Below are 144179 nucleotides of genomic sequence, written 5' to 3'. Positions count from 1 at the left end.
TTGTTGACAGTGCTATCAAGTGGCACTTACTCACCAATAATATGCTCACTAATGCTCAGTCTGGGTTCTGCCAGCTCTATTAGGTTGCTGACCTCATTACAACCTTGGTGAATTCCAGGGTTGAATTCCAGAGGTGAGGTAAGAGTGACTGTCCTTGATATCAAGGCAACATTTGATTGAGTGTAGCATAAAGGAGCTCTTGTAAAATGGAAGGCAATGGGAATTAGGAGGGAAACTCTCCACTGGCTGGAGTCATACTCAGCACAAAAATAGATGTGTGTGGCCATTGAAGGTCTACATAAGTGCAGTGTTCCTGGATGAGTGCAGTTCCAACAACACCATCGAGAAAAAAGCAGTCTGTGTGATCGGCACCCTATTCACCACCTCAAACATTCACTCCCTCCACCACTGGTGTGCAATGTGTACCATCTACAAAATGCACTGCAGCAGCTCACCAATCCTCCTTCAACAGCATCTTCCAAACCCACGACCTCCACCACCTAGAATGACAAGGGCAGCAGACACATGGGAACACCACCACCTGCAAATTCCCCTCCAAATCAGACACTAGTCTGACTTGGAACTATATCGTCATTCCTTCACCATCGCTGGGTCAAAATTCTGGAACTCCCTTCCTAACAACATGGTGGAGGAAACTACACCACTTGGACTGCAGTGGTTCAAGAAGTCGGCTCACCACTACCTTGTCAAGGGCAACTAGGGGTGAACAGTAAATGCTGGTCTTGCTAGTAGACCCCATATTCCATGAATGATTTTTTAAAATCAAAAGACATCAAGTCTGCCAGTAGTTTTTTTTTCCAAAAGAGTGAAACTTCAGTTATTTGCCACCATTTTATTTGCATTCTCCTTCAAAATTTACAGAAGCTGGGGTCTGGGTCAGGACAGCAGCAGGTTATGAAACTGTCAGCAGGTACTTTAAAAAAAACTGCCAGCTTGAAATAAAGCAGGGAAGTTCATTTATAACACTAGCTGGAAGGAGAATTTGGAGACCTCAATTACCAATTAGTTCCCATTATTCAATCTGGAGATTTCTCCCAGTATGGCAGATGTCATGAGTTTCTTTCTGTTATCTTAAGCAACTCAGTGAGGTACGTGGATTCCAGTTCCTTGAAGATCTCTAGAGGGCTTATTAACAGTTAAACTAGTACATACAATACAGAGCAAACTATATACAGAACCTTTGTTTTGGGTGTTCCAGTGCAGAGAGACTATGGCTTCTAGTCACATGCCTACATCCTGGTACTTATCTCATCAGCATACTGAGTTCTTAAAGGGACATCACGCTTAAAGCGATCATACAACATCCCCTATCTTTCCAAAGTTAAGTCTCGTGCGCTACAAGTAGAAACACATAAAATTGGATCGTACCAAAATCAGTTACATAGGGATAGAGATTATAAAATTTACAAGTATAGAGATAGGGATTATGAGATTTAAGAGTGCAGAAGCTTTAGAGTCCATATATCATTTTGGTGGGGTTTGATAACTCTTCCAGATCTTGCTATGGTATAACCTTCTGGGGATGTGATTTCACCCTTGGCTATTCTTGGTTTGCATACCTGTTGTCAATGTATTGGTTGTTGTCCTGTTGTTCCGTCACACCCTCATCGTCAGAGAGTGTTCATTTGAGTCCACTGTGCACAATTGGAGTATTGCACACTTCTCTTAATTGGCTTCGGTTCCTCCTCAACACTGCTCTGTGAGCTGTTGTAACCTCGTACGACCTAGGCTTACTGCATACTTTGGATACCTCTGCGGGTAACCATGTTTTCATTGTGGGATGTTTGACCCTGACCTTTTGTCCTACATGTAGTTGAGGTAGTTCTGCCCCTGCTTATCGATCATTGTTATGACCAGGTGAGAAAGGGGTCAAAGGGTTCCCTTTCAGCCTTTACCTGGCTTGACCATAACAGAGTTTAATTTTTAAAACAGTGTTTTGGCTTCCCTTCAGTGAATCCTTGTTCACTGCTCTCCAGTTGTAATGGCAAAGAGATCAACTAGACAGGTTTTCTTAGATTTAAATAAGGAAGGTGTAAGTTTATTAACCTTAAAACTCTAATTCGGTTAAAACTACTATGAATACACGACGTGACCATGCATATGTGATAAACACAAACGCAGATAGAGATGGAAGAGGAGAAAGAATAAAGGGGTAAAGTTTGAAGCAATAGCTGGAGTTCATTTACTGTCTTTTAAGTTCAATGTAGAATCTTTGATTGCAGTTAAATCTTGCCATTTTGTTGGGGCCCGCTTTCAAACTTGTTTTGATGTAGGAGTCTTCTCTCTTGAGGTTTAAGTGGGTTCAGTGGATCTGGAAATTCATGAGCAAGAGAGAGCCAGGGAGAGAGCTTCCTTCTCTTTTATCATCAAATTGCAGTCTCTGTCTTCAAACTGTTCTGTGAACACAATTCAAAAACCCTGGGCCAGCAGGTTGGTCATGTGACTAGGTTTTTCCAACAAACTCACCTGCGTTTTTGCAGATTTTCCACCTTAGCAGACACCCTCAGTGGGAGGGAGGGGGATGGAATGCTGGCTTGTTACATATTCAATGTCTGCTGATCAAAATCCATTTGGGTTAATTGGATTAGGGAGCAGTTCCATTGTCTCCTCCAGGTACTGTCTCTTAGAATGCAAATGTTTCCAGCCACTGCTGTGATCTTTTTAAACAAGTCATTTTTTCAGTCCAGAAGCAGTTTAAAATTAATATTTCATATGACAAAATTAATATGCCTCATTTGTGGCAGGTGGAATCTTCATGGCAGCCATGCACCATCTTCATTCTCCTTTGTTTTCAAACAGCGTCTCCTGCATCTCAGAGAATTTTAACTGTTGATGGCTTGGTAGAATCGTTCTCACCTGCCTGCTATACACGATCTCTGCTGGTGACGGTAAGCTCATATCCATAGGTGTAGCTCTGAGGTGTAACATGGCAACACGAAAATCTTGTTTCATTGTCCTACACTACAAGATAAGCAATTTAACTGTGAAACCATTCTCTCGGCAAGACGGTTAGATCTAGGGTAGTGTGGTGAGGGTGTCACATGGTTTATGTCCATTTTGGCACACATATCCCTGAAAGGTCTGTGTAATGTGGCCCATTGTCAGAAATAATTTCTTTAGATGCACCGAACAGACTGAATATGGCACTGAATGTGTCTGCAAAGACCGCGCTTAAAGTGTCTTTGACCTGTCTGACAATTGGGAATTTGGAGAAATAATCGGTGACAAAGATAAAGTCATCTCCCTTCATGGTAAATAGATCAGTGGCAATTTTGGACCAAGGGACTGACGGAATCTTGTGAGGGTGTAGAGATTCTTTACATTGTTTTGGCTGGTGGCTCTGACATGCTTTGCACATCCTGACTAACTTTTCAATATCATCGTTGATCCCTGGCCAATAAATAGTGTTTCGTGCCAGTTGTCTCATTCGCTCCATACCCAAATGGCCTTGGTGAAGTTGTGACAAGGTGGCCTGTCAGAGAGCTTTGGGCACAATCACTTGTTTTCCCTTGAAGGTTATGCCTTTCGAGATACCGAGTTAATCTCTATAAGGCCAAAAGCATCTGAGGGTTTCTGGCACCGCTTTTATCATATCAGGCCATCCTTCTATGATGACTCTTCACAATGCCTTCAGTTGTGGGTCATTGGCTGTTTCTGATTGCAATTGGTCACATTTGTGCTGCCCAATATGCAGTAAATCAATTTTGAGCACATATTCCACCTCAATGTCTATGCTGTCTACTTGTAGATCCAGTGGGACTTCTTCATTCTTGTTTGGATCTGACAATCTGCTCAGCGTATCTGAGGTGACCATTTTGGTATCTGCTTTGTAGCAGACGTCGAAATCGTATCCCTGTACTTTCACTAAAAGTCATTGTAGTTGAGGTGGTGCGCTTGTCATTGGTTTGCACCAGATCACCTCCAATGGTTTGTGGTCAGTTTCCACAGTGGACTGCTTACTGAACAGGTAGGTGTGGAACCTTGAGATCCCAAAAAGCAGAGCAAGCGTTTTACGCTCTATGGGCTGAATTTTACCCTTGGCGGACAGGAGCCATCCACTGACTGAAAAGTCGGTGGCAAACCCGCCTCCACCTGGTCTGGGGATCTGGACCGCATTTTGCGGTCCCCAGACCTTTAAATAGTCTTGGGTGGGACTTCCACCGCATTGAGGCAGGAATTCCTGCATAATGAAGCTGCCAGCCAATCAGCGGGCCAGCAGCTCTCTTTCCCAGCAGTTCCACTGGGAGCGGTGGCCACTGCTGGGACTGCAACGCAGGTGAAGACAGAAGATGTCGGCAAGCCCCGGTAAGTTTTTGGGGGCACGCCGGGGGTAATGGTTCGGGCCCCAGTGAGGCAAGGGTGGTCAATTGTGAGGACGGGGGAGCGTGTAGGGGGTATGTCATGTAGGCCCCCACCTGCCAAGCATGAGGCATATTAATTTCGCCACATGGACATTGATTTTAAACTGCTGCTGGAGTGAAGAAATGACTTATTTGAAGATGACCGGGGAGGCATAATATTCAGCCCTATGTTTAAGTAATTGGATTTTTCTGAGGATAAACTTAAGATCCGAATGCAATTGATATGCCATCCTGCAGGATGCACACTCCTAGCCCTTTCTGTGAGGCCTCGACTTCCAGGATTGTCTTTTTCCTCGGATCATAGTACTGCAGGGTACAGATTTCTGCTGACAATGCTTGTTTGAGAAACTCAAACATATGCTGATGGTCCTCCTGCCATACATATGGTATGCCTTTACTGTAAGTGACAAAATGAAATTCAAGTCACCAATGAGAAATTCCAACATGTTCTGTTGTGCATGGCCAAGAGAAATAATGGCAATAAAAAGAAGCCTTTTGGAGCTTACAGCAATCACCAAATCAAAATTATCCTTCCCACTCAAAAAAAAAAGTTCTACTTTTGGGGTGGCACAGTGGCGCAGTGGTTAACACCACAGCCTCACAGCTCCAGGGACCCAGGTTCAATTCTGGGTACTGCCAGTGCGGAGTTTGCAAGTTCTCCCTGTGACTGCGTGGGTTTTCGCTGGGTGCTCTAGTTTCCTCCCACTGCCAAAGACTTGCAGGTGATAGGTAAATTGGCCATTGTAAATTGCCCCTAGTGTAGGTAGGTGGTAGGGAATATGGGATTACTGTAGGGTTAGTATAAATGGGTGGTTCTTGGTTGGCACAGACTCGGTGGGCCAAAGGGCCTGTTTCAGTGCTGTATCTCTAAATAAAATATGTAACTAACAAAATCATTACTAACTCAGCCCAATACAGCTCATGTGAGTTAATAATTATACTGCCCTCCACACTCCCACACCAAGCAGGTAGATGGTTTTGCAGCAGGATACAACATACAGCTCAATCTGATATTTCACAGCAACACCTCAAAGCAGTTTGCAAAAAAGGTTGGCTTAAAAATACTTAGAATAACATCATTCTGCACAAATATATGAATAGAGACTTTTTTTGCAAAAAGGATATTAAAATAGCATAATTCATTTCTCGCAAGATCCAAGAAGGAGGCATATAAATTTGCCAGGCAAAACAACAGACCTGAGGATTGGGAGCAGTTTAGAATTCAGCAAAGGAGGACCAAGGGATTGATTAAGAAGGGGAAAATAAAGTGCAAGCTTGCAGGGAACATAAAAACTGACTGTAAAAGTTTCTACAGGTATATGAAGAGAAAAAGATTGGTGAAGACAAATGTAGGTCCCTTACAGTCAGAAACAGGGGAATTTATTATGGGGAATAAATAAATGGCTGATCAACTAAATGCATACTTTGGTTCCGTCTTCACAAATGAGGACACAAATATCATACCAGAAATGTTGGGGAACACAGGGCTTAGTGAGAGAGAGGAATTGAAAGAAATCAGTATTAGTAGAGAAATGGTGTTGGGGATGTTGATGGGATTGAAGGCCAATAAATCCCCAAGGCCTGATGGTATGCATTCCAGAGTACTTAAGGAAGTGGCCCTAGAAATAGTGGATGCATTGGAGGTCATCTTCCAAGATTCTATAGACTTTGGAACAGTTCCTACAGATTGGAGGGTAGCTAATGTAACCCCACTATTTAAAAAGGGGGGTAACGAGAAAGTAGGGAATTATAGACCAGTCAGCCTGACGTCAGTAGTGGGGAAAATTCTAGAGTCCATTATCAAAGATTTTATAGCAGAGCACTTAGAGAACAGTGATAGAATCGGACAGAGTCATCATGGATTTACAAAAGGAAAATCATGCTTGACCAATCTACTAGAATTATTCGAGGATGTAACTAGTAGAGATGATGAGGGGGAGCCAGTGGATGTAGTTTATTTGGACTTTCAGAAGACTTTTGACAAAGTCACACGTAAGAGATTAGCATGTAAAATTAAAGCATGGGATTGGGGCTAGTGTATTGCGATGGATAGAAAATTGGTTGGTGGACAGGAAACAAAGAGTAGGGATAGATGGGTCTTTTATGAATGGCAGGCAGTGACTAGTGGGGTACCGCAGGGATCAGTCCTAGGACCCCAGCTATTCACAATATACATTAATGATTTAGATGAGCGAACTAAATGTAATATCTCCAAATTTGCAGATGACACAAAACTGGGTGGGAGGGTGAGTTGTGAGGAGGATGCAGAGAGGCTTCAGGGTGATTTGGACAAGTTGAGTGAGTGGGCTAATGCATGGCAAATGCAGTATAATGTGGATAAATGTGAGGTTATCCACTTCGGTAGCAAAAACAGGAAGGCAGATTATTATCTGAATGGCTATAAACTGAGAAAGGGGAATATGCAGCGAGACCTGGGTGTTCTCGTACACCATTCGCTGAAGGTAAGCATGCAGGTGCAACAGGCGGTAAAAAAGGCAAATTGTATGTTAGCCTTCATAGCGAGAGGATTCGAGTACAGGACCAGGGATGTCTTGCTGCCTTGGTGAGGCCACACCTGGAATATTGTGTGCAGTTTTGGTCTCCTTATCTGAGGAAGGATGTTCTTGCTATAGAAGGAGTGCAGTGAAGGTTTACCAGACTGATTCCTGGGATGGCGGGACTGACGTATGAGGAGGGATTGAGTCAGTTAGGATTATATTCACTGAAGTTCAGAAGAATGAGGGGGGATCTCATAGAAACCTATAAAATTCTAACAGGACTTGACAGGGTAGATGCAGGAAGGATGTTCCCGATGGTGGTGGAGTCCAGAACCAGGGGTCATAGTCTAAGGATAGGGGGTAAACCTTTCAGGACTGAAATGAGGAGAAATTTCTTCACCCAGAGAGTAGTGAGCCTGTGGAATTCACAACCACAGAAAGCAGTTGAGGCCAAAACGTTGTATGTTTTCAAGAAGGAGTTAGATATAGCTCTTGGGTCTAAAAGGATCAAAGGGTATGGGGCGAAAGCAGGAACAGGCTACTGAGCTGGATGATCAGCCATGATCATAATAAATGGCAGAGCAGGCTCGAAGGGACAAATGGCCTACTCCTGCTCCTATTTTCTATGTTTCTATAATGATTTTGAGCTTGGTGAAGTTCTCCAGAGTGTTTCTGAACCATGACAACATTGCTCATTGAATAAAAAGTCAATAATAATAATTAGATAACACACAGATAAAGGCAGCTATTAGTTCAAGTTGTTGAATGTTGGTTTGGAAAGCCTCAAATAGGAATTTTATTGATTTGATCCAGCAACAGCTGCTGTTTCTCTTCATAATGTCACATAATAAGATGTTCAACATAAAGGTACCAGGTCTTAGTGCCTCTCACCTGCTGTTTTCAAGTATAAAAATACTTTGACAAGGAAGAACAAAGACTAATTCAATGGATTAAAGTTTTGTGGGATTGGAGGGCAAGTCCTGAGTTGGATAGGCAATTGGTTCGCCCTCATAAGCAAAGGGTTATCATTAGTGGTAGCAGCTCCACATGGAACTCAGCTACAAGTGGAGTTTTTTTTTTGTTCATGGGATGTGGGTGGCACTGGAAAGGCCAGCATTTATTCCCCATCCCTAATTGAGAACGTGGTGCTGACCTGTGTTCTTGAACTGCTGCAGTCCAGGTGGTGTATGTAGTGGTGTTATGGAGGGAGTTCTAGGATTTTGATCCAGTGACATTAAAAGAATGGTGATACATTTCCAAAGCAGGCTGGTGTATGGTTTAGATGAGAACTTGGAGGTGGCGGTGTTCCCAAGTGCCTGCTGCCCTTGTTGTTCTAGCTAAAAGCAGTCGTGGGCTTTGAAAGTGCAGTTGAATAAACCTTGATGAGCTTCTGCAGTGCTTCTTGCAGAGAATACACACTGCAGCCACAATGCACTGGTGGTGGAGGGAATGAATGTGTAAGGTGGTGAATAGGGTGCCAATCAAGTGGGCTACTTTGTCCTGGATGGTGTCAAGCTTCTTGAGTGTTGTTGGAATTACACTCATAGAGGCAAGTGCTGAGTATTCCATCACACTCCTGGCTTGTGCCTTATACATGACAGACAGGCGATGGAGGGAGGGGGTACCGCCCCTGAACATCAAGGGGAGTTGGTTAGACTTTCTTGTTGGAGATGGCCATTGCCTGACACTTGTGTAGCACAAATGTTACTTGCCACTTGTCAGCCCAAATCTGAACATTGTCCAGGTCTTGCTGCATGGGGGCACAGACTGCTTCATTATCTGAGGAATTACAAATGGCACTGAACATTGTACGAATATCCCCACTTCTGCCCTAATGATGGAGGGAAGGTCATTGATGAAGCAACTGAAGATGGTTAGGCCTAGTTTATTGCTCTGAAGAACTCCTGCCCTTTTTCTGTTTAACACGCAAGTTGTACCTTCACCAGGTTGGCACCACATTTCTAGGTATGCCTGGTACTACTCCTGGCATGCTTTCCTCTACTTCTCATTGAACCAGGGTTGATCCCCTGACTTCATGGTAATGGTAAAGTGAGGGATATAGAATCATAGTAAGTTTATGGCACAGAAAGAGGCCACTTGGCCTATCATGTCAGTACCGGCCGAGAAAAAAGCAGCCATGCAGCCTAATCCCACTTTCCAGCATTTGGTCCGGAGCCCTGCAGGTTACAGCACTTCAGGTGCACATCCAGCCACCTTTTAAATGAGATGAAGGTTTCTGCCTCTATCACCCTTTCAGGCAGTGAGTTCTAGATCCCCACCACCCTCTGAGTGAAAAATTTTCCTCATATTCCCCTCTAATCCTTCTACCAATCACCTTAAATCTATGCCCCCTAGTCACTGACCTCTTTGCTCAGGTAAATAGGCCCTTCCCATCCACTCTATCCAGGCCCCTCACAATTTTGTACATTTCAATCAAATCTACCCTCAGCCTCCTCTGTCCCAAGGAGAACAACCCCAGCCTATCCAATCTTCCCTCATAGTTGCAAGTTTCCAGTCCTGGCAACATCCTCGTAAATCTCCTCTGTACCCTCTCTAGTGCAATTACATCCTTTCTGTAATGAGGTGACCAGAACTGCACACAGTACTCAAGCTGTGCTTAACTGATGTTTTATATAGCTCCAGCATAACCTCCTTGCTCTTATATCCTATGCCTCGGCTAATAAAGGAAAGGATTCCATATGCCTTCTTAACCATCTTATCGACCTGTCCTGCTACCTTCAGAGATCTGTGGACATACACTCCAAGGGCCCCCACTTCCTCTACACCTCTCAGGATCCTCCCATTTATTGTGTATTTCTTTCAGCTCATACTTCTCTGGCTTAAATTCCATTTACCACTTTTCTGCCAACCGGTCCAGTCCATAGATATCTTCCTGCAATCTACAGTGATCCTCCTCGCTATCAACCATGCAGGCAATTTTTGTGTCGTCTACAAACTTCTAGATCATTCCTCTTACATTTATGTCCAAATCATTAATATACACCACAAAAAGCAGGGGACCTCATACTGAGCCTTGTGAAATCTCACTGGAAGCAGTCCTCCAGTTGCAAATGCACCCATGCATCCTTTGTTTCCTGTCACTGAGCCAATTTTGTATCCAGCTTGCTACATTCCCCTGGATCCCATGGGCTTTTTTTTAAACCAGTCTGCTATGTGGGACCTTGTCAAAAGCCTTGCTAAAATCCATGTAAACCACATCAACTGCACTACCCTCATCAATACTCCTTGTTACTTCCTCAAAAAATTCAATCAAATTAGTCAGACACGACCTTCCCTTAACAAATCCATGCTGACTATCCTTGATTAATTTGTGCCTTTCTAAGTGGCAGCTTATCCTATCTCTCAGAATTGATTCCAATAATTTGCCCACTACCGAGGTTAGACTGACTGATATGCAATTATTCGGTCTATCCCTCGCCCCCTTTTTAAACAAAGGTACAACGTTAGCAGACCTCCAATCCTCCGGCACCACACCTGTATCCAGTGAGGATTGGAAATGACAGTCAGACCTTTGCTATTTCCTCCCTGGCTTCTATTAACAGCCTGGGGTACATTCCATCCGGCCCTGGTGATTTTTCTACTTTCAAGGATGCTAACCCCCTTAATATTTCTCCCTTTGCTTATCACATCCAATACTTCACATGCCTCTTCCCCTCTTTTGTGAAGACAGATGTAAAATATTCATTAAGAACCATATCCTCATCTCCGCCTCCACACATAGGTTACCTTTTTGGTCTTTTATGGACTGTATTCTTTCCTTAGTTATCCTCTTACTCTTAATGTATTAATAAAACATCTTTGGGTTCTCCCTGATTTTACTTGCTAATATTCTTTCATGGCCTCTCTTTGCTAATTTCCTTTTTGATTTCACCTCTGCACTTTCTATACTCCTCTTGGCCTTCTGGAGTATTGAATCTTCGGTGTCTGACATAAGCTTTCCTTTTCTGCCTTATCTTACCCTGTAAGCTCCTTGACATCTAGAGGGCTCTAGATTTGGCCATCCCACCCTTTTTCTTTGTTGGACCATGTTTACTCTGAACCCCCTGAATCTCCCCTTTGTATGCCTCTCGCTGCTCTGACACCTTCAAGTAGCTGTTTCCAATCCACCTTTTGCTAAATCACTTCTCAGCTTAGTATATATCAAGTCATGAGTTTACAAAATGTTGTAGAATACAATTCTGCTGCTGCCGATAGCACACATCACCTCATAGATGCCAGCTTGAGCTGCTAGATGTGTTTGGACTCTATCCTATTTAGCGCGGTGGTAGTGCCACATAACATGATGGAAGGTGTCCTCAGGGTGAAGATGAGCTTTATCTCCACAAGGACTGTGTGGTGGTTACTCCTACCAATACTATCATGGACAGGTGCATCTGTGACAGGTAGATTGGTGAAGACAAGTTCAAGTAGGGTTTTCCATCGTGTTGGTTCTCTCCCCACCGGCCGCAGGCCCAGTCTGATAACTGCACCCTTCAGGACTTGGCCAGTTTGATTAATAGTAGGTGAGTACCACAAGGATCAGTATTAGGGTTGTTACTCTATATGATTTATATCAGTGATCTGGATGAAGGCTTTGGGAGTACTATTCACAAGTTCATGGATGACATGAACATCTTTGTTGGTGTCTCAGCCACTGATGAGAATAAAAGTATGCAATCTGTTCTAGATGCAATGGGGAAATGGACACATATCAGAGAATCATAGAGCGATTACAGCACAGAAGGAGGCCATTCAGCTTGTCAAATCCGTGCCAGCTCTCTACAAGAGAGGTTATGCTAGCCCACTCACCTGCACTTTCCCTGTAATCCTGCAAATTTTTTATATTAGAATTAGAATTAGAATATTACAGCGCAGTACAGGCCCTTCGGCCCTCGATGTTGCGCCGACCTGTGAAACCATCTGACCTACACTATTCCATTTTCATCCATATGTCTATCCAATGACCACTTAAATGCCCTTAAAGTTGGCGAATCTACTACTGCTGCAGGCAGGGCGTTCCACGCCCTTACTACTCTCTGAGTAAAGAAACTACCTCTCACATCTGTCCTATATCTATCACCCCTCAACTTGAAGCTATGTCCCCTCGTGTTTGCCATCAGGTGCATTCAGGTGCATATCCAATTCTCTTTTGAAAGCTACAATTGAATCTGCATCCACCACCCTCTCAGGCAGTGCATTCCAGCTCCTAACCACGGGCTGTGTAAAAATTTTTTTTCTCATATTGTCTTTGGTTTTTTTGCTATTCACCTTAAATTGTCGTCCTCTGGTTCTTGACCCCTTGGCTAATAGGGCGGTTTCTCTCTATCTACTTTCTCTAGACCTCACGTAATTTTGAACACCTCAACCAAATCTATTCTCAACCTTCTCTTCTCTAAGAAGAATAACCTCAGCTTCTCCAATCTATCCTCATAACTGAAGTCCCTCATCCCTGGAACTATTCTTGTAAATCTTTTCTGCACCTTCTCTAAAGCCTTCACATCCTTCCTAAAGTACAGTGTCCAGAATTGGACACAATGCCCCAGTTGAGGCCGAACCAGTGTTTTATAAAGCTTCATCATAACTTCCTTGTTTTTGTACTCTATGCCTCGATTTATAAAGCCCAAGATCCTGTATGTTTTTTTAACCACTTTCTCAACCTGCCCTGCCACCTTCATTGATGTGTGCACATATATCCCCAGGTCTCTCTGTTGCTGCACTCCCATTAGAATCATATCTTTTAGTTTATATTGCCTCGCTTTGTTCTTCCTAACAAAATGTATCACTTCACACTTCTCTGCATTAAATTTCACCTGCCATGTGTCCGTCCATTCCACCAGCCTGTCTATGACCTCTTGAAGTATATCACTATCCTCCTCACATTTCACAACACTTCCAAGATTTGTGTCATCTGCAAATTTTGAAATTGTGCCCTGTACACCCATGTCTAAATTATCAATATATATCAAGAAAAGCAGTCGTCCTAGTATTGACTCCTGGGGAACACCATTGTATACTTTCCTCCAGTCTGAAAAATCTGTTTACCGCTACTCTGTTTCCTATCATGCAGCCAACTTTGTATCCATTTATTCCATGGGACTCAACTTTGCTGACAAGCCTATTATGTGACACTTTATCAAACACCTTTTGGAAGTCCAAGTACACCACATCAACCACATTACCCTCATCAACCCTCTCTGTTATTTCATCAAAAAACTAAGTCAGGTAAGTTAAACACAATTTGCCTTTAACAAATCCATGCTGGCTTTCCTCAGTTAATCCACCCTTGTCACCAAGTGACAGTTAACTTTGTCTTGAATTCTCCTCTCTAAAAGCTTTCCTGCCACCAAGGTTAAACTGATCGGGCTGTAGTTGCTGGATTTATCCTTACACCCTTTTCTGAACAACTGTGTAACATTTGCCATTCTCCAGTCCTCTGGCATCATCCATACCAGCCCCCCACTCACCCCCATATCTAAGGAGGATTGGAAGATTTTTAAATTTTTAAAAATTCATTCATGGGATGTGGGCGTTGCTGGCCAGGCCAGCATTTGTTGCCCATCCCTAATTGCCCATGAGAAGGTGGTGGTGAGCTGCCTTCTTGAACTGCTGCAGTCCATGTGGGGTAGGTACACCCACAGTGCTGTTAGAAAGGGAGTTCCAGGATTTGGACCCAGCGACAGTGAAAGAACGGCGATATGGTTCCAAGTCAGGATGGTGTGTGACTTGGAGGGGAACTTGCAGATGGTAGTGTTCCCATGGAACTGCTGCCCTTATCCTTCTAGGTGGCAGAGGTCATGGGTTTGGAAGGTGCGGTCTAAGGAGCCTTGCTGCAGTGCATCTTGTAGATGGCCTCAGCGATTTCCACCCTTACTTCCCATTCAGTCCTGGTGACTTAACAACTTTAACTATAGACAGCCATTCTAAAGCCTCCACTTTATCAATTTTTAGCCTGTCCTGTGTCTCAATTACCTCCTCTTTCACTATGACTTTGACAACATCTTCTTCCTTGGTAAAGACAGATACAAAGTACTCTGAGAGATGGTATTTAATATTGATAACATGTAGTTTGATACAGATGGATAGGGCTAATGCCAAGCATGGGTATACCTTACTGGCTCTAAGAGATTATACCTATCGGGAAATATTCAACAGGCTGGGGCTCTTTTCTCTAAAAAAGAGAAGACTGAGGGGTGACCTGATAGAGGCCTTTAAAATTATGAAAGGGTTTGATAGTGTAGACATAGAGAAGATGTTTCAACTTGTGGGTGAGACCAGAACTAGGGGCTATAAATATAAGATAGTCACTAACCAGAGTGGTGAGGATCTGGGACTTGCTACCACAGGGAGTGATTGGGGTGAATTACAGATGCATTTATGGGGAAGCTGGATAAACACACGAGGGAGAAAGGAATAGTAGGATGTGCTGATGGGGGGAGATGAAGTGGGGTGGGAATAGGCCTGTGTGGAGCTTGAACACCGGCATGGACCTGTTGGGCCAAATAGCCTGTTTCTGCGCTGGAAATATTTTATGTAGTATATAATTATTTTTATACCTTTCAGAGAGGGAGAGAGACCTTGGTGTTATACTGCATGAGTCTAACCTTCACATGTTGTTACTTTCTCCACGGAGGTGGGGCCACACCTCAGTTGTAATAAGCTTTCAGGTTGGGCACAAATTTATAAGTTGAGCATTTTTGGAGTTCACTTCTAATAATATCTATGGCTCACGTCTTACAGACTTTCAGGACCAAAAACACACATGCTTAATACCACCACTTATGCAATGGATTGCGTAATAATACTCATAATTCAGCCTAAGGCAATTACAGACCATCTCCCCTTCATTGTGGATCTTGGTCCAATCCACTTGTGCCAAGAGTTCCGCTGATGATTTGTCTGACTGTGGGATAGAATCATAATTATAATGGCACAGAAGGCACATTCAGCCCATCGAGTCCATGCTGGCTCTCTGTCGAACAATGCAATCAGTCTCCATCCCCCTAACCTGAAGGTTTATTTCCCTCAAGTGCCCATCCAATTTCTTTTTGAAATCATTTATCACTTCCGCTTCCACCACCCTCACAGGCAGCGGGTTCCAAGTCACACCACTTGCTGCGTAAAAAAAGTCTTCCTCACACCACCACCCCCCCCCCCCCCCCACCCCCACCCCTGCATCTCTTGCCCAAAATGTTACATCTGTATCCTTTAGCTCTTGTACCATCAACAAATGGGAACAGCTTTACTTCGTCTACCTTATGGAAACCTGTCATAATCCTGTACACCTCTATCAAATTTCCCCTCAATCTTCTTTGTCCAAGGAAAACAATCCCAGCTAACCTTGTGGCTAAAATCCCTCATCCCTAGAACCATTCTGGTAAATCTCCTCTCCACCCTATCAAAGACCCTCACATTTTGCCGAAAATGTGATGACCTGAACTGGATGTATTACTCTAGTAGTGCCATAACCAGAGCTTTATACAGGTTCAGCATAACTTCCCTGCTTTTGTTCTCAATACCTCTATTTATGAAGCCTAGGCTCCCATATGCTTTGCTAACTACTCTCTCAGTATACCCTGCCACCTTCTATGCACATGAATCCCCAGGTCCCTCTGCCCCTGCACATTCTTTAGAACCGTGACATTAAGTGTATATTGCCTCTCCCTGTCCCCTCTGCCAAAATGCTTAACATCACACTTCTCTGTATTAAATTCCATCTGCCACTTGTCTACCCATTCTGCTAGCCCATTTATGTCCTGTTGCAGTCGATTGGTATCATCCTCACTGTCTGCTACACCTCCAAGTTTGGTATCATCGGGGGAAGGTGGAGGCATAATGGTAAGGCCACTGGTCCAGTGATCCAGAGGCCCATGCTAATGTCCTGGGGACACCAAATCCCACCACGGCAGCTGGTGGAACGTAAATTCAATTAATTAATAAACTCAATTAATAAAAAGAATGGAATTGAAAGCTGGTCTCAGAGGTGGTGCTGTGAAACTATCAATTGTCATAAAAACCCATCTGGTTCATTATTGTCCTTTAGGGAAGGAAATCTGCCATCCTTACCTGGTCTGGCCTATGTGTGACTCCAGACCTACAGCAATGTGGTTGACTCTCAACTGCCTTCTGAAATGGCTGAGCAAGCCACTCAGTTTTCAAGGGCAATTAGAGATGGACAGTGACGCCACATCCCATGAAAGAAAAATTAAAAAAAGACAAATTTTGAAATTTTACGGTGTTTTCCAATATTCAAGTCATATCAAAAAAGCAATGGTCCTAGCATTGAAGCTTGGGGATCACCACTGTCTACAATCCTCTAGTCTGAAAAACTACCATTTATCATGACTTGCTGTTTTCTGTCCTTAAGCCAATTTTTTATCCAAGCTGACACACTGACCCTCTTATTCCATGATACTCAATTTTTTACCAGCCTTTTATGTGGTACTTTGTCAAATGCTTTCTTAAAATCTATATAGACAACATCCATTGCTTTCCCTTCATCAACCTTCTCTGTTCCTTCACCAAAAAATTCAATTAGATTAGTCAAGCACGATCTGCCTTTTATAAATCCATGATGGCTCTCCTTAATTAATTCAAACCTCTCCAAGTGCCTGTTGATATTTTCCCTCACTATTGTTTCTAAAAACGTACCCACCACTGAAGTTAAACTGACCAGCCTGTAGCTGCTAGGAATGTCCTTACACCCGGCACAGTGGCGCAGTGGTTAGCACTGCAGCCTCACAGCTTCGGCGACCCGGGTTCAATACTGGGTACTGCCTGTGTGGAGTTTGCAAGTTCTCCCTGTGTCTGCGTGGGTTTCCTCCGGGTGCTCCGGTTTCCTCCCACATGCCAAAGACTTGCAGGTTGATAGGTAAATTGGCCATTATAAATTGCCCCTAGTATAGGTAGGTGGTAGGGAAATATAGGGACAGGTGGGGATGTGGTAGGAATATGGGATTAGTGTAGGATTAGTATAAATGGGTGGTTGATGGTCGGCACAGACTCGGTGGGCCGAAGAGCCTGTTTCAGTGCTGTATCTCTAAACTAAACCCTTTCTTGAATAAGGGTGTCATATTTGCCATTCTCCAATCCTCTGGCACCTCTGATTTGAGATTCAGTACTGTTCCCTTTTCTTTATTTGCTCTCTGGCAGTTGAGATAATGCTATTATAGGTGGTTTATGCCCGTCGATGTAAAAGTCCTGTTAAAATATAGATGAAATTAAAACGTGCAAATAGGAAATAAAAGTAGAAAACCTAGGACGTAGTCAGATCAGTCTTCACCTAAGAAGAGAAATCGAGTGAGTGTTGCCATCATTGTGTCAGCTAATGAGACAGGGTGGGACTTACAGCAAAAAAAAGTCTATTGACTCAGTAAACAGAATCTATTTAAACAGAGTCTATATGAACTTGAATATTGGGGGTACGATCATAAATTTGCAGATGATACAGAAATTGGTCGTGTGATTGATAATGAAAAAGAAAGCTCTAGACTGCAGGAAGATATCAATGGACTAGTCAGGTGGGTGGAGCATTGGCAAATGAAGTTCAATTTGGAGAAGTGTGAGGTAATGCATTTGGGGAAGCCTAACAAGGCAAGAGAATACACAATAAATGGTAGGATACAGAGAAGTGTGGAGGAACAGAGGTACCTTGGACTGCATATCTACAGATCCCTGAAGGTGGCTGGACAGGTAGATAAGGTGGTCAAGAAGTCATAAGGGATACTTGTCTTTATTAGCTGAAGCATAGATTATAAGAGCAGGGAGGTTATGCTCAAACTGTATAAAACACTAATTAGGCCACAGCTGGAGTACTGCATGCAATTCTGGTCACCACACTATAGGAAAGATATGATTGCACTAGAGAGGGTACAGAGGAGATTTATGAGAACATTGCCTGGACTGGAGAATTTTATTTATGAGGAAAGATTGGATATTAGGGTTGCTTTCTTTGAAACCGAGGAGGCTGAGGGGAGACCTAATTGAAGTATTTAAAATTATGAGGGATCTAGATAGAGTGGATAGGAAGGCTCTATTCCCCTTAGTTGAGGGATCCATAACTAGAGGATATAGATTTAGGGTAAGAGGTTGAAGGTTTAGATGGGATTCAAGGGGAATTTTTTTTTCACCAACAAGGTGGTGGGGATCTGGAACTCTGCCTGAAAGGGTGATTGAGGCAGAAACCCTCATAACATTTAAGATGTACTTGGATATGCGCTTGAAGTGCCGTAACCTACAAGGCTATGGGCCAAGAGCTGGAAAGTAGGATTAGGCTGGATGTCTCCTTGTTGGTTAGTTGGGACACGATGGGCCAATGGCCTCTTTCCATGTTGTAAATTTCTATTATTCCATTATTTCTCCAGTAAAATGGAGTGAGTGAAGGATAATTAGACAATACGAATTGTGTGTGTAAAATCAATCCCAGTCTTTTACAGCAGTGTTCCAGGCATTTAACCTTTCAATCCTTGAATCAACCAACTTGTTTATCATGACCATTGTTAACTTGCATTTGTTCAAAATCTGAATTTCTCACCAAGTAATAACTTCGCTATTACTATTAAATTGGAACTCAGAAAATGTAACATCCAGGATGTAGACCAGAAATTAAAGAAATGCAAACTGCCTTGATGATGCAGAATTAAAGTCAGAAGACAGAAGTAACTTCAAAGATTATCACATTATAATGTTGGCACACAAATTAATGACCAATTTATACATGTGCCTGCATTGTACCTGAATTATGAACTGCCTGTGCGTATCTTGTAATTGCCTATGATTGCAAAAAAAGTATTTTCAATAGAATCTAATGTGGCTCTAGTCATCAAAAATGTTAATAGGATGCTTGGTTTTATCACAAAAGGTGCAGAATATAAAAGTCAGGGAACATTACTACGATTATACAGAGCACAGGTCAGACCTCATTTGGTATAATGTGTTCAGTTTTAAGATTTGGAAAGATACACTGGCCTTGGAGAAAGTTCAGCAATGATGATACGTGGGTTGAAAGGATTGATGAGAGACTGGGTAAACTGAATAATTTCCCCTGGAGATGAGAAAGTGAACAGGTAATTTGATTGAGGGGTTTAGAGTAGATAGGAAACAACTCTTTCTTTTAGTAAGATAGTCCTCAGAATTCAACCTAGTTAAAAGTAAATCCAGGAATAAACTCTTCACATAAAGGATTGTGGGAATATGGAATGCACTACTTCAGAAGACCATAGATGCAAAGTCAGTTTAGATTTTAACAGAATGGTTGTTACTTGGTATTAATGCAATGGTATTAACAGCAACAGGAGGATGAAAGGGATTTAGGATTAAAATGATAGAGCTACCATAGCTAACATCAATGGCATGCTCGTGTTCCTATGTATGAATGCAAATGTTCACTGCTAGAATGAGGATAAAGTATCCAAAGCACAATCCAACAACAATTGGGTTACTTTATTTAAGAAGTCAATTCCAAGATTCAGCTTGTTATACTATGGTCATTAGTAAGTAGGTAGTTGGACATATGGTCTATAAGAACCTAAGCATTTTTAAAATCACCTTGCTCTTCAAAAATAAGTGTAAAGAGGGGCAATAATCCAATTATATCACTTCAGTCTATTAAATTCTTTTATTAATAGGAAACCAGTGTCTGCTATGTAAATGGGGTTGAATAATTTTGTCCTAATAGTGGTATAAAGCAGGCTTCTTTTTAAATGTGAAAATTCATCATCTATTGTAAGAAAGGTAAATCATCTCAAAGATGGTCACCATCACTTTGGTTGTGGTTAAACTCCATGATAAATAATTAACTGCATAAATACCAGCAATAACACAGTGTTGACAACATGGATGATTATGATTTCTGAGCTTTTCCTACATCGCAGTCTGACTACAGCTCAAAAGTACTTTCCATTGGTTGTGAAGCACTATGAGATATCCTTAAGCCACAAAAGACATTATATAAATTGAAGTATGTGCGGCTGCTTCAATAAATCCAATAAAACTGATGGACTGGGTAAGATTGCCCAATTATTCTTCAGAATCAGTGACTTCTAAGTTGTTGATTCCATCATCGATCGGCTGCAGAGCTGGGCTGAGAGATGGAAAATGGAGTTTAATGCGGAAAAGTGTGAGGTGATTCACTTTGGAAGGAGTAACAGGAATGCAGAGTACTGGGCTAATGGGAAGATTCTTGGTAGTGTAGATGAACAGAGAGATCTTGGTGTCCAGGTGCATAAATCCCTGAAGGTTGCTAACCAGGTTAATAGGGCTGTTAAGAAGGCATATGGTGTGTTAGCTTTTATTAGTAGGGGGGTCGAGTTTCGGAGCCACGAGGTCATGCCGCAGCTGTACAAAACTCTGGTGAGACCGCACCTGGAGTATTGCGTGCAGTTCTGGTCACCGCATTATAGAAAGGATGTGGAAGCTATGGAAAGGGTGCAGAGGAGATTTACTAGGATGTTGCCTGGTATGGAGGGAAGGTCTTACGAGGAAAGGCTGAGGGACTTGAGGTTGTTTTCGTTGGAGAGAAGGAGGAGGAGAGGTGACTTAATAGAGACATATAAGATAATCAGAGGGTTAGATAGGGTGGATAGTGAGCGTCTTTTTCCTCGGATGGTGATGGCAAACACGAGGGGACATAGCTTCAAGTTGAGGGGTGATAGATATAGGACAGATGTGAGAGGTAGTTTCTTTACTCAGAGAGTAGTAAGGGCGTGGAATGCCCTGCCTGCAGCAGTAGTAGATTCGCCAACTTTAAGGGCATTTAAGTGGACATTGGATAGACACATGGATGAAAATGGAATAGTGTAGGTCGGATGGTTTCACAGGTCGGCGCAACATCGAGGGCCGAAGGGCCTGTACTGCGCTGTAATGTTCTAATTCTAATCTTATCCAGAGCCTATTGTTACACCAATGTGTTTTGTTGAATGATAATTTGCTTTAGTCCACTGGCTAGAGATCTGAATTTATAATTTTTAAAGGACATTTTAAAAAGACCAACTGCCAGCAAAGTCATCCTTTTAGCTTAAGATGATCACCTAGTTTGCAACATTGTATCCTACATTGAAAAGGACTATGAGGAGGGAGACAAAATATCTGCTAATATCCCAGAAAGAACCAAGACCCAGAAAGTTTAAAGGAACTACCTGTTCTCTCAGCAAACAGAGAAATACTGCTAACTGCTATGTTTGAATGACTGAGTGACTGTATGTGACAAACCCCAACCCAATCTGTGATTTTAAGCTGGTGTTTTCTCCGCAGCAGAGGAGAAGCAACTGGACTCTGACATGAGCTAAGTGGGGGTCCCTTTCTCTCTCCATTCCAGCTTGAAAGTGTTACGGCCAGGTGAGGAGGGGGTCTCAGGCTCACCTTCACCGTTCCTCTAATTTGACCGCAACAGGGTTTATTCCTTTTTTAAATAGTGGATGTGCTTACCACCTCAGTGAGTGCTTTAACTTTTTCCTTTAAAGTGACCATGAAAGAACCAATCATACAGGTTTTCTTGCATTTAAACCAGAAGGAGATAAGTTTATTATACTTAACACTCTAACTCCAATTTAAAATAATTAAAAATATGTTACACATTCACATGAGAATCACACGCACACAAATAAATTACAGAGGGAAAATAGATTTGGTGTTTGTATTAAAGTCCAGAATAAATGGAACTTAAATACACAGTCTGTGAAGTGGATTATACGATAGCCTTCCAGCTGAGCTGTATTCTTGAAATTCTCGCTGGTCAAAGTGCACTTTGCGGGTGGTCTGCTTTGCTCAGGTTTTCTTGAAGGCATAATTGTAGTTGGCTCAGTTCCCCTGGTTGCTGGCTGTAGCAGTCTGTAGGCTTGGAGGGTCCACAATTGCAAATGGTTTTCAAACTTGATGTTTTCTGGGGAGAAAGAGAGAGAAATTAAAGCACACAGCTTTTGCTGCTGCTGCAGTTTCTGCTTGTCTTCTTTGCCCAAAGAAAACAAAACCTGCTTCCCCCGAGATGGACAGACAGTTACATGGCTGCTTCAAGTTTTCTGGAACTTTCTAATGAAATTCAAGGTTAGGAATTGGCTCCACATGCCCCAGGATACCAATTTGCACGTGGAGGAGGTTTGCTCTTTCAAAGTCAATATGTTAGTATAGCTTTTACTGCCATGCTAATGAACCATTTTAGATATTTCAATCACTCAGAGCAAGCCATTGTCCTGGCTCTATGCTGCTCAACCCTCTGGCACAGGGTGGATCTTTTGAATATGAAAAGGTGCTTCAGATGCAAATCGTGGTGGCCATCTTGGTTGCCAGTATTTGTTTTTTTTAAATGTTAACTGCAAGATTTTCTCCATTAAAAGTCTGATGTAAGTTTCCAACCAATGAAATTAATATTTCTCATTTGGCATATAGGGTTTTCTTGACAAAAGCTTTCAAATCCTGCATGTTGACTGACCACCTTTGCGTACTCCAGCTACAATCAGAAACCCCATTGGAGGAAAACATCTGCATCGCTATGTCCAAGAGACTCACTAAACCAGTCATTTACCTCTTCAAACTAAAAGCCTCAAGACCACTAAATTCAGCTAGAAGCCAGCCAAATCACCAATCTCCACAGACTGTATACCTTTTTTTATGGACTCTAACTCAACCAATCTACCTTTCTCCACTTTGTAACCTATTTGTGTGTGTGTGTGTGTGTGTGTAAACCTCTAGGACTGAAATTTACTGGCCCCTCATGCTGCAGGTCGTATTGAAATGAGCCCCTGCGCATATCATCATGGGGGCTCAGGAATGGCACATCCGCGCAGGAAACACGCCGCTATCAGAGTGCACCGCCGCAAACAGCAGCGCACTTGTAAAATCCATTTCCTAGTGTGTGAGTGAAAGCTGGCAGGTTGCTTATTATTTTCATTAGTTCAGTTTAGGTACAATAATGTTAACCTCTTTCTTTGTTAAACTCAAGAAAACCTGTCCAGTTGGTTCTTATTATGATCATAGCAAGTAAGTAATCAAACACCTACTGAACTGGCCAGTACACCCACTTTAAGAAAGAATTAAACCCGTTTTGATCAAACAAGGAGAGGGAAAAGAGGGAAGCCTTTTGACACCTCCTCACCTGACCGTAACACTATAGCAAAGCCATTTTAAATTGACCTGACACATATCATCAATGGGTATTCAAAAGAGATTTACTTATAATTTGAAATATAACAGCAGCTGGGGTTCACAAATCCTAGTGACTTGTGAAGGAATTCAAGAGTTTTGCAAATGCATTAGATTTCAGTGTATCATCAAATGAATGCACTTTTGACCTTCTAGTACATGATTTCTGTTATAATACATCCTTTCTGCAATTGATACCATTGTTCTTCCATTGCACTCCCCCCTCCCTGCCCTGCTCCCCTTAACCCCTGCCTTGCCTGGCTCAGTGTCCACTCAATAACCAGTGTCCTGCAAAGTGTACTCATGCTTCTCTCTGTGTGCAATGAGAGCTAGAGAAATGTTGTTTTATGCAACTTAAGTTTTTCTCTGCTGTTGTATGCAGAGTGGGTTTCTCTTGTTTTGTCTATTGACTTACTGTTGTCTTAATAAACTATTCTTGTCAAGAAAAAAATGTTACAAGCCATTAAATCCCATTGAGCACAAAATTTGATGATATTACTCATGGGACTATTGCTTGTGGCAATTGTGATAATTTAGCTTTTCTCCCTTGTGAAATCGGTTTTAAGACCGGAAAGCAAAGCTGTGTTATGTAGATCATCAGTAGGAATGGTTTAAAATAACACTGATGAGGTCTGCTTAAGTGATAATGGAATAACTGGGGAAATAAACACATTGCACAGATTGGAATATGACTGCTTACTGTTACAATAAGTATGCAAAGATCAGCTCTGGCTAAAAATTATATATAAAATACAACAAGTAGGAATTGATTTTGAAATTTTGTGTACAACTGGAGGTAGAATTACCATGACTTTTCATCAAATTATAAGAGAATATTTTTACCACAAAATTCAAAGTCCATGCCCTCTCTTTTTCAAACTCCCAAAACAGTTGTTTAACAAACTAGAGGTTAAGTGTGTGTGTGTGGTGTCCTGCAAGGGTCAGTATTAGGAATAGTGCTCTTTTTGATATATATTAATGAGGTGGGCTTGGGTATACAGGGCATAAATTCAAAGTTTGCAGATGACTAGAAACCTGGAAATGTAGTAAGCAGTGAGGAGGATACGAACAGACTTCAGGAAGACATAGACACGCTGATGAATTGGACAGACACATGGCAGATGAAGTCTACACAGAGAAGTGTGAAGTGATTCATTTTGGTTGGCAGAATGAGGAGAAGCAACATGAATTAAAAAGTACAATTTTAAATGAGGTACAAGAACAGAGATACCTGAGGAAGTGCATACATAAGTCTTTTGAAGGTGGCAGGACAAGTTGAGAAAACTATTAAAAAGGCATATGTGATCCATGGCTTTATAAATAGAGACAGCATAGAGTACAAAAGCAAGGAAGTTATGATAAACCTTTATAAAGCACTGGTTAGACCTCAGCTGGAGTACTGTATTCAATTCTGGCTTGGCCATGTGAGCCGCATGGAAGATGGCAGGATCCCCAAAGACACATTGTACAGCGAGCTCGCCACTGGTATCAGACCCACCGGCCGTCCATGTCTCCGTTATAAAGACGTCTGCAAACGCGACATGAAATCGTGTGACATTGATCACAAGTCGTGGGAGTCAGTTGCCAGCATTCGCCAGAGCTGGCGGACAGCCATAAAGACAGGGCTAAATTGTGGCGAGTCGAAGAGACTTAGTAGTTGGCAGGAAAAAAGACAGAGGCGCAAGGGGAGAGCCAACTGTGCAACAGCCCCAACAAACAAATTTCTCTGCAGCACCTGTGGAAGAGCCTGTCACTCCAGAATTGGCCTTTATAGCCACTCCAGGCGCTGCTTCACAAACCACTGACCACCTCCAGGCGCGTATCCATTGTCTCTCGAGATAAGGAGGCCCAAAAGAAAGACCTCAGCTGGAGTACTGTATTCAATTCTGCGCACCACACTTTAGGAAGGAAGCCAAGGTCTTAGTTAAGGCACAGAGTAAATTTATTAGAATGGTACCAGGATGAAAGACTTCAGTTGGGTGAAGACACTAGAGAAATTGGGGTTTTGGTTGCTCGCCTTAGAGCAGAGAAGATTAAGGGAGATTTGATAGAGCAATTCAAAATCTTTAAGGTTTTTGGTAGTGTAAATAAGGGGAAAATGCTTCCAGTGACACTAAAGTTGGTTGGGGTAGGCGTTGGCATAGTGGTAATGTCACTAGACTAGTAGTCCAGAGGCCTAGGTGAGTACTCTGGGGACATGGGTTTAAATCCCACCACAGCAGATGGTGAAATTTGAATTCAATTAATAAATCTAGAATTAAAAAGCTAGTCTAATGGCAACCATGAAACCATTGTCAATTGTTGTAAAAACTCATTTGGTTCACTAATGTCCCTTAGGGAAGGAAATCTGCTGTCATTACCTGGTCTGGCCCACATGTGACTCCAGATCCACAGCAATGTGGCTGACGCTTAAATGCCCTCTGAAATGGTTTAGAAGCCCTGCAGCTCAGAGGCAATTAGAGGTGGGCAATAAATGCTGGCCTAGGCAGCGACACCCACATCCCATGAATGAAAAAAAAAAATCAGAGGTCACAGATTTGAGGTAACTGTCAAAAAAACTAGAGGCAACGTGAGGGAAAAAAATTGCACTGGGAGCTATGATCTGGAATGCACTGCCTGAAAGGGCGGAAGCAGATTCAATAATAACTTTCTAAAGGGAATTGAATAAATACATAAAAAGGAAACATTTGCTTGGCTATGAGGAAAGAGCAGGGTAATGCAACTAATTTGATCACCCTTTTAAAAAGAGCTGGCACAGGTACGATATGCTGAATGGCCTCTCTCTCTCTGCTGTATCATTCTAACTTTTCCATCAAGTCACTAAGTAACTATGGCCTTCGTGTGCACTAATTAAGCATATGTAGAATAAAAACAGAAAATGCTGGAAATACTGAGGTTCTGGCAGCATCTACGGAGGAAAAAAACAAAGGGCTGGATTTTTATAGCTCGCTGCCTTTCTCGGCAGCGAGCTTCAAAAAGTGCATGGTGCATGCGCGAGACGTGCGCTGCGGAGCTGTCGTAATATTTCACGTGGCGGCTCACTAGCATGGAAGGGGCAGAATGGCTGCTCCCGATGAGGTCGGGGGTGCGGGGGTGCTGGGGTACGGGTGCTCCGTCCCCAACAACGGTGTCCGGCGCCACTGCACAGGCTCCATTTTTAAAGGGCTTCAGGTCCTTCCATTGGCTTTTAATTTTTAGAGTCACAGGTTGTACAAACTATTAAAATTAACCTTTATTCAGACTTCCAAACCCCTCACCCACCCACCAAATGAATAACTTGTTTATTTATCTTCTCCCCCCACCAAATAATTAAATTTCGGATCAAGACCTTGCCCCACCACCCCATCCCCTGAACATTCATTACTTTAACCTTGAACCCTTCCCACCATCCCTCCAACCAATCGCATTTGTTTCTTCCACTTCCCCCCCCGCCCTGTAAATTTCACTCTTCCCCCCTCCCCACCAGCGTTACGCCTCAGATCTCTGGAGATCCAAAGGTGCGGGACCGCTAGCTGCCAGCTGGAATATCGGCATGGGACGGCAGTCGTTGAAAGGTAGGTTAATTTGCATTCATTAAGCTTTATTAACATATGTAAATTACGTTTCTTTTGCCGAGCAGCTGGGGGTGGGGCTGCTGCCGGTAAAATGGGGCGGGGTTTTCCCGGCATCAAGGCGCATAGCGGGATTCTCCCGGAAGGATGTTCTGGGCCCCCCCCACCACAACCCCTGGTGTCAGGGGATCAGTAAAATTCAGCCCAAAGTTAATGCTTCAGGCCGATCATCATCGGAAATGGAAAATGCTAGAGATGCAGCAGGTTTAAGCAAATATAGAGGAAGGGAGGGGGAGGGAAGAAAGAAGAAAAGGGAACGTAAGAAAAATAGGGAGGTCACATTTTACTTTTTTTTTTATTCATTCATGGGATGTGGGCGTCGCAGGCCAGGCCAGCATTTATTGCCCATCCCTAATTGCCCTTGAACTGAGTGGCTTGCTAGGCCATTTTCAGGGCATGCCAGAGTCAACCACATTGCTGTGGATCTGGAGTCACATGTAGGCCAGACCAGGTAAGGACAGCAGGTTTCCTTCCCTAAAGGACATTAGTGAACTAGATGGGTTTTTACAACAATCGACAATGGTTTCAGGGCCATCATTAGACTAGCTTTTAATTCCAGACTTATTAATTGAATTCAAATTCCACCTTCTGCTGTGGTGGGATTCAAACCCATGTCCCCAGAGCAATACCTGAGTCTACTGGGTTACTAGTCCAGTGACAATACCAGTACGCCACCACATTTAGAAAATAAGACTCCAAATGGAGTACAGGAGCAAAGGGATCTGGGTGTGCAAATCACTAAAAGTAACAACAGGTGAAAAGGCCATAGCAAAAGCAAATGAAGCAGTAGCGTTTATTAGTAGAGGGATAGAACTGAAAAGTAGAGAAGTTATGCTAAATTTGTTGTAGAACCAAGTTTAGATCACACGGAGTACTTTGTACAGCTCTGGTTGCCATATTATAAAAAGGATATGGAGGCACCAGAAAGCAGGCAAAAAATTTGATAAGGATGATAACAGAACTGCAAGCTTATTCCTACCTGGAAAGAATGAACGGGCTTGGTCTCTGTTCTCTTGAAAAGAGAAGGCTGAGGGGTAACCTAATAGAGATGTTTAAAATTATGAAAGATTTCAATAGAATTGACACAAAGATTGTGTTTCAACTTGTGTGGAAGAGCAAAACTAGAAGTCATCAATGTAAGATAATCACCAAGAAATCAAATAGGGAATTCAGAAGAAACTTCTTTACCCAGAGGGTGGTGAGAACATGAAACTCACTACCACAGAGAATAGTTGAGGTAAATAGTATAGATGCATTTAAGGAAAGGTAGATAAGCATATGAGGGAGAAGGGAATAGTGGATTATGCTGATAGTTAGATGAGGAAGGATGGGAGGAGGTTCAAATGAGACAGAAAAGCCAGCTTTAACTGGTTAGGATGAATGGCCTGTTTCTGTGCTGTATATTTTTTTTATTCATTTATAGGGATGTAGGCATCGTTGGCCAGGCCAGCATTTATTTCTGATTCCTAATTGCCAATGAGAAGGCGGTGGTGAGATGCCTTCTTGAACCGCTGCAGTCCATGTGGGATAGGTACACCCACAGTGCTGTTAGGAAGGGAGTTCCAGGATTTTGACCCAGTGACAGTGAAGGAACGGCGATATAGTTCCAAGTCAGAATGGTCTATTCTGTGCAATTCTATTTAAGTACTTAAAGGAGAAGGAATAGAAGGTTAATGTTGATAAGGTGAGAAGATGTAAGGCAGAGGCTTCTGTGAAGCATAAACACTTGGATAGACCTGTTGGGTTGAGTGGTCTGTTTGTGCTGCAAAACGTTATGTAATCCTACGATCCTGCTCCAATGTACTGTGTGGAAAATTTGGTCTATAATGAATATGCAACATTGTCCTTTTCCCAACTTTTGACTCAGAGCAGTTGAATTTGGAAGGATGAGAGTTCAAAGTCTAAACTTATTAAGCACCCATCCCTCCAAAACGGTACTTAATAAAAATCCAAAGTCAAGTAAATAGTTCAATAAAAATAACAGGAAAGGGGGTGGGGTGGGCTGTTGGTCGTGTAAAGAAAACAAGATCGAAGACTGAATAATTACCAATGATCAAAAAGGTTTCCCATTGAAAAAAGCAATGCAACAGAAATCGTTATAAATAATTCAATCTAAGAAGGATTACAAAAATGCTCCTCTTCCACCTCCCCATGACGGTTGCATTGGGTTCTTGACAGCAATCATTTTAAGATCCTTAACTTCAAATCCCTCTATTGCAACCTTCAATCTATTTGAGAGACCTTCTCCAGTTATATGTTGCCACCTGTACACTCTGCTCCTCTGACTTTGTTTCGTCTAGCCCACCATGGGTAACTTATTTATGTACATCAAATTTCCCCCTCTACACCTAGATACCTCCCGCCATCCCTCAAAAGCTTGTTGAAAATCCTTCCCTTCAACAGTGGCTTTTGTGTCATCTATAAATTTTCTACTTTGCCCTTCTCAACATCCATAAATTAAAGTCATTTATCATGAAACTCATGAGTCTGGCTCCTCCAATGGCTCAGCAAGTTTATCCAGGGAGTGAATTCAATAAACCAATATTTGATGGTCAATCTTTGCAGTTTTTTTTACTTTACTATGAGGCAATAACTGATGTAATGGAGTCAGTATGATTAAGAAAGGATTTTGCATACATACAAACGATTATACATACAGTAACCTTGAAGGGCATCTGATCATTTTAACATTCAGAACGACATGTTTCAGAATTTTTAGTCAGGCAATTGACATGTACCTATGCACACACAAAAGAATTGGGACTTAGGGTGGAGTCTTGCAAGTAACATTGAGGCAAAAATCAAGATATTGCGGATAATGTTAACTTTTGGCGAGTGCAAAACAGGTGATGTCAGATTGGTTGCCAGGTACAAACCCTCTGCCAATTTTCCTTTATATTGAGAAAAAATAGCTGATACAGCGAATGACAACCCCAAAATTCAGCATTTATGACATGTAAAAATGAGGAGTTAGACTGAAAGTGCAGTAGGACAAGGGCTCATCCTATCTTAAACTGTGGATATAATGCAATATTCCATTACTTTTATTGCAGTGACGATAACCTTGAATTTTCTGAAGGGAGATGTGCATTGAAAGGATGTGATTAATATTGTACAACAGCAGTGTGTATTATATATATATTCTGCCTCATCCTCACTATTCCTTTTATCCTTCACTGTCCCTACTACCTGACATACCTGCACTTGCTTATGCTCCTACAGACAATAATATTGTTTCAACATATTGATATGACACAGCCAATTCTTTCTCCGGTGATCTGGCGTGTCAATCAAATAACCTACTTCAATTCTTGACCACTTTATATGGACCACTGAACTGTGCTTTCAATGGTTCACCCTGTAAAGGCAGTAATACTAACATTTCATCCCCTGGTTGAAATATTCGGCTCTTAGCATGCTTGTCTGCCCATTTCTACATAGTTGTTTGGGAAGTTTTAAGGTGTTCCTGAGCCACTTTGCAAACTCTTGAGCCATTCCCAGAACACGGATACATAATCTAGAATAGAGGATTCATCCCTCTGTTCCAAGAGTCTATCTTTAATTAGTTTTAGAGGACCTCTTATCTCAGGTCAATAAACTAATTCAAAAGGACTAAAACCTGTACATTCATTAGGTGAATCCCTAGTGGCAAACAAAAGAAATTCTAACCCTTTGTCCCAGTCGTGGAGCTATGATGACAGTATGGCCTGATCATTATGAGGGTCTGATGGTACCTTTCAAAAGCTTTTCGTATCTGTGGGTGGTATGCTGAAGACTTTAACTGTGTTATACCCAAGTTACCCGTAACTTTCTGAAAAATGAGACATAAAATTGGAACTTTGATCCGACTGAATCTCAATCGGTAATCCATATCTAGTGCAGAACTGGGTTAACTTCTCTACCACTACCTTAGCAGAAGTTTTTCTCAAGGGAATGGCCTCTGGGAACTAAGTAGCCATATCCATGTTAGTGTGCCACTTTTGCTTTCAGTAAAGGTCCTACACAGTCTACCAACACCGTACAAAATGGTTCCTCAGTAACTGGTATGGGAATTAGAAGTGTCTGTTTTATTGCAGTTTGTGGTTTTCCCACAATCTGGCACATTTTATAAAACTGCACCACATCCTTGGAAAGGCCTGGCCAGTAAAAAATGTCAACTTATACATAATTTGGTCTTCCGGAAATCGACATGTCCAGCTATAGGAACTTTGTGTGCTATCCTTAATAATTTCCGGTGATACTTTGGCGGTACCACTATCTGATGAACTACCGTCCATTCTTCGTCCGCAGGTCTGTGAGGAGGTCTCCATTTCCTCATCAGAATCCCATTTGTACTATAATAGCCTTTTGGAACTCCTTTTGTCTCAGCTTCTGTTAGAGCTGATTGTGCCACTTTATTTAACTCTGGATCAGCTTGCTGAGCCATGAGCAGAGAAGACTTATTAAACATTTCCTTTGGATTATCCAAATCCCCAAAGAAAGTTTCAGATATTCGGCTATCTGACTGTGGTGCCAACTTTACCTCTGACAATGGAACTTGTTTAGTCATTGCTCGGCTTACTATGGATAAAGGAAAAATTCCTGGAACCTTTTCCTGTAACTATTCTGTCTCTTTAACTTTGTTTGGTTTTCTCATGACCACTGGAGAAGCTACTACTTTCGCTCTGGCCAAATAATTCCCCAGGAGTAGGTCGACTCCATCTATAGGCAAAGTATGGATAACTCCTACAGTTACCGTTCCAGACATCAGGTCACACTCTAGGTGCATCTATAGGTTTACCTGTCTCACCTGAAGGATAAGGAGTTACTTTTCCTTTTGACAAGAATTCCCTATAACTCTCAGATATCTTATTCACAACCCCTGCACTCATATTGTTTTTTGTACTTCGCCTTACAGGTGCAGTCAGAGCTACAGCCTGATCTGCTGTACTCTCAGTCAGGGCCCCTTTCTCTGCATTGGCTTTGTGTACCCCAATAGGTCTCATGGGTTTACCCCGCAACTTCCAACTTTCTGCATCAAGATGTCCCACCTTGTGACAATGGTAATACTTAGGCTTATGGACCTCACTTCCACTCTCAGCTTCTTTCCTTTTGGCCAGAGAAGATCATCCCAGGGCATTCCCATCTGTCCCTTCTTGGACCCAGCTACTTGCCTTCCTTTCACCCTCCCAACTTCTATCCTTCTCAGGTTTGTGGGGGTGACTGACAAAGGATTTGGGCTTATACACAAGCTCATAACCATCAACAATTTCCACTGCCGTCTAGCTGTTGAAACCCTCTGGTTCTGTACATGGGTTCTTACCAATGGAGGGAGTGAATTTTTAAATTCTTGGAGGAGAATTAGTTCCCCAAGATTCTCACATGGGGCCTCCATCTTAAGTGCCCATAACCAACGATCAAAATTAATTTGCTTTACCCTCTCAAATTATGAAAGCCAGCCCAGACAATCTTCGAAGGTTCCGAAATTTCTGTCAGTAACTCGTATGCAGCGAGAATAGCCTTTCTTTTGCCATCTTGATCTACAGAAGCCTCCTCAGAAAGCATGGTTTAAACTTCATGAGCTCTGCCTATCAACCTGTATTGCATAAGCAATGACCAGCTTTCCTCTGGCCACTTCATCTGTTTGGCTATCTTTTCAAAAGAAATAAAAAAATGCCTCTACATCCTTTTCCTTAAATTTCAGGAGGGCTTGCACAAATTTAAACAGCTCTTCATTTGAGTCCTGGGCTGGAGCCAAAATTTCCCCCACCAGGAGTCAAGACCACTCTTTTGTCCTAGTTCTATCTTTTTAAATTTGAATTCCTTTTCTTCTCTTTCCCTTAAGTTCAAATCTTTTCATGGTCAATTCTTTTTCAAGCTTAAGGTTTTTCAATTCTTTTTCTGTCAAATTCAGCTGCCTCATCTGTAACCGAATCTCAGCTAATTCAACTTCATTACCCTCTGGTTCGCTTTCTTCTTCAAATTTCAAATGCTGTGCTAATACTTCAATCATGTCTGCTTTCTTAGCTCCTGGTTTTAACTCTAATGCCAACAGTTTTGCCAAATTCTTTAGTTTAACCTTGGTTAAGTTCCTCAAATCACTCAGGGATACATCCTCCTCCCCCAGAAACGTTGCAGCAACTGTTCAAGACATTCTGGTGGTGTAAACTTTACTCTATTACACAAGAAACCTGGTTCTTCTGTTTTCTTTAAAAATTATTACCCCATTTACAATTGTATGTCGTCAGCATTGGATTTATCCCAGAAAGAGAGCCCCCAATTGTATGTTACCACTGAGGCGGGAGGAGTGCATTGTTTATCCTCGTCCCCCTTCTCCACAGGTCACAACATATATTTAACATTTTTACCACTTACCGATACAGTCAATAATATACTCTATTTTTCCCAGAATGAACAAAATTACCAGTTTTTAAAAATAAAAAACATGTCTTAATGAAGTAAAGCATAAAGACAGATTGAAATTTTAAAGTCCCCTTTTTACCTTAGCCCCTCATACTCATACTGATTAACTGGAAAAATGAGATTTTGGTTCAGAACTCAGTTACAGACAACCTCCCACGCCCACCCCCCCGAACTTAGGCTAAATATTTGCTCATACCTGAAGAAAACAGCAGATGAGATATATTGCGTTCCAAAACTGGCATACAGTCTAACTTTCGCGTACATGTAGACAGGTCACTGAGACCTTTTAGAACAGTTTTTTGCAGGCAGCGTTGAGAACCAGTCTGGCAGGCTTTTCCTTAAAGATAGGAAACAAGATGACTTGACACAGTGGACTTCAGGGTCTTTTAGGAGATGCTGGAAAGCGACCTAGGTTGTGGTCTTCTTCCTTCACTTCTTCAGCAGCAGGCTACTTTATCAGCTGCTCACTCCAGAAGGTAAAACACACTGACATTACAACTAAAAACTTGAGAGTTTTTCTGCCATCTCAGGTGTGCTCTGCTGCTCGCTAGCTTGTCCTATCAGGGGCGCGTGACTGACTTCTCTGCTCACATCTTCACGTTACCAGGATTTCTGTTCTATTTTTAACTTGAGTCATGTTTACTGCTTGTCACATTGTTGCCAAACTAGTTCTTTCAGTACTCTCTGGGAAAAAAAAAACTGGTTCAACATTTATTCAGTTTGACTACGAATTCCTCAAAAAAATATTTTAAAAAAACTGAATCACTTCCATAACACTACCAACAAACAAAAAGAATTGAATCCATTGATTGTTTTGGTTTCCTAAATTGGTGTCAAAGACAAGATTTCACTTCTATAAATTTTACTTTAATACTCAAACCAAAACCAACAAATTAAACATGTAGCGGACAAATCATGGTCTGTATATTACAAGTTACACCTTAACTATTAAATACAACAGAGATGGGTCTCAGTTTCACTGGGCAGTCCACCCAGCAAAAATGGCAGCAAATATAGTCCCATAGTACATCACAACTCAAGTTCCTTAGATAGATTTTCTGCTCCTTCCAAAGAATTAGCCGCTGTTCTTCCAACATCAGTTCCCTCTCAATCCAAACTCCACGGGTGTGGTCTTCACAAGGCACAGTTCTCCAGAACCTCCTCAGCTCTGCTCCCGATGGTGTAGATATACCAGTCCTCCCTTTGTCCAAGTCCTTCAGCGACAATCTGTACACTGTATGGTCGGGTCTGGTTAGCCGGCTAGTTTAAGTAAAACAGCTCCTGGATTCAGTCTTCACTTTCTCCCGCTTGCTGGCACTTCAATCCTGCTTGATCTGGGGAGGACTGTGTCTCCTTTTATTTGATTCTAATCAGTGTCGGTTTCCCCAGAAACCTGAAGTAGTTTTTTCAGTTTTTGTTGGTTTTCATTTGTGTTTTAGTTTCCCCCTCAGTTGGAGGTCTTAAAAAAAAAATTTTTCCAAACCACTGATTCCATCACAGGCTGCCCTAAAAAGAGGCTCAGGGTCCTCCACTCATTTCATGAAGGCATGCTGGCTAGTGTGATGCAGAATGGTGCCTTATCAGATGCCTTGCCTGTCATCAATGGCACCAAACAAGGCTGCATGATGACTCCAGTTCTGATTGCCATCTACTTTTCGGCCATGCTCTTGCATGCGCTCAAAGATCTCGACATAGGAGTACATATTCAGTTCAGGACAGACGGCAACCTCTTCAATCTGCAAAGGCTCAAGGCTCGCACAAAGATCAAAGAACAGCTCCTAAGTGAACTCTTGTTTTCCAACGACTATGCTCTCATAGCACATACTCCAGAGGACATCCAGTTGCTCATTGGCCGCTTTGCCCAAGCCTCAGAACACTCCAGCCTTACTATAAGTCTGAAAAAGGCAGAGATCCTGTACCAAACTGCCCCTAGCCACAAACTCCAAGACCCCACAGTCACAATTAACAATACACCCTTCAACTCAGTTCAGAACTTCTGCTATCTTGGGAGCATCCTCTCCAACACCACCACATTGGATGATGAAATTGCCCATCACCTGGCAAAAGCAAGCTCAGCATTCAGCATGCTCACCCAAAGCTTTGGACAGAGCATGGAGTCTGTCTCAAAACAACGATCCAAGTCTAGCAGACAGTGTCCTCATCACTTTTCTATGGCTGTAAGGCATGAACAACCTACTGGCATCACAAAGTAACTAGATGCATGCCACCTTCGCTGCTTAAAATCCATCTGCCACATCAAGTGGCAGGACAAAATCCCTAACACCCAAGTTGCTGCATACCTGGTTACAAGAGTATGCTCATCAGAGCTCAGCTTTGCTGGGCAGGCCATGTGGCTCGCATGGAGGATTCCCCACATACCAAAGAAGTATTCTACAGTCAGCTGAGCACAGGAACCCACAGCATGGGACTTCCCAAACTTAGACACAAATACATTCTGAAAGCCAATCTCAGAGCCTGTGAGTTGGACCCCATCACATGGGAAAACACAACCACGGGCAGATCCAAATGCAGAAGTCTCTGTCATCAAGCCATCACAACATTTGAGGAGAACAGAGTTAAGTTCCTACAGGACAAGCTTGCACGCTGCAAAATCAGTGCCTTCACCCACCCCTCCAAAAGTGACTTCATATGTAATATTTACAATCAGATCTGCTACAACATAGACACTGTTGAAGTGCGACACCCTAAAGTGCAGTTAACTAGGAATGTGCACTATATGCAACACTCTGAATTGCATTATATGAGACATGGATCAGTAATTGATGAACCAATATATTAAAATGTACACAAATACCAAACTGCAATTGAACCCAAATTAATCAATCTATTTGTAAAAGGACTTGAAGTGATAGACCATATTAGAAATTGACTTTTTAAAAAAACGTTATTTCTGTTCTGAAACAAATGCACAAACCAAAATCAATATAGTTTTGAACTATGGACTTCAATCCAACATTTGGTAGAATTATGCAACAGTTACAAGTTATTGATGGCCTGAATTCAGTGGCTGAAAGTTCATTACTTATATTGCTGCAGGACTCTGAAATTGATATTACTACAACTCAATTTATTCAGAAAACTTCAATGGTAAATTAAAAAGGAATAAACTTTTAAGTTTTGTTTACTGTATTCAACATTTAATGATCATTCACCATATTTCTTCAAAAGCTGCCATTACTCCACTTAAATTTACATTAAAGTAGACTCAACTATAACTAGTCATTTCAGAGGCTGGCAAACTGCTCTGTGCAAAATTTTTACTTCAGATTCTGAATTTCATGAGGACAAAGCAATGGTTTTCTTTTAAGGTTTTATACAAAATACCCTTCTACTTATTTCAACTAAGCATACGCGCAGCAGTGTAAAGATTGCAGTGCCAGCTTGGCTTCTTTAGAAGACCATAGGTTCAAGCCCCATTCTAGGTCTTGTGTTTAGTCTTAAACTCTAGTGCTGAGGAAAAGCTACATTGTTAGAAATGCCATCTTTTGATGAAATTTTAAACAAAGGCTCCAATGCCCTGTTCTTGTGGTTTCTACTAAACATCCCACAGAACTATTTTAAGAGCAGTGAGTTTTCCGATTCCCCGGTCAACATTTTGCCTTCAACTATGACAACCAATAAACATTAGTATCTTGATGCAGTAGGCCTACACGAGTCACATCAATGTAATTCTTTGTATCGTGAAGCTTTTTGAAATGTTTGAGAATACAAATGTGCTACCTAAATACAAACTTTATATGCACCCTTGAAATGCTAAGTTCATGTGCACACTGCATATTTTGTCTATTTATCAGTTGTTACTTTAAATCATATAGGATACACCGTTAATACCAGCTAACAGTCAGGCAGTCATAAAAAGTGACAATAAACATTTCAGTAGTGTGTGCTCAAGAGGAACTTTGAAAGAATGGTGGACATTTCAATGAAAGTGTTGACAATGTTTAATTTTCCGCTCAGGTTTATTGCAGAAAACATAACTGATATTACAAAATATGTACCAGAGAGAGAGTCAAAAAGGAAGCCAGCACACCTTCGAAGTTCACTCAATTACTTGCAAAAATCAGAGGTGGATTCATATGGCCCAAAAATCAGTGCAGTTAAAAAAAAACACCTTCACCACTTCAAAAAAGAAATTACAATCAGGTTTCAAAATTTGGTGGCACATCTTCAGATTTTTCCTCTTCATGGACTTCTATTGATTCCCTGATCTAAAACAAGAAAATAAGATGTATTTAGAGAAAAAAAAAATCACACTCAGTTCTTATAGTACATAGATCTTAAATGCAGTTACATAAAATAATGAACCGAACTGCATAATGCAAACTACCATGTTAAGACTCCTTTATGTGCTGGTCAATGACTGACTATTACTCCTGAACCAAAAATGTAACAAATCCTTTTAAGTCAATGCTGATCAATAAATAATTATTACAGCCCAGAATTTTAAGTTTCAGCAGACTCTGAACCTAGTCTTTAATTATCTTCCACAGGTATGAATGATTTCATTTGTAGTGCATTCTCTCATACATAACCTATGCACGGTATACATCACACCCACACTGCAACATTTTTGCGTTTGAACAGCTGAACTTTCCAGTCAAAACATTATCTCTAATAGACAGCTTACATTATCTTAGGAATTTAAGTATGAGGAGATCAGAGTTTTAAAACAAAAGGTTAAACAGCCACTTTTAATGAAATAAACAACTACCCTTACTGCTTCACATTAACCAAACCAGAAACTATGATTTAAAAAATTTACTCTGGGTCCCTGTTGAGGTCTCTTCAAGTTGCCAGTGTGAAAAAGTGACAAGTCTTCGAGAAGAACCGTTTTACACCATGATTAGCTTAAAATGTTCTGGTCACCTTTTGTTTCATGTAGGTTTCAACTAAAGTCAGTATGAAATGCAAACATTTGAATCTGACTTTGCTGAGCACACGGAAAATTGATACAGAAATGATAAGCAATTCAGTTAAACATATGGGTACATTGAAAATTTGAGATTCGAGAAAAATTGAACAGTACATTCCCAAAACGCAGAAAATTGGCATTGAGGTAAATGATCAGCCATAATTTAATTGAATGGCGGAGCAGGCTCAAAGGGCTGAATGGCCTACTCATGCTCCTATGTTCCTGAAACAATGATTCATACAGTAGGATTATTAGAATTTCATTTATATAAAGGCAACTTGTCTTCAGGTTTAATTAAACTCCTATAGATTTATAGCAATACTGTAAAGTAGGACCTTGTTTTCTCATCTAGTCACATGTCTATAACTCTACGTAGTTTGTGCAGCAAATTTTGACAAGATACCAATATTTATTTTTTTTTTAAGATGAAGGAAATTTTCGGGTTCTATTATGCAAAATAGTTAACTGGAACCAGATCAAGACGTTGAGAAGTACTAAGAGCTGTGATGCATGCATTGGGGCGGGGGGAGGGGGGGTGTGGGGGTGCGGGTGGCAACAGTGGTATAGTGGTAATGTCACTCAACTAGTAATCTAGAGGCCCAGGCTAATGCTCTGGGGACAGGGGTTCAAATCCCACCATGGTAGCTGGTGGAATTTAAATTCAATTAATTAATACATTCAATTATTTAATAAAAAAAAGTCTGGAATTGAAAGCTAGTCTCAGTAATGGTGCCATGAAACTATCGATTGTCGTAAAAACCCATCTGGTTCACTAATGTCCTTCAGGGAAGGAAATCTGCTGTCCTTACCTGGTCTGGCTGACATGAGATTCCAGACCCACAGCAATGTGGTTGACTCTTAACTGCCCTCTGAAATGGCCTAACAAGCCACTCAGTTGTCAAGGGCAGTTAGGGATGGGCAACAAATGCTGGCCTTGCCAGTCACTCTCATCACATGAAAGAATAAAAGTAGTAATTCCTTGCAATAATATTCTCTCTGAAAATTGATCTGAGGACAGGTTATATCTCTTCAAGCCAACTGATATTAACCTGCAGCAAAACTGCTATCAATGCCCATTCTGAAAAGAACTATCCCTGTTCACTTGTCTCAAACTTCCCAAAAGCAATGAGATTCTTCAAATATAATTTAAGAGAAGATAAATGAAAATCTGGACAGAGGCCAGCAAAATAACCTTGTGCTTAAGCAGTCTGATTTACTGACATAAGAATGTTGAACTGTTTAAAAAAAAAATGGAGTCAAGATTAATTAAAGATGTCTACAAATTTGGCTTCAGTGAATTGGATCATGGATATAAAGTAATAAGCACACAGCCGTTCCATAAAACTAACTCCAGGCTGTATATACTTCAAATTAGTGGAATTATTGTCAAACTAGATAAAATGCAACTTGAAGTGGCACCATACAAACAAAAATTCAACTAAAAAACTAAAGCTGTTTTAAGTCACCTCAGTCTACAAATGCAATTTTTGCTATATTTTGAGTTCCACTTAATGCAGCCAAGTTTTTAAGTAAAGGCAATCTTCAATAAAATTTTCTACTAGAAATGGAATATAATTCTGTTTATCCAGAAGTAAAATTACTGGAACTTGAAATGATTAACTCAAAGCAATTCAACTGAAATTGCATGGATGCTAGCGTATTTATAATTATGCCTTTCCTGAATAATTGTGTCTTATTTGCAATTTGGAATACATATAAATAAGCAAATAACATTTAAACATAAAAACATAGCATGCAGGACAACATGCAACTAATTAGAACTAACTCTGGAGAAACATGTCCCATTCAACGGAATCAGTACAATTCATCAAGCCAGTATGACAAAATGGTTGAAAACTCACTATTTCAGTGCCCAAATATAGTTATTGCCAGTTCAATTAATGTTCAAGTTAAATGATTATACATCTTCAGATCACCACTGAAATTCTAATCCTTACATTATTAGATCTTGCTATCCTATTCTTGACCATCTTAGTATAAATTATAACATGCATTTTCAAGATTATACTGTGCACAAGTCACTGCATATGTCATTCCTTTTCAGATATACTCCCTATTCCATATCTAATTCTTATAAGTACTTAAGTATCTAGATTAGTTGACGTTACTAAAATAAAGTTGAAGGACTACGGGAATAAGTAGAGAAGTGTAACTAATTGGAAAGCCGGTTGGCTTCCTTCTGTATATGATTCTGTGAATTTACTGAAAGCTTCTAATTTTCTACAATAGACATTCCTCTTTAATTCCAAGCTAATATTTTATGCAAATCTTTAAATATAAGCCTATGGTCAATAATAGGAAGTAATTGGAAATGGGAATATATTAAAAAGGAATTTGCACTTGGACACCTCAAGTCCACAGTACAGCAATTTTGCTTCCAAATCCTTGCCTGACCTTTATGTCGCTGGTCAAGATGATTTAAAGAAAGTCTCTTTATAACTAGCATCAAACTTCCAAAGAAGGTTTGCCTTGGTAGTAAATGCACTTTTGGTCCAAATCACACCTAATGGGAGGACAAGATGATCTCAAAAGCAACGTTAACAATGAGCATCTAAAATTAATAGAGTTTTACTCCTAATTTCAGCAACACATCTTTTGTCATGCAGAGTGAAATGGGAAATGTTTTAGTTGTTCACATGCATATAAGAGAAGCTATTTTTCCACATACATATATGAACACAGCTGATGCTCTTAAAACCCTTACTTGGGTTAAGTTGATTAGAAACCCTTCTACCGAAGAGTCCTATATTTTGCCAATCTACTGCTCTGTTCTGCTGCAATCCTGGCAAAGGAGAGAGGAATATAGATTTAGAAAGATAAAGGTCTTAAGGACAGAGGAATATGATTCAAAGTCTTAAAGTTCATAGAATAAGACATTCTTCAGTGAAGTGCCACTGATGATGGGTTGAAACTTCACAACTGTACACACTAAAAGGTCAAATCACTGAAACCTACATGGACATTTTTGACTAATCCCTGGAGGTTTATTAATGACTCTAGTGGCATGTTACATCATTTTTAACTGAAAGATTTCCAATTTATTGCTTGCTTAAAAATCAAGTTGCTGAAGACAGTGCCATTGCTGACATTTGACCTTTTTTCTCTTCACGGCATACATACTTTGCTTGAACAAATTTAAACAAAAAACTGTTTTAGTTAGATCTGAACTTGTTTTATAGATGTTTCAACAAACCGTAATAGATATAAAAGAAAACTATGAAGTCCCCTCCCAATTTTCTCTTCTTCTGAAGGCACGGACCCATGCTCGGGTAGCAGCAGTCCTCCAGTACTTCAACAAGTTGCCATTTTTTGTCCGTTGACAATCTTCACTTGTCATTCTCAAGGTGCTCACTAGAATATGGTTCCATAGGCATCCTCAGTTACTTCGCTCAATGAGCTGTTAAGCAGTTGTTGTTGGTAAGATTTTCAATCACATGGGCATAATAGCAGGGCCCATTTTGTCATCATACCTATATACTTCCAGCAGCGGTGCTGGATAGCAGTTACAAGCAGGAACCTTACCCTCCAATTCATTTCCTTAAGCCAGAGGCATTGTGGTGAATTGTAGCAATTCTACTGCTATCAGCTGAGCCTCAGCAAATTATTTTGACCGAAGTGGAATCCAAACGTGTCCTCCAGAAACATGTATAGACCAAAATTCTCTACTTTTGCTAACTGCTAAAGTCTATTAGACTTAATTGATTTACAAGATTCTAGAGAACTGTCAAATATCATGACAAACATATCATTTGCATCCTTTCATTTTGAAGCACTGCACCTTGGGTGACTTTTAAAACAAATTTCCCCCATGGCTCACAGGTTCCTATGAGAAAAGAGAGGTATCTATTTTTAAGTGGCTTTAGCTGCATTTCTAAAATTATAGCTCCAACAGGAATTCATCAAAATGATATGATCAGTCATCTGCGGACAAGGCAGCCTGCAGCATAAACAAACATTTACTTCTAGTACAATAAAAGCAAAATACTGCAGATACTGGAAATCTGAAATGAAACCAAAAAGCACTGGAAATACTCAGCAGGTCTGGCAGCATCTGTGGAGAGAGAAGCAAAGTTAACGTTAAAGGTCTCTAAGTTAAATACATGAATAGGATGGGAATAGAGGGATACGGACCCCGGAAGTGCAGAAGGTTTTAGTTTAGGCAGGCATCAAGATCGGCGCAGGCTTGGAGGGCCGAATGGCCTGTCCCTGTGCTGCACTGTTCTTTGTTCTCCACAGATACTGCCAGACCTGAGTATTTCCAGCACTTTTTGGTTTTATTTACTTCTAGTAGTTACCCTAACTTATAAAGATTAACAGAGCGAACAGAAGTGGAAGACAAGTTGAGAAGGCTATTAAAAAAGCCTAGAGGAGCCATGACTTTATATTAGAGGCAAAGAATACAAAAGCAAGGAAGTTTTGCTAAACCTTTATAAATCATTTGTTACGCCTCAGCTGGAGTATTATGTCCAATTCTGGGCACCACATTTTGGAATGTCAAGGTATTGGAAATTTATCAGAATGATACCAAGGATGAGACATTTCAGTAATTGAGAGACTAGAGAAACTGGGATTGTTCTTAGAGCAGAGTAGGCAATAGGAACATTTAATAGAGGTTTTCAAAATTACAAGATGGTTTTGATAGAGTAAATACAGAGAAACTGTTTCCATTGGTAAGGTAAGTAACCAGAAGGGAGATGAGGAGAACTTTGTTAACATAGCATGTTATGATTGGGAATGCACTGTCTAAAAGGGTGGTGGAAGCAGGTTCTGCAGTAACTTTCAAAAGGGAACTGAATATATACTTGAAAGGAAAAAAATTGCAGGGCCATGGGGAAAGAGCGGAAAAGTGGAACTATTTGACCATCATTCCGTTCAAAGAGCTGATACAGATGGGATGAGCCGAATGGCCTCCTCCTGTGTAGTATGATTCTATGAACTCCCATTCCTTTATGAGTGCAATGGATTTACTTAGATTGGGCGGTGTGCAATGATCCATTTGGACCAGGGAGGCTGCAGGTTTGACCCTTTGTTTGTGCTTAGATAGTCAATTTCAGGATGATATCACTATAGTTTGTACCAGCATCCCTTGTCCAAAGTGGGGGAAAAGTGTGCACTGCTCATCTTTATCTGACAGCCAGTTAATAGATTTTGGCTCATCTGTGAGGGTCGTTATGGTTGAACAGCACTCACTGTCTAGGTATGAGGAATGGTAACTTGCAACTACACAAGGCGTAGAATGACTTACACTGCCGTCAAGAAAAGGGGGAAAAGAAAGTGGAAATATCAGAGGTAAAGATCAGACAAATCAAAAACTTGCATTCAAAAGACAAGCAGCATATTTGAGCATGGTGTATAAATCATAAATCCATGGTCATATTAAGATTTTGAAATGAGGAGCATGTATATAAATTGTCATTTTTCCTGAAATTCAGAATTTTCAAAGGATATAAAAGATTCTGTACAACTGAAAACATAAAGCTCTCCGACATCAAAAATTTATTTTAAAATGCTTATACTTTAGTAATTATTCCATGATTCTTCTGTCAGTTCAAATGTGTGTCAGTGAAATAGATGATCAAATACATTAATAGCTAATGAGCTTACAATTGTAGATAAAACTAACATATGAGAGCTAAAACATTACTGTACACAAGTTACTATATAAGCTGAATAACAGATACCCAACTCACTGTAGACAGCTTTAACACCCTTGCCACTGCCCACAGCCTCAGGTTGAAACAGACTGTTTTGACCGAGGTAAGCTTCCATCATATCCGTGATATATCACCCGAAGTTTTGCTACCAATATCCTATTCTATACCAAGCCCTGCTCAACTATCGCCCTTGAGCTACATGAGCTGTAGGGTCCCCAATGCCTCAAAATTAAAATTCTTATCCCTATATTCCTAGCCATATGCCACCAGCAAACACTCTCTTGATTCTGGCCAACTGCATACCTCATTTCCCTCCTCTCCAAACAACACCCAGGCCCTCAACATCTTTGCCTCAAAAAATGGCAACCATGCTTAGAATTCCCTATAGTTCTCCCTCCTTTAAGACCTTCCATTAAACCCAGCTCTTTGACCATGCTTTTGGTTACCCTTCCAAAAACCTCCACCTTTAGCTCACTGTCCATTTTAATTATGTCTCGGAGAATAGCCGTAGGATGTTTTTCAATGTAAAATGTGCAAGTTGCTCGAGGCCAAATGCTATGGATTGTCCTAAATGTAAATTAAATTGCAGTGTGTTAACCCTCAAAGTCTACATAATTAATTTACCACAGAATGAAGCTTTAGCACAGATTATATACATTACCACATTATTCGGAGTTTTGAATAGCAGCTAAAGGGAAAATGGATCATTTTGCACCTTGGCATTCTCCGAATAAAAAAAACACTTACATTGGCATTTCAGCTGTAAAATGCAACAGTTCTGAATGGATACAAATATTGCTTTTAGTTGATTTGTGGGGGTACAATATATATTGGATTGCTTAAGTGACGAATGAAACCGCATAAACAGACAGCTTTAAAATGCATATTGTTCAAATTCTTCAATATACCAGTGAATGGTTAAAGTCAAATACAATTGTAACATTTCAGACTCCTAAAGCTGATTGCATCAAAATGACATGTCAAATATATAAAATCAACACAGTAAAGTGCCCTCTATTTTGAAGCACTGTCGGGTGCACAAACACACACTGAGCAGTTGTGCTCAGCACAGCGTATCCATCACTTTGGGTGGGGAAGGGGGTCAAGTAGTATCTGAATGTTGAAAGGTATGACAAACCCATTTCAAAAGCAGTTTTGCGTTTTCCCTCTCAGTTCTAGAAGTGTTGTAAATATAATATTTAAAAATAAACTCATTCTAATAAATTCCTATACTTCCAATAAAAATAATTCCCAAGTGTGCTTTTCAAAAGTGCTCCACTTTTCCTCCTGCTTTCAAACAAATCACTAATAAAAGGGTGGGTCACATTGGCCACAAATTAGAACTGACTGTCAACTGACAAGCAGATTAAAAAAAACTAGTTTCTCCAACCAATTTATTTCCTTGATATGATTCGATACTGTATTACAATAAGTTTCATTCGCAGATCCTGGATATGAGGCAAATCCCGAATATGGGAAATCAGTGCTGTAAATTCCATTTTCTATATTTCTTTTCCTAAAGAGTTGTTTTGTTGCTTCCAGCTTTTTGTTGGAAAACTTATGTTCATCGAGGTGAGGAATTTCACTACCAGAGAATGGAACAGTTCACAGATAGGAATGCTCTGCAGATAAATGCATATATGGCCGATATGCCACATATACTGTATAGCGAGCTGTTCATGTTCGCATGAATACGCCCCTATAAGTGGTGGTAGACTGTCTCACGACCTCTCTCTTATCCTTTAAGATGCTCCTTAAAACCTTCCTCTTTGATCAAGCTTTTAATCATCTGCCCTAATATCTTCTCATGTGGCTCAATATCAAGTTTTGTTTCATGACGCTCCTGTGAAGCACTATGGGACATTTTACTAAGTTAAATGTGCTAAATAAATACAAGTTGTTAATTAAATCATTGCAGGTACCTAGAAAAGTAATTTTAAACATTAAATACTACTAGTTTTTTGTTTTACATACAATGGAATTTGCTTTTAGTGATGAAGTACTTAAAGCTTAAAATTACTATTTGCAAGATTGTATTAATTGCATTTACCATCAATTTTCCTGCTCCGTGTGCATCAGTTGATCAAGATTGTGCTGGACCCCCAGAGCCTTCTACCTTCCCAGTTATGCTGAAATTATGATCAGAAGATGGCAACCCCACAGCACAGCTGGGCACTGTGGAATTGCCACCTTCCAACATATCGATCATTTGGGGACCTGCAAAACCATGATCACCCCAGCTGGATTTAACTGCACTGGATGTAGCCCCTGTTAATTTAGTGAGAGTTAAACACTTCATTTTTTTTTTTTAAGAATCTTTAAAATATTTAACTTCAGTGATAAAAATAATCAATCCTTTAAATACATTTAGATCAATCAAAATACAGCTGCAAGAACTAACACAGAATATTTGGACTGGATGAGAATTTCTTACCTCTTTACTGCCTTCTGAGCTAACATCCTGTTCCCAGCAAAGAATGTAATGCTACCAAGTATAGCAAGATACTGCAGAGTCTGGAACATGTTCAGTTGAGTCCAGTATACATACATGAGTCCCAACATCCCTGAAGAGAGCAGAGTAAGAGGAAAATTTTAGGCTGACACTGTATATCCGTGCTTGTCTTGTAACAGCTAAGCACTTCACTGACTGACCTGGCCAAAATGAGGATGCTATATGTGGTCATCAGGTTTCTTTAATTTATCAAAAACTGCTGGTTGCATTCAGACTCTCATTTTAACCAATGTAAATATTTACATTTCGACTATCTGTATGCAGCACCTTTCACTAGTTCTCTGAAACACAAGATAATTAAAATATTTTTTCCACAATGCCTCAAATCTGTAAACTACTTCACTTTGGAGGACCAACTGATCCAGACAGCAAATTTTACACCATCACCACTGAATACTTGTCTGCAATTAAGCTAAATCTGCCTGTAGCTCACCAAATATAGACTGGCATGGTATCAAGCCACTGCGGTTTAGAAAACTAAATACAATTTGACTTAGATTATCCAATTAATAGGTTTAAGCAAATAAATAAAAATAAATCAGTGATTCTGGAAAATAATTTGTCAGTTTACTCTTTACATATCAGTGCCATCCAATATTAACATCTAGGTATTGCAGACCCACTGGACCCCATACCTGTCCACAAAGAAGCCAATTATGGGGGTGTTGCTGCCTTTTACAAGCACATACAAAAGTAGGGTTTAAACAAGTTAATTTTAATGGTATTGCTGCATGTGCTTTGTTCATTCTTTTCAACAATATCTTTGCATCAAGTTCGAGTTCTATCCCTACTGTATTAAGATAGCTATCATTTCCTTGTTGCACAAGAGAGAAATTTTATAACATTACGGAATATAAAACAGAATGATTCAATGAAAGTAGAATAATCAAAATGATTAAATCACAGGGAACAAAAGGATGACTAGTATTGTTAAAGCAAATGTAATATTGCAGAATTTCAAAATGGCAAGCTATTAAATTACTCATTCAATTGATGTTAAGGTTATTTCATATATAGTCAAATGCCGAAGTTCACAATTTAGGATTTTTTTTTCATGTTAACTAGCAGACCTCCCATAATGTTGCTTATCGTGAAGCAGAGGATACAATTTAATAAAATGGGATGACCTAAAATCACATGTGATGGGGAGACTGTTACTGAACATAAGTGAGACACTTTGAGGAAGCAAGCACACTATCCTAGGCCCTAGGCCCAACCATCTTCAGCTGCTTCATCAATGACCTTCCTTCAATCATAAGATCAGAAGTGGGGATGTTCGCTGATGATTGCACAATGTTCCGCACCATTCGCAACTCCTCAAATACTGAAGCAGTCAGTGTAGAAATGCAGCAATACCTGGACAATATCCAGGCTTGGGCTGATAAGTGGCAAGTAACATTCGCGCCACACAAGTGAAAGGCAATAACCATCTCCAACAAGAGAGAATCTAACCATCTCGCCATGACATTCAACAGCATTACCAGCGCTGAATCCCCCACTATCAACATCCTAGGGGCTACCATTGACCAGAAACTGAACTGGAGTAGCCATATAAATACTGTGGCTACAAGAGCAGCTCAGAGGCTAGGAATCCTGCGGCGAGTAACTCATCTCCTGACTCCCCAAAGCCTGTCCACTATCTACAAGGCACAAGTAAGGAGTGTGATGGAATACTCTCCACTTGCCTGGATGGGTGCAGCTCCAACAACACTCAAGAAACTCGACACCATCCAGAACAAAGCAGCCCGCTTGACTGGGACACCATCCACAAATATTCACTCCCTCCACCACCGACACACAGTGGCAGCAGTGTGTACCATCTACAAGATGCACTGCAGCAAAGCACCAAGGCTCCTTCAACAGCACTTTCCAAACCCGCGACCTCTACCACCACGAAGGACAAGAGCAGCAGCTTCATGGGAACATCACCACCTGCAAGTTCCCGTCCAAGTCACACACCTTCCTGATTTGGAACTATATCGCCGTTCCTTCACTGTCGCTGGGTCAAAATCCTGGAACTCCCTTCCTAACAGCACTGTGGGTGTACCTACCTTACATGGACTGCAGCAGTTCAAGAAGGCAGCTCACCACCACCTTCTGAAGGGCAATTAGGGATGGGCAATAAATGCTGGCATAGCCAGTGACGCCCACATCCCATGAATGAATAAAAAAAAACTATACAACTAAGATTTTTAATTAGATGAATGGGATTCTGCAGTTTGGCAGTATTGCAGTGGGTCTTCTGAATCCAGCAGCATGGGCATCCATTATCCTTTGATCTAGCATTACTGTGGGAAGGAAACCCACGGAATGACAGAATTGGGGATAAAATGTGAATTTTAGCTCACTGGTGGATTCCTGGTGTTCGTTAGCAGTGATAGCAGGGGCAGCGTTGGCTAGGGAAAAATTCCACCTCTACCAGTACTGGCTGGAGACCTTCTAAGGGATCCCTATAAACACAATGTCATTTTGTTATTGTTCCTTGGAGGTGAATCCCTATCCCTGTCTGTTTATTATGTTAAAGTAATTTTAACCTATAAGCAATACTTTTAAAATTGAACACAAAGCTTTTCTCAGTTAAATATACTTTATTAAACTTGAAAAAACAATTTATAAACACTTATTCAAGATTGTAGTGTTGATGGTAATGCTGGCATTTGTTGCCCCTCCCTAGTTGCTCTGAGGTGGTGGTGTTGGGCCACCTTATTGAACCACTGCCACAGCTGTTTAATGCAACCAAGTAGCTTGATAGACCACTTCAGAGGGCAGGTCAGACTGGAGTCACATATCGACCAGATATGCAGTTAAGTACAGCAAGTTTCCTTTTCTAAAGAACGGTAGGAAATCAGTCGGGATTTTACAGCAATCTGATAGCTTCATGGTCACTAATTTTTTTATATACGGATAACAGCTTTTTATTTCCACTGGTTTTCAAACCAAATTCAAATTCTTAAATGGCCATGGTGAGATCTGAACCCATTCTAGGCCTCTGATTTGCTAATCTAGTAACATAACCATACATTACCATATGCCCACAAATTAAATAGGAAAATACAACCTATGGCTTCCATTCTGTGCCTGGGGAAAGGGTCAAGTGGCATCTGAATGTTGGACATACATTTCTGTCAACATTACATGTGATAATCAGGTGAGATAATCAATCAAAATTCAACTCTAAGAAAAGCTGAATTCAATTACAATAGGAAAATGTTTTCTTTCTGAATGCATTTTTTTTTAAAGTTTATAGAACACAAAACAAAACCTGCAACAATAATCTATCTCCTCTCTGTCTTGTGCATGCAGATATAAAACCCCCTTCCCATAAAAAGAAAACACTACACATATTTTATCTGAATAAAAGGTTTTGAAATTTGTTCTTTAGCTTTCTTCTAAATATTTCGTAAAACATTTGAGCAGAAACTTAGAGTATTACATTAGTACAGCTAACAATACTGATGCACCATAGGAAATTAGACACACTACACATGTTCAGACTGCACAATTGTAATTCAGCTCAAGAGTCACAGCTCCACATAAAGTATCAGGTTTAAGCCCAGGCTTTGGACCAGTTTAAGAAAAAAACTTTAATGAAGGTACTAGAAGACACAAAAGACAATCTAGTGGTTAAATTTAACTGCACTATTGTGACATATGTAATGTTTTTTGTTCTGTTTGAACCTTTAGTATAAACATTAGAAGTTTCTGTTAGAGAAAAGAAAACGGTTGCTGAAAGTTTTCAGAAAGCATTTTGAGGAACTTACAGGAATCCAGTAGCCAGGTTAAATAATCACAATAAAATAGCATTGCGTAACACATCTTGCCATAATCTTCCAATCTTCACCAGATATGGGGGAGGTGCCAAAAGATTGTAAAGTAGCAAATGCAGGACCCTTATTCAAGAAAGCGTTAAGGACATTCCTAGTAAATGCAGGCTGGTCACTTTAACATCAGTGGTAGATAAGCTTTTAGAAACAATAAACAGGGAAAAAAAATCAACAGGCACTTGGAGAGATTTGAGTTAATTAAGGAAAGCCAGCATGGATTTGTAAAAACGAATGCAATGGATCTTGTCCATATGGATTTTAAGAAAGCGTTTGACAAAGTACAAGTACCACTTAAAAGGCTGGTGAACAAAATTGAAGCTCATGGAATAGGATGGTCAGTGCCAGCTTGGATAAAAAAATTGGCTTAAGGACAGAAAACAGCAAGTCATGGCAAATGGTTGTTTTTCAAACTGGTGGATCGTAGACAGCGGTGTTCGCCAAGGACCATTACTTTTCTGATATATATGACTTGGATATTGAAATACAGAATAAAGTTTCAAAATTTGCCAATATCAAACTTGTGGCAGACAGTGAGGATGAGACTATCCGACTGCAACGGGACATAGATAGGCTAGCAGAATGGGCAGGCCAAGTGGCAGATGGAATTTAATAGAGAGAAGTGAGGTGATGCATTTTGGCAGAAGAGATAGAGAGAGGCAATATAAACATAATGGCACAGTTCTAAACAGTGTGCAGGGACAGAGAGACCTGGGGATTCATGTGCATAGATCTTTGAAGGTGGCAGGGCATACTGAGAGAGTAAGTAGCACAGCATATGGAATCTTGGGGTTCATAAATAGAGGTAATGAGTAGAAAAGCAGGGAGGTTATACTGAACCTGGATAAAGCTCTGGTTAGGCCAAACTAGAGTACTATGTCCAGTTTTGCTCACCACACTTTAGGAACGATGCAAGGGCCCTTGAGAGGACGCAGAGGAGATTTACCAGAATTGTTCCAGGGATGAGGGTTTTTAGCTGCAAGGTTAGGTTGGAGAAGCTGGGGCTATTCTTTTTGGACAAAGGAGAGTGAAGGAAGATTTGTTAGAGGTGTATAAGATTCTGACAGGTTTAGATAAGGCAGACAAAGAAAAGCTGCTCCCATTAGCTGATGGTACCAAGACAAGGGGACACAGATTTAAGGTTTTGGGCAAGACATACAGGGGACAAAGAAGTTTTTTTTTTTGCAGTGAGTGGTAGTGACTTGGAATTTGCTACCTACAAGGGTGGGGAAGCGGAGATGATCGATGATTTCAAAATAAAACTGGATGGGCACTTGAGGGGAATAAACTTGCAGGGTAACAAGGATTGAGCAGGGTTAATGGGGCTGACTGGGTTGGTCTAGAGTCAGCCGACACAGGCTCAATGGGCCTCCTTCTTTGCCGTAATGACTGACATTGTGTGATAGGCAAGTGCGACGCCTACCTACATTGAAAATACCAATGTCAGGATCATGTATCAGAACAACAGATAGTGCAAGTACTTATGAGTTTTCGATTAAATGTGTGCCCATTTACTGAATTTAGTTAAAAACAAGAAATGCTGGAAATACTCAGTAGGTCTGGCAGCATCTGTGGAGAGAGAAGCAGAGTTAACGTTTCAGGTCAGTGACCCTTCAGAACTGGCAAATCTGCTTCTCTCTCCACAGATGCTGCCAGACCTGCTGAGTATTTCCAGCATTTCTTATTTTTATTTCAGATTTTCAGCGTCCGCAGTATTTTGCTTTTATATTACTGAATTTAGTAGACAATTTGTGCAATATTTTAGTTTCCCAAGAGGCAAAAAAGAAAACTCACCAGCGTGGCCCAAATGAAAGATGATGGTACTCGGAGAAAAGGTGAAATTGGAGATATTGACACCAAGTTTGATCCACTGCAGAAAACATAAAAAAATGAAAAAAACAGAAGGTCCAAAGTTAATGCATAACTTTCAAAAATGCAAGTACATTTCAAAATAGATCACAATTTTGAGTTTAACATTATGCCTTCTTTAAAACACATCACATTCTTCTAACTCGTAAAGTTTTACATAGCAACAAATGAAAAGGAAGGCACAGAAAGTCCATCAGACCCATCATTAGATGACTCAACTTTAAGCACCACCTTTGCCAATAATGATAATTCCTAAGGGAGATTAAAAAATCTCCCTGTGGGAGATTTCTCCCCAACTCTCTAGGGAATAGGTAGACTATGGTTGGCTATAGCATGTCACTAGACATACCTAAACTGACCATCTCTGTCAATGTGTCTCAATCCAATTAAGAACTGAGTACTACAAGGGGCCAGAAGACCAATAAGCCCAAAGTGAAGCCCCAAAGACAGTCATAAGCATCTGGCCTTTAGTCTCTTTGCAAATTTTGATTCAAGAATTGTCATTTCCGTGTAATTCAGTGAATAATGCGTATAATTACCAATAATTCGATATTACAATTTTGCAGTATTAGGAGCATATCATCTCTTGGATACCTTGAAGCGACCTTAGTCTATGGTTTTCATGCACTCAAATTAACCGCTGACAATCAAACATTTCATTCATTATTGCAGGGATTTAATTTCAGTGCCAGTTTTTGCTGGAGTTCTTCACTAACTCGTCATTAGCTTTCTAAATGAAGATAATGCCGACATTTCAGTTCAATATAACTTCAATATAATTCTGAAACATCTTTTTTCCAAACAGAGAGCCCCACAAAAGGTAAACATTTATGAAGCAGGTCCTAAAGTAGAACAATTCCTAGACCGCTAGTTGAAAATCTCAATGTATTTATTTCTATGTAGACACATATAATAAGCATGTACAGAAACAACCTAAACCATTTATTCCTGAGAATACAAAAAGTGATTCTTTTTTTTAAAAAAAGTGCTTAGTACGCCCCTCAATACCAGTATCTCATTCAAAGTAGCTTTTATACCTGTAACAGATATTAAACATGTTATTTACTTGGATATTTACAGTTAATGTGATTCAACATAGGAATAAAGCTTTTCACTGATGGTCAACTACTTATTTTACATATTCAGATGCAGTCTCAGTTATTAAAATGTCAAAAAATTGAGACATTTTGAAACAGGTTAGATTTTTGCAGGGGAAAAAACCCCACAAACTATTCGCATAATCCTGAATGCATCAATAGTTTTTCTGGAAAGCGCATTCCCAAAAAAGTCTCCAAACAGCAGTCAGAAAAAATCACCTGCCCAAAGTGTACCATTTTAAGGCAGGATAAAATAATCCATAGAAATTGACAGACCAGTGGATGTGTCAAACTCTAGAAAGCTGATTACGGAAGGATAATGCTGGAGCCTGTCTTTACTCAGTTTCACAGAGTAAAAGGATTACAAACATGTAGCTCCTCACTCAAAAACCTCCACCAGTCTCAGTAAGTGACTGCTTGTAAGTGCTCAAGACACCCCAATTAATACCCTCCACTTGCATATAATCAAACAATTGATACAGCTAACAGATTCCCTTCTTTCTTTTATAAGAATGTGGATTAAAATGCTCAAACAACCTTTCAAAATAAATTCCATATTATGTACAAATTACCATGCTCAAAGAACATTTCAAAATACATCCAGTTCCTCATGAGTTTCATCACAAAACACGAGTATTTGAGGTACAAGGTGCATCGTTTCCCTCTATCAAATGCTGAGATTCCGAGATTTGGTAATCAACCCCAATCACGAGGAATGAACCTTAACAGCTTGATTTCCATGCTGGATAACTACGGTCTTACCATCACGACCTTACCAGGGCCCTTCCATTCGCTATGACCCTCTCTTTTATGATACACTAAATTCCTGAAATAAACTCCGCCTCAGACGTCCTTATACAATGCCTCAGAGCTCTCCGAATCTTCTCAGAGACGTCAGCCTTGATGAAAGCTCGTCTCCCTACATGTCTCCCTACAGCTCCAGGCGCTGCTTCACAAACCACTGACCACCTCCAGGCGCGTATCCATTGTCTCTCGAGATAAGGAGGCCCAAAAGAAGAAAAGAAAGAAAGAAAATTCCTGAAATAAACTCCGCCTCAGACGTCCTTATACAATGCCTCAGAGCTCTCCGAATCTTCTCAGACGTCAGCCTTGATGAAAGCTCGTCTCCCTACATGTAAAGCATTCAAATGTGCAGAAAAAAATGTAACCAATTGTAGTACCTTTTAGAGCAAGAGGACTGTCACACAGTACAGAAGGCAATTTGGGATTCCGTCCATAGACCAATTGATAGGGACTATATCCTCCAACCATCTGAAGGGAATTTTTCGTATGAACTGCCTATGCCAGGGCAGTTGCCAACTTGCAGTTTGGCGGGTCAGCTAAGATCTTATGCAGAATTTCATCAACCACTGCGTGATTCCTTTCAGAGTCCACTGCCAAAAGGATTTTCAGCTGCAGTATTCATAACCATAATGTTCACATTTTCACACGTCTCTGAACTTGTCATTGACAAACTTTCATCCATTATCAGTCAGAAACTTAGCTGATGCCCCAAGTCCAGTCCCTATCCATTTCTTCATAATTTTGTCTATAAACACCCTTTTGTCCTTGCTATTTTTTATTGTAGAAAGACTAAATCTAGTTGCTAGGTCTATAAAATGTAGAATGAAAATATTTTTCCCACACCTTTAAATCCATGGCAACTACCTTAAAGTCATGCGCCAATGGAAGGCTGACAATAGGATGCGATGGCGTCCTATTTTCTCTTTTTTTAAAAAAAAGATTTCACTTTTCAATAATCTCTATTATCCTTGTATACTCTTCATCAATCACACCTGCATCGTTTTGCAGTGTTTCTAATCTTTGACAAGAAGGGTGAGCAAATTGTCTGTGTAGCTTTCAGACAATTTGCCTTTTATTTTTGATTTTTAACACCTACAAAGAACAAAGAACAGTACAGCACACGAACAGGCCATTCGGCCCTCCAAGCCTGCGCCGATCTTGATGCCTGCCTATACTAAAACCTTCTGCACTTCTGGGATCCGTATCCCTCTATTCCCATCCTATTCATGTATTTGTCAAGATGCCTCTTAAACATCTCTATGGTACCTGCTTCCACCACCTCCCCCGGCAACAAGTTCCAGGCACTCACCACCCTCTGTGTAAAGAACTTGCCTTGCACATCCCCTCTAAACTTTGCCCCCCTCACCTTAAACCTATGTCCCCTAGTAACTGACTCTTCCACCCTGAGAAAAAGCTTCTGACTATCCACTCTGTCCATGCCGCAACTTTGTAAACCTCTATCATGTCACCTGATGCCATTAATACTGTTCTAACACTGACTAGAAACATCAGGTTTTGTTAAGGGTATACAATAATTACCTTGACTGGGCAAACTGCAAATTCAATTGCCTTATCATGCTCCATATCAAGTTTCATTTGTGCCTTTTTCATTGAAGGTTTACTCAACAGTAAAGGTATCTCACTAGATACTACATCAGTACTGATAAAAGTGGCTTACTCCAGATATTTACGTGGAATAACTACTCTCTTCAGTGATTTCAACGTATTGTCAACACTAAACCTAAAGCTCGTAGTACTTTTATACTCCTTAGCCTTGCGTCGATCCTCACTGCTAAGTGAATCCAGATAACAATTCCACAGATGGTCAACATGCAAGCACTGTCCAACACAGCACAGCTGAATGAATCCGCAACACATTCATCACAGGACTAATACTCCTTGCGATGAGTACAATTCGTTCAGATTAATCAGTATCTTCCCCGTCTGCCTCAGAATTCTCTGTTTTGTGTTATTTCGAGGACTCTACCCCTCCACTTAGGGCAGTTCATTGCATAATGATACTTTGAGTCACATCTGAAGCATCGATTAACTGTTCCTCGGGCATTCCTGGGATTCATTCGCCTATGATTGCTGTTCCAATTCTGTCTTCCACTGTAATAGTCAGACCTGCTAAAGGTGCTTTCATCCTCATTCCTCCTGTCTTTAACTCTTCCATTGTACCTATGCCCAGTATCTGGACCATTGCAAAGTTCAGTAACCACTGAGTCCTCCAATCTTTGTGTCACCGCAGAATGCTGTTTGTTCTATTCAGGCTGCAGGAAATGACTTCTGCCTTAAAGAAATTCCTGGGGAAACAGACATTTGATCAAACATGGAATCTTTGTCCAAGAAACGAACCCCAGTTGGAAACAGGAGCCTGTCCAGATGCGACATCCTAGCACAATCTAGCAATTTAATTGCAAGTACTGAACCAGGGATCTCCAAATTGAAGTTCCTCAATCTTCTACACAGTCTGTTAAAGCCCATGATATATTCCTCCATTGAACAACCATCTGTTTTCCGAAATCTATCAAAGTCTGACCATGCTGGATACGCATTCAATAGATGAAATTTACAAGAAAGATGACCTAAGAAATCTAACAGAAGACCTAATCCTTCATCAGTATCCAACTAACGAGCATCCAGTACCTTGTTTCCTCTTTGGTAGAGATGTAATCCGCGTCCACATATTCACTTCATTCTTCCACTGGTCATATGGTTCAGACTCAGAACATCGGAGGGTATCCTGACAATTTACACTTGCTTTTTGCCATTTTTTCCCCACAATAACCCATGAGATTTTAGTATTCTATGTAAAAAAAAAATTCCTATTTTCCAACCTTCAGCTTTAGGCAACCATCCTCTGCTACCGTGTCAAACTCCAGAAAGCTTGTTATGGAAGGATAATGCTGGAGCCTATCTTTATTTAGCTTCACATTTACTCTCAACTGCACAGAGTAAAAGGATTACAAACACGTAGCTCCTCACTCAAAACCCTCCAGTCTCTGTAAGTGTCTGCGTATAGGTGCTCAAGTAAGACCGCAATTATAATATAATACAATATAATTATATGCATATAATCGAACAATTGATACACAATTAGCAGATTAACAGGGTGCACAGAATCAGATTTGATTTACGGTTTCTAGATTATTTTTTCCAATTTACAATATGCACATCACGTTTACCAAAATGAAGCCCAAGCAATAGTCCTGTTTTTAACATATAGGGGTAGAAATTTGTCTCGGGAGGTGGTGCAAAACAATCGGTATCGGATCAGCCATCTATTAAACACAGCGGCATATGTTCAATTCCAATGCAGTCCCTGTTTTGATCCACTGCCCGAGACGAATTTCTACCCCATAAATCTGTTTGATTAAAATTAAAACTCAACAAGCTGCATTTCCGCCATATAAAGTATTGTTTGATTTTAACAGAAGCTTGGCAAACTGTGACACTTTTTTTTGTCTTGTCCAGCAAGTAAATGCACTAAACTGTTCTGATTAGACCATGAGCAATTACATTAGCACTGCCATACATGAATGTTACTAAAGCACAATAGCAAAATAATATCAACAGGACTTGAACAGATCTCTTCTATTGTTGCCAATCTACTGTATTTCCTGTATCTCAGTTTTAGCGCTTCCGCTTTTTCACAAATTGTATATCACAATTTCGGATCACAAAGTCGAAGCGCAGTAATGCCGTCGATTCTCTAGCCAGCAGAAAGGACTGCATTACCCCTGAAATAATCAAGAGTGCCAAGCCTGCGATACTCTCAACACTCCATGAAATGCTTTGCCTGTGCTGGGATGAGAGAGCAGTACCACAGGACATGCACGATGCCAATATCATCACCCTCTATAAGAACAAGGGTGACCACGGTGACTGCCACTACCACCGTGAAATCTCCCTGCTCAGCAGAGTGGGGAAAACCTTCACTCGAGTCATTTTAAACAGAATCCAGAAGCTGGCTGAGCGTGTCTACCCTGAGGCACAGTGTGGCTTTCGAGCAGAGAGATCCACCATTGACATGCTGTTCTCCCTTTGCCAGCTGCAGGAGAAATGCCGTGAACAACAAATGCCCCTCTACATTGCCTTCACAGATCTCACCAAAGCCTCTGACCTTGTCAGCAGACGCGGTCTCTTCAGACTACGAGCAAAGATCGGATGTCCACCAAAGCTACTAAATATCATCACCTCGTTCCATGACAATATGAAAGGCACAGTTCAGCATAATAGTGCCTCATTCCTTTCCCATCCTGAGTGGTGTGAAACAGGGCTATGTTCTCGCACCTACACTGTTTGGGATCATCTCTTCACTGCTGCTCTCACATGCGTTCAAGACTTCAGAAGAAGGAATTTTCCTCCACACAAGATCAGATGGCAGATTGTTCAACCTTGGCCTGTCTTAGAGCGAAGACCAAAGTACAGAAGGTCCTCATCAGGGAACTCCTCTTTGCTGACGATGCTACATTAACATCCCACACGGAAGAGCGTCTGTAGAGACTCATCAAAAGGCTTGCGACTGCCTGCAACGAATTTGGCCTAACCATCAGTTTCAAGAAAACGATCATGGGACAGGACGTCAGAAATGCTCCAACCATCAATATCGGCGACCACACTCTAGAAGAGGTTCAAGAGTTCACCTACCTAGGCTCAACCATCACCAGTAACCTGCCTCTCGATGCAGAAATCAACAAGCCCATGGGAAAGCCGGCCGCTGCTATGTCCAGACTGGCCAAGAGGGTGTGGGAAAATGGCGCACTGTCACGGAACACAAAAGTCCGAGTGTTTCAAGCCTGCGTCCTCAGTATCTTGCTCTATGGCAGCGAGGCCTGGACAACGTATGTCAGTCAAGAGTGACATCTCAATGCATTCCATCTTCGCTGCCTCCGGAGAATCCTTGGCATCGGCTGGCAAGACTGTATCTCCAACGCAGAAGTCCTCGAGGCAGCCAACATCCCCAGCATGTACGCCCTACTGAGCCAATGGCGCTTGAGATGTCTTGGCCATGTGAGTCGCATGGAAGATGGCAGGATCTCCAAGGACGTATTGTACAGCGGACTTGTCACTGGTATCAGACCCACCGGCCGTCCATGTCTCCGCGTCAAAGACGTTTGCAAACGCGACATGAAGTCCTGCGACATTGACCACAAGTCATGGGAGCCAGTTGCCAGTGATCGCCAGAGCTGGTGGACAGCTATAAAGGCGGGGCTGAAGAGAGGCAAGTCGAAGAGACTCAGCAGTTGGCAGGAAAAGAGACAGAAGTGTAAGGAGAGAGCCAACTGTGTAACATCCTCGAGAACCAACTTCACCTGCAGCACCTGTGGAAGAGTCTGTCACTCTAGAATTGGCCTTTATAGCCACTCCAGGCGCTGCTCCACCAAACACTGACCACCTCTTGGCACTTACCCATTGTCTCTCGAGACAAGGAGGCCAAAGTATATCACAATTTAAATTCCTACTTGTATTTTTTTTTAAATATGCAAGACAGAGCAGTTAGCAAAATCTCACTGATAATAGCCATATTGTTTAATGCTATCCAATTTTTAAAAATTACAGTAATTGGATCTAATCCGTTCCCTTTTATTTCTCTATTGTGAAATCTGAAATTGGTGTAACTATTTACTCAGAATTGTCAGTTTTTGACAAATATTAAACACATCTGTTCTTTGTTTAATTGGAACATCCCAATCATCCCTAAAAGGACAAAAGCTTCACATGACCACAGTTGCATGAAAAAGCTCCCTACATGTTTAAACTAGTTTTCCCAGAAGTTTTAAATTAGTATTTTGAAAATGAAGGTACATAAAGAATACTCAGTACATTATGGTACGTCATCATATTCTGACTGTGGCAAAGATCAGTCACTAGATTAAAAGTGGAATCTAGAGTTACTAATTATTCACGTATTCCATTCAACTTGCCAAATCTCTTAACTCAAAACTATGAGAATAGTCAAAATATGTCATGTCATTATTTTGCCATTGTGGTATTTGGTACATATCAAGATATTGAAAATTGCATGCACATTATTCTAGAGGACATTGAGCTAAAGAGAGTAATTCACAACCTGCCATAGTTGTTGAGCAAATGGGTTTTGGATGATCAGTTCAACTCCTTATGAAGTTCTGATCATAAATAATCCAATTTATACAGAGGACATTGTGGATGATTTACTGGACTCTTCTTTGTGGAGTTTCATAATCAATTTCAAAATACCATCAAAAACTAATTTCCAAGTATTTCGACACTCCATTACAGAATGTCTGCCGTACTTTTGCAGTGAATTTCTTCTTCTGATATTTTTCCATCGTGGATAAGATGGATAGGGTATGGAGAGCAGCAACTGATTTGTAAACAAGGTATGCATTCAGAAACAACTGAGCCTGAAATGACCAGTACCAGGATGCTCAATTAATTAGGATCAGATGCCAGCTGGTCCTCTAAAGGGTTCCATAACTAACTTACTGAAAATGTTTACATGCTCTTAAATGAGTATTTTTCTAAGGAGCTGACTTATTTTTTACATTGCAATAAGTGATATCAAGAATCCTTAGGTTTAATATTGAGCTATGTAATCCAAAGCTCCCTATAACACCTCAGCACAAGAGCACCCATGGTTAATTCTTATAGCCTAAATGATGCACTATTAAGATGGTATCAAAGTCAAGAGCAGTTTTCTGACTATGGTTTCTTTGTGTTCACCAAGAAGGCATAAATTGATGTTAAAAAAACAGGAAAAAAAAAATCACCATGTCTTGGCTGACTTCAAACCCAGAAACCAACAGTAAAAGAGCAACATTCTCTAGGAAATATCATCTCTCATACATGTTTCAACAAGTATTCAAGTATAGGGAATTCTTGACGTATTTGTAAAATATACATTACAACAAAATACTAAATTACTTAAACATGAAAAGGAAGACTCCCAGATGGCTCAGTGGATGAATGGATTACCTATTGTGACATTAAGCAATGTCAGCTAGGAAGGTTGGCTTTGAACTCTGGTTTATACTAACTTAGCAAATCTCAGCACTACGTTGTTCTTGGTAACCATGGGTGGGGGAAACCAGAAAAAGCACATCAGCCACATTTGATCATCGTCTCAGGTGGCACGTGGTGCTAAATGCACATTTAAATGTTTATTGAGAATAAGATCAAGTTCAGATGTGCTGCCCTCAATGATCACAAAGTCAGGGGATGTTCACCACCTGAGCTCTAACCTTATCAATGGCCTTTCGACTGCCGACAATGAAAAGAACAGCTCAGAAAGTTGTTTTCTTGGGCCAACGGGTGAAAATTAGCAAAAGGTGACAATGGTTATACACAACAGATGAAAAACTAATTTTCTTACAGCAAAGCATGTTTGTTACCTTCTGATTGAGAATTTCAAATGGTACATCAAAAGGAATTTATTCAAAATGCAACCTTAATTTGTACAGTAGACAACCTTTAGCAATAAGTTTAGGAAAAAAAATTCTTCCCTCAGTTAGGTTGAAACCAGTTAGCTGTAATCAAAAACCCAGCCAGTCATTCATAGAGACACAATCTTAAAAATTGTGAAAAAGCCACTACTTACCAGAATTACAAGCAGTAAAAGGGGTGCTAGAACAAGGGCAGTGAATGTATTGGAGACTGCAACGGGTGGCTTCTTTTCAGGTTCCCGAAAGAGGTGCTGTAAACAGAATAATGTTTAAAAGACTGTTGCATAATAAAAAGCCAGCAGTGTTAAAAGATCAATTACTACATTGCAATAGATCATGAGCCTAGGTGAAAACAAATAATATATTTAGATCCTATGATGGGTGCTGTTGTAAGTGAAAAGCCTTGAACTGTACTACTATTCAGAAATATTGGTGCATTATCATCGATTAAATGGGTTGCTAGGTTTCCGGTTTCCAATATTCACAGATTTGATTAATAAAACAGTGTCCTGAAAACATATCTGTAGGGTTGAAAAGGTGTATCTCAGGACATAGAAGTATAAGTTTCATCCTTTTACAAATAAAAATGGAGATGGACCCAGGCAACTTGCAAACATGCATAATATCTTGTGCGAGATGAGCTGGCCACCAGGGTAATGCACGAGGCTAGTGAACGGAACACATTTCGAAAATGCAGTAGGGGAATTGGGGTGGTGGTGGAGGGGGGGGGGGGTGCAGTTTAGTGTGGTGTGGTGTAAGTACGCCCATATCACAAATAACAAAAACGGAAAAAGTTGGAAATACTCAACAGGTCAGGTAGTGTCTGTCGAAAAACAGAAGTCGACAAATTAGGTTTTAAGACATTCCTTTGGATTGGAAGATTTACAAATAGGTGGCATTTAAAAAAGGAAGGGAACAATGGTGCGGGGCAATGGGAGAGGGAAGCACACAGGAAAAGAAACAGAATGACCAGTGAAGTGCACTTTGGCGGAGAACAGAAAATGGTTAAATGACAGTCATATTAGACAAAAGCAGGCAGTTTTTTTTCTTTCCTGGGATGTGGGTGTCGCTGGCTAGGTCAGCATTTATTGCTCATTCCTAATTGCCCTCGAGAAAGTGATGATGAGAATAAGAGTAATTGAAGAAATAAAAGATGTATACAAGACCAGCAAGGTGGAGCAGACTCCAATGGCCCTTGAATCTGCTGGAAGAAAAAAAAGTCACCATGCCAGTAGTGTTCCAATAAGGGATACCTACCACAAGTATCAACCTGCTCCCTCCCTCCATGCCCGAAATGGCCAGCACACCCAATCCCACATTGCCAGCATCTACTGCCAAAGAGAACATGGGAACTGTAGTTAAGATCTGAAGTTGTTAAATTCAAATTTTACGGCTAGAGAACTGCTAAGTGCCTAGTAGAAATATGGTGGTTTAGTTGAATGGATAGACAGGCAGCAGGTGGAATTTAATAGAAGTAAGGCAATACATTTTGGGAGGAAAAACAAGGAATAGAAAATACTGTACGATATAGATGAACAGAGCGATCAAGGGATTTAAATGTGTAATTTCCGGAAAGTAGGAGAGCATGTGGATAAAGCTATTAATAAAATCAACAACATTTTGGGTTTTATAAATAGGGGCACAGCATAAAAAGGTAATGGTACACTTGCAGTTTTGGATGCCCGATTATTGAAAGGAGAGTAAATCCACAAAGAACAGACAGCATAAATTGACTAAAATGATCCTAGGATATGAAACTATAGTTATGAGGAGAGACTTAGAGGATTTTAAATAATGAGTTTTGATAAAAGTGATGAGAAAGACCATTTCTTCTGGTTGGAAAGAAAGTGTTGAGGGATCTTCAAAGTTGCCACTGAGAGGAAATATTATTAAAAACTCCGTTAAACAAACTGCTGTTTGAGCACAAAATGCTTTGTCACAGGGAGTAGCTGAGGCAAGAGACCACTGCAATTTTAAAGAGGGAAGTGGATACATATTTGACTTGGAATTATAATTCAATATGGCTAAGCATATTTGAACAAGGCAGAAGTTTACACAGACTGACATTTAACACACAGTCCTTCAAACTGAACTTTTATTTTTGTTACTCTAGGTTAATGAATTATATGCAGTGTTAAAGTATAATTATTTTGTAGCCTCAGAATTCACTGGTACACAAACTGAAGCACAGATGGAACAACCTGCAGGATACAGGTTACATTTGATAAATGGGCTTGCCCAATTGGGACCTGCAACCTGTTCTATAGTTTTCATTATGTATTTGTTTTGTGCCAATTTTTGGGAACTTAAACGTATTGAAAGTTATATGCAAATTCATTTTTGAAATGGATGTTAAACTGATGCATCAATTGGTTTTGGTGATTGTAAATTTGTTCTCTCTTCCCAAATGCAACATCATCTCCAGGAGCACAAAATAACCACATGTGGTATGAATCAGGTTATTTGTACAATTCATTAAGAATTTTAACAGCACAGCATGCAAGATCGAGAATATGAAGTGTTGTGTGTAGTGTGACACTTCTTGCTATTCTATAGGAGAGTGAAATATTGTTATTAGCTAGATAAAATTTGATTAGAATATCTGTTCTTGGTAATCTTACACAAGCACCTACCTGAATTTCAGGCTTGGGGGCAAAGAGATTCTGAAACTGTACTGGGGTTGGAGCCTCTTCGTCAGGAAACTTAATTGCAACATCAGCCTACGATGGGGACAAAAAAAAACTAAATATAGATTTTTCTTTAAATATTAAGATTTAAAGTTTACACTGAAAAATACCATAAAAAGCCTTGGTCACTATGTCTTGACTTTGCTTTTTTTTCTTTGTTTTTGCATTAAATTTCAAATAATTTAAGTAATTCATGCAAAGTCAAGCAGGCCAAAGCACAGCTTTAGAACTGGAAAAAGATTAGGACATGCAAAATATTTTTTCACCAGTGATTTTTAAAAATGTATTTACTACAAAATGGACTTTACTAGAAAGCTCAGACAAATTCAGAATTAATTTTGGGAATGATACAATAAAGGTCATATTTTTCCCATTGTAGCTTTACTGTAACCAAACAAAATCACCCAGAATGCTGAACATATTATGCTATATTTGAATAAAACAACAATGTATATATAGCTCCTTTAATGCAATAAAAGGTCTCAAGGCTTTTCACAGGAGCATTATAAAACAACATACGACACCAAGCCACATAAGGAGATATTAGGTCAAATGATGAAAAGCTTGGTCAAAGAGGTATGTTTTAAGGAGTATCTTAAAGGGTTAAAAAAGTGGGTTAGAAATCTACTTAGTGCACTGACAACTACAAAGAGAACCCAGTACTCATAGGCTTGACATAAGAATTGTAACTGACTATAAGATGCTTGACAACAGCAACTGTCACAGTAATAATTGCTACAGAATAATAATTCTGATGCATCAGAAACTTTGCGCGGTGTTCAATGATTTATAAGTGGAAGACTTTACAATCTTACTTTACACAGTTGCTTTAACTCTGGTCTCCAATCAATTTTTTTGCAGTTTTGTGCAGAACATCACAAAAGAAACTTTAGTATTTAAGTATTAGTAATAAATACACTGCCCTTACACTTGTATCTAAGAACTTACAAAGTTCCTTTATAGAACTCTATACAACGTTTACTTCAGTAGCTAAGCAGCATAGCAAATGCACTGGCGCCAAAGTGGTTGGCTTCTTTACACCACAGTTGTGCTTTTTTTTTTAAGTTTCTTCTGAATATTGGAAAACATGGAACTTGACAACCTATAAAACACACTGAACTGAGAGCAATGATAGTCCCACACATTACAAAGGGATTTACTTGGACTCATTAAAGAGTATTCGGTAACCAAAACAGAGGGTGTTACAGGTTGTCCTGGAGATCTCCAATTTGGATTAGAAAATAAAATCCAAAATGCTAAATTTTCTTATCTAGGGACAAACCCTTACCATTCCTACCACCTCGATAATGTAGCTCTTCACCCACTGTTCAATCACATGGAGTTCTGACTGTCCTAAATCATGGAACATGTCCTTCTTTTGCACTGTGACCCTTAGCCCTCTCACAGATAACCAATTAGCACTGAATACAGGACAAGTGAACTCTTCTCTGGATTCAAGCAGTGGAAAAGAAAGCTCAAAATACAAATGCCTTTTAGTGATAAAGAAAATAGTACCATTAATAGTGTAGTATTGAGAGCTCTAATAGATGAAGTTTACTGGGTACAATAGGCATTGACCATGAGATCAAAGGTACGCCCAACAATGTTAATAGTCCTATTTTAATTTTCACTTCATCTGCATTAAAGAATAAAACTAAAATAAATTCACATGGATCAACAGGGATTGGTTGATAAAACAGTGGTAGTTTTTGAAAAGCCACACATAAGTATTGTGGTTTAAACTCTTTCAGCCAATTGTAAAACATTTTTGTAATGTCAATACATGGTAAATTAACCAGATGGTGTGGGGAAGCATACATTTACCATATTACAATGAAGCCATTACTTTGAATGACTTCAGTGTAAACTTAGCAGCATCAGAAAAAGACACAAAAAACGCAAGATTTTAAAGTACTGTTTTCTCTAATGTCGAACCAGTTTAACAGTCAGAAAGTTGTAGTGTAGAGTCATCTTCATTGGCAGCACCATTACACACATCTTGGAATAATAAGTAGTTTTCAATTGGAGAACACCGACTTACCAGGTGCCACAAAATTGGGTTTTCAATTGTTGCATCTCCAATTATCAAAAAGAGGGAATACGTTCCAGAGACTGAATTAAATTCAGATTTTCTCTCAGCCACATCCAGGTCAAACTTGTACACTTTTTTGCTGTCTGGTTCAGCTACAAACACCACTTCCTGATCAGTCTTCTGATTATAGAGACGTACAAAAGTCTGAAACATACAAAATTCACACTGTATCCTGACATTTAACAATGCATGAGTAAGGTATTGAGAAGGTCAACATTCTACTTGAGTAACAATAATCAATCACTACATAGAAAGTGTGGCATTTTGCACAATTGACTACTGCAGACTGTACTTATAATTCCGCAAATAAGAGCCCTGCAGCTTGTAAGCCTTGCTGTTATGTCAGGAAAGTTTGGGTTATCAATTTTCAAGTAACTTCTCACTTCAATTCCTGCAATCTGCTTTGCTCAACCCTTTTGATCCGTCCCATCATCCAACTTGCTTTCAATACCCAAAAAAGGCACTATTACATATCAAAATCATTCCTTTAAATTACAGTTCAGATACAATTTGGCAATTGACAAGATAATTGTGTAAGGACTGCCAATACACTTCTTGTGGGTTGGGGTGGGAATAGAGCAGGAAAGTAGTGTTAATGTAGGAGTTTGGCTATGATCTTACTAAATGGCAGAGAAGGCTCAAGGGGCCATGTGGCTCCTATTTCTTACGTTCTTATAGCCAAGATGATCAATCACTGGTGAAGGGAGGAGGTGGATAGCCCTGACAGTTTGTGCGAAATTCTGCTTTTGATGCTCAACTAGTTTCAACCTTAAACCAGGCAAAGCACAGCTGCTCCAGTACTGCATACCATAGCAATTTTTTTTTTAAACAAAAAAGAAAGTTCAGAAACTCAGGTCTGTAGTTCTTAAATCCTCTATTCACTAATGGACCACATTAGAAATGGTAAGTTTCTTTATAAAATTGTAAAGAACTGTTGCATATTCAGTTAAGTTGAAAGGAAAAGCAGCCATGGGATATAGTTTAACACTATAACAGCAGCAAAATACTGTGGATGGAAATCTGAAATAAAAACAGGAAATGCTAGAAACACTCAGCAGCTCAGGCAACATTGAGAGAGAGAAAGAGAGTTAACGGGCTGAATTTTACCAGCTTGCCGCCGATCTTGGCAGTGAGCGTCAAAGATGGCGAGGCGTACATGCAGTATTTGCTCCCTGGAGCCACCACGATATTAAACGCGGGAGCTCATTTACATGGCCGGGGCACACCGCCCCTACCCCCTCCGAAGATGTGGAGGGGGCGGGCGCTCCGCCCCCGGTAACGGCGTCTGGTGCCACTGCGCAGGCACCATTTTTAAAGGGCTTCAAGCCCCATCATTAGAAATTAAAGTTTTAAAGGGAAAGTTCAAAAAAATTTATTTAGTAACATTCCATTCATGTTTCCAGCCCCTCTCTCACCAACCCCCCCCCCCCCCACCAATAACAATACACTCATTCCTTGCCCTCTAACCCCGCCCGCCGCCCCCATAATACTTAGCTTGTGTACCTGATCTTTCTCGCCTCCAAAGTTCACAAACTTTTAACTTCACCTGTTCCCATCGTCCCCATGACCAATAAGGTATGTTTGACCCCCTTCCTGCACTGATATACTTAGCTCCACCTCCCTCCCTCCCAGCATCTGCCATACTTCACTGATCAGAGATCAGATGGCCAGCCACCGACTAATATCGGAGTTGGATGGCTGGCACGACAAAGTAAATAATTAATTCCTTTATTTACAAACATTAACATTTTTAAATGTGGTTCCCGTCACTGAGCGGTGGGGGGGGGGGGGGCCGCCACGAGGCCTCGCCGCCAATATGGGGTGGGGCCATCCCGGCGTCGATGCCCAGGCCGGACCTCTCCTGGCGGCATTTTCCGAGCTCCCCCACCCCCCCAACACGATCCCAGACGTTGGGGAACCGGTAAAATTCAGCCCAATGTTTCAGGTCAATGACTTTCCATCATCAGTAGCAATGTCCCCTAAATACATTAATTTGCCTGTCAAAACCAATCCTTTCCCTTGGAAGTACTGTTTCAGATTGTCATTTTGATATTAAAATGGAAATTTCTTCCTGAAATAAATTTGAACACATGGGAATGTCTTGGTTAAGTGTGTTTGTGCGTTCATTTGTTTGCTCTGGTTCTAGAACAGAAAATCTGCAAATCAAAAACTAATGACCCCCATAAGAATGCATTTTTATTTAAAGAGTCACAAAAAGACAGAGCTAGCATTAAACTGTGCAGCACATACTTGGTGTGGAGTAAGCTCAGCTCCAGTGTTCGCATCAGCCAACTGGAATGACAAGCCGAAGCTCTGGTGGCTGTCAGCAGCAACAAGCCCCTTGGCTTTTGATGGATAAACCACCCTAATGGAATTAATATCAAACACTAAATTAAAAGAAACATTCCTAAATATGCTCATATTTTAAAATTCAGAAACTGTACTATATTAGTTCCAGAAATCAGAGCTGTAATTTTACAAGTATTTCAGTAGATATAATAATTGCTTGCTTTACCTTGTGGTCTTTGGTGCAATGCTCTGATCCCTGTCAACTACTGAAAGGTCAACATTAGCGATATCGACTTCAGTGGCAACCTTGACTTTGAGCTAATTTAAAAAGTTAGATAAGTTAGACACTTATAAAACAGAATTGGCGTTAAGATAAATCAACAAATGTGTCAACAGATAGGAAAAGCAGCATAGGTATATAGTTCTAATGACACATTAATACAACCACTTTTTAAAAACTGAATTCTATTATGGCCTACACTTTTGTGGGTGACAATTTACAAATTTTTACAAGAAGCAAGGTGCTTATCAGTTTCAACAATTTTAATGACAAAAATGTGCAAAGAAATGAACAGAGATCACAAACCCTCTTCACCTATTTGTGTTTCGACTCATTTTATTGAAGCAGCAAGCGTTAGATGAGTCACTTGTCAAGTTTGGTGAAAAGACTCATCTTTAAAAAGTTACTGAGGGAATGTCATTTTTTTACAACATGCAATAGATGATTCTAAGCTTACTCATTTTTAAAACAAGTATTTTATAAGGGTAATACTACAGAAAACAGGTCAAAATATGGTAAGTGCACATTATTGCGTTGATAAAAATTGGACAGAAATGCTCTGGAGAAGCAAGGTTAAGTAAAAAGATGAAATATTATTGAGCTGCCAGAGCACCACTTATTATAACATTGCATCTTGTTGGAAATAGGCTCTGATAATTACAGTACTTGGTAGCATAGCATAAGGGTACGTGTTCAACACCATTTTAATTCTTTTACTTTCCTTGCATGGCAAGTTTTCCAGTGGTTGCACAGAATGGAATCCAAACATTTCCCAATGCATTATCAAGTCAGCCAATTTATGCTCACACTCATCAGCAAACAATCATAAATGTGTCCTGTTGGACACAGTTTCAACTACTCTGAGTAAAGACATGATTAGGAAATTCAGTAAAGGAACCATAAATTACAAGCCTTACAGACCAGATAATTATAAAAATCTGTCTCAAAGCCCTGTTTGCAAAACCAAATGGTGCAGAGAATTAAGTCCTGCAAATTCCATCACCCTGCTAGGTAGCTCATTTTTTTTTTCCTTGGTCCCAACAACATTTTGTCACCTCTAAGTCAATCAGCAGGACCTGGGAGGTAGCAGTAAACTTGCCATTTAAGTACATTATAACACACTAAAGCATGGGCCTGACAGTAGTGGCTGATATCCCAGGCTCCAGCTATTTGATAGGTCTGCCAGTGAATTTAAACTGTCAACTCTCAAACAGTCCCTAAATTATCCCTCAACAACTCTCATATTTCTACAGCAGTTACAAAAAGATCAAGTACAATCTTCTCATTATCACCACCTCTCCAAGTCGACCAACCTGATTTTGCCCAGTGCCACTGGTATTCAATTTAGAAGGATCTGACTGTGCTTTGATGGGCTTCACAACCAGCAAATATATTAAATCTTCTGATAAAATATATGTTGTGGCAATGTTAATTTGCATCTATTTAATAACAAAATCATAGTCCTAAATACAGTGAACAGCAAATTTGTAAGTAGTCCTATGATTATCTTCAGTTAGTTCTTTAATGACCTGGAATCATCATCGTGGGAAATAATGCTGAAGCATTTTTTTTTCATGTAAGCTACTTTCTTGACAAATACAGCTGACCTCCTGAAAAATTATAATTTGCAACAGCAACCACTTTCTTCCATACTCACACAAGCCCACAGGTGTTGAAGAAACTTTAAAACTGCTCGTGCATAGCACACACACACACTTACTCTATCGAACAATCTAGAGAGGCAAAGTTAAATCAGCCCATTTAAGCGTGACATCTAATGAGCAATGATTATTCTCTTTCTGTATATTGTTACAATCCTGTAGTTTTTTCCCCCCAAAAAGTATGCAGTATGCCTTTAAGGCTGCAACAGGATCAGTACTGCTTTAAGGCAGCAAGCTCTAGGGACTGTGTCAAAGGATGCATTCTCATTGCTGTAGGGTACAGCCATTCGGAGAACAAGCACAAAGATACAATGTTGCAGATAGACGTTTGAAACTAGCTTAAGAAAAACTGGCTTATGAGACACAGTTAACAGACAAACAGACGCCTGCCAGCATACACTGAAGGAAAAGAGAGCTCTCTCTGAGTTTATTTCATCCCAATTTATTATACCCTCACAGAATTCTGATGTCAAGCGAGATTAATTTCTTAAACGAAAATAACCAAATTTCTTTAACTGCTGAACTGTAATTGCTGAAGCTCATCGCTGGAAAAGAAGAGCATTAATTCAACTGCTAAACTGGACTACGGACTGTTCTACTGTTGAAGAACCTTTTATTCCTCACTGCACCGCTGCGAGGACTTCAAGCAACCATAGGTAGTTCCACGTTGGAAGAGTCCACTTCGGCAGGAGCGTAAATCTGCAAGGACACTGATTTTTTCTATTTTTAATGTTGTTTATATCTCGATAGTGATTAAGAATTTAGCTTTTCTAATTAAACAGTTAATTTGTTGATCTAAAGACACCTGGTTTGGTTAGCCTCATTTTGGGGAGGGGGGTGGGGGGGGGTAATAGATGGCACAATTTGGCTGGGTCTCTCTTTAATTTGGAAAGTTTAAAAATGATATGTTAAGCAATTTGTGGGGGAACAGGACTGAATCAACAGTGCGTTTCTCCCACCACAGTCAGAATCATATTTTGATTGAGGGCTTTGTCTTGAGCGGTCGGTCTTAACAATATTAACAACTGCGCAAAGAATTGAATTGCCTGAGCTTCCTGGAACTGTACTGCTGTCTCATTTTGTTAGCATCTTTAAACCAATACATCACTTCAATCCTTCAATCTTCTTGCTGATCTATTCTCACCCCTTCATGCCCCACAAATAGGCCTAGTGCGCTGCTGTGATCTCGGCGGTCTGCCCGCGCGAAGCAGCCGTCGCTGAGCCCCCATGATATTTTGCGCGAGGCCTCATTTAAATGGAGGGGGCGGAGCGCCTGCCCCCAATGACGTAGAGGGGGCGGCTGTCCGTCCCTAGCGCCACCGTGCAGGCGCCATCTTTAAAGGGCTTCAAGGCCTAATAAGAAATTTGGATTTTTAAAGGCAGTGTTTAACATTGTCATTAAAAAATTAGATAAAAGCTGGAGACCCTTTCCAACCACCCACTCAATGTTTGTTTATGGGCCTTTCGTTCCAAAATTAACTTTCTCAACCTGAACTTCCGCACCGCCATCCAACCTCGTTACCTTTGGCCTTCAACCCCTTCCCACCACGCCCACAGCCAATACAAAGGGTTTTCCCTGCTCCCCCCTGCTGATTTCACTCCTCTCCCCCTCCCCACCAATGTCACGCTTCAGAACTCCGAACTGAATTCCGAAGGCGCAGCAATTGCGGTTGGCAGCCAGAGTATCAGCGTGGGATGGCCGCCAGGAGACGGTTAGTTGATTTTCATTAATTTCAATTCATTTTAATGTTGAAAATACAGCGATACAGTAAATACAGTAAAATACAGCGAGGTTTTCTCTGCGTCAAGGGTTGTGACGGGCCTCTCCCAGAAGAATTTTCTGGGTGCTCCCACCATGACCCTAGACGTCAGAGAGCTAGTAAAATTCAGCCCCTAGTGTGCAAAAAGCTCTCTCTTATGTGTCGCTGATTCCTTTTCCTAAGTGTCCCGCATTTCATGTGCAAGTCTCTTCACTCCTCTTTATGTTTTTAAATCTCTCTGTATGGCTTCCAAATGCTCATTTATTGATCTTCTCAATTGCTATCTTTTACATTTATGGCTCAAGGTACATAGCAAAATGGGAGACAAGATATACTAGGTCAGAAACAAATATCGCTATTAGGCAGTGAACTGGTCCAGGAAATATTGAACCACACAAAAGTGACAAGAGTGAAGACTAGGGATTCAGGCAGAAAATAGCAGTGAGAGAAAGAAACTTAAAGCAAGTAGTAAACCAGAGGAGATAAGATTAGTAAATGGGAGACAGCAGACAAAGACAACTGAAGCCAAGGTGGGAGGGAAAGTTTAAGATCTGGAAGTACTCACAGAAACAAATTCTGGGAGAACACAGGGGGTTGGCTGAGAGACATGAAGGAAGGAGATAGTTGAGCTGTGGACAGTACTTAGTCCAGCGAGAGAAGGATGGAAAAGTTGTTGGGGTCCAGCAGCAATGATCAGGAACATACAAATGTAACAAATTACACTAGATTTATCAAGGCAAATGTTAGTGGAACTATTCTTTCATATTTATGAATGCACTTTAAAAAAAATATTCAATGTTGCTTAAAATGATGTACATACCTCCACATGGTTTCCTATAAATCGGCTATCACCCTCCACAATGACAGAGAAGTCATAATATCCACTTGGTGGCTTTACGTCCATAAAATTCAATTCAAAAATATCACTAATGAAAAACATTATAATAAATGTTATCCTTTGATCGTCAAATATTTAAGAGCAATTTGTTGTAGATAAAATGTCAATGATGTCCTGCATTAATTCAAGAAAAATTGATGTGTGCCAAGCTTGGGATTTTTTGCACTTTCTGTAACAGGAAATTACCAGAATGAAGAATTGGTGGACTATAAAATGCACTTTTTTCTGGAAAAGTCACCTAAAATTGCCGTGTGTCTTGTGTTCCAAAGGTTATGCCCAAATATTTCCTTTTAAAATACAGCTGCGTCTTATAGTCCAGGAAATATGGCAGTTCCAATAGAATAGCAAAAATGTATGCACACTTAAATTTTGAAATGAATAATTTTTTTTTAAAAGTACAGTATTTTCCTTCTATTCCATCAGACAGCTTCACCATGCCATGCAACATTCCAGGACTAGGGTGGGCAGGTGGTCTGCTCCCAATCTCAGATGACATTAATTCATAGTCAGGCTAAATAAATGAAAACATATTTTGGCATGATCCTTCCTTGCAGCCTCCCACAGGTACTATGGCTTCAGTTCAGGAACTTGGGTAGGAGTTGCAGATATGAACCCCACATCATATATTCCATGCCACAGATGTACTGAACAAGGTGCAAATTTCTGAATTCCTCATTCAAATATACCCATTTTGGAGATGGACCGATTCGCAATCATCCTTTTTAAAACCTATTACATTTTTCCACAAAAATTGTGCACTTAAGAGGCCAAATAAAGCTTCTGAGCAAATCTAATTTTGTTCTAACTTTAAATATGTTAATCATATTGCTTTCCTTTCAAAATGTTAATTTTCCTGACAAAGAAAGAGGAACCAAACTTTAAGGCAATTGATTTTATGGTATGGTACTCAAGGTAACTAATGCCCGCCTCAAAAATGTTCACGTTAGGTGCACGAAGGGCCAGATATTTAATGCCCCCTGTGTTCTGGTACATTCCTTAACCATAATATTGGAGCAGTGCCACCTACTAGAACAGTTCAAGTTTTCTACTTTCAGAATCAGCGATGCTTTATTGCCTCTTTAATGAAGTTCAGTACCGTGTCACAGACTCCCACCCAGTATTAATTGGGATTCAGACTACCTATAACCAAAATCATTACAAACACCCTTACATTTACAACAGTGTGACCTTGACATGATATAATTTGATATTAATCATTTCATGTAGTCTACAGAGACAAAGAAAATTATTGTTATGCACTAGCCACAGAAATTTCATTCTTACCCTTTCGAAACAAAGGATGATTGCTGAAGAACTGTGTTTTTTGCCAAAACAGACTTGGCATATTCAAGCTGAACATCAGCTGAAGTCAGACTCTGGGATAAGACATTCGTTACACGCAACTGGAAACAAGTAGAGGAAGGAAAAATTAAAAGACAAGATTTCAGATAGGCCAGTGGGAATACATTTCAAAGATAGCTTCTAACTGCAAGCCAAATGCTGTCGCTTTGAAAATATATCTTAGGCACAGATTAACACAATTGGCTACTTGTTATTGACATAGAAGATGAATTTCTAAGGTACACCATGTGCACTGAACTGAATTGTCCTTTGTCCAATCAGCTCGATGCTATGGTTACATTTTTGTATCAGAAATGGCTTCCCTAGACACCAAGAGCACAGAGAATCCAGTAAAAAATGTTCCCGTTGACAAAACGTATTTGTTTAAGTTGTAACCTAAATGAAATGTAATTATCACCACTTTCACCCTGAAACCCCACCATACACAGGTTATTTGTTCCAATTAAACTTCCCATCATTTACGTTTAAATATCAAAAACAGATGTACACGATACAATATTAATTTCTCCAATTTAACACTCAATCCATAAAAGAGCTATCAATTGTGTTCAGTGACCTGAACAAGTGTAAAGTACAATCGCTTTCCTACAGTCATGGAACAGTTATTCAATATATTCATTCGGCGTTGAAATTACCAAGCATTTAAATGGTGAGTCATTTGGCCAGATGGATCCACATCTTTTTTTTAAAAAAAGGATGGAAATAATATAGCATAACTTTGCAAAGTTAATGTCAATTTTTTTCCAGATAGTCTTTTACACTTTAAAAGTTTCCAAGATGATTCTTATCCTTAGGTGCTCACAGCTCCCACATATTCTTCTTTGACCTGAAATGTGGTCCAAAACGGTTTACCGGTTCCTCCCTAGTCACCATCAATGTTGCTCCAAAACTAGATGAAACAGTGAGCTTCTGAGCCAGGATTGGTTCTACAAATTTGCTCTCATTTTGTGGGGCAACAAGAGTAGGCAAAGCTTTCCAAGTGCATGTCGTATTAAAAACATAGTTGCTACTGTGATATCACTTTGGCTTTCTGGAAATTTATCAATTATTGTCAGCGACAATCTTTGAGAATATATATCTTATTTATATTTGGTTATATCGATCTAGAATCTACCCAACATGTTGAAATCACACATGGGCCATGGGAATCCTCAGATTCCAATATTCAAATGTCAAGTTAGCTAGTATGATTCCCTATCATGGCTTTAGATGGTGCTTTAAAAAGATTTCTCATTTTAATCTGAACACACGTTTCTATCACACAAGACTACAAGTCACTTAAAATCCTTTCAGAAAAATGTGTTGGCTGCTATTTTGTTTTGATAACTGTACATGCTAATTTTCAAAATACATTTTTATTCAAAAATCATAAAAAGTTAAGAAGATTAAACTAATCCATTGCTTTTGGGCTGTTTAATGGCTTCATGACTGTTTTCACTTGAAGGCCTTAAACTCTCCCAAAAGCCAGGGAATGAACTTGATATTTTTTGCCCAGATTGGCAATTGTGCAATTTGCACATGTGTAGTGTACTTAAGTCATATGAACTGCTGAAATATTTACATACGAATAAGGAGTAGGCCACTCAGCCCCTCGAGCCTGCTCCATCATTCAATAAGATCATGGCTGAACTGATATCTCCACATTACCACCTACCCCCAATAACCTTTCACCCCCTTGCTTATCAAGAATATATCTAGCTCTGACTTAAACATAATCAAAAACTCTGCTTCCACTGCCTTTTGAGGAAGAGAGTTTCAAAGACTCAAGACCCTCAGAGAATTTCTAATCACCATTCTGAAATGGGTGACCCCTTATTTTTAAACAGTGACCCCTGGTTCTAGATTCTCCCACAAGGGGAAACATCCTTTCCACATCCACCCTGTCAAGACCCCTCAGAATCTTGTATGTTTCAATCAAGTCGCCTCTTACTCTTCTAAATTCCAACGGATACAAGCCTAGCCTGTCCAATCTTTCCTCATAATATAGCCCGCCCATTCCAGGTATCAGTCTAGTAAACCTTCTTTGAACTGCTTCCAATGCATTTACATTCTTCCTTAAATAAGGAGACCAATAATGTACACAGTACTCCAGATGTGGTCTCACCAATGCCCTGTATTGCTCAGCTGCTTTTTGAAAAACGATTTGAAGAAAGAAAATACAGGACAATTTTCAAAAGTTTTATTCAGGTAAAATTGATGAGTGCTTTTGTGAAAAAACAAGAAAACATTGTACTGAGTATATACCTGTTGTAGCTTTTGTATTTTTTGTTATATAAACTTTAGAAAGTTTATTATGCAGAGTGAAAAGGGACTAAGAGAAATAAAGTAAATTAAAATGAAGAGAGAGAAAACAAAAGTGGAAAGGAAGAAAGCAAAAGTAATAACAAGCAAGGAAACAAAAGATTATCTAATCGTAGCCAGAGAATCGCTATCAATGGCTTCTCTTCCCATTCCTGCACAGTTGCCTTTGGAGTTCCCCAAAGATCTAACTTTGGGCCCCTCCTATTTCCCATCGATATGCCACCCCTCAGCGAGATCATCCAAAAACATTAGCTTCCACATGTACAATGACAACACCAAGCTCAAACTGACCATCCCTCCACTGTCTCTAAAGTGTCCAGACTGCTTATCTCACATACTGGATAAGCGAGAATCTTCTCTAATTAAATACTGGAAAGATTGATGACATTGTTTTCAGTCCCTATTCCAAACTTTGTTCCCTAGCTACCAACTCCATTCCTCCCCCAGCAACTGTTTAAGGCTGAACTAGACTGTTTTCAACCTCAGTGTCATATTTGATCCAGAGATGAATTTTCAAGCACATATCTGCTCCACCACTAAGACCACCTATTTCCATCTCCTTAACATTGTTCGCCTCTGCCTCGCCTCAGTCTTCTGCTGCTGAAACCCTCATCTGTGCCTTTGTTACCTCCATATTATTTCAAAGCATTCCTGCACAGCCTCCCACATTCTACCTTCCTTAAACTTGAGGTTATCCAAAACTCTGTTGCCCATGTCCTAACTCGCACCAAATGCCATTAAACTCATCATCCCTGTGCTCGCTGGCTTACACTGGCTCCTAGTTAAACACTGCTTTGATTTTAAAGTTCTTATCCTTGCTTTCAAATCCCTCCATGGCCTTGCCCCCTCTATTTCTGTAACCTCCTTCAGCCCTACAACCCTCCAAGATATCTGTGCTCCTTAATTCCAGCCTCTTGAGCACCCCCGATTTTAATCACTCTACCGCTGGGAACCATGCCGTCAGTTGTCCAGGCCTTGTCTGGAATTCCCTCCCTAAACTTCTCCACCTCTCTACCATGCTTTCCTCCTTTAAAACACACCTTTTTGAACAAGCTTTTGGTCATCTGCCCTAATATCTGTGTGTGGCTCAGTGTCATATTTTGTTTCATAATGCCTGTGTGAAACGCCTCGGGGTGTTTTATTACGTTAAAGAAATGGCTGGCCTTAGCAAAGTCTATTATTTTAATTACTAAACATTACTTTTAATGCTTTAAAGTGGTTAATATGTTAAACAGAAGTCGTTTTCCCCAGATCCAAACAACAAACAATTAATTAACTTGACTGATAATCAAAACAACTTCAAATTCAATGTGCTAGAAAACATATGGAGAGAGAGAGAGATGTGGGGAAGTTGCTGAGGCAGAGAGGATCCAGAAAAGGCAACCTGAATTAAAGGCAGGTGATTGCACAGACCAAATGCAAAAGAGTTATTCTGTTTTAGGTAAGTAAGATGACCCACTGATGTAGGGAAGTGTAATGTGTTCATGATTTTACATTATGTGAAGACAAATTGTATTAATTGAAATAAGTGAATCCAATCATAATTTTGCTTTATGTTCATCTAATAAAGCAAATATATTATGTCTCATCTCATCATGTGTAGTAGTGGTTCACCGTCAGAGAAATTGAATATATTTGCAACAGGCACAAATATCTGGTTCAGCCACAAAGGGATATTATTGTTGCATCTTTCCACTTCAGGCACATTAATGTACAAGTCAAAAACAAGAAATGCTGGATTCACTCAGCAGGTCTGGCAGCATCTGTGGAAAGAGAAGCAGAGTTAACGTTTCGGGTCAGTGACCCTTCTTCGGTCACTGACCCGAAACGTTAACTCTGCTTCTCTTTCCACAGATGCTGCCAGACCTGCTGAGTGAATCCAGCATTTCTTGTTTTTGTTTCAGATTTCCAGCATCCGCAGTATTTTGCTTTTATTTTAATGTACAAGTCAATATAGGTAGTGAGAATCAACTCTCAAGATGTTCAGATTATTTGTGGCAGCTAGTGAAGCAACTAAACAAGAGAAGGTACCAAAATAGATTCAAATTCCTAACACTTCAGTTTGGACAATGAAGTTACTTTTACAAAAGCTGAACTAAGCTAACTCAAGATATGCAGATCTAACAGAAGTTACCTTCAGGCTGGGCTTCTTATGGGAAACAGAGGCAATTCCTTCAGCTACCACAATAATTGGAATGTGGTACTGATTATGGGACAAAGCTGCAGCAGCACAGGCAATGCTGAATGCCTCAGACAGTATGGTAAAATGTTTCTTACTAAAAACAGCATTAGCAAGCTGAATGACTTGATCCTGAAATTAAAAAGAACAAATCTGAATTTTGCAGATTAACTGACATGCATAAAACCAAAAAACTGATTGATCAACACAATATCTTGGTATTCCAGTGATCTATTTACCTTAATAGTCTGCAGATCAGAATCAATGAATTATTCTGCACACCCTTATAAAATATGCATATCATCCAAAGCAATATTTAATATGACCAACAGTTAAAAACAGTGATTCTAGCTAGAATGACATGGTTACTTTTTGTGTATAATTTTTAACCACAAGTAATATAACACCATAAATCTATTGAAATTCTTGTGGCTGAGTAAATGCCTGTCCATCCAAACAAATTAAATGAATCTCAGGACTATGGCTCAGCTACCAGTCTAGGCTCTCTTTCTCCTGTACAAAGCAGTGATGGATGGACAGTAAGCAGGCCCAAAGCTAGTGGCCGAAATGGGGAATCTATATAAAACCTTAGTGCGACCAAAATTGGAGAACTATGTGCATTTCTAGGCTTCGGAGTGGGGCTTGAACTTGTGACCTTCTGGCTTGGAGGCAAAACTGCTACCATAGTGTCAAGACTGACAAATTACAGTGGTTTCACTACACTAAACAGGAAGGACCAAGTTACTACAATTTCGATCAGTGCACCATGATCCAGGAGGTAGAATAACTTGATCTGTAAGCAAATTGAGCAGGGTCAGCGATATCACAAAAATGACCATTAACATTTTGAATCGGTGCCTCCAGATCATGAGTCACATTTTTCCAGCAGCGTACATATTTTCACTATGATTTTTGTAAATTTTCTTATAAGAAGACTGGAGTGAAAACACATTATTTATGAATCAAACTATTGGTACTTTTATTTATATATATATTTATATTTCACTAAGTAGTTTTCCCAAATTGGATGGCTCCAGGTCAGTTTGCAGGCTGCTCCAAAATTCTAGTCTCACTAAAATGACTGGAGCTATATATGTTCTTCCTTGTACCCGATGTCACCGGAGAAACTGAGAAAGGGGAGCGTGGTGGGGTGGGGGACATAGTTATGAAAGGCTATCTAAAAAGCATTCATTTTTTCCATATTCATACATATACACATCCCATGTCGAGAGTACATTAAACAAAATATTCCAGAAACCTAGATGTACAAATGCATTTCTCCTTACATAATAAAAATGTACAGCGTCTTCACAAAATGTGTGTGGATGTTTGAAATACAACTATAAAAAGTACGCTTAGATTTTTTTTTTAAAGTGAACTTGGCATTCGCTCTACAATATGCCTGGTTTCTTCAGTTTCACTGTGCTTACCTCTTTGATTGCTGGCTCCATTCCAGCATGGTCAGACAGCTTATATGCAGCACTCACAAACAAAGCTGTTGTTTCTAACCCCTCCTCAAACTGAAGATAAATACCTCCCAAATCATCAAGACGTGCAACGAGATCCTAAAGAAGGAAGTACATGCCTTATCAGATACCAATTTTTTTTTAAAGTAACATTTTTTTAATTGAACCGGTTTTATCTTACTGTATACATTCAACAGCAGTTTTTGTCTGATATATCGGTATGAAGTTTAAAATCTAGAACCATAGAAAAGTTACAAGGCAGAAAGAGGCTATTCAGCCCAACATGTCAGCGCCAGTTAAAAAAACTAGCCGTCCATTCTAATCTCACCTTCCAGCACCTGGTCCATAGCCTTGCAGGTTATAGCACTTCAGGTGCAGGTCCAGGTACCTTTTAAATGAGTTGAGGATTTCCGCCTCCACCACCGATCCAGGCAGCGAATTCCAGACACCCACTACCCTCTGGGTGAAAAAGTCTTTCCTCATGTCCCCTCTAATCCTTCTACCAATCACCTTAAATCTGTGACCTCTGGCAACTGACCCCTCCGCTAGGGGAAACAGATCCTTCCTGTCTACTCTACCTAGGCCCCTCAATTGTGTACAACTCAATTAAGTCACCCTTCAGCCTCCTCTGTTCTAAGGAAAACAACCCTAGCCTATCCAATCTTTCTTCATAGATGCAATTTTCAAGCCCTGGCAACATTCTTGTAAATCTTCTCTGTACTCTCTCCAAAGCAATTATGTCCTTCCTGTAATGTGGTGACCAGAACTGTACGCAATACTCCAATTGTGGCCTAACCAGCGTTTTATGCAGTTCCAGCATTGCATCTCTGCTTTAGTATTCTATACCTCAGCCAATAAAGGAAAGCATTCCATATGCGTTCTTCACGACTTTATCTACCTGTCGTGCCATCTCCAGGGACCTGTGGACTTGCGCTCCAAGGTCTCTCACTTCTTCTACCCCTCTCTATATCCTCCCGTTTGTTGAGCATTCCCTTGATTTGTTTGCCCCCCCCAAATGCATTACCTCACACTTCTCCGGATTGAATTCCGTTTGCCACTTTTCCGCCCACTCAACCAAACCATTGATATAATTCTGGAGTCTACTGTTATCTTCTTCATCAATGTTTGCGATATCCCAATCACGCCTCCCATATTTAAGTCCAAATCATTATTATACCACAAACAGCAAGGGACCCAACACTGACCATTGTGAAATGGAAACTGCTTTCCATTCGCAAAAAAGTTACTCTTAAGTTTAAATAGGAGATTAACAATGTTAAAGACAAATACAGACTATAAAATTTGAAAAAAACCTGAATTTCTTCAGAAAAAGTTATGGAATCATCTGTGTCGCACCCTGCTTCTATGAAGTCTGCCTTTGAATAAGCTTTCACTAGTAGTGTAAGGTTGCTATTAGTACTGGATTTAGCACTCTGGCTTCCCCTGCTAATGGTAAGAGTCTTACCAACTTTGGAAGAACTAAAGAATGGTGTTGATGCTGATTGGCCTAAGCAAGCATGCCATGAATTTCACAGTAGGGGGTAGGCAGAAGGATAGAGAACACAGAGAATAACTAGAAACTATGCAACAGAATCAACACCTTCCCATCATTGAAGAACCCTGTTCAAAAATACTAAGGTTACTATAACAAAAATAAAGCATTTATTTGTTAAGAATTTGCATTGTATCAGCTTCTATCGCAGTCTACAAGGGCTAAAAATAGGCTTTACTCCCAAAAGAATGTTCTGGCTCATTTTTGTTACAATAATCTTTTGGTTTTCTTAAAATTTATCAACATGTTGTGCAATTTGTTCAAGTATGCATTTGATTTGCAGCTGCTTTTAAATTTCAGTTAAATTCTCAAAATCCTGGTAGTTCTTTCTGCCTGCTTTTCCACTCCAAATCAGAGTGCCTGAAACTTGCGCACAGAGAGCTAGTTAAGTCAGATAACTTCCATGGCTGGCGAGCAGAAAGAACCAAATAAAGAAAAAATAATTTCAGTATTGTTTAGTGAAGAGGTTACTATTAATTTTTAATTATAAATAATCTAAAGAATTTGAACAATTGTTGTAAAATGTATTTGTCACTTGTTTTGTAACTGTTTACTAAATTTGTTTGGCAGTGAAAGCCTTAAACAAAGTCCAGTGCAGCATTATTTTGCCATCTGCTGAAAACAAGGAAGATCCAGTGAAGGCAAGGGATATACCTAGTAAAAGGTTTGTTTCCCAAACACACTATTAATTTTACTTAGGTATCAGGACATGTGAAAATAGTGTAGGGCATAGGGACCTAGGGCTCACCTACAAGAGTCTGAAACACAGAACAAAATAAATATTGTTAAAAAGTTAAAATAAATCCTGAAATCCAAGTTACCCATAGCAAACATATTTACAAAGGAATACGTCACAAAAATGCTTGATCTTTGACTGAACTATATCAAATTTCTATCCTGTTGCTGAGTAAAAAAAGCTTAATCTCAGTTCTATGATAAATCTGAAAGATATAGCACTGAAATAATCAAAAGTGTCACCTCTCCTATAATGGCCCCTTTACGAAGGAGACAACTAAATCTCACCTCATATTTTAAAAAAAGCCAAGGTTCTGTTTCAGTTTCAATAAGATATGAATAGCGAAGCCTCCAGAGGCACAAGGCAAACTATGAATCATCCAAATTAGTTTTCTGCCTTGAAATAAGCTTGATTACTTTGTGCTATGGGAGTTCCACTAGTTTGGTTGTTCCATCAATAGAGCTAATTCATATATTTAAGAAACTAAGGTAACAAGCAAATTGGAAACTGTAAATGGACTTGGGAGCATCTGGGAAATTATTATTGTATAGAGAAAATGGCTCAACGGATTATGTCACAAAAGTATAATAATTGACAGCACGCTGTAAATTCTGCTGTAGGTGATTTGTATACTTGTAGTACTGACCAAATTTGTAGATCTAATTATATTTATAAAGGGAAATACAATGGTTGGCATTGTAATGTTGAATATAAAGTAGTTAACAAAATGGACGGATGCACACAGCTATGTTAAACATTTTTGAAACAAATACAAAGCTTAGTTCTGGTCAAATTCAAGTAATCAGTTGTTTAAAAACGCAAACATATGAACTACATTTATCCAACTGGTCAGAAATACACACATATATGCCGTCAAATAATATACATTCTTATATGGCTTCTAAAGCCATTATATATACTATAGCAATCTTTGTTCTATTGTTTGTAGTCGGAGTTTCATTATCTATCCTGCAAAGAGGAATATTTTATGCTAAATACTTCTAAAGAATTTATCAAAAGCCAAAATGCAACCTCCTTATCACTAATGTCTAGTGTCAAAACCTCATCTACTGTGACACAGTCCAAGTGTGCAGACTGCCATTTGAACAGTTGAACTGTTGAATGCACTGCCAGGCACTGACTTTGGGATTCAAAGCTTCTGTTTTCCCTGAGACAGGCATTTACTGGGAAAAAAAAACAAAGCTTCAGAGTTCAGGAGATCACAACTGGATGAAACCATTTAAAACAATTAGTCCTATGATCAGAGGTGTGACCAGCGACATGTGACTGGAGCTCAGGTTTCAGTTTAGAAGATCGCTCTGCAGTGTGTGAAGGTGAAACAGCAAACTGGTGTTTTATAAAAGAGACAAAGCTGCTGTAATTGGGATCTGTCTTCTGGTTGCTGGCCCTTGCCAAGTACAAGTCGCTACAATAAAAGCAAAAGGAAATACTCAGCAGGTCAGGCAGCATCTGTGGAGAAAGGAGGAGAGTTAACGTTTCAGGTCTGTGACCTTTCATCAGAACTGGAACGAGCTGCTACAGCTATTTTTGGTGATTTAAAGAGCTACTTAAGGCAACACTGGTGGTGCTACACCATCAGGACTATTGTGAGAAACCACAGAGGTTCTGGAAGGGTGCATAGTTTTGGTAGAGGTGGTATCCGTGAAGTTTGGATAGCAGGGGAACTATCAAATGGAAATCGGTGTTTGCATCTTGGAAAATGGAATTTGTAGATCTACTTGAAAAGTTCAAAGACCCGACAGACTCTGTGGCTGTAATTGGTGCTATCTTTGCTGGGAGGACTATGCAAAAGAATTGAGAGATCTATCTTTGTTGCCTCTGATTAAAGTATAATCTTTAAGCTATATATACACACACATATACACATTGACTGTGATTTAACTGTTAGTTCATGTTTAATTTTTGTTGGTTTTGGTTTGAGTGTTAAAGTAAAATTTATAAAAGTGAAATCTTGTCAGTTTGGTTTTTTTCCAAATTGGGGTCAGTTGGTGGATTGGACTTTGGTTTGCGATCTCCACGGGGATCATAACTCTATACATTAACAAATTTGAAATCAACATTTTTGTCCCGTTCGCTTCAAGTGAGTTTTGCTTTTCAATCTGTCAAAAAACAGCTCTGAAACCAAATTTTTACCTCAATCTCCTCTACGATGCTTCTTAGATCAGCCTGCTGAGATAGATAGGAAGCTGCAAACAATGCATGGATAATTCTGTAAAGAAGAAAACCATACTCAGGGCTGTCTAATTTTAAGAGGTCCATTCTTCTGTACTTGATGTGCTAATTAAAGATTCAACCTATACGGTAACAGATTTTCATTCAATTTTCATCATGTCAAATATAACCACAAGTTTCCAATCATGTATCTGCAATCTAATTCCATTACTGTACATTGGAGAGAGTCATGGTGACCAGAAGAGGCTCCATTTAATGACCCTGCAAACTCATAACACAACATACTGAAAAAAAAATCAGAATAATCAGACTATGTTAATGTATCTGTAATCCCAACACTATTACTGTATATCAAAAGGTTGGAAAGGTCTTGGATTACAGTCATTTTATTGAGACACTCAGTTTGAGATTGCAAAATAATTATTTCTGGCACTTTTTGTACTATTTGGATAAAACTACTTTTTCCATCATTTTCAGATAACCTTTGTACACTTCAAAAGAATGGAATACTTTCCTACTTTTTGAATTCAGTCTCAGTGTGGTACTGATAGTTTGGAAGCAGAGTAAAGCATAACTCCCTTCTCTTTGCCTTAATGACATCTGCAGTCTCAGAACAGTATTCCGAACTCTAGAAGTGTCCATACTTTTACCTTCAAGGACCACTTAGGTGTCAAACCTTAGGGGCTATATATAGTTTAAATCCATGCATTCTTATTCATTTGCATTTATCTCAATGGGCTATTAATAGATCTTGGTGTTCTAACTTTGGACTATCAATCAATAAGACGACAATACTATGAATAGCCACTTCCAGGCATACAAAATTCAAGCAGGACAAACCAGCAATTAAGAAATAGAAGCACAAAAACAGCTGAATTGGCTGGGCTTCAAGGATTGGATTTTCAGAGGTCAGGGCCAGAAGTTACACACCTCTGTCCCCCTACACTTTCCTTTACACATTCACCTTCATTATGGTCTCACTGAGCAAGGCCTCCTTCTGCACTTGATGGTTATATGAGATAATTATTAAAAGATTAAAAACTCACATATGTAGTTTCTTTGCAAGGTAGTTAAAAACACACACACTCTTGGTACATAAAAATTTATGGAATTATCAGCAACTGACTTGTAAAGGAACTGATTTATACATGGGTTCCAGAGGAACAGACTGCCTTAAATTTCTAGCATTCTCCAATAACAAATACAAAGAATGACATACCCCAAGGAACCATCATCTTTAGAGATGTGAGCAGCAAGGGCTCCGAGAACATCCCGAGATGCCAGAGGAAGGCCAAGGTTACTCAAAGCTCCCACCGCATGGTAAATCTGGGTAATCGAAGAATCATCGCTCACTGCTGCTAACAAGAGATCTCTGGTTTCATTGCTGACTGTAATCTGTGAAAGCATTTTTTTTGGAAAGAAAAAATAAGTATCTGCTTATTGCCCTTCCTACTTGTTTGACAGTCATTCAAGGTTACACTCTCTTCCATTTGTCAGGCCATTTAGGACACCATCATTCCTCTATGTTTCAGCAGGATAGAGACATACATTTATGAAATAAAGGGACTGCAGCCTTAGTTAATAGACTGCACTCCAACATAAATATAGTATTATACATCAGAAGTTGTGTCCCAGGCATGAAGACTACTACAAATGCAGTGACATTATTCTGTTTCTACATGGAAATAGTCCACTATGGACTGTAAACCCTGTTATACTAACTTTCCACAACTATGGAAACAATATGGAGGCCACTCAATGTAAAGTTGGCAGTGTAAGCACCATGAAACCTCCAAATCTAAACTATTATATCTGCTGGTACAAACATGTTGATAGTAAAACCAGTATCAGTGCTTACATGCTACTGGATAATGACACAATTGCAGAAATAGTTTAGAACGTCAGCTTTCCTACACTACTGCTACTTCTCAATTTATAGGTAGTGTGAATGGGTCTGTAGAAAGCTCACTAACTCAGGGAAATTACTTTCTATATTTTTCATACTAAAATAAACCACTTCTTCATAAAGTTATTTTCTGCATAACTTACCTCACAGCTAGATAGGGCTTGACTTGCTTCAGCAGCATAAAAAAGGGAATCAACATTTCTGGAGTCCACTTGTGATTTCAAAAAGTTACAAGCAGCCTGATTGGAAAAAACAGATTCAGAAATAACCTTTTACTACTGGCACAATTCTTTCTATTTAAGTATCGAGAGAGAATAGTGTTTATTGCTTAATGTGTTTTAATAAGCTAACAGAAACTGAATCAGTTACTATGGTTCTAAAATTGCTAAGGTATGAGTCTGTGAATCAGATATCTGGTTAACTCTCAAAACTAATCTTTACAGACACTGATAAGAAAACAAAAGTAAATGATTAAAATGCAATCATGGACAAACTGCCACCGCCACCCACCGCCCACCCCCACTCCCCCAAAAAGCACCATCGTAACACATTACCGATACTGGATCTACAAAACTCTTAGCTTATGAAAGCTGTTCTTCAGGCTAATCAGTTTTCCTTGAACATAAAAATTGCAAGCCTTCTAATTACCTTTTGTGTTTTTCTTATTTCACCCAGCATTTGGGCGGCACAGTGGCGCAGCGGTTAGCACTGCAGCCTCACAGCTCCAGGGACCCGGGTTCGATTCTGGGTACTGCCTGTGCGGAGTTTGCAAGTTCTCCCTGTGTCTGCGTGGTTTTCCTCCGGGTGCTCCGGTTTCCTCCCACATGCCAAAGACTTGCAGGTTGATAGGTTAATTGGCCATTATAAATTTCCCCTAGTATAGGTAGGTGGTAGGGAAATATATAGGGACAGGTGGGGATGTGATAGAAATACGGGATTAGTGTAGGATTAGTATAAATGGGTGGCTGATGGTCGGCACAGACTCGGTGGGCCGAAGGGCCTGTTTCAGTGCTGTATCTCTAAACTAAAAGTGGCCATCATTCTGTATTAGCGACATTTGGGGGAGTCCGGGGGGGGGGGGGGGGGTGGTAACCCTTAAGTAAGGTCTTTGGCCCAAAGACTATTTCAAAAAATCTGAGACATATCATTTTCCAGATGTTGGACAGGATGCCCATAATGTCACTGAAAATTCTGAAATAACTACCTATAGTGATAGAAAAAGGTCAATTCAAACATTAATTTCAGGTGCTGGTAGTAACTGCTTGTTGTGTAACTTGGGTTGGCTTTATTTTGGACTACAAACCTGTGACTTCCACTGCCTAGGATAACAAGGACAGCAGGTATGTGGGAATGCCATTATCTGCAAGTCACACATTATCCTAACTTGAACATGTATTGCTGTTCCTTCATGGTCACTGGGACAAAAATCTGAAAACTCCCTCCCTAACAGCACTGTGGGAGTACCTTTACCACATGGACTACAGTGGTTCAAGAAGACAGCTCACCACCACCTTCTGAAGGGCAACTTGGGGTAGGGAATAAATACTGGCCTTGTGAGCAACACACACGACCCCAGAATAAAGAAAGCATTTTTCTTTCTCCATCTCTTTAAATACGAGAAAGCATACAAACGGTTTCCTGGCTTCCAACATCAAGAGCAGCAATGATGCAGAATAGGAATACCCAAAATGTGTGGACAATGGCTGAGTTCTGGCTAACTCCAGAATACTTATCTAACTGCATATGTACACCCTGGACTTGCTTGATTTATTAGTTCAGTTCAGGGGTCTCAGCAAGTCACCAACCATTATGATCAGGGGTAACACATTGGCATGGATAGAAGATAGCGAACAGGGAACAGAAAGTAGGCATAAACGGGTAATTTTCTGGTTGGCAAGATGCAACGAGTGGCATGCCACAGGTGTCAGTGCTGGGGCTTCAACTTTTTACAATTTATATAAATGACTTGGATGAAGGGACTGAAGGGATGATTGCTAAATTTGATAACACAAAGGTAGGCAGGAAAGCAAGTTGTGAAGAGGACATAAGGAGGCTACAACTGGATATAGATAGGTTAAGCGAGTGGGCAAAGATCTGGCAAATGGATTATAATGTGGGAAAATGTTAAATTGTCCATTTTGGCAAGAAGAATAAAAAAGCATATTATCTAAATGGTGAGATTGCAGAGCTCAGATGCAGAGAGATCTGGGTGTCCTAGTGACTGAATCACAAAAGGTTAGTGTGCAGGTACAACGTAATTCGGAAAGCTCATCGAATGTTATTGTTTATTGCGAGGGGAATTGAATACAAAAGTAGGGAGGTTATGCTTCAGTTATACAGGGCATTGGTGAGACCACATCTGGAGTACTGTGTATAGTATTTAAGGATGGATGTAAATGCGTTAGAAGCAGCTCAGAGAAGGTTTACTGGACTAATACCTGGAATGGGTGGGTAGTTTTATGAGGAAAGATTGGACAGGCTAGGCTTGTATTCGCTGGATTTAGAAGAGTAAGAGGTGACTTGATTAAAACATACAAGACCCTGAGGGGTTTTCACAGGGTGGCTGTGGAAAGGATGTTTCCTCTTGTGGGAGAATCTAGAACTAGGGAAACACTGTTTAAAATAAGGGGTCGCCCATTTAAGTCAGAGATGAGGAGAATATGAGGTTGGGTGTCTTTGGAACTCTCTTCCTCAAAAGGCAGTGGAAGCAGAGTCATTGAATATTTTTAAGGCAGAGGTAGATAGATTCTTGATAAGCAAGGGGGTGAAAGGTTATCAGGGGTAGGTGGGAATGTGGAGTTGAGGTTACAATCAGTTCAGCCATGATCTTGTTGAATGCCGAAGCAGGCTCGAGGGGCCGAGTGGCCTACACCTTCTCCTAATTCGTATGTTTGCATGATCAATGCACATATAGGATCCTCAATCTGGGAATGGTAACTCAGCAACATAATGGTGTTCCAAAGTGTCATGCCACAGTGCCAACCAATGCTTTAATTTTCTCCATACAGGTAACATGCAAAATGTGTGAATGGAATTAGAAAGCATCTTTGAAGAAAAAAAACACCAAGGGAAGGGGGAAAGAACCAATGGAAAAAGAATAGCAAGGCAGGATTTCAAACAAGTGGTCTGACAAAACAGACATAGTGGAGGGATTGATAGAGGTTCTAGAGAGGTGCAGTAGTTGGGTGTAATCAGCTTAGACGTGGAAACTGACCCCATGTCTGCAGATGATGTAACAAAGTATGGAGATAAGGAAGGGGAGGGGTCAGAGGATAACTCCATGATATTGCAAAGGCAGCAGAAGTCTTTGCTAGAGAAACAGTGGTTATGACATATCAGTAATAGTAGAACCAAATAAGTTCAGTCCAACTGGACAATAGAAGAGGTGTTGAGGGAAGTTGGCATGGCAAACCATGTCGAAGGCTGCAGAGATTGATGAGGACTAATGCATTAGTGTCAGTCACATAGGAAAAGAGGCACAGCAATATGCCACTCAGATCCTTGCACCGGTTTCTTCAACCTATTAAATCATGACTAATCTGTACCTCAACTCCATTTACCCTCACTTTATACATATCTTTTGATACCCTTACCTACAAAATTCCAGACTCCCACTACCCTGCGCATGGGAAAATGCTTCCTAATTTGACTCCTAACTAGCCTAGGTCCGAATTCACCTGTCAGAGGAAATAGTTTCTCTGTATCTACCATATCAAAGCCCTTTATAATTTTAAACACCTCATTCAGGTCACCCATTAACCATTTAAACTGTAGGGAACACAAATCAAGTTTATGCAACCCTTCCACCTAAGTTAACTCTTGAGCTCTAGTATCATTCCAGTAAAACTGTGCTATGTTCCTTTAAATATATCTTTCCTGAGCTTTGGTCCCCAAAGCTGAATGCAGTATTACCGATGCAGTCAGACCAAAGCTCATGTACAAATGAAGCATCACTTTTTCCATTTTTTGTATTTTAAACCCCTTGAGATAATGGTCAGCATTTTATTAGCCTTTGTGATTGTTTTTGTGTAGTTGTGCACTAGCTTGTGTGATGTGTGTGTACACCGAAATCTAAACTCCATTGCTTTCCACAGCTCCTAGACTCTCCCCACTGAAAGAATATTCTGCTTTGTCTTTCTCAGACCCAAAATTATATATACAGGGCATTAATCCAGGGAGGGATTTGCAGGTAAAGCAGTCTCCCATTCAGAGAGGATAATAGTTCTATTTGTTGAGCACTGACTAGAGTAAACACTGATCCAAAAACATTGATGTTCAGGCACAGTATGATAGCAAGGGACCTGCAAGTAGCTTCCAACAGACAGTGATCTGCAGGTACATTCCATGCAAGAAGAGCATTAATCCAGATTATATGCGCTTAAAAAGTGCCGCACTTTTACATTTACTTCTTCTGTTTTGTTAAATAATTTGGTCGGTACCATGCACTTTTCTCATTGAGGGAGAATCCCAAGTTTGAGAATCTTGGATTAGGCAGAAATCCATATCCTGATTTGTATTAAAAACAATCCTCGAGTTCATCGTCCTCGCAAACTACTGCCCCATCTCCAACCTCCCTTTCCTCTCCAAAGTCCTTAGACGTGTTGTCGCCTCCCAAAACCATGCCATCTTTCCTGGAACTCCAGGTCTGAATCCCTCCAGTCAAGTTTCCGTCCTCCTCATCCTTCTTGACCTGTCTGCAACCTTTACCACATCATCCTCCTTCAATGCCTCTCCACTGTCGTCCAGCTGGGTGGGACTGCTCTAACCTGACTCCATTCTTCTCTATCTAATCATAACCAGACTATCATTTGCAATGGATTCTCTTCCTGGTCCCATACTGTTACCTCTGGTGTCCCCCAAGGATCTATTCCTGGAATCCTATTTCTCATCTATATGCTGCCCCTTAGTGACATCATATGAAAGCAGTTAGTTTTCACATGTATACTGATGGCACCCAGCTCTACCTTACCACCACCATTCTCAACTCCTCCACTGTTGTTAAATTACCAGACAGCTTACTGACATCCAGTACAGAAATTTCCTTCAATTAAACATTGGAAAGACTGAAGCCATTGTTTTTGGCCCCCGCTCCAAACTCTGTTCCCTAGCTACAGACTCCAACCCTCTCCCTGAGAACAGTTTGAGACTAAACCAGTCTGCTCACAACCTTGGTGCCATATTTGGCCCCAAGATGAGCTTCTGGCCACATATTTGCATCATTCATTAAGGCCACCTATTTCCACCTCTGTGACGCGGCTGACTTCACCCCGTCTCAACTCAACTGCTGCTGAAACCTTCATTCAAGCCTTTGTTACCTCTAGACTTGACTATTCCAATGTACTCCTGGCTGGTCTCCCACATTTTACCCTCTGTAAACTTGAGGTCATCCAAAACTCCACATCCTGTTTCTTAACTCACACCAAGTCTCATTCACCATCACCCGTGCTCGCTAACGTACTGCGGCTCACAATAAAGCAGTCTTGATTTTAAAATTCTCATCCTTGTTTTCAACTCCCTCATGGCCTCATCGCCCCTCCTTCTCTGTAACCTCCTCCAGCTCCACAACCCTCAGATATCTGCACTCATCTAATTCTGGCCTTTTGAGTATTCCCGATTTTAATCACTTCACCACTGGTAGCCTTCAGATGTCTAGGCCCCAAGCTCTGGAATTTCCTCCCTATACTTCTCCACTTCGCTTTCCTCCTTTAAAATACTCCTTAAAACCTAGCTCCTTGACTCAGCCTTTGGTCACCTCACCTAGTATCTCCTTGTGTGTCTCGGAGTCATATTTTGTTTTATAATGCTCCTGTGAAGCATCTTGTATGCTTTATGTTAAAGACACTATATCAATACAAGTTGTTGTTGTGTTAGTGAAATCTAGTTCGGTTATACATTCTCTTTACGCAATTGCTTACCTGTTCATCTGGTACTTGATCCCCCAGCTTTTGCAAGCCTACTATGGTGTAATAGGCATTCTCCAAATTAGAATAAGGTTGTTTCAAAGTTTGCGTTAATCTTTCAATGTCAGAATTTGACAAATAGTGCTTAAGGGCGATGGCCTGGGTAATGGCCAGCAAAGCCAAGGTGAACAGAGTCCCTGAACCTGAAACACAAAAGGAAATGTACAGTATAAGTGAGAGGTAGAGAGATTACAAATGCATGTACTAAGTTCATAAAGCATTTTTTCTGCAATGTTCTTTAACTTGAAACGCATTAACAACTCTATTGAACTCAAATGTATTCCCCTAATAAAAACAGCACATTGCCATGTGCCTGTTTTTCACGTGCTTTTGGACGGAGCTGCTCATTGTTCTGCCGTTGGCACTCTTCCTGGACCTGCGCACTCTTTGCCTTTTTCCCACGGCATCATTGTTGTTTGCACTGTAACAAGTTAGTGGTTCCAATTCTGTCTTTCCTGCCCTCCCTTTTGTTCCCTTCCCCACTGTCACCCCCACTTCACTTGCTTGGAGCCTAGTGCTTTTCTTGCCTTTGCCAGTTCTGATGGGGAGTTGCAGACCTGGGGCATTGACTCTGCTTCTCTCTCCATGGATGCTGCCTGGCCTGCTGAGTATTTCCAGCACTTTGTTTTTATTTAAAATAATATCCAGGATTGACTGCTAAATAAACTCACTGGGCCATTGTGCAGAGGTGTACAAAAATTTAGAATCAGTGTCATGCAATGTTAAAAACATTGTCCAATTAGACACTGATATATTTACAACACCCTTAAAAAAGTTAACTGAGGTTAGTAAATATCTATTATGTATGTAGGAGGGAAGTTAGTGAAGTGGTCCAGATTTATCTATGTACAATTAAGTGCACTCAGTGTTAAAATGATTGCAATGAAATTACAGCACGAAAATAGGTCATCCAGCCCTTGTTGATGTTTATGTGCCACATGAGCATTTGTTCTGATCCCGTGACCCATGCTCTTATTCTTCTGCTGCCCTATTGCCATATTCCTTAATACTCTCCTTTGCCTTCAACCACTTATCTAACCTGTTTTTAAATGGTGACATGGTCTCTGCTTTGGTTACTAACTCTGGTAGTGCATTGCACAGCCTCACAATTCTCCATATGTAAAATAATGTTGATCTTGCTCTCTGTCCTAAATCTCTCACATTTAATCTTATTATCCATGTTCCCTCAATCCAGAGCCCTCAAATCATTGGACATCGCTCCCTCTCGCCCTATATCGAAATCAATGATGTCAGTGAATAGAAGTGGTTCCGGACCTAATTCAAGGAAGAACGTGTAGGGTTGCGGAGGAATGGCACTAAATGAATCACTCAGAGAGCCAGTGCAGACATGACGGGCCGAATGGCCGCCTTCTGTGCTGTAACAATTCTACAATTCTATGGATATATCCAAGGCTTGTTTGATCTACAGACATCTGCAGGATTGACTAATGTAAATAACATTCAACTAATAGCAGTGAAGAAACACAAATTGAAGACAAACATGTACCACTCCCCATGATGGCACTGAAGATCTCTCACTCCTGCTCACTGCCCTATCTACAATAGGAACCAAATTAAGATACGGTGAAACTGAACAATAAGAGATTTGCAGTCATAAGCATCAAATCTGCAACTGGTGGATCAGAGGCTAAATTCTAATATTTCACATAGCACTGTACACTAACTGTATGCCAACAGAATTTGAAACAAAACACATGGACTTGACAAGTAAAAGCATTTGGATATAAACTAAAGTTAATTTCAGAAAGTCCAGAAACAAGATTTACCTGCAATCCAGAAAGATGCTATCATACCTTTTACAGTACTCAATGATATGATTTGAGTCTATCCAATGCAGAGGGCTTTTTTTTTTTAAGAAACTCCTTCATGGGATATGGGCATCGCTGACAAGGCCAGCATTTATTGCCCATTCTTAATTGCCCTTGAGAAGGTGGTGGTGAGCAGCATTCTTGAGCCATTGCTGTCTTGGGGTGTAGGTACATCCACAGTGCTGTTAGGGAGGGAGTTCCAGGATTTTGTCCCAGCGACAGTGAAAGAACAACAATATAGTTCCAAGTCAGGATGGTGTGCCGTTTGTAGGAGAATTTGCAGGTGGTGGTGTTCCCATGCAATTGCTGCCCTTGTCCTTCTAGGTGTCGTGGGTTTGGAAAGTGCTGTCAAAGGAGCCTTGGTGCATTGCTGCAATGCATCTTGTAAATGGTACACACTGCTGCCACTGTGTGTCGGTGGTGAAGGGAGTGAATGTTTGTGGATGGGGTGCCAATCAAGCCGGCTGCTTTGTCCTGGATGGTGTCGAGCTTCTTGAGTGTTGTTGGAGCTGCATTCAGCCAGGCAAGTGGAGAGTATTCCATCATACTCCTGATTTGTGCTTTGTAGATGGTAGACAGGCTTTGGGGAGTCAGGAGGTGAGTTACTCGTCACAGAATCCCTAGCCTCTGACCTGCTCTTGTAGCCACGGTATTTATATGGCTACTCCAGTTCAGTTTCTGGTCAATGGTAACCCCCAGGATGTTGATAGTGGGGGATTCAGTGATCCTAATGCCATTGAATGGCAAGGGGAGATGGTTAGATAAAAGGCCTGCTCGGGCCTGCAAATGAAACCCGACCCGAGCCCCGACAGAACCACATCTGACTGAGCCCGACTCGGCCAGAGTCCTTTGACTTTTTCCCACGCCTGACCCACCCGCCAGAATATAATCAACTTTATTGAAGAGGTTGTGCTCTACCTTGGATGGAATCACTCACTGCAGACTAGTGAGGAGTCCAAATGCACGTTTCCCACCTTGATGTCCTGGCTGTCACTGTGTCCAACCCGGCCCGACCTGAGCCTGAACGCCTGACACGAAAGAGCGACTCGACCCCGACACTTGTCGTCAGGTTCAGGTCGGGTATTTATGCTGTGGGTTAGATCCTCTCCTGTTTGAGATAGTCATTGCCTGGTACTTGTGTAGCACCAATGTTACTTGCCACTTATCAGACCAAACCTGGATATTGTCCAGGTCTTGCTGCATTTCTACACACACTGCTTCAGTACCTGAGGAGTCACGAATGGTGCTGAACATTGTGCAATCATCAGCGAACATCCCCACTTCTGACCTTATGACTGAAGGTCATTGAAGCAGCTGAAGATGGTTGGGCCTAGGACACTACCCTGAGGAACTCCTGCAGTGATGCCCTGGAGCTGAGATGATTGACCTCCAACAACCACAACTTAAAAATACCCATTCACTAGAGTTTTCACTGTGATGTCAGGGAGGATCCCACTTGAGCCAATGCACTTGATATGAAATACTCAATGTGTAGTCTCAGCTACCAGCACTAGTGACTAGTACCAATCAGTCTAAAAATGCAGGAATGTAAAATGTGAATGTGTAAAGCCACTTTCACAGAAAATTCTTTGCTACAAATGTATCTACGATATCAAAGCCCTTTATAATTTTAAGCACCTCAGCTCTAGGTAAAGATGATCAGCTCTAGGTAAAGAAAGAATGCGCATGCATATAGTGCCCTATTATGTACTCAAGGACATTGCAAAGGAGCTTACAACCAATAAATTATTTTGATATATCTACTGTTGTAGCCATAGCAAGGCCCCACAAAAAGCAAATTACTGAATGGTACAAAATCTATATTTTATAGAAAGAAAATGGATGTGGGAAACATTCAGCAGGCAAGGCGAATTTGGTGGCGATAGAGGAAGGAATGTTGGCTAGAAGACTGGACAGACTCTTTGCTATTGTCTGAATAGTGCTACAGGATTATTGTCTACCTCATTATGGCATGCATGGCCACAGTTTCAACAATATCAATAACTTGTATTTATATAGCACCTTTAACATAGTAAGATGTCCCAAGGTGCTTCTTAGGAGCATTATCAAACAAAGTTTGACACGGAGCCAAATAAGGAGATATTAGGGCAGCTGGCCAAATGCTTGGTCAGAGGTCAGTTTTAAGGAGCGCCTTAAAGGAGGAAAAAGAGATAGAGAGACAGAGAAGCTTCGGGAGGGAATTCCTGGGCTTAGGGCCTCAGCAGCTGAAGGCATCCAATGGCAGAGTGATTAAAATCAAGGATTGACAAGAGGCCAGTATTAGAGGAGTGCCAATTCTTGGAGGGTTATAGATTACAGAGATAGGGAGGGGCGAGGCCACAAAGGAATGTGAAAACAAGGATGAGAATTTTAAAAATCGAGGCAATGCTTAACTGGGAACCAATTCAAATCAGCGAGTATAGTGGTGATGGGTGATGGGTGAATGACATTTGGTGCAAGTTAGGATATAGACAGCAGAATTTAGTATAAGCTTAACTTTAAGCAGAATGGAAGATGCAAGGCTGGCCAGGAGTGCACGCGAATAGTCAAGTCTAAAGGTAATAAAGGCTGAGGGTTTCAGCAACAGATGAGCTGAGGCAGGGGCAGAGTCAGGTGAGGTGGAAGTAGATGGACTTAGTAACAGCATATCTCATCCAAAGAGATGCAGCAGACCCTCAATACTGCACTGAATCTTTCCTTAGAGCTGCAACTTTCAAGCCCTGGCAACATTCTTGTAAATCGCCTCTGTATTCTCTCCAGAGCAATTATGTCCTTTCTGTAATATGATGACCAGAACTGTACGCAATACTCTAACTGTGGCCTAACCAGTGTTTTATACAGTTCCAGCATTACATCCCTGCTTTCGAATTCTATACCTCGGCCAATAAAGGAAAGCATTCGATATGCCTTCTTCACCACTCTACCTACCTGTCCTGCTACCTTCAGGGACCTGTGGACATACACTACAAGGTCTCTCACTTCTTTCCCTCTTAATATCCTCCTGTTTATTGTGTATTCCCTTGATTTGTTTGCCCTCCCTAAATGCATTACCTCACACTTCTCCGGATTGAATTTTGTTTGCCACTTTTCCGCCCACTCAACCAAACCATTGATATCATTCCGGAGTCTATTACAAAGACAAAAAAGAATACTTTGGCTAAATACTTGTTTGTTCTTGAAGAAAAAAAAATGGAAAGATGTCAGATGTCCTTTGTTTTGGTTTGGCGTCCCAAGTACGCGTAGACAGCTGTCACTGAAATCTTCCTAGAACAGTTCTTGTCTGGCAATGTTGAAAATCAGTTTGGGCAGGCTTTTCAGGAAAAATGCAGCAAAAGGGGTTTCAGGCATTTTCTTACATGTGCTTCTCAGAGCTTCTCAAAAAGATGGAAAACTGGTAGGTTTTTCAAAGAGTTGGAACAAGCTGAGTTGGGGTTTGCTCCCTTGGCAAGTTTTCTCCAACTGTCTTTTCAAACAATTGTCCATATCCCAACTGCCTGTCTAAAGCGAAACCAAAACATTTCAGGAGACAAGCCTTCTGACCCCTATAAATCTTGACCTGTCACGTCTTTGTAAACATCTTTCCCCAAGTCAAAAAAAAACTCCTGCTAGGTAATTATCTGAAGACAGGTGCCTTCCAGTAACTATTGTTTACAAGCTCAGTCCAAAAGACCTTCTGTGACCTCTTTTTAAAAAAAAAATAAAGTTCCAGCATCTATGGAATTTTTTTTCAGTTTTAAAATACAATCCTCATAATTTAACAAAAATGGAAGCACAGACGTCACTAATAGAGAATGGATGCCAGATTTACACAATTGTGCATCAATGCACTTCAAAACATGATGTCTGATGTGGAGCATCAAAACATTTTGATGTGAAGTGTACTGTAGAAATGCAAGTATTGATTTTGTAGTAGACTACAGCTGCTGCAGCAAAAACTTTTGCAATGAAGTTGCTACTTTTAAGTTTTGCAATAAAGACAAAGTTTACATAAATTAGATCCATAGCATTCCATTACCAACCACAATGATAGACACTCTTACCACAACTTGTATTTATATAGCACCTTTCACATAATAAAACATCCCAAAGCACATCCTAAGGAGCGTTATAAAGCAAAATTTGACCCAGCCATGTAAGGAAATATTAGGGCAGGTGACCAAAAGCTTGGTTTTAAGGGGCATTATAAAGGGGGATAGAGATGACAGGGGGAGAGGTTTAGGGAAGGAATTCATTAAAATTGGGGATGCTCAAGATGCTAGAATTGATGGAGCGCAGATATCTGTGAGGGTTGTGGAATTGGAGGAGATTAGATAGATAGGGAGGGGTGAGGCCATGGAGGGATTTGAAAACAAGGATTGAGAATTTTCAAATCCAATTATTACTTGACCAAGAGCCAATGTAGGTCGAGCACACGGGTGACGTGAAAGGGGTGACATGTCAAAGGGGCTTGGGGAGAGTTACGACACGGCCAGAGTTTTGGATGACCTCAAGTTTATGGAAGGGTACAACGTGGGAGGCCGGCCAGAAGCCTAGAGGTATCAAAGGTGTGGATAAGGGTTTCAACAGATGAGCTGAGGGCAAGATGGAAATAGGTGATCTTAAGTGATGGCATGGATATGTGGTTGGAAGTTCATCTTGGCATCAAATATGACACCAAGGTTGCGAGCAGTCTGGTTCAGCCTCAGACAGTTGCCAGGAACAGGGAGAGTTGGTGGTTAGGGAATGGAGCTCGTCATGGAGAACCAAGACAATGACCTGGATTTTGCTTGGGAGCCTGGGGGGGCGGTGGAGGTGGGGAATTGATGGTGGACTGTTAACATTCACCGTCATTATCCCTCTGAAACTGACTGCAACCTCAGGATGTCAGGGATATCCAGATTAGCAGGGAAATGCTGAAATTGCTCCAACATAGGCTGTACTGTGGCAAACCTAATACCCCCCATCAGAGGTGGGAATCATTGAAATCAGCCTGAATTTCAACTTTCCCACTCCCACATCACTGTTCAATAAGGTGTAATGGGATTTTTAAATAACATTGTGATTAACAAAATTTGATGAACAGAACCGGTCCTGAGAAAATAACTTTATATTCGTGGAGTGCTGTTATACATTATTTTTAACCTGAAACTTAATTTTAAGAAGCTTTTTCATAACATTTTAGCTCCTATCTTCACCCTGTGGATATCTCCCAATATTTAATTTCCTCCAGGTACAAATGTTTAGGAGTGCTTTTATTTTCCTGTTTGGGCCTTTGTGAAAATCCTTTAATGCGACTGGTTGCTTTGACAGCCTGATGACATCATTCCATTTCCACATTAGGAATGCCTAGTAAAGAACACTACAATCAGTTGCAGTACCATTGCACTGTGATGAGGTGAAATTTTCACTAGAGATCGCTAGATCTATCAGCGAGACTTTCTTTGAGGTCAGCGGCGAGTCCCTTTGCTTCACTGCTAACCATAAACTCTGGGTCAATGGCTTTGGTCTTCCTAATACTTAATTGGAAGAAATTTCTGCTCATGCAGTACTGGATGTTGGATAAGCAGTTTGACAAATAAGAGATGGTGGAGGGGCCGAAAAGAGGGTGGTGGGGATGAGCTGGGTGTCGTCCGCGGGCATGTGAAAACTGACACCGTGCTTTTAAATCATGCTGCTGAGGGGCAGCATGTAGATGAGAAATAGGAGGATAGATTTTTTGGGGGGGAGAACACAAGGGGTAAATGTGTAGAAATGGGAACAGAAGCCACTGATTCTCTGGCTACGAATGGATAGCTAAGAATGGAACCAAGCGAGTGCAGTCCCACCCAATGGACAGCATCGGAAGATGATTGTGTAGCCAACTGTGTCAAAGTCTGCAGACAAGTCGAGAAGAATGAGGGGGGCTAGTTTTTCTTTGTCAGAGTCTCACAGGATGTGTGGCTGGGTAGAATTTCGATTGGAGCAATTCTAACATGGAGTTCCAGGAAAGAGGAGTAGATTTGGGAGGCGACAACACGATCAAGGACTTTGGAGAGGAGAGGGAGGTTGGAGATGAGCAGCAGTTTGCAAGGATGGAGGGAGCAAGGGTTCATTTTTTGAGAGGTGATGACGACAGATTTGAAAAAGACGGCAGTATCTGAAGAGAGATGATGGTTAACAAGATCAGCTAACATGGGAGCCAGGAAGGGAACTTGGATGGTCAGCAGTTTAGTAGGAATGGAGTCAAGGGAGCAGAACGTAGGTCTCATGGACAAGATGAGCTCAGAGGAAGCATCAGAGGAGTTAGGAGAGAAACTAGAGAACAGTACAAGTACATGGCTAGGGCAGGGGGAAATTTTAGAGCAAGTTTGCCCTGGTAGGTGACATGAAGGGAGGGAAATGGCAGAGGCAGCTGCTTGGATAAAGTCAATCTTAGTGACAATGAAGTTCACAATTGGTTGTTGAAGCGGAGGGTGCAGGAGTTAGGCGAGAAGGGTTTAAGGTGGATTGTAATTGAGAAAAGAAGCCGGGGGTTATCTTTTGCATTCTGGAATGATCCTGGAATAGTGAGCAGTTTTGGTAGATGACACCAGGACCCGGTAGTATTTTATGTGGTCTAGCCATATTTAGCAAGGAATAGTTAAACCTGTCATGTGCACCATTTGGACTTAAGGGAATGGGGATGAGGGCTGTACTGGGGAACAGCCCTGGTGAGAGTGTGCAATGGTTTTAATGGAAACGATGTCAAAAATAGAGGCGGGGATATGGTTGAGCAGATCAATAGCTACAGAAATGTCCTGGTGAATGGAGTGCTAAAGGCTAGACAGTTGGGATTTTGGTGCAGATATGAGAGAATTAGGAGGATGTTCCTCCTCCCACCACCAAGATGGACAAAGAAAGAGGTCAGAGATGGCCTCATCTTATATTGAGGGGGAAAACACTGTACAAGGTAACAATGTGTGTTAAAATCAGGTCGAACATCTCTGCATTTACATTTTGTTTCCTGGAAGTAATTTATATTTTTCTGGCCTATTTCACAGAATTACAGAATTGTTACAGCACAGCAGGCCGCCATCCAGCCCATCATGGTCTGCACTGGCTCTCCGAAAAAACAGTTTACCGAGGACCACTCCCCAGCCTTCTCCCCATGGCCCTGCACATTCTTCTTTTTCAGATAACAATCCAATTCTTTTTTTTTATTTAAGAGCTACAGCACTGAAACAGGCCCTTCGGCCCACCGAGTCTGCGCCGACCATCAACCACCCATTTATACTAATCCTACACTAATTCCATATTCCTACCACATCCTCACCTGTCCCTATATTTCCCCACCACCTACCTGTACTAGGGGCAATTTATAATGGCCAATTAACCTATCAACCTGCAAGTCTTTTGGCATGTGGGAGGAAACCGGAGCACCCGGAGGAAACCCACGCAGACACAGGCAGAACTTGCAAACTCCTTTTTTAAACTAATACAGACCCTCAAACTAATACAGACTCTCAAAGTAGTTTTAGTTTTTTTCTCTTGAAAGCCTTGACTGAACCTGCCTCCACACTCTCAGGCAGTGCATTCCAGATTCTAATCACTCGCCGCATGAAAAGGTTTTTCATGTCACTATTGCTTCTTTTGCCAATTACCTAAATCTGTGCCCTCTTGTCCTCGATCCCTTCATCAATGGGCAACAGTTTTTCCCCTATCTACCCTATCCAGACCCCTCATGATTTTGAATACCACTATCAATCAACATTAAATCCTAAGCCTGAAGGAGGTCAAACTCAAGTAAGTGAAAATATAGCATGTTACAGAAGGCACAGCGAACAGCTAAGTTTTAGATACTGCAGGTGGTGAGGAGAGTTATGTTTGAGATGAAAGGATTTCAGGACAACATGGCTAAAGGCTCTGCCACTAATTAGAGCTGAGGGAGGGAAGAAGACACATATTGGACCAGAGTTTGGAGAGAAGAGAACATAAGCAGGGATGCAGGACCATAAGACATTGCAGAGATAATGTGCAGTAAAGCGATGGAAATATACATGATGAGGATTTTCAGGACAGTGAGCCAACTGAGACTGGCAAGGACTGGTGTGACAAGTGGATAAGTACTTACACAGGATTGGATGAGGGTGAAAGTGCCCAATGCGAAGGATTTATATACTGGGTGGTGCCTGGGATACTGGTGAGGAAATTATTGATAAGCTGAAGCTGGGAGGTGACAAAGTGAAAGGTATAGGGACAAAAGTATTCCAGAGAGTGGAAATAGGTGGTTTTGGTTATAGATTATTGAGGTTTGAAGTTCAATTCAGGATTCAACAGAGCACCAAGGCTGTGCACCATCCAGTTGAGCATCAGGAAGCAGAAATGGAATCGGGGCTAAGTGTACAGTTTCTAACCTTGGTATTGCCAATATCAAGCTGCAAAAATGTTTTGGTTCATCTATGGTTTTATGTCAGATAAACAGTTAAAGCAGCACACAGTGGTGATGAAAATCAGCAGTACAGTTATGGATGTCAATGGCCAGCAACATACAGATGAGGAACAGAAGGTGGCTGATGTGTGGAACTTTGTATGCACTTGGGTGAGAAGGCACTGCAGATTTGCTGGCCTCAAACAGATCATGGAAGAGAGTTCATGGTGAAGGATGAAGTGGTCCACCATTGTCAAAAGCCAGAGAGGAGGAATTAATGCACCAGTGACACATTGGCAGTTTTGAGCACTGAGTACTCGTACACCACATGAACTGTAATGACTGAAGGCAGCAGCACGTCACTACCTTCTTGAAGATGAATGAGAAATAAATGCAGGTCTGGCCAACAACACTCCCCTCCCAAGAACAAATAAAAAACCCTGGAATTCGCTGCCTACGAGGGCGGTGGAAGCAGAGACAATCAATCATTTCAAAGTAAAACTGGATAGGCAGTTGAGGGAAATAAACTTGTAGGGCTCCAGGGGTGGAATGGGACTGATGGGATTGCTCTACAGAGAGTCAGCATCGACTTGATAAGTCAAATGCCCTCCTTCTGTGACATAATAACTATGACTAGCATGGTTTTAGTACATCAAGTAGATGGGGATTTTGGGGGGGGGAAAAGGTGATGTTAAGGAGAGTTCTTAAATAGATTGGTGGAAGAGTTAATCATGGAGTTGGATGGAAACAACACAATCCCAAAGGTTAGGAGGTGTGGGGAGTTGTCAGAGGATCGAGAAGCCAATGTAAGGTTTAACGAGCAGAGTAATACACTGTTTGAAAAGGGCAGAGGAAACAGGACCCAAGAAAGGGCGGCACAGTGGCGCAGTGGTTAGCACCGCAGCCTCACAGCTCCAGGGACCCGGGTTCGATTCCTGGTACTGCCTGTGTGGAGTTTGCAAGTTCTCCCTGTGTCTGCGTGGGTTTTCTCTGGGTGCTCCGGTTTCCTCCCACAAGCCAAAAGACTTGCAGGTTGATAGGTAAATTGGCCATTATAAATTGCCCCTAGTATAATTAGGTGGTAGGGAAAATATAGGAACAGGTGGGGATGTGGTAGGAATATGGAATTAGTGTAGGATTAGTATAAATGGGTGGCTGATGTTCGGCACAGACTCGGTGGCCGAAGGGCCTGTTTCAGTGCTGTATCTCTAATCTAACACAAAGATTCTATAAGGTTGGTAAACACTGGACTGAAAGAAGTCAGTGGCCAAGCTGGGAAAGGCCAAAAGGACTAGTTGTTGGTGCTCATGGAGACGGTGAGGGCTCCGGTAAAGATATGGGAGAAACTGGTAAAGCATAATAGGAGATGGTCAGGAACCAAGGCTGTTGCATCGACAACCTCAATTTTGAGGATACAGATACACGTGTCCTCCTCCCAACGGAGGGGGCAGGGCGGAAGAGGAGGCCCTTTAATCATAGCAACACTGCCCCAGAATTTCCAGCAACCTACCCATTATAACCTGGCTCGGAGCTGCTGACTGGGGGCAGCATCAACTGCATTTCCAGTATGTAAAGGGGGGCGAGTTCTAGAGCCACTGCCCTGTGACTGTTCGGCCTCTGCACCGGATTAATGCACAATTTACTTCCCCCCAAAAACAAGCAGAGTCCGAGTTGAAACTGGAGCCCGACCCGGCTCCAGGAAGGGAAGCTCAGTGACCAGGGGGAGGGAACAGCCACGGCCGCCGCTGGGGCGCAGGCTGACCACTCCCTGTCCTCTCCCAGCCACCCTCAGATTCACCTCCATTACCTGCTACTCTCATTGTCACCGGGTCTCAGGTCGCCAACCAGCCGGAGGGAGGGAGGTTAACCCCGGTGCACATCTGCTTCCGGGTCAGCGGACTCATCCATTTCATGGGGGGGGGGGAGGCAGCATGACATCAAATATTACCACATTTTCAGTTGTGAGCATCTCAGTTCGTTTATATATTATATAAAAAATCTATTTAACTTAATAAGAGGTGCCACCAATAGCTCCCACTTTTGATTGAGGCGACAACACTGAAATATCTCCCCCCTCCATTTCACAAAATTGGTAGATGACCGACGATATTAATCCACATTATTAAAAATATTAACTTTAACTAGATTATCGATGTCAGAATGCTTCTCGGCATCAAAGATAATTGTAAAAATATTTTTCAAGAGTTTTAGTATTGGATGGGAGGTGATGTAGATGTGTTTTAACTCCATTGGCTGCTCTGACATGTCAATCAATTCGCGCGGGAACGGGCTCCCTGGAGCATTAATAAATCTAACAAATTATGCACTCTATCTCTTTATAGTTCCACCTGAGGTCTTTGAAAGAAAATCTGAGTTTATTTTCTTTCGGATTGCATAACTTTTGTATTGCAATAACAAATGGCACTTATGTTGCACTTTCTGGGGTGAGGTTTTTGCTGGTTTTGTGCCCATGTGTCTTATCTACAAGATGCACTGCAGCAACTCACCACAATGCCTTTGACAGCACCTTCCAAACATGTGCCCTCTTCCACTTAGAAAGGACAAGAGCATGTGGGAACACCACCACCTGCAAGTTCCCCTCCAAGCCACACACCATCCCGACTTGGAAATATATCACCGTTCCTTCACTGTCGCTGGATCAAAATCCTGGAACTCCCTCCCTAACAGCACTGTGGGTGTAACTGCACCAGATGGTTCAAGAAGGCGGCTCACCACCACCTTCTCAAGGGCACTTAGGGATGGGCAACAAATGCTGGCCTTGCCAGTGATGCCCACATTCTGTGAAAAAATAAACAAAATTCCAGCCCAGAACTGACCAGACCAGCACAAAAGTTGAAAGAATTCAAAATGTGGGCTATTAATGCCTCAAACCACTTGCGTTCATGTTTCCTGTGATCTTTTACACTTTACACTTTGCCCAAATTAGGCCCTGTCCACAAAGATCATCCCCAGGTTGAAATTACAAGTTCCCGCCAGTTGTGCTGAAAACCTTTCCCTGTGCGGGTCTCCCATCTCACTCACTTTCCCAGAGTGTAGATCCTTGAGCTCGGCCTTGTTTTCCATACAACCACATCTAACTGTATCCCTAAGAACGCAGTACAATTTTTTTGGCCCTTATTACATAATCAGTATGTTTTCCCACCTTTTTTGTCGGGACAGCAGGTGTAACCTCATCTCAATGTCTTTCAGAATCAACCTTGCACTTAGCACTACATCTGAGAGGTAGCACAAAGACTGGCAAGACCATCATCCTTGAAGTGGAACCTAATGACACTACTGAAATGATCAAGGCCATAATTCAAGATAAGGAATGAAGCCCACATGATCAGCAACTCTTGATCTTTGCTAGCAAGCAACTGGAAGATGGTCACACCCTATCTGACTACAACAGCCAGAAAGAGTCTATTCTTCACTTGGTGTTGCATCAGAGGAGTGGGGGTGGGAGTGGCACTGTGGTTAAACTACACTTGTACTTTGCTTCATTGTTGTGGGTAGTGTTCTTGTCTCTAGTTTAAAGTTCATTAAAGTGCATTCCAATGTCAGTCAAAATAAAATTGGTGCCGACTTAAAAATATATAAATACAAGGTGTTGTTATTGTTGCTTTGTGATATATGGGGGTTTTCACTTGCTCAGTATCTTTGTGCTGGCTGATTCAACAGTGCAACCTTTACTCCCCCCCCCCCCATAAAAACCCACAAGGTAACACCAGAAACAAAAATAAGAGGCAAAGCACTTTCAAAAGATAAAAGAAAGCTCAAAACGAGGGAGAAAAATGAAGCATGTGAGAGAGGTGGGGATGTGATAGGAATATGGGATTAGTGTAGGATTAGTGTAAACGGGTGGTTGATGGTCGGCACAGACTCGGTGGGCCGAAGGGCCTGTTTCAGTGCTGTATCTCTAAAAAAAAATACACAATACCAGATGTGCATACAGAAAGAAAAATGACAGCACAAATTATGTGATAGGCATACACAGTGGGGCACATACAGGGGTGAAAGGAGATGGGGAAGGACAGGTCTGCAGATAGGGTGAGACATATCTAGGCAACAAGAGGCAAAAGTGTCCCAGAACCATATAGAGACAGGAAGAGAATGATGGAAATAGAGTTCAGTGCAAACAGTAAGGTGAAGAGATGTAATGCAAATAATTAAGACTGGGTTTGAAAGACGCAGGCACAACATTGCAGGCTACTCTGTACTGTCAACTAATGATATTAAAGATTGCATGACCTTGGAAATGCTCCCTCTCTGTCATTGTAAACTTTGGCAGAAATCCCAAAATCCGATTCATTCAGGTTTCTGTTGTGGGACCACCTTAAGAGGACCACATTAAAAGGCTGTACGTAAAGATCACCAGAGGAAGTGATGTCACATCACACATGACCAGGGAGTCCTGGGTGTAGCCCGACAGAGTGAAATGTGTGTAGATGTGGCACCTGTAGTCACAGTATACATATCTGCTCTAGTTAAAGTTAAAAACCCACATATGTTTTGGATATTACCTGTAGTCCTGTGAATTTTACAATAGTTCACATACCAAAGGAACAAGTAAAATTATATGATAGCAACATTTTGGATTTATTTTTCTGAAGACCACAAAATATTACATCGTGGCAATATTTGATTTCTTCTGAAGAACACACCAAGAGAGAACAAAGAACAGATTATTGCTTACCTGGAGTGGCTCAAGAGTCAGGTGGAGAGCAGCTGGCAGGAGACCCCACAATAGTGCAATGAGGTAGGACTGCAGACAGAACCCTGGGAGGTGTTGAAACTCTGTGAATACAGTAGGCAAATCGCCAGGAGATATGACCTTTCAACTAATCTGGCAGTGGGTCGAAAAATTTGAAAAGAAGTAGCCACAGCCATAACTGCTTTAGTTTTCCGATTTATTTTTGCTTTGTAGCGGGGCCTAAGCCGAAAAGAACGGGAAAAGTTCAACAGCACCACCGGAGGTCCAACACAAAGTAAAAGGCTGGCTGTGGCAGTTGTCAGAGTTGCAAGCTGCAGCCCTCTGCAGAGAAAAAAAGCTGCTCTTTCAGTTTACAAAAAATTGAACAAGCTGTGTAAACAAATAAAACTGCTCTTGGTTTAAAAAAAACAAATGAGCTGTGTAAACAAAAGCAACTGTTGTCTCACTCTTAAAAGGGGCAGGCCTCCAAAAATTAACCTGTCCAAAAAAAAAAGGAAACAGAGAGCTGTACCTGTGAGACAGAAAACCTGCAAAGCAGAGATCCTGTAAAAGAAGTGTGCTTGTGTAAAAAAAAATTTGTGAAAAGACTTATTTTTCTAAAACAGCAGGATCTTCTAGAAAATGACTTTCAGGTATCCAGCCATGGATTGGAAGGCTTTGGACATTGCATCTGAATTTAAACTGTTTGGACAATGAATGGAACTGTGTTTCCTGGATCAAGACATGAGCGAACCAGAGAAACAAGCTGTGAAAATCAAGATCGCAATGGATCAATACATCAGGATTATCAGCTGAGAATCAGTAGGACCCTAAAAATCTACGGACTTTCCTGGAGAAGCAACTCAAGGTTAAAGGTCAATTTCTGACTACATAAGCTGGAACTTATGACCTACCGGCATATGTAAGATGATGCCATTAACCAATTTGTTACGAGGTGCAAGACAAATTTCAAGAATGTGACTTCGCAGATACCGTAATTAACTGTCATAATTGTGTCGACCCTGATAGAGGCCTTCCAAAAGGAAAAGAAGAAAGGGTACACCATTGATGCATTATTTAATGATGGAAGGAAATTTGAAGCCATCCTGGCTGGGTGCCAACAGTTACAAGCATTGCGGGTGGCTACAACAATTGGTACGGTAACCAAGACTCAGAAGTCTGCTAAGCCTTGTGGCAAATGTGGCCTGACACATCCAATTCACACTTGTTTGGCATACTAGGACCTGTGCAAAGCTTGTGGCATGCCAGGCAAGGCCAAGCTAAGATACTGCACACAGGAATGCTAACAGATCACACGCAAAGAGAACGTCTGCAAACAGGATGGCAAACGCAGCACAATGTATGCCAACATTCAACAAAAGCCCAAGCACGTACATCAGGTCGGCAGAGAGACGGATTGCCAGGAGGACATGGATGAGGAATGCACTCATGCGAACAGCGAGCAAGCATTTCACATAGTTAGCAGCAGTTGCAGGACTCCCAGTATACTGAGATTTCCAAATTGTCACAAGACATGAAGTCAGTAATGCACTGGAGATGGCAGAAAATATCCAGGTCAAGTGTATCAGGTTAGTCTATGTAAAGGATGGCACAAGGCTGGGAGTCTTGGCAGGAAGAAGTGATATGAACGGGGGTCTCTCCTTGGGCTTCAGTTCATTGCAGTAAGTACCCAGAGGCCAGAGGGATTGTCGGTGATTGGTGATGTTGCCAGTTATCATTTTTCTAAGATTTCCAAACAAGAGAAGATGAAGGCATCATATGACAGGCAAGCAGGACCAGAGTTAGCTCGATTGCGAGTAGGACAGAAGGTCAGAGTCCTCAAACATGCGTCAGGAACTTGGTATCCTGCAGAAGATGCTAGGATATGCAACCAGCCCAGATCGTATGAGGTCCTGACACCCAATGGCACGATTCTCAGACGAAACCGACGTCAACTCAGACAGCTGTATGACAACACTACACATGACAACCCTATGACATTACGAACATCTTCAAAGACAAAGGCTGAAGACGAACATACAGAGGCCACGAACGCAGAGGAGGAACATGTTAACTAGAGTTCCGAGTCATCAGAGTCTCTCAGGAGTTGTCAAGATGAGCTCCGCTCTGGGAAAAGGTTTATAATAACAAGATTGGGATGAATAAGCAAATCACCTCTACGTTTTTAGTGAGTGTTAAACTTGCTTACATTTTGTTTTAATCATGTATAGTAGTCTGGACCACATCATTGTATATTGTACATATGTTTTTATCTTTGTAAAAAAAGGGGATGTTGTGGAACCACCTTAAGAAGCTTCAAGTGAAGATCACCAGAGGAAGTGATGTTGCATCACACATGTCCAGAGAGTTTTGGGTGTTGCCCGACAGAGTAAGACCTGTATATATAGGGCTCCTGTAGTAATTGTGTTGTGGCCACCGAGGTGGGACCAATGTACTGTCAATTCAGTCCCATTACTCCACAGGTCATAGCATATTATTAAAGTTTTCCCACTTACGGGAAATTAGCCAAATTAAATACTTTATTAATCTCCAGAATAAAACAGCCCAAACAAGGTATCTTTAAACAATAACAAATTAACTATTTATTAATAAACTAAATCTTAAGCACTATTGAGATAAAATTATGTTTAAAGACTTTATAACTTCTTATTTATCCTAACCTGCATGCACACACACATACATTCAAAAACCAATGGTTAACCAGGTAAAAAAATGATGCTTCCAAGCAATAAATAAGTAGCTGGGTTGTAAGTCCTGGTGATTTATGTTCCTGGTTGATGAGGTGTCCCAGAGTAGAATAATCAGATTCCACCTGATGTCTCCAGGTGAATTCGACGAATAGTCTTTAAGGGATAAGCATTCAAAGCACTTTGGTTGCAGCAGGCATCACACAGTTCTTGCAACAAAGAGTATAGCAACAAGTCTATTTGGATTCTAAAATTGGTAGTCTTTCAGTAGAAATTTTACTGAGAATTCCAGCTAGCACAAACAGACAACAGAGAGTCACTCCTGAAGCAGAGACTTCTTAGAGTTTGGAAGTAAAAAGAAATTTACTACCTCCAACAATGCAAATATTCTTTTCCAGGGATTTTTGCCTCTTTAGGCAATACACAACCTGAAGATACATGGAGATTTTTTTGCGAAGAGAGAGGGATCCTTCCTTTTAGTGAGCACGCTTTGCTGGTCTCCAGATCAAACTGGTTTAGCCAGTCTTTACAAGTTAAATTAATACAATACAGCATGTTGCTGCTGCTGTTGCCTAGGAAACAGGCTTGCTGCTGGCACACTGTTCTCAACGGGAGAAAATGACTCAGCCTTAAAGGCACACTGTTTTAAACCGAGAAGAAAAAAACAGTTCCATGACAGTGTATATATATGTTCTATCAAGAGAGACTATAACCATCTCCACTTGACATTCAACGGAATTACCATCACTGAATCCCCCACTATCAACATCCTAGGGGCTACCATTGACCAGAAATTGATCTGGAGTAGCCATATAAATACCGTGGCTACAAGAACAAGTCAGAGGCTAGGAATCCTGAGGTGAGTAACTCACCTCCTGACACCCCAAAGCCTGTCCACCATCTACAAGGCACAAGTCAGGAGTGTGATGGAATACTCTCCACTTGCCTGGATGGGTGCAGCTCCAACAACACTCAAGAAGCTCGACACCATCCAGAACAAAGCAGCCCGCTTGATTGGCATCCCATCTACAAACATTCACTCCCTCCACCACCAACGCACAGTGGCAGCAGTGTGTACCATCTACAAGATGCACTGCAGCAATGCACCAAGGCTCCTTAGACAGCACTTTCCAAACCCGCGACCTCTACCAACTAGAAGGACAAGGGCAGCAAATGCATGGGAACACCACCACCTGCAAGTTCCCCTCCAAGTCACACACCATCCCGACTTGGAACTATATTGCCGTTCCTTCACTGTCGCTGGGTCAAAATGCTGGAACTCCCTTCCTAACAGCACTGTGGGTATACCTACCCCAAATGGACTGCAGCAGTTCAAGAAGGCAGCTCACCACCACCTTCTCATGGGCAATTAGGGGTGGGCAATAAATGCTGGCATGGCAGCAACGCCCACATCCCATGAATTAAAAAAAAATTAAAGATATAATAAAAACCCACATATTCTTTGGATATTATTTGTAGTCCTGTGAATCTTACAATAGTTAACATACCAAAGGAACAAGTAATATTACAGTTTCCACCACACTTCTGATGAAGTTACAGTGGTGGACCAGGAGGTACCCCAAGGAAATTCCTGGTCTATTCTTGCTGGTGGTCAAAAAATACATAGAACAAAGAACAAAGAAAATTACAGCACAGGAACAGGCCCTTCGGCCCTCCAAGCCTGCGCCGATCCAGATCCTCTATCTAAACATGTCGCCTATTTTCTAAGGGTCTGTATCTCTTTGGTTCCTGCCCATTCATGTATCTGTCTAGATACATCTTAAAATACGCTATCGTGTTCGCATCTACCACCTCCGCTGGCAACGCGTTCCAGGCACCCACCACCCTCTGCGTAAAGAACTTTCCACGCATATCCCCCCTAAACTTTACCCCTCTCACTTTGAACTCGTGACCCCTAGTAATTGAATCCCCCACTCTGGGAAAAAGCTTCTTGCTATCCACCCTGTTGATACCTCTCATGATTTTGTACACCTCAATCAGGTCCCCCCTCAACCTCCGTCTTTCTAATGAAAATAATCCTAATCTGCTCAACCTCTCTTCATAGCTAGCGCCCTCCATACCAGACAACATCCTGGTGAACCTCCTCTGCACCCTCTCCAAAGCATCTACATCCTTTTGGTAATGTGGCGACCAGAACTGCACGCAGTATTCCAAATGTGGCCGAACCAAAGTCTTATACAACTGTAACATGACCTGCCAACTCTTGTACTGAATACCCCGTCCGATGAAGGAAAGCATGCCGTATGCCTTCTTGACCACTCTATTGACCTGCGTTGCCACCTTCAGGGAACAATGGACCTGAATACCCAAATCTCTCTGTACATCAATTTTCCCCAGGACTTTTCCATTTACTGTATAATTCACTCTTGAATTGGATCTTCCAAAATGCATCACCTCGCATTTGCCATGATTGAACTCCATCTGCCATTTCTCTGCCCAACTCTCCAATCTATTTATATTCTGCTGTATTCTCTGACAGTCCCCTTCACTATCTGCTACTCCACCAATCTTAGTGTCGTCTGCAAACTTGCTAATCAGACCACCTATACTTTCCTCCAAATCATTTATGTATATCACAAACAACAGTGGTCCCAGCACGGATCCCTGTGGAACACCACTGGTCACACGTCTCCATTTTGAGAAACTCCCTTCCACTGCTACTCTCTGTCTCCTGTTGCCCAGCCAGTTCTTTATCCATCTAGCTAGTACACCTTGGACCCCATGCGACTTCACTTTCTCCGTCAGCCTACCATGGGGAACCTTATCAAACGCCTTACTGAAGTCCATGTATATGACATCTACAGCCCTTCCCTCATCAATCAACTTTGTCACTTCCTCAAAGAATTCTATTAAGTTGGTAAGACATGACCTTCCCTGCACAAAACCATGTTGCCTATCACTGATAAGCCCATTTTCTTCCAAATGGGAATAGATCCTATCCCTCAGTATCTTCTCCAGCAGCTTCCCTACCACTGACATCAGGCTCACCGGTCTATAATTACCTGGACTTTCCCTGCTACCCTTCTTAAACAAGGGGACAACATTAGCAATTCTCCAGTCCTCCGGGACCTCACCCGTGTTTAAGGATGCTGCAAGGATATCTGTTAAGGCCCCAGCTATTTCCTCTCTCGCTTCCCTCAGTAACCTGGGATAGATCCCATCCGGACCTGGGGACTTGTCCACCTTAATGCCTTTTAGAATACCCAACACATCCTCCCTCCTTATGCCGACTTGACCTAGAGTAATCAAACATCTGTCCCTAACCTCAACATCCGTCATGTCCCTCTCCTCGGTGAATACCGATGCAAAGTACTCGTTTAGAATCTCACCCATTTTCTCTGACTCCACGCGTAACTTTCCTCCTTTGTCCTTGAGTGGGCCAATCCTTTCTCTAGTTACCCTCTTGATCCTTATATATGAATAAAAGGCTTTGGGATTTTTCTTAACCCTGTTTGCTAAAGATATTTCATGACCCCTTTTAGCCCTCTTAATTCCTCGTTTCAGATTGGTCCTACATTCCTGATATTCTTTCAAAGCTTCGTCTTTCTTCAGCCTCCTAGACCTTATGTATGCTTCCTTTTTCCTCTTAGCTAGTCTCACAATTTCACCTGTCATCCATGGTTCCCTAATCTTGCCATTTCTATCCCTCATTTTCACAGGAACATGTCTCTCCTGCACGCTAATCAACCTCTCTTTAAAAGCCTCCCACATAACAAATGTGGATTTACCTTCAAACAGCTGCTCCCAATCTACATTCCCCAGCTCCTGCCGAATTTTGGTATAGTTGGCCTTCCCCCAATTTAGCACTCTTCCTTTGGGACCACTCTCGTCTTTGTCCATGAGTATTCTAAAACTTACGGAATTGTGATCACTATTCCCAAAGTAGTCCCCTACTGAAACTTCAACCACCTGGCCGGGCTCATTCCCCAACACCAGGTCCAGTATGGCCCCTTCCCGAGTTGGACTATTTACATACTGCTCTAGAAAACCCTCCTGGATGCTCCTTACAAATTCTGCTCCATCTGGACCTCTAACACTAAGTGAATCCCAGTCAATGTTGGGAAAATTAAAATCTCCTATCACCACCACCCTGTTGCCCGTACATCTTTCCATAATCTGTTTGCATATTTGTACCTCTATCTCATGCTCGCTGTTGGGAGGCCTGTAGTACAGCCCCAACATTGTTACCGCACCCTTCCTATTTCTGAGTTCTGCCTATATTGCCTCACTGCTCGAGTCCTCCATAGTGCCCTCCTTCAGCACAGCTGTGATATCCTCTTTGACCAGTACTGCAACTCCTCCACCCGTTTTACCTCCCTCTCTATCCCGCCGGAAGCATCGATATCCTGGGATATTTAGTTGCCAATCATGCCCTTCCCTCAACCAAGTCTCAGTAATAGCAATAACATCATACTCCCAGGTACTAATCCAGGCCCTAAGTTCATCTGCCTTACCTACTACACTTCTTGCATTAAAACAAATGCACCTCAGACCACCAGTCCCTTTGCATTCATCATCTGCTCCCTGTCTACTCTTTCCCTTAGTCACGCTGACTTCATTATCTAGTTCCTTACAGGCTTTAGTTACTACCTCCTTACTGTCCACTGACCTCATTTGGTTCCCATCCCCCTGCCACATTAGTTTAAACCCTCCCCAACAGCGTTAGCAAAAGCACCCCCAAGGACATTGGTTCCAGTCCAGCCCAGGTGTAGACCGTCCAATTTGTAATAGTCCCACCTCCCCCAGAACCGGTCCCAATGTCCCAAAAATCTGAACCCCTCCCTCCTGCACCATCTCTCAAGCCACGCATTCATCCTGACTATTCTTTCATTTATACTCTGACTATCACGTGGCACTGGTAGCAATCCTGAGATTACTACCTCTGAGGTCCTACTTTTTAACTTGGCTCCTAACTCCCTAAATTCTGCTTGTCGGACCTCATCCCGTTTTTTACCTATATCATTAGTGCCTATGTGCACAACGACAACTGGCTGTTCACCCTCCCCTTTCAGAATGTTCTGCAGCCGATCTGAGACATCCCTGACCCGTGCACCTGGGAGGCAACATACCATTCGGGAGTCTCGTTTTCGACCACAGAACTGCCTATCTACTCCCCTTACAATCGAATCCCCGATGACTATAGCCCTTCCACTCTTTTTCCCGCCCTTCCAAACAGCAGAGCCAGCCACGGTGCCATGAACCTGGCTACTGCTGCCTTCCCCTGGTGAGCCATCTCCCTCAACAGTATCCAAAACGGTATACCTGTTGTGGAGGGAGATGACCGCAGGGGACATCTGCGCTGCCTTCCTGCTCTTTCTCTGCCTTTTGGTCACCCATTCCCTTTCACCCTCAGCAATCCTGATCTGCGGTGTGACCAATTCGCTAAACGTGCTATCCACGACCTCCTCAGCATCGCGGATGCTCCAAAGTGAGTCCATCCGCAGCTCCAGAGCCGTCATGCGGTCTAACAAGAGCTGCAGCTGGACACACTTCCAGCACGTGAAGGAGTCAGGGACATCAGCCGTGTCCCTGAGCTCCCACATTGAGCAAGAGGAGCATAACACGAGTCTGAGATCTCCTGCCATTTTCAATCTTAAGCTTAAGTTAGTCTTAACTTCGATAAACGAAAAAGGAACGAAAAGTTTTTACCAATCACACGGAAAAAAAAATAGAAAAAGCCTTACCTTATCTGCACACCACCGAGTCCTTTTTTTTTGGTTAGAGGAGGAGGGCGGGTGGGAGACACTACAGGTGTAGTGTCTCGGGTTCAACTGCTGCCCAAATATATAGGACTTACTTACCCAGCTGCCACCTCGCTCTCCCTGTCGCCGCTGCAAAAAGAAAGCAACATAGTTGCCATTGCTTGGCCTTTTTGGTGACCACAATATTCTTTCAACAAGCTCCATAGGATCCAAGCTGAATTGCGAAGCTCGGCTGGGAAATTATGGAACAGAGGCAGGAATTTCAAAGTCTAATCTGAAATTTAAGAGGATTGATAAATCTAACTGAAGAAGGGCTAATAGCAAAGCTATGTACTCTCAATCCTATCCTTCTGCTATTACCTTTACTTCTGTGGCCAATGGGGTAATGTTTTACTTCAAACCTATTGAAACAATGCTGACAACTGACAGAAAACTGTAAGAAAAATAACTCAAAATGAACAGGAGGAAGTTGCCATAAACTTACTAAACCGTGACTTCTGCGTATCCATAAAAATGCACTCCTTTTAATTAAGACAAACACAAAGCCAGATAAATCTCAGAATAGACTTTGTCATTAGAAGGGAGAGTGATGAGCAAATTCTGTTACAAGAAGATTCATATCAAGAACCTTTGTTCTATAGTATCTGAATTTTTATCATGTTTTTTCCTTGTTGATTTTCTTCCCTTCCATTATGTAAGTCATTGACTAATCCCATGGTGATTGGTTCCTCTCTAGTACCTCATTGACGTGGTCATTATTGATACATGAACCTTGGTAGTTATTGTCAGGACATTTGACCATGAAGGGAAGTTGGCATCACAGTTAGGTTCAATCACGTCCTGACATTTACACATACTTCTAGCAGGGAATACTGGCTAGCGACTGGGGGTGGGAACCCTGACCAGTTTTCTGCTCCGCTACGAAGGATGCTGAGGTAATTGTAACATCCAAAGGCTTGTCCCAGTTGAGATGAGCGACCTCGGCCAAGACTGGGAATTGAACCTGGAATCTTTGTGGTTTGTATGGTTTAGCTACTCAAATGATAATCTTGTTTAGGCTATCATTTCACTGATCAGTTTATTTCGAGCCCTGTTAAACTTTGTAAAGAATCCTAGAAAGTGATAGTACATTTTTATTTCAAGGTCAGTCGGATTCAAAAACCATTTAGAAAACCATACTATTTAGTTCCATATTTCTCAAAACTCTTGCTTGATGTTGAAGCCACAAATACATTTTGCAACAAGTTTAAATCTAGAATACTTCAGTTCAATTTCATAAGCAGACATTAGCTATGTGGAAAGTATTACAGAAGTATAAATTTCCACCAACGTTTCTTTGCGGAATATTGAATACATATTATTCTTAAAAAAGAAAGGTCTTTCATCATTTAATAACATTGGCATCATGCCACAAAGCCCCTTCGTGGTTATGAATTCTATGTCACAGGCTCTATGATTTACCTCTCACTTTTAAGTGCATGGCAACAGTGAAATAACAAACCCAAATGTACATTGATGTTTGGATGTCACAGCACAAATTTGCTGTTGAGACATTGGAACATCATTTTAAGTATTATCAGACAAAAACAGCATAAGGGGGAAAAATATTTCCCCCCTGCAGTTTACACTAAAAGTGTTGTCACTAGTGAAGTAATTCTCCAGTTACTTTGTAACTTAGAACTCTGGTAGTGGTGAAATGCAGGAATCTGTTGCATTTTGTATAACTGTAACATCTGTTACAGTTTATCTTCCTGTGCCAAGTTATACAGCAGGCCGAATTTAAAGGAGCTCTGTTTCCACAAAAGTGTTTGACAATTAATTTTCTGGGGCGTGGATTGGAAGAGATAGAATATTTACCTTTTTTCATTAATGATAAGTGACACAGTGGCATATTTTAAAATACACATAATCGGATCTTTTTTGTCAAAAAAAAAAACAATTTTCTAAGTATTTTCATAAAGGCAGCAATCCCTCAAGATGAAAAAATATGCTATTGGTAAGAGAGGAAAGAGGAAGTGTTCCTATAAGGGGAGCATTATTCCTGGAGCGTATATTTTCAATCTAAAGACTCTCCTGCCCCATTCTTCCAGAAAGCACAAGATAAAGATTGTTCCTACTTGAGGGGAGCTAGTTTCTACATAAGGACATGAGAAATAGAAGCAGGAGTAGGCAATATGGCACTTTGAACTTGTTCTGCCATCTAATAGGATCATGCCTGAATGTCTGCACCAACTCCACTTTCCTGCCCTCTCCCCATATCCCCTGATTCCCATAGTGCTCAAAAATCTATCGATTTCAGTATTGAAAATATTCATCAACTGAGTATCCATAACTCTCTGGGGTGGAGAATTCCAATGATTCATAACCCTTCGACCAAAGGAATTTCTCCTCATCTCATTCTTAAATGGCCGACCCCTTATCCTGAGACTCTGAACCCATGTTCTAGACTGACCAAACAGGTAAAACAGCCTCTCAGTGTTTACCCGATCAAGCCCTCTAATAAATTTATATTTCAATGAAATCACCTCTCATTCTTCTAAACACCAGATAATGTAGGCAAATTCTACTCAATCTCTTCTCATAGGACAGCCATCTCATCTGAGGAATCAATCCAGTGAACCTTTTTTGCACCCTAAGGCAATTATATACCTCCTTCAGTAAAGAGGTCAAAACTGTACTCCAGGTGTGGTCTCATCAAAGCTCTATGTATTTGCAACAAGACTTCTTTACTCTTATTCTCTAACCCCTTTGCAATAAAGGTCAACATACCATTTACCTTCCTAATTGCTTGCTATGTCTGCATGTTAACTTTCAGTGATTCATGTACAAGGATATCCAAATCCCTTTGAATATTGTTACAACTGAGGTGGGAGGAGTGCACTGTTTTTCTCGTTCTGCTTCTTCACAGGTCACAACATATATTTAAATGTTTTCCCAGTTACCGATACAGTTGATCATAGACTCTGTTTTTATCCCAGAATAAAATACACCAACCATGTTTCTTCAATAAGCAACAAAATTATCAGTTTAATATAAAACAAGTCTTAACCAGTAATGAAGCAAAGCATAAACATACAGATTGAAATATAAAAGTTCCCTTTTTACCTTAGGCCCCTCACACACACATATACTGGATAACCAGAAAATAAAGAGATTTAGTCTTTAGAGCTCTATTACAAAAAGAAACTGACAAAAAGAATAGCTTGGCCAGATACTTGCTAATTCTTGAAGCAAAAAAAGACGTGGAAAGATGTCAGATGTCCTTTGTTTTGGTTTGGCATCACAAATAGTTGGCTATCAGAGGGATCTTCCTAGAACAGTTCTTGTCAGGTGACGTTGAAGATCAATTTGGGCAGGCTTTCCAGGAAAAATGTAGCAACAGGGGTTTCAGGCAGCTTCTAACACTTGCTTCTCAGGGCTTCTTAAAGAGATGGAAAAGTTGGCAGGCTTTTTCAAGGAGATGGAACAAGCTGAGTTGGAGTTTGTTCCCTTAGCAAGTTTTCTCCAACTGTCTTTTTAACACTGTCCATATCCCAACTGCCTGTCCAAAGCGAAACTGAAAACATCTCAGGAGTCAAGCCTCCTGACCCCTATAAATCTTGACCTGGCACATCTTAGTAAACATTTTTCCCCATGTAAAAAGAAAACCTGCTGGGTAATTATCTGAAGACAGGTGCCTTCCAGTAAGGGCTTGTTTTTAGCATTGCTTGATTCTTCCAGTAACTGTTGTTTACAAGCTCAGTCCAAAAGAACTTTTGATGACCTCTTTTCTTAATAAATGACACAAAGTTCCAGCATCTATGGAATCTTTTTTCAGGTTTAAACCACAAATCCTCATAATTTAACAAAAAAGGAAGCACTCATAACAACGTCAATATTAACTAGTCTTTCACCTTTTAAAAAATATCCCGCTTTTCTATTTATCCTACCAAAGTGAATAATTTCACATTTCTCCATATTATACTCCACTTGCCACCTTCTTACCCAATCACTAAACCAGTCCTATATCTCTTTACAGCCTCTTTATGTCCTTCTTTTGTGTCAGCTGTGGCTCAGTTGGAAGCACTCTTGCCTCTGGGTCACAGGTTCTGGGTTCAAGCCCACTCCAGGACTTGAGCACAAAAATCAAGGCTGATACTCCACTGCAGTACTGAGAGAGTGATACACTGTAAGAGGTGCTATGTTTCAGATGAAATGTTAGATTGATGCCCATCTACCATGCTCTGGTGGATGTAAAAGATCCATGACACTATTTCAATGGAGAGCAGTGTGTCCTGGCCAGTATTTATCCCTCAATCAACATTACATAAAACAGATTATCCAGTCGTTATCATGTTGTTGGTTGTGGGAGTTTGCTGTGTGTAGAATTGGCTGCTGTGTTTCCTGCATTACAACAGTGACTACATTTCAAAAGTACTTCATTGGCTGTAAAACACTTTGAGATATTCAGTGGTCATGAAAAGAATTATATAAATGCAAGTCTTTCTTTCTCACAGCTTACTTTTTCACTTCTAGCTTCGTATCATAAGCAAACTTGGATATATTTCATCAGTCCCCTCACCTAAGTCATTGTAAATAGCTAAGGCCCAAACAATGATCCTTGAGGATAATTTAACAAGGTGTAACTTTTTAAAGGGTTTTTACAGTGAAACTAACAGGTAAAAGGACAAGTTTTCATCAGTTCAGTGATTTCTACTTGATTGCATTCTGGGGAGACTTCAACAGCACCCCTTCTGGTGAAGCTTAAAATTACTGACAGAAACTTCTGGATTTCCACATGTGTGGAATCTAGAAGCTGCTGTTAGTTTCAGAAGAGTCATGACAGCAAACGCTGACAGATTTGCTGTCATTACTACTACAAAATCTGGGCCAATGAAAGTGAACTGAGGTAACTGCACTTTGGTGATTCCTCCAGCATGCAGCCTGATCCCATTTCCCGTTTCAGATATGAACAAGGTGATGGAATTGAAAAAAAGGAATGTATACCCTTTTCAAAGTCATTCTAAATAAAAATGATAACTATTCTCAGGAATGATGACTAAACACTTCTGGCTGTTGTAATATTGTAATATCATTTAAAGCATACTGATCCCTTAGGGTTAAATGGAAAGTAATGGATATCTGGGAGTGATTTCCAAGCAGTAATCTAATAACTAGATCCAAATGCCAGAATAAACTGGGAGTGATTTATAAGGTTGGTTAGATTACCGGCGTAAAAGTTATTTCCACGTTATCTGCATTTATTTACCATATGTACTATTATCATTTTTCATGATGGTTTCTTTCAGCTTTTTGTCAGTTCAAAGGCCTATTTTAATGTTGGTGTTGTCGATGTGGTCACCTTAAAGGATTAAAGTTTGAGATGCCATTTTTGCAGTTTTGCTGAGAAATAATCTGCAGTTCATTAGCAAGTAAGTGCACATTTGGTATATGTTAAGATATAACAGACTGTTCCATTCACTTGCAAAATAAAAAGCAAACAGTAAATGCAAGAAATCTGAAATAAAAATAGCAATTGCTAGAAATATACAGCGGGCCAGTCAGCATTTGTAAAGTGGAAAGACAAGTCAAAACATTTCCAGTATGTATCCTTCAAACAGACCGAAGACTGAAAGATAAATGGGTGTTCTAATTAATTTTCAAAGATAAGAGGAAAGAAGGGGAGGAAATGCAGAGGGAATCAACAGATATGTCAGTTACAAAGAGGGTTAAATGACCTACAACAACAACAACAGCATCTTGCATTTATAGAGCACATTTAGGGCAGAATTTAATGGGCCTCCGGGAGACAGGCTAGGAGGTGGGGGGGGGGGGGGCGGGTGGGGCCATAGAATTGTGATGGAAGGCAGGGTGTGGAGGGCCCATCATCTTCCTGTCATATCGCAATTAAATTGGAGGTGGGAAAGGCCGAATTGAAGCCCTTAAGTGACCAATCACTAGCCATGCAGGGAGGTCGGCCAGCATAACAAAATGGCCTCCCTGCAGGCTTTGGGGAAAAGCCTCCTCTGTGGGCAATCTGTGGCCCATAGAGGCCCCCCCCCGGCAGCAAAGGCTGCCCCTCTGTTAACCCCACCACCCTCAATGCCCAACCCCGCTCTCCTTGCTGGGACCTGCTGGACTGGCCCCCTGACCCCACCTCCGGGGCTCCAGTGCTGGGCCTGATCCAGGCCTGGTATAGTACCGGCAGTGGCTACTGCTTCTGGGGGTGTTGCTGCTACTATTGAACTGCCGGCCCTCTGATTGGCCAGCAGCTCTTGGAGGCGGGATCCTCATCCTTAAAGGAACGGGAACCCTGGCGCCAGGCGCTTAATTGCTTGAGCACCGTTGAATTGTGCCAGGGAGGCTCTGAAGGGCCGAGGCAGAGCTCCCCTCGCCTTTTTGGCCTGGCATCAGAACCCCCACCAGCTTGACTAAATTCTGCCCTTAATATAGTAAGACATCCCAGGCTTCACAAGAGTGTTATCAAATGAAATTTGACACCTGGCCACATAGAATGAAGGGTAGGTAGTTAGTTTGATCTTAGAGTAGGTTAAAGGTTCGGCACAACATCGTGGGCCAAAGGGCCTGTACTGTGCTGTACTGTTCTATGTTCTATGTTCTATAAGGAGTTATCAGAACAGATGACCAAAGGTTTGGCCAAAGACACAGGTTTTAAGGAGTGTCTTAAAGCAGGAGAGTGTAGTAGTGTAGAGTATGGAGGGAACTCCAATGTTTAGGGCCTGAGCAACTAAAGGCAGGGCTGCCAATGGTGGAGAAATTAAAATCAAGGATGCACAAGAGACCAAATGCAAACTGCTAAATAGAAAATAGCTGAAATAACTGACATAGAAATTATTGAGATCATGCAGATCAATGGAAAGGACAAAACAGTGGGCAAGTAGTAGGGAGGGGGAGTTAAAGTGAAAAAAGACATCAGAAAGTTAAATATGGACAGAAAATGCAAACAAATTGCAGTGGATCTGTCAATTGTAATAACAAAAAAAGGATGGGTTCATCTCACGGACCCAGACCTCCAACACACACTTACGTCTTGCATGGAGGGTTTAAACCAATGGGCAAATATATATGTGTATAATGAGGGAAACACTCCAATAAAACTTTTGATCTCAATATGATGTGACCTTACATTTTTCCAGATGGATCATCTGAAGAATGTCTAAAAATTAAATCCAGTTTTCACATAAGCTTGTTTAAAGTTCTGTGAAAAAGAAAGAAGAATGCATATTTTTGGGCTTTCATTCCATTTGTTTGTGTAAGTAGTCCTTATATTTTAAGTCAAAGTTACATTGCTCTATTAAAATAAACAGATGCTGTTCACTGCACACGGATGTATTTATGATGCAGCTGTGAGTCAAACACAATGGAAGAGAAATCGACCATGTGCCCAAAATGAGAGGCAAGCCGATGGAGTGATTTGGTGTGGGCATCGTTCAGGTTGGCCTGAGGCAACTCAAGACCTGACACAACTTGCACAGTGCAAGCTCTGGCCATTTGTACCTGAATTTTGTATCATGGCCCTACAAACTGCATAAAGCTCTGATTTGTAAAGTAAAGCAGCCTTGTGCCTGTTTCAGGCAGGAAGGCTGTTTGCCCATTTACAGACCCATCTGAATATGGCATCAGGTAAGCCTTGGGTATCAATGGGGCAGCCCAACTGCCACCCCCCTCCGCTCCCGATTTCCAACTCCTGTCCACCCATTTTTCAGGTACCCAAGGGACGGCCATGAGTTGAATTTCATCTTCCATATTTTTATCCCATTCCACAAGATAATAAGCAAGTGAAAAGTAAAATAACAACCCGGTCAATGAATTTAAGGAAAAAAAGGCCCAAGGCTCAAATGTTTTTGCAGCTGACATAATGTTATTCCCACCACCTTGGAGCTTATCAACAAAATATTGTGACAACCTTGAGTGGTAAGTGAATAATCACATGGTTTCTGTGCAATTTGACTTTTTAATCAGCATTAAACAACCTTTCTAAAATAGCTGCACAGATCCTGTATAAATCTGTACCCACAATAGTTCACCTGCAGATGGCACAGTATACTGTATTTATTGAGTATTGTTTGTCAAAATTATACACAATATACATAGGAACAGCAGTAAACCATTCAGATCCATTAGTCCATCAGTCAATTAGATAACAGCTGATCTGTACCTGCCTTTGTTCCATATCTATTGACACCACTTGCCTAATAAAAAGCTATTGATCTCAGTCTTAACAAGTTCAATCACTCAGAGATTTTGTTTGAAATAGTATTTCCTGATTCAACTGCTAGATGGACTAGCTCTATTTTTAAGATTGTGCCGATGCTTTGAACTACCCCATGAGACTGTACCTACTTTATCAAATCCCTTTATCATTTTAACCCTTTGATTGGATTACCCTTCAACCTTCTCAACTCAATGGCCAAATTTATACAATCTATCCTCAATTTACCCTTTTAAGTCCTGGTATTGTTCTTGTGAATCTGTACTTCCTCCAAGGCCAATTTATCTTTTGTGAAGTTCAGTACCGAAAATGAATGCCGTACTCCAGATTGGGTCTGGCCAGGAATCTCTACAACTGATGCTTTACTTCCTCACTCCTGTATTCCAACTCCTTTGAGATGTACACTGATATTCAGTATTTTGAAATTGTTTTTACACTTTACTTTAAAAATAGAGTTCTACTCAGAACGGTGACCTTCAATTGCTCCTCTTCCCCTTTCAACAAAAGTTCTGGTAGGTGTCAGTCTTTGTAATGCTGATGTGTTCCATTGTGCAGTGCAGAGATCTGATTCTGCAAGATTGCTAAGGTCAGAGCTGGCTCTACACATTATCAATGTGCAACGCCAAAGTAAACTTGCTGGATTTGTAATCTGGTGGCCAAGAAGACTTTAAAAAAAAAATTGGGTCCATTCCCCTGTACAAAATTTCTTCACCTTTGGGAGCTGAGCACAGAAAAATCATAATTGAACTGGGAAGATCCTGTAATAATCATGCCTTTTCCACTCCAGCCTGTATTGAGCTTATTATGCCAACTTCTGAAAGGACCTTCTTTATAATGCCCACTTGTTCTTGGCTTTCTACACTTCCCCAAAACGTTCAGCTGGCATTCAGTATCTAGTGGAGTCTACCAAATGAGACACTTTGGTTTTACATGTTGACTTTCTGGCAGTTACTTTGGTCTTTCTTTGATTCGGTTGTTTGTTACATTATCTGTGCAGCTCATCCAGAGTAAATTAGGTACGGAATCTACACTGTAGATTCCCTCTTGAAGAGTTTGTAAAATCAAAACTATCTTCTGGAAAATGGATTGGAGGGCAGTTTGAAGGAAGGGGAATAATTGCTTTACATGCCATGCCAATTCATCAATATTTTACCTAGGGATTTGCTTGTTCTTACCCCATGATCCCTACGCTATTGAACCCGTCCTATTGAAAAATGCCCATCAATTAAAACTTCACATGGTGAATCTTTTCATGTGATTGAATAATGTGATAAATTTGAAATATTTAGGAAACAATTACAGTGGATGTCAGCATTGTCTTAACTTGGCACTAGATTCATCAAATTGGAGCAATAGCAATTATAGCATTATCTAATTTGTAGAAATGCCCGAAACACTTGTTGCCTCAAGTCTTTTCTTTATTAGTCTGGAAAATAACTTTTGATATGGAATAACACGCAGTACTATTAGCATAGGGTGGTTTTTTGGGATAACTTTTGATGCAATAATTGTAAGTGTTTATATCATTGCAAACGCATTTGCCCCTCTTGATTTGTACTGAGATCCAGTTTCACAAGTGCTGTCAATCCTTTAATGCCTCATCTAAGGCATTATTCATATCTGAGCTTTGATGGCGATTATCAATCGGCTACTCCTTGTGGGGGCATCATAACAAACCTCATTCTCTCATCACCCTGCACCCAGCAATCATACACACAAGTTATATCAGAAATCACTGAGTAGCAACGAGGGCAGATTCCTGGCTATTCCTTCCCTTCCTCATGACGCTATGTCCAATTGTATTGTCTATAATGCCACTTCAGCTGATATCAGTTAACAGAGCACAGATCAGGAATGGAACTTCCCTGGTGTACACAGTTGAGTGCCAACCCATGTGGAGCCTCCATTTCCCTCAGAAAACCGATACAGCAAAAATGATAACCCAGCATCTGGGGAACCTACCATATAGAAACGTAAAGAAGCCAGCTGTATCAATTTCAAATACTAAGAAAGAGTTTAAAATGCTTCTGTAATAATTAATGTACAAGAAGCTTGCTTGTGAAATGCAAGCACCCATCTGCTCATTATGTTAAGATCAAGAGATAATAATTAACCTCGACCTCTCCCTAAAGTATTGTGGTGCAGAAATTTAAACCAAAACATCTCCCTTCTTTTTAAATTTAATAATATTGTGCAAAACACAAAAGGCAATTTACAAATCAATTAATTTGGTGTCTCTTTAACTGTTTTACCACCATCATCCAGCAGGGTTAGTGGTTGAGCTTATTATCACAAAGATTTTGTTGAAATATATTGACATCTACTGTTGGACTGTTTTGCTTCTTTTATATAATGATCTGAATAATTACAAAGAATATGCCATGTCATTGGAACTGAAGGTAAATTATTAAATTTTAAACATACCACTTTCAATTTCAATAACATGGATGATCACTGCAACAGAAAAGTTTTGTCTTGTGAACTAGGAGACCAGATTTCAAAACTGTTTTACATAGGATTACATATACGTAGGATATGTATTTGGGGGTTGGGTGGGGTGGAGGAGACAGTGGCATAATGGTAATATCACTGGACTAGTAATCCAGAGAGCCAGGCTAATACTCTGGGAACATGGGTTAAAATCCCACGAATCATGGGTTCAACTAATTAATGAAAATTAATGACCATTGATTGTCATAATAAACCATCTAGTTCACTAATGTCCTTTAGGGAAGGAAATCTTGCTGTCCTTACCTGGTCTGGCCTAGATGTGACTCCAGACTCTAAACTGCCCTCTGAAATGGCCTAGCAAGCCATTCAGTTGTACAAAAGTTGAAACGGAATAAAACTGGATAGAACACCCCGCATCGACCTAGACACCAGAAACGATAACAGCAAACCCAGCTCTGTCGACCCTGCAAAGTCCTTCTTACTAACAACTGGGGGCTTGTGCCAAAATTGGGAGAGCTGTCCCAGAGACTACTCAAGCAACATCCTGACATAGTCATACTCATGCAAACATACCTTACATTGTTTCAGACACCACCATCACCATTCCTGGATATGTCCTGTCTCACCGGCAGGACAGACCCACCAGAGGTGGTAGCACAGTGGTATACAGTCAGGAGGGAGTTGCCCTGGGAGTCTTCAACATTGATTCTAAACCCCATGAAGTCTCATGGCATCAGGTCAAACATGGGCAAGGAAACCTCCTGCTGATTACTGCCTACTTCAGCGACCCCCAGCTGATGAATCAGTAGTCTTCCATGTTGAACATCACCTGGAAGAAGCACTGTGGGTAGCAAAAGCACAGAATGCACTCTGGGTGGGGGACTTCAATGTCCATCACCCAAGAGTGGCTTGTAGCATTAGTACTGACTGAGCGGGTTGTGCCCTAAAGGACATTTCTGCTAGATTGGGACTGTGGCAGGTGGTGAGGGAACCCACAAGAGATAAAAACCTGCTAGACCTTGTCCTCATCAATCTACCTGTTACAGATGCATCTGTCCATGACAGTATTGGTAGGAGTGACCACTGCACAGTCCTTGTGAAAACAAAGTCTCATGTTCAGACTAAGGATACCCTCCATCGTGTTGTGTGGCACTACCATCGTGCTAAATGGGACAGATTCATAACAGATCTGGCAGCTCAAAACTGGGCATCCAGGAGGTGCAGCAGCAGAATTGTATCCAAACACAATCTGTAACCTCATGACATGGCATAACCCTCACTATACCATTACCATCAAGCCGGGGGATCAACTCTGGTTCAATGAGCAGTGCAGGAGAGCATGCCAGGAGCAGCACCAGCCTTTTCCAAACATGAGGTGTCTACCCAATGAAGCTACAACACAGGACTACATGCATGCCAAACAACGTAAGCAGCATGCAATAGACAGAGCTAAACAATCCCATAACCAAAGGATCAGATCAAAGCTCTGTAGCGCTGCCACATCCAGTCATGAATGCTGGTGGACAATTAAACAACTAACAGGAGGAGGAAACTTCCCCATCCTCAATGATGGGGGAGCCCAGCACATCAGTGCAAAAGAAAAGGCTGAAGCATTTGCACCCATCTTCAGCCAGAAGTGCCAAGTGGATGATCCATTGCAGCTTCCTGCTGAGGTCCCAGCATCACAGATGCCAATCTTCAGCCAATTCAATTCAATCTGTGTGATATCAAGAAAGGCTGAAGGCACTGGATACTGCAAAGGCTCTGGGTCCTGACAATATTGCAGCTGTAGTACTGAAGACTTGTGCTGCAGAACTAGCTCCTCTCCTAGCCAAGCTATTCCAGTACAGCTATGACACTGGCATCTACCCAACAATGTGGAACATTGCCCAGGTATGTCCTATCCACAAAAATCAGGTCAAATCCAATCCAGCCAATTACTGACCCATCAGTCTACTCTCGATCATCAGTAAAGTGATGGAAGGTGTCGTTGACAGTGCTATCAAGTGCCACTTAAACAGCAATAACCTGCTCATCGCTGCTCAGTTTGGGTTCCGCCAGGGCTGATTGGCTCCTGATCACATTACAGCCTTGGTCCAAACACGAACAAAAGAGCTGCACTTGAGGTAAAGTGAGAGTGATTGCCCTGGGTTTCAAGGCAGCATTGTGGCATCAAGGGGCCCTCGTTAATGGGAATCAAAGTGAAAACTCTGCTGGTCGGTGTCATACCTGACACAAAGGAAGATGGTTGTTGTTGTTGGAGGTCAATCATCTTAGCCCCAGGACATTGCTTCAGGAGTTCCTCAGGGTAGTATCCTAGCCCCAACCATCTTCAGCTGCATCATCATTGACTTACTGTCCATCATAAGGTCAGAAGTGGAGATGTTCACTGATGATTGCACAATGTTCAGCACCATTTTCAACTCCTCAGATACTGAAGCAGTCTGTGTCCATATGCAGCAAGACCCGGACAACATTCAGGCTTGGGCTGATAAGTGGCAAGTAACATTTGCGCCACACAAGTGCCAGGCATTGACATTCTCCAACAAAAGAAAATCTAACCATCTCCCTTGACATTCAATGGCATTACCATCACTGAATTCCCCAGTTATCAACATCCTGGGGGTTACCATTGACCAGAAACTTAACTGAACTGGAGCAGCCACATAAATACTGTGGCTACAAGAGCAGATCAGAGGCTGGGAATTCTGCAGCGAGTAACTCACCTCCTGACTTCCCAAAGCCTGTCCACCATCTGTAAGGCACAAGTCAGGAGTGTGATGGAATACTCTTGACCTGCCTGGAAGAGTGCAGCTCCAACAACACTCAGGAAGCTCGACACTATCCAGGAAAAAGCTGTCCACTTGATCGGCACCCCATCCACCACCTTCAACATTCTCTCCCTCCACCACCATTGCGCAGTAGCAGCTATGTGTACCATCTACAAGATGCACTGCAGCAACTCACCACACCTCCTTCGACAGCGTCTTCCAAACCTGTGACCTCTTCCACCTAGAAAGACAAGGACAGCAGACACATAGCAACACCACCACCTGCAAGTTTCCCTCCAAGCCACACACCATCCTGGCTTGGAAATATATCACTGTTCCTTTACTGTTGCTGGGTCAAAATCCTGGAACTCCTCCCTCATAGCACTGTGGGTGTACCAGCTCCAGATGGCTGCAGCAGTTCAAGACAGCAGCTCACCACCACCTTCTCAAGGGTAATTAGGGATAGTCAACAAATGCTGGCCTAGCCAGAGATGCCCACATCCCATGAAGGAATAAAAAAAAGCACAGAAGCAGGCCATTCGGACCAACTGGTCTATGCTAGCGTTTATACTCCATGCGAGCCTCCTCCCTTCTTTCCAAATCTAACTCTATTAGCATAACCATCTATCCCCTTCTCTCTTATATGCTTATCTAATATCCCCTTAAATGCATCTACTCTGTTCATTTCAACAATTAGTGAGTTCCACATTCTCGCCACTCCTGGGGTAAAGAAGTTTCTTCTGAATTCCCTAATTGATTTCTTGGTGACTATCTTATATTGAAGGCCTCTAGTTTTGCTCTTCCCCACAAGTGAAAAAATTCTATTCCTGTCTATCAAAAACCTTTCATCATTTTAAAGTCCTCTATTCGGTCACCCCTTAGCCTTCACTTTTCAAGAAAAAAGAGACACAGCCTCTTCATCCCCTCCTGATAGGCATACCCCTACATTTATGGTATCATCCTTGTAAATCTTTTTTTTGCACCTCCTCCAGAGCCTCTATATCTTTTTTATAATATGGCGACCAGAATTGTATGCAGTACTCTAGTTGTGGTCTAATCAAGGCTCGATACAAATTTAGCATAACTTCTTTACTTTTCAATTCTATCCCTCTAGAAATAAAGCCTAGTAATTGGTTTGCTTTTATGGCCTTGTTAACCTGTGTTATTACTTTTAATGATAAAATTCCCTTTGCTCCTCTACCCCATTTAGGTTCTCATTTTCTAAGTAATATGCAATCTCCTAATTTTTCTTGCCAAAATGTAATACCTCAAATTTTTCTGTGTTGAAATTCATTTGCCAATTATATGCAAGTTTGTTAATATCTTCTTGTAATTTGTTGCTGTCATCCTCAGTACTGACTATACCCTAATTTAACGTCATTTGCAAATTTAGAAATTCTGTTTTTGATTCCAAAGTCTAAAACAGTGGTCCCAGCACTGATCCTTGTGGGACCCCACTTCCCACCTTCTGACACTCTGAATAACTGACATCAGCACTAACTCTGGACCAAAGTTTTGGAATGGAGCAGCTTGGTTATGTGTGGGAGAGAGGAAAGTTGCCCAGACATCCACTTTTGTACCACTCAAGCATGTCCTGCGGTAGGTAAAGTAAGGAAAAGCATTGACAGCATTTGTAAAGTATTGATCTTCTAACAAGGGGTGGGGGAAAGAGCAGAACTCTTTGGAAAAAGTTAAAAATCAGTACTGATTGTATGTGAACTGTAGCAATAATCAACAACTTGCATTTATACAACTCCTTAACGCAAAAAAAAAGCAGAGGTGTGATGAAACAAGAATGGATGCTAAGACAAAGAACATGCTATTAGGAATGGATGGTCAGTGAAGTGGGTTTAGAGTAGGAGAGTGAGATGGAGAAGCAAAGAGCTTTAGGGAGACAATTCCAGAGCAGGGCATCTAAACTAAATGACAGCAAAATACTGCGGATGCTGGAACTCTGAAATGAACACCTCCGCTTGGTCCCCAAGCATGACCCTGAACTTCTGGTTGCTTGCCATTTTAATTCACCACCTGCTCTCATACCCACATTCCTGTGCTCGGCCTGCTGTAGTGTTCCCCTGAAGCTCAACGCAAGCTCGAGGAACATCACCTCAGCTTCTGATTAGACACTCTACAGCCTTCTGGACTCAATATTGATATCAATAATTTCAGACCATGAGCCCCATTATTTTTATTATTTATTTATTATTGATTTTTATATTATTTATTTTTTAACCATAGTTAAAACCATAGTCATAATTGTTTTTCATGTTTTTGCTTTTGCACAGAGCTGTTCATTATGCTGCCATTAGTACTCTCTCTAGACTCATGTTTTGTCTTTCACTACAACTATTTAGCACTCCATTTGCATTCTGTTCTATAACATCTCTATCATTTAATCTCTCCCCCCTCCATCCTATCACAGGCCTTCCTGCTTGTTCTTCTCCCCCCTCCCCCCTTTCACTTTCTCAAAGACTGTTACATTTTTAACTTTTGCCAGTTCTGATGAAAGGTCACAGCCCTGAAACATTAACTCTGTTTCTCTCTCCACAGATGCCTGCCAGACCGGTTGAGTACTTCTGGCACTTTCTGTTCTCATCTAAACAAAATGTCTAGCTGCCAATGGTGGGGCATAGGAAAAGGAGGAATGCACGAGAGCCAGAGTATGACGAAGAAAATCACTACCAACTTGCAGTGATATTGCACCTTTAACATGGTAGAAAGGTACTTCACAGGAATGTTATCAAACAAAGTTTCACATAAGATAATGGGACAGATGACCAAAAACTTGGTCAATGAGGTAGGTGTTAAAGGAGGAGAGAGAGGCTGGGAGGCTTGGGGAGTGAATTGCAAAGCTTAGGGGCCAGATAGCCGAAGGCAAAGCCACCAATGGTAAAGTGATTAAAATCGGAGACGTGCAAGAGGCCAGAATTGGTGGAACATAGAGGTCTTGAAAGGTTGTAGGGCTGGAGGAGATTGATAGGGAGTAGTAAGGCAATGGAGGGATTTGAAATCAGGGATGGGAATTTTAAAGTTGAGGTTTTACTGGGAACTAATGTAAGTCAATGAGCACAGAAGTGATGATTGAATGGAACTTTGTGTGAATTACATACCTCTGGGGTGGTTCGTGGGGGAAGGGTAGTTGTGGAGCTGGAGGGGGTTAGAAGGACAGGGACAAAGCATAACATAAGCATAAGAATTATAAAGTTGAGATTTTAGGGGACAAGAGCCAACGTAGATCAGCAAAGACAAGGGGGATGGGTGAGCAGAATAAGGTGCAGGATAGATCCAGCTCCAGCGACCCGGGTTCGTTTCCAGGTACTGCCTGTGTGGAGTTTGCAAGTTCTCCCTGTGACCGCATGGGTTTTCGCCGGGTGCTCCGGTTTCCTCCCACAGCCAAAGACTTGCGGGTTGATAGGTAAATTGACCATTATAAGTTGCCTCTAGTATAGGTAGGTGGTAGGGGAATTGAGGGAAGGTGGGGATGTAGTAGGAATATGGGATTAATATAGGATTAGTATAAATGGGTGGTTGATGGTCGGCACAGACTCGGTGGGCCGAAGGGCCTATTTCAATGCTGTATCTCTAAATAAATAAATAAATAGATAGGATATGGCCAGCAGAGTTTTGGATAATCTGAAGTTTATGAAGGGTGGCCTGAACAGCATTGGAGTAGTCGAGTCTGAAGGTAATAAAGGCAGGGATGATTGTTTCAGCAATGAATGGACTGAGGCAGTAGTGCAGGCAGATGATGAAACAGAGATAGAGGTAGGCAGTCTTTATGAATGAAAGAAAACTGTGTCCGAAGCTCAGCTCAGATATGAATAGGAAGCCAAAGGTACAAACAAACAGTCTGTTTCAACAAAAAGCTGTGGTTGGGGAATGTGATGGAATCAGTGGGGAGGATATGGAGTTTGTGGTAGGGACTGATGTTGATGATTTTTCGCCTTCCAGCATGCAACTAAGAGTAATTCCAGCTCATTCAAGATTAGATGCTGTGGAGGGATCAAGGGAGGAGGTGGAAAGGTAGATTGGGTACTGTTAAAGTATATATGGAAGCTAACACCATGTCTGCAGATGTTATTTTGCATCTCTTAGGACATTACATGGCCCTGGAGTTGGAGACTGTATGTATTTTGATGCATAGGGCACACTGGATAGACCAGGAGATCTTTTCCTATCTATCATTTCTGTATGGTCATATGATGCCACTAAAGGGCAACAGGATGAGGAAGTGAGGGAGCTATTCAGCAATAACCTGCTCACTGATTCTCAGTTTGTTTCTACCAGGGCCACTTGGCTCCTGACCTCATTACAGCCTTGGTCCAACATGGACAAAAGAACTGAATTCCAGAGGCGAGGTGAGAGAGACGGCCCTTGACATCAAGGTAGCATTTGATCAAGTGTGGTATCAAGGAGCCCTAGTGAAATTATAGTCAATGGGAATTGCGGGAAAACGCTCCAGTGGTTGGAGTCATACACTGGAACAAAGGAAAATGGTTGTGGTTATTGGAATCAATCATCTGAGCCCCAGGACATTGCTACAGGAGTTCTTCAGAGTAGTGTCCTCGGCCCAACCATCTTCAACTGCGTCATCAATGACCTCCCCTCCATAAGATCAGAAGTGGAGATGTTCGCTGATGATTGCGCAGTGTTTTATACCAGTCGAGATTCCTCAGATACTGAAGCAGTCTGTGCCTGCATGCAGCAAGACCTAGGCAACATTTAGGCTTGGGCTGATAAGTGGCAAGTAACATTCGCACCACACAAGGCCAGACAATGACCATCTCCAACAAGAGAGAATCTAACCATCTCCCATTCATGTTCAATGGCATTACCATCAGTGAATCCCACAACATCAACATCCTGGGGATTACCAGTGACCAGAAACTTAATTGGACTAGCATATAAATACTATGGCTACAAAAGCAGATTAGAGGCTGCGAATTCTGTGGCGAGTAACTCACCTCCTGACTCCCCACAGCCTGTCCACCATCTACAAGGCACAAGTCAGGAGTGTGATGGAATACTCTCCACTTGACTGAATGAGTGCAGCTCCAACAACATTCAAGATGCTTGGACATCTAGGACAAAGCAGCTTGCTTGATCAGCACCCCATCCACAACCTTAAACATTCACTTCTTCCACAGTAGCAGCAGTATGCACCATATACAAGATGCACTGCAGCACCTTGCCAAGCCTTCTTCAACAGCAGCTTCTAAACCTGCAGTCTCTACCAACTAGAAGGACAAGGGTAGCAGATGCATGGGAACACCACCATCTGCAAGTTCCCCTCCAAGCCACACACCATCCTGACTTGCAATTATAATTGCCATTCCTTCACTGTCACTGGGTTAAAAACCTGGAACTTCCTACCTAACAGCACTGTGGCTGTAACCATACCACATGGACTGCATCTATTCAAGAAGGTGGCTCACCGCCACCTTCTCAAGGGCAATTAGGAATGGGCAACATTGCTGGCCTAGCCAGCGATGCTTACCTCCCAAGGACAAATAAAAATAAGCTAAGAACAGATGCTTGGGGCTAGTGGCATGGGAGTAGGAAAAGAGCGATTGATGGAAATGCTTTGGCTATGATCACATAGTTAAGCATGGACCCAAGTGAGAACAATCCCACTGAGCTGGACAACGGAGGAGAGATTGGAAGAGGATGTCGTCACTGCAGCAAAGATGCACCACAGTGACAGAGAATGCCATTTCTGATTTTGATAGAGCCATTTTATTGCTGTGACAGGATGGAAATCTGATTGGAGAATTTCAAACATGGAGACATGGAGTTGTGGAAAAGATTGGCACAAATTTATGGGGATAGCTTAAAAAATTGAGAGTTTGGAATTTTTGTACTCATTAGCTTGAAGAATATGAGTTTTGGTGAACAGAGACCTCCACCACTTTTAAACATGTTATCAACTGTTGAGCGCTCCTAGACCAGGTATAACTACGGGGTGAATGTTATTTACACTTCTGTAACAACTCCTTGATCTCAACCTCAGTGGAGCATCAATGTAGAATATCCATTTCTTCCACACTAGCAATCTTTGTGGCTCCTCTGAGTGAAATTGGCCAATTAATGTGGAATTATGTGCAGTTCAGTGTGAATTTATGCCCAAGGAACTGGATTGGGATTGTCTGACCCCATTTCACTAAAGAACATCAGAAAACATATAACAAGAAAAGGCCATTTGGAAGAAAGCTGATTAACCCTTCAACAAATCATGTACAAGAAACCCAATCATGAATCTACCTCACGCATTTAATTACCTGAGACAAAATTGCACATAATTCTCCTAAATTAGATCCTCAATCCAATCAAGCTAAAATCCACAATATTCTTCTATCCACTCAAACCTTTTTGTTGACAGATAGGAAAAACATTGATAACACCAGTGTGGGCTGAATTCAAGCCAAGATTCCAATGAAAGAATGCTGTTAAAATCTACTGTGTTACCCTGTCTCCTTTTACAGAGTTGACTTTTAAATCACTAGGTAAAATATCGGCAAGTAGCTTCGGTGATGCAATCAAAAGCTGCTAGAAACTGGCTCGAGTGAGCAAGCGCAGGTATAGTAGGTTGTCTGTAGCTCAGCAACATCCACTCCCACAACTTGCCATCTATCTGCAGCATATACACATATATACTACTATATTCTCAACAGAACAAATGCAGTTTAAAAATAAACTTGGGCAAGTGTAATTCAGTCACAAAGTTTTCAGAAGCTCCACAAACAGGTCAGACTGTAGACAATGCTTGAAGGGATCACAGGCAGGAAATTTTCAAACTGACCACCAGATTCTCTTGAGCAGAGGTAAGAATTGCCTCACATCACTCAGGAAAGTCTGAAACACTTGCTATTGACATTGTGAAGGCTTTTGAAAAACCATGATATCACATGCGCACTGGCTGGGTCTGACTAGCCTGTACATTTGATTACAATGTATTATGAGTGACTGAAATTGAATGTAGTTTATAATTGAATGATAATAAGATAGTTAACTTTATACTTAGATTTGAAACTAAATATTCCTAATGTAATCCTTAATTAAAGTAATTTCTAAATTACTTCCATTATAAATTATTAATATTAAATCCATCTAACATCTAACAAAATTAATTGCAATCACTTTTGTCATCTCCTTTGAGTTTCTGAAGTCTTTTCTTTCTAGTCTCATCATGCAAAATTTATTTCTTTCCTCCCACTTTGTTTTTCTTTTAAATAGCATGTCGCAATGATTTCTCTTCTGTCCACCTTAACGGTTTGCTTGAATCCTGCAGCATTACACATTCTTGACTGCTTCAGTTTAGCTTACTGTATCTTCTACTAGCTTTATTCTTGACAATAATATTGATTTGCCCTCCTTGATAATTTTTGTTTTGTGCTGCAGTTATTCTGCTAGTTTCATCTTTAGCCTATTCGATTCTGTGCCCCTGTCCAGTTAGATTTCTTGAGCGATCCAAACTGCCACTTCTCAACCTTTTTTAATTTTCCCTTTTCATTCTAGAATTCGATTATTTCAATGCCAGTATTGCAATTGCAAATGTGAGGCCTTTGAACTGACTAGCTTTTAAGTTACAACTATTTGTACACAACTTTTTCAGATTGTAACTCTGAAATATTTTTTATTTAAGTCATGAGAGTGTTCTTTACAGTTCACTTCTATGAATTACACCATCTTCCTCATGAAAAAATGTTTTTTTGCAATAACCCAGTGAGTATCTCTAATTTATTTTCACTTGAAACTAGTTCACATGCACACACAATTGACACAAATTCAATGTCAAGGCAGATATTCTCCATTCCTATTTATTTTCCCTTTTGTTCTTACAGAGTTGTAATTAAAAGTGCGATCAATCCTTTGAAAATCTCGGGCAGATTTTTATGCTCTCCCCCGGGCAGGTTTGGAGGCAGGGAAAGCATAAAATCAGGAGGATGGTGGCTGGGGAGCAGAGGCGGGGGGTTGGGGGTGTGGAGGGGGTGCCCACCACCATCCCATCTCCGCCAAAATTTAGTCTGGGGGAGGAAGGCCTGAGTGGCCTTCCTGTCCTGCTGCCAATTGAGGCCCATAACTGGGCAATTAATCCCTAATTAAGGGCCTCATCCCACTGCCACAGCATGGCTACTTGAAAAACCGTGCAGGCTGCTTCCCGGCTCCAGGGGTGGGGGCTGGGTGCCTCATTAAAAGGCACTTAGTGCCTGAACGAGGGACCTGACATCATAAAGGGGGGGGGGGGAGGGGAGGGTCTGCTGAGAGCCAACCCCTGCCCTTGCTAGCCACCCCCCCTACATCCCCCTCCCCCATGACCCCCACTCGACGATACCCCTCCCGCCCTGACCTAAGTGTGGCCTGGGTCCAATGACACTCCTGGGTCCCAGGTAGGTGCTCTTCCAGCAGCAGCTACTGCCTCTGCGGTGACGATGCTCAGTGGAAGAGCTGCAGGTGTGGAAAGATATGCAATGGTTTTTGTCGAGGTTCATCCTAAGCAGCTTTATAACACAGGAGTCTGTGCTTTACGGGCTGTTCCCAGGGATGCACACCGAGATAAACATCAACTGTTGCTGGAGGACTATCAATTCAGTGAAAGATGCTCTTTGGTCTGCCCGAAACTTGCTGGTCTTCCAGTGCAAAGAATTGTCCACGACCGGGTGTTGCAGACTGGTACATTCCAAGGTCCAGGACTATGTGCTGAGGGACGCACTAAAGCTTGGGTCAGCCGTGGCAAAGGCTCAATGGGGAAAGACCACTGTGTAAGCTCGCCCCCACCAAGGTGAACTGAGGGGCTGTATCCATGGAAAACCTCTCGGGCTGTATCCAGCAAATTTGGGTTTTCTGCAAAATGTACATGGCATGTAAAATGAAATGGAAGGGTGGTGAGGCAACTCACTCCTGTATTGAAGGAAACTGATCTCTTTTGCACTCTTTATATTGTTGACTGGGTACTGTTTTGAACTATTTTGTAAAGTATTTTTTACAGATTTTTATGAATAAAGTATATTTTGGAATGAAAAAAAAGTGGAAGAGCTGCTGGCCTCTGATTAGCCAGCAGCTCTCCAAGGGCAGGTTTTCCAGCAACGGGGTCCTTGATCCTGTGGCAGGCCCGCTGCTGTCAACTTAAGCGCCTGTTTGGCACTAGGTTTGGCGGGCCTTCCGGAGAAGAGGCAACGCGGGGATCTCGACGTCGATTTTTCCGGACGTCGAGACCCTCATCGCAATCACAAAACCCTGGCCCTTATATTGCTCTCTATATCTTTATTTCAGTTAAAACATATTGGCCTTTAGTTTCTATTAGGTTGCACTGTTTTTTTCAGCACAATTTATCCAAAATTGGACAAACCATTGTAAAAGATGACAAAATGTTAAGTGCAAATTACATTCAGTGGAAATAATATTTCTGTGATCTTTTGTGCTATTTTTAAAAGCATTGTGCTGGAATCCAGTCCTGCCCACCAAATTGGTCACGCCCCCAGATCAAATTAATCATCACTGTGAGTTTCGGCTAATTGCGCCTGGCTTTGGGACTTAAAATTAAGCTTTTTATTTAGGCCCAAGTTCACTAACAGACATATTTTGAAAGCTTCTAAACATAATTTTTACATTTACTAAGAAACTGACTACTATATGAAATATTATTCATTCCTTTGGTGCGTGAACTATTGGACGATTTACAGGAATACAAGTCATGTCCAAAGAATATGTGAGTTTTTATTATAACTTAAACTGGAACATATATATAAATACAGCAGCACACCTACACATGTCTTACTCTGTCGGGCTACACCCACAACTCCCTGGTCATGTGTGACATGCCAACACTTCCTCCAGTGACTCTTCCCTTACAGTCTCTTAAAGTGATCTTTTTTTCCAAAGGTGAAAACATATGTACAATGATGTTGTATACATGAATAAAACAAAATGTAATTTACAAGGAAGCACGTTTAACACACTCTAAAACGTAGCAGAGGTTTACTTATTTAACTCAATCTTGTTATCTTAAATCTTTTCTCAGAGCTGAGCTCATCTTGACGACTCCTCTGAGACTCTGGTGATTCAGAACTCTGGTTAGCATGTTCTTCCTCTGTGCTCGTCGCCTCTGAATGTTCATCCACAGACTTTGTCTTTGAACGTGTCCGTGATGCCACAGGGTTGTCACACGTAGTGTTGTCGCACAACTCTGAGTTGACCTGAGATTCACCTGAGAATCTCACCACTGGCTGTCTGGACCTCGTACGATCTGGGCTAGCCACATATCCTAGCAACCTCTGCAGGAAACAAATTCCTGATGCATGATTAAGGACTCTGATCTTCTGGCCTACTCGCAATCGAGCTAACTCTGGTCCTGCTTGCCTGTCATATGATGCCTTCATCTTCCCTTGTTTGGAAAGAAGCATATCCTTTACTGTGGAAAACTTAGAAAGATATGACTGGCAACATCACCAATCACCGGCAATTCCTCTGGCCTCTGGTTACTTGCTGCAACAAACTGAAGTCTGAGAATAGACTCCCAGCCATGTCACCTCTTCATGTCAAGATTCACAGCCTTTGTGTTGTTCTTTACATGGACTGACCCGATACACTCGACCCGGATATTTTGTGCCATCTTCGGTGCATTACTGACTTCATGTATTGTGACAATTCGGAAAGCTTGGCATACTGGAAGTCCTGTGGCAGCTGGTCCAGTTGTGTCTACAATATAAAACATTTGTGGTAGCCCTTCGGAGTTCCCATAGCTGCACTGCAAGGTTATCGTTCCAATGCACCTGATTGGAGAACCATTGTAGGCAGTCAGCCTAGTTAGTCCTGGTGGGTTGTACAATAGATTCCCATTGCTTTAAATATATGCCCTACAGTATACAGAGGGGTAGAATGTTTGCACTTGCTCTGGTGTCAATTTTCACTCTGAGCCTATGCTTCCAACTCTTCTGCGGACATATAATCCCGATCATGGCGAATGCCTCAGATTGCGTGATAGCATTGATACGTTGATCAAATTAACGATGTGAAATGCTTACTCGCTGTTCGCATGGGAGCATTTTGCATCCATGTCCTCCTGACTATCTGTCTTTCTGTTGAGCTGATGTACCTGCTTGGGCTTTCGTTGTGTGTTGGCGTACCTCTTCTTGCATCTGTCATCCTGTCTGGCAGATGTTCTCTCTGCATGTGATCTGCCACAATTCCTGTGTGCAGTATCTGAGCTCAGCCTTCTGCACTGCCTTGCCCAAAGTCCTTGCATGTCTCAGGCTTTGTACTGGTCCTGGTACGCCAGACAACTGCAAATTGAGTGAGTCATGCCACATTTACCACAAGGCTTAGCAGACTTCTGAGCTTTGTTTACCATACCAATTTGTCGTAGCCACCTCCAATGCTTGTAACTGTTGGCACCCAGCCATGATGGCTTCAAATTTCCTGCCATCATTAAGTAGTGAATCAATGGTGTGCCCTTTCTTCTTTTCTAGCAGGTCTTTTTGAAAGGCCTCTGTTGGGATAAATGCGATTACTAGCTCTATACCCAATCCGACAATTGAATATCTGAGAAGTTGATTTTTGAGCTTTGTCTGGGCACCTTGCAACAAACTGGTCAATGGACTCATCTTGGCTTTTCCGGTAATTCATAAGCTCAAGCCTATGTGCTTGGAAATTGACCTTTACCTTGAGTTGATCTTCCAGGAATCCTCATAGCTTGCTAGGGTCCTCCTGATCCACAGATGTGTTGATTTAGTGGAGGTCCTTGTTGCCCAGTGTGATCTAGATTTTTACAGCTTATTTCTCTGGTTCTCTCACTTCTTGATCTAGGAAACACAGTTCAATCCATTGTCGAAACAATTTAAAACTCAGATGCTAAGTCCGACGCCTTCCAATCCATGACTGGATACTTGAAATCCATTTTCTAGATGATTTTGCTTCTCTATAGTTATAGGAATTTTCACAGGTTTTCTTGTAGCCAGGCACAATTTTTCCACAGACTCTCTGCTTTACAGGTCTTCTGTTTTACAGGCACAGCTTTCTGTTTCTTTTCCTTGAGCAGGTTTGTTTTTGCAGGCCTGCTCCTTTAAGAGTGAGAAATGACAGCTGCTTTTTTGTTTACACAGACTTGTCTTTTTTTTTAAAAACTGAGTGAAGTTTTTTCTCTCGCTGTCTGTGCTAAGCTTGCAGTACAGGCAACTGCCAGAATCAGACTTTTTACTCTGTGCTGGACCTCCAGTGGCGCTGTTGAACTCTTCCTGCTCTTTCTGGCTTTGGCCGCACCTACAAAACAAAAGCCCAGGAAACTAAAGCAGTAATGGCTGCAACTACTTCTTTTCAATTTTTTTGACCCACTGCCAGATACGTTCAAAGCGCTGATCTCCTGGCAATTTGCCTGCTGCACTCATAGAATTTCAACACCTCCCAGGGTCCTGTCTGCCATCTGGTAGGAAACATCCTACAGTTGCTGCCATGTAATATTACCCGTTCCTTTGGGGTGAGAATTATTGCAAGATTCACAGGAACACAAATAATATGCAACGAATATGTGGGTTTTTATTATAACTTAAACTGGAACATATATACAAACAGCAATGACAGGAGCACACCAACACATGTCAACTCTGTCAGGCTACAACCACAACTCTTTGGTCATGTATGACACGACATCACTTCCTCCGGTGACTCCTCACTTAAAGTCTCTTCAAGTGATCCCACAACACAGTACACGAACGTAACCAGCAAATGGTTCAGTATAGTTTTTTTTAACGTCATTTATTTTATTTAAAATCAGGTTATTCACAGGTGTTTAACTGAACATGGATTAAAAATGCTTGTTTTGCAAGTAAACCCATTTCATCTGTATTAATCAAACCACTCTTAAATATATCGAAGAATATTTTTTAAAGCAACATTAAAAAAAATACATTCTAAAAGGCTGCACAATTGCACTGGTTGCTGATTTTACGTTCGGTGATATGTAAGTGAGTTTGAGAAGAAATTTGAAAAAAATACCCGCTCAAAACTGACACAGCTTTGGGCGCAATTTGCACTTAGATCGCCGATTACATCCAAACTGGAAACTCTACCCCCATTTTCAGTTCACTTATGTATACACGAGTTTCCAACTTACATGACAGAAACTGCTGGTATGATCACAGTCTTGAGAGGCGTTGATCTACTGATACTCACTATGGTACCAGAAAATCACTGGTTCTTGTGCATGCTCTCCATCTAAGTCAATTTCTTTTACAACCTGCAATTCAGGCAACTGACTAATTACAAGGTCTTTGTGGCCCTCTGCATGTTCTTACTCAATCTCTTGATCCATGTATTTCACATCGTACAAAACAATTTAACTTTCAGCCCAGCTAAAATATTTTGATTCTTATCAAGATTCATCATATGTACACTTTCTTTGTCGAATTACAAATAAATGCTACATATTAAAACCTACAAATTGCTCAGATGAATGTTAATGAATTTCAAAATTTTAAATTTCTGGAGTACTGCTGGGGAAAAAAAAGTATCATGCAAAAATCTGGAGCTCTGAGAAGATCAGTCACTGAACTTTGGAGCAGAATGGCTTGAACCTGCAATTCCTCACTGAGAGCATCAGGGGGAGCCACTCGGTAGATGTGAGCTGTTCTTCCACCAGAATGTAAGGAAATCCAAAGGCTCGTTCACCCCATTAGACTCTTGAAGACCTCACACCAACTGGCATAAGAGTAGGAATAATAGAGTTCTGGTAATATGGTGTCTATATAACTTTTTGGTCAGGGTATAGAATCCTATGTTCTTTATACCTCCAACATACTAATTAGAATATGCATAATCTTTGCCTCCAATTTCAATTTTCTTCCCAATTGCATTCTACTAAAAAAACCTCCACATTCAGAACACAGTAAAAAATTCTCCTAAGTACAGCCTGTAAGCCAATTCCCCCTTCATATTGGACTATATAGCCCTAAAAATAAAATTTGCATCATAAAAACATAATGTCAACAATTTGAAAAAAAAAGACTTACTCATAAAACTATCCATCCTATATTCCAGTTGCCTCAACAACTTTCCTCTCTCCTCCCATCTCCCCCCATCCCCCAATCCCACACATGCACATTGAAATGTACCTTGTTGGCCCTTATTAACATTCTTCACCTGGGATACTCTCATTCCCCATGTATTATTACTGAGCCTGCACAGCTGATGCCTGATGTTCTGAGTCATACAGCTGCACGGCAACTCTCAAGAGCTACTATATGACCCAACCTCATCTCAGCACAATTGTATTGTAAAGCTAATTCAATACAAGAAAGCAACCAAGCTACAATTTCCAGAAGCTTTCACACAGCTCCAGACATCCCTCTTCACTTTGTCACACCTGCCAACATACAAACATACGAATTAAGGGCAGAAGTAGGCTATTCAGCCCCTCTAATCTTCTCTGCCATTCAATAAGATCATGGCTGATCTGTTTGTGTCTCGATTCCACACTCCCATCTACCCCCGATAACCTTTGAGTCCCTTGCCTAACAAGAACCTATCTACCTCCACCCTAAAATTATTCAATGACCCCGCCTACACCACCTTCTGAGGCAGAGAGTTCCAAAATTGCACAACCCTCTGAGAGAAAAAAATTCTCCTCATCTCTGTCCTAAAAGGGCGACTCCTAATTTTAAAGCAGTGCCCCCTAGTTCTGGACTCACCCACAAGAGGAAACATCTTTTCCACATCGACCTTGTCAAGATTGTTCAAGGCCGGTGGTGGAGCGATGGGAATCGGGGGATGGGCAAGAGGCCGGAACTTTTCCTCGGATGGTGATGGCAAACACGAGGGGACATAGCTTTAAGTTGAGGGGTGATAGATATAGGACAGATGTTAGAGGTTGTTTCTTTACTCAGAGAGTAGTAGGGGCGTGGAACGCCCTGCCTGCAACAGTAGTAGACTCACCAACTTTAAGGGCATTTA

At 41.2% G+C, this 144179-nt stretch overlaps 1 protein-coding gene across 1 annotated transcript; it reads right to left on the bottom strand.

The window, feature by feature from the left end:
- Positions 1-36985: 36985 nt before the first annotated feature.
- Positions 36986-104571, bottom strand: rpn2 (ribophorin II). The gene is made up of 17 exons (XM_068048414.1): positions 104489-104571; positions 92443-92630; positions 86671-86766; positions 85841-86016; positions 84583-84658; positions 80105-80239; positions 78630-78806; positions 74117-74235; positions 72755-72860; positions 68460-68551; positions 68195-68309; positions 65894-66088; positions 63799-63885; positions 61321-61416; positions 51760-51835; positions 46067-46196; positions 36986-37253 (listed from the first exon to the last, which is right to left on the bottom strand). Exons 1-17 carry the CDS (start codon positions 104499-104501, stop codon positions 37238-37240), a joined length of 1893 nt encoding a protein of 630 aa, XP_067904515.1. The 5' UTR covers positions 104502-104571; the 3' UTR covers positions 36986-37237.
- Positions 104572-144179: the final 39608 nt, after the last annotated feature.

Source organism: Heterodontus francisci, chromosome 16 (genome assembly GCF_036365525.1).
Source record: "Heterodontus francisci isolate sHetFra1 chromosome 16, sHetFra1.hap1, whole genome shotgun sequence".
Taxonomy (NCBI): Eukaryota; Metazoa; Chordata; class Chondrichthyes; order Heterodontiformes; family Heterodontidae; genus Heterodontus; species Heterodontus francisci.
Note: the sequence above shows the minus strand (reverse complement) of the source record. Positions and strands in the feature narration are given on the sequence as shown.

Coding starts and splice junctions, on each gene's coding strand:
- rpn2 (XM_068048414.1), bottom strand. Junction 78,807..80,104: donor TGGAGCCAGCAATCAAAGAG/GTAAGCACAGTG, acceptor TTTTAATTTCAG/GATCAAGTCATTCAGCTTGC. Junction 61,417..63,798: donor CCCCCAAGCCTGAAATTCAG/GTAGGTGCTTGT, acceptor TTCTGTTTACAG/CACCTCTTTCGGGAACCTGA.